The 140263-nt window shown below is 49.9% G+C and overlaps 5 protein-coding genes across 15 annotated transcripts; 2 read left to right on the top strand and 3 right to left on the bottom strand.

The window, feature by feature from the left end:
• The first annotated feature begins 3012 nt into the window (after window positions 1–3012).
• On the top strand, window positions 3013–33896 carry TTC4 (tetratricopeptide repeat domain 4). 8 transcript variants are annotated; one of them, XM_064589073.1, is made up of 13 exons: window positions 3014–3212; window positions 3814–3931; window positions 4710–4871; window positions 8409–8486; window positions 9960–10084; window positions 18649–18687; window positions 19302–19388; window positions 21180–21397; window positions 22022–22103; window positions 23392–23478; window positions 24001–24083; window positions 32682–32831; window positions 33775–33896. In XM_064589073.1, exons 1-12 carry the CDS (start codon window positions 3102–3104, stop codon window positions 32827–32829), a joined length of 1338 nt encoding a protein of 445 aa, XP_064445143.1. In that variant the 5' UTR covers window positions 3014–3101; the 3' UTR covers window positions 32830–32831; window positions 33775–33896. The 8 variants fall into 8 exon arrangements, with proteins under 8 accessions (XP_064445147.1, XP_064445143.1, XP_064445142.1 ...); XM_064589072.1 differs by lacking the exon at window positions 33775–33896 and adding an exon at window positions 33374–33508; XM_064589075.1 differs by lacking the exons at window positions 32682–32831; window positions 33775–33896 and adding an exon at window positions 26200–27392 and having other exon boundaries at window positions 3018–3212.
• On the bottom strand, window positions 33520–39314 carry PARS2 (prolyl-tRNA synthetase 2, mitochondrial). 3 transcript variants are annotated; one of them, XM_045897612.3, is made up of 2 exons: window positions 39202–39314; window positions 33520–35814 (listed from the first exon to the last, which is right to left on the bottom strand). In XM_045897612.3, the coding sequence occupies exon 2, from the start codon at window positions 35784–35786 to the stop codon at window positions 34359–34361; it is 1428 nt and encodes a 475-aa protein (XP_045753568.1). In that variant the 5' UTR covers window positions 35787–35814; window positions 39202–39314; the 3' UTR covers window positions 33520–34358. The 3 variants fall into 3 exon arrangements, with proteins under 3 accessions (XP_045753568.1, XP_064445141.1, XP_045753567.1); XM_064589071.1 differs by lacking the exon at window positions 39202–39314 and adding an exon at window positions 38660–39191; XM_045897611.3 differs by lacking the exon at window positions 39202–39314 and adding an exon at window positions 38727–39191.
• A 15645-nt stretch (window positions 39315–54959) lies between these two features.
• Window positions 54960–73594, bottom strand: TTC22 (tetratricopeptide repeat domain 22). The gene is made up of 7 exons (XM_045899087.1): window positions 73028–73594; window positions 59942–59997; window positions 59627–59742; window positions 59210–59328; window positions 57745–57906; window positions 56006–56158; window positions 54960–55496 (listed from the first exon to the last, which is right to left on the bottom strand). Exons 1-7 carry the CDS (start codon window positions 73592–73594, stop codon window positions 54960–54962), a joined length of 1710 nt encoding a protein of 569 aa, XP_045755043.1.
• Window positions 73595–78437: 4843 nt separating this feature from the next.
• On the top strand, window positions 78438–102402 carry CIMAP2 (ciliary microtubule associated protein 2). The gene is made up of 10 exons (XM_045899086.2): window positions 78438–78487; window positions 79221–79308; window positions 79777–79941; window positions 80065–80187; window positions 84576–84713; window positions 84883–85026; window positions 86505–86666; window positions 87668–87793; window positions 89839–89972; window positions 102303–102402. Exons 1-10 carry the CDS (start codon window positions 78438–78440, stop codon window positions 102373–102375), a joined length of 1203 nt encoding a protein of 400 aa, XP_045755042.1. The 3' UTR covers window positions 102376–102402.
• Window positions 102403–109434: 7032 nt separating this feature from the next.
• DHCR24 (24-dehydrocholesterol reductase) lies at window positions 109435–139675 on the bottom strand. 2 transcript variants are annotated; one of them, XM_045897610.3, is made up of 9 exons: window positions 139322–139674; window positions 135708–135863; window positions 127350–127455; window positions 126561–126679; window positions 124388–124651; window positions 119481–119624; window positions 113391–113588; window positions 112910–113088; window positions 109435–112167 (listed from the first exon to the last, which is right to left on the bottom strand). In XM_045897610.3, exons 1-9 carry the CDS (start codon window positions 139550–139552, stop codon window positions 112014–112016), a joined length of 1551 nt encoding a protein of 516 aa, XP_045753566.1. In that variant the 5' UTR covers window positions 139553–139674; the 3' UTR covers window positions 109435–112013. The 2 variants fall into 2 exon arrangements, with proteins under 2 accessions (XP_045753566.1, XP_064445140.1); XM_064589070.1 differs by lacking the exon at window positions 119481–119624 and having other exon boundaries at window positions 139322–139675.
• Window positions 139676–140263: the final 588 nt, after the last annotated feature.

Raw genomic sequence — 140263 nt, 5'->3', positions numbered from 1 at the left:
AAGCAGGTTCAGGGGGAGAGGAATTCAGGCTGGATGTGGTGAGCTTGAGGGGCTGGGCGTCACAGTGGTAGAGACATCTGCTGGGTGGCTGGCTGCACAGTGGGAAGCTCGGCAGAGGGACTTGGAATGGAAACAGGTTTGGGATTCCTCGCAGACAGGGCTGAGGTGAGATTCCTTGGGCGAGGGTGTAGAGTACATCTAAGCTCCTGCTTGGATGAGGAACCCATGAAGTTGACCACACAATCATCTGCCAATAAATGATAGGCAAAGACCATCAGGGCCTACGAGGGAGCAGGAAATGGGGGTGGTCCATGTGCATAACCTTTTCCATTGCCAAGAATGTTCACGAGCATGGCCTGCTTGGAGGCTCACAGCAGCCATATGGAGTTATGAAGAAGGCAGGCTGGCTTTACTGCCTGTGTTCTACAGGTGAGGACAGGGCTTGACGATGAGCGGGCCTTGTCCAAGATCACGCAAGAGAATCAATAGAAATGTGGGTCCCAAAGGTCTCCCAACTCCCATGTCGAAGCCCTTTCCACCCAAAGACACTGCTGCTTTCATTGGCCAGAACCTAGGTCTGGGCTGGTCTTGACAATCGACAGCTGCCACATTCTGGGTGCATGTGGCTTCGAAGCATAACAGAGGCTAACAGTGTCAGTAATTGGCCAAGGCCCCCAAGTAGTCTTGAGTGGGAAGGGCCCAAGAGCACTCAAGTCACTTCCCTCACTTCCTGAGCCTCCCCCATCATCACCTGTAAAATGAATTCTTGCCTCACAGGTTTTTGTTTTTTTTTTTTTTTTAAGATTTTATTTATTTGACAGAGACACAGCAAAAGAGGGAACACAAGCAGGGGGAGTGGGAGCAGGAGAAGCAGGCTTCTTGCGGAGCAGGGAGCCCGATGCGGGGCTCGATCCCAGGACCTGGAATCATGACCTGAGCCGAAGGCAGACGCTTAATGACTGAGCCACCCAGGCGCCCTACCTCACAGCGTTTTATAGGAATCAAAACATGGAAGCCAAAGGGTTTGTAGGCTCTGTACCCAAGAAGGGAAAAGACAATGAAGAGGAGAGTAAGAATGGGAACCATTAGGGAGCAGGCTGCAGGAGAAAGTGTGGAAAAGGAGGCTCAGATTTGGAGGAGAGGAGGCCCTTGGACCAGGTGTTCTGCTGGGCATGGGTGGGCTAGAAGGGGAAAGACACAGGTGTGGTCCTGGAAGGCTCATGGCCCTCTGTACGTCATCCTTAGCCCTGCTGTATCTCTCACCCTGGGATCAGATCATGACCAAGCCTGCCAGTTCCACTGCTGGGCCTCCCATCTCTTCTCTTCCCTGGTCTCTCTCATCAGCAGCCTTGTCAATCTCTTAATCCAGCCTCCCCCCATCAATCCTTCACCCGGCAACCCAGGCCTTCCTAAGACAAATTTGCCCTTAGGTCTATCACTGGCTCACTATCCTCTGCAAGATAAAGGGCTACAAGATAAAGGCCTGACTGCCCTCTGGCCTCCATTCATCTTGCTGGCCTTTCCTCCTGACTTTTATGGTACCCAGTATGCCAGGCTCTTGCACACCACCATGCCTCTCTGCACAGGGACTCTGACAGCTGCCTAAAATGCTCAACTCCCTTCCAGCCTCCAACCATCTGGGGAGACCTTCCTCATCTCTGCTCTCAGCTCTGCAGAGAACTTGGGTCTGTGAAATCTTGCTGACTCCCCGAGGTAACACCCACCCTTCTGTGCCTCCACTGTGCAGACTTGTGGAAGTGCTTTAGATTGGCCTGCTGCCTATCTGCCTATCTGCCTATCCTTCTAGACCAGGCTGTGGGCTCCCTGAGCCTATAGCACCCATGGCTGCTGGAGGGCGCACCCGGCCTGGAGATCTTGTTTCCATCTCAGCTGGGGTGGATAGGGAGGTGGTTAACCTCAGAAATAGGCATGGCTGATCACATAGCCCCTTTTCTTGAAACTCTTCAGAAGGTACCACTGCACTCTTAGGAAGACCCAAGTCTTCAGAATCACTACCCATCATCCCTCCTACCTCACCTACTCACCCTCCTTCTCATTTTGCTCCAACCACCCCCACCCCCAGCTCCCCTCCCTGGGGCTGGGCACTGCCAGTCCCCTCCCTAAAGAATGCTCCTCCCCAGACAGGCCCTGGCCCCTCTGGGATTCCTCCTTTGCTTGAATGCATGTATACCCAGTTTAAACTGCACCCCCACCCCCTCATTAGGGACACCTGGGTGGCTCAGTCCGTTGGGTCTCAAACTCCTGATTTCGGTTCAGGTCACGACCTCAGGATCGTGAGTTGAGCCCGCATCTGTCTCCCTGCTTAGCGCGGAGTCGGTTTGGGATTCTGCCTCTCCCTCTGCCCCTCCCCCTGCACACATGCGCACTCTCTCTCTCTCTCTCTCTCAAAAAAATCTTAAAAAAATAAAATAAAAACTTTTCCCCGATAGTTTTTTCGAGCACCTGACAACCTCTTACATCTTATTTGTTTACTGTCTGTCTTTCCCCACTATCTTATCAACTCCTGGAGAGCGGGGTTTACCCAGCGACCACAATAGGCCTGAACACACAAAGAGCTTAGGAAAGATGTATTGACTGGCTGAACAAATGAGCGAATGAGGGGCGCCTGGGTGGCTCAGTGGGTTAGACATCTGCCTTCGGCTCAGGTCATGATCCCAGAGTCCTGGGATGGAGCCCCACATCGGACTCCCCGCTCAGCGGGAAGCCTGCTTCTCCCTCTCCCACTCCTCCTGTTTGTGTTCCCTCTCTCACTGTGTCTCTCTCTGTCAAATAAAATCTTTAAAAACACACACACACAAATGAACTAAGTGATAGTGGGCACTGTGGGGCGCCGGGTTTATCCACCACCCTAAACATTCGGGGGCGGAGCGGGGCGGGGCGGTGGCCCGCTGAGGGGAGGGCGGGGCGGGGGCGGTGCTGGTCGGGGAGGGGCGGAGCCGGCGGCCGGGCCCCAGAAGGGCGGAACCCGAGGCTCGGGGGCGGGCGCGGCCCGGAGGACTGACGGAAAGGCACCCGCGCTGCCGGAAGTGGGCGCGCGGTTCTCGCCACCCTGACCGTGGCGGGAGGGCTGAGGAGTCGCCATGGAGCTACCTGACCCGGACGCCGCCGGCGAAGATGCCATGGACTCGTTCCTAGAAAAGTTCCAGAGCCAGCCTTACCGTGGCGGCTTCCACGAGGACCAGTGGGAGGAGGTGGGCGGCCCGGGGCCCCGCACGTGTGTGGGGGCGTCGTCCCGACGCCTGGGGCTGGCGGGCGGGCGCCTCCCGCACCCCCGGGCCCCCCGGCCCTGCCAGAGGAAAGGTGGTTTCCACCTGGGACTGTTGGAAAATGGGACTCGGGTTTTTGAGGGCAGTCTTCAGCTGCCAGTGCATTTAGGAGTCTAGGTTTTGGAGTCAGACAGACCTGAGACTCCACCATTTGCTGGCTCAGTTACTTAACTTCTCTGAGCCCGTGTCCTCATTTGTAAGATTTCCCTAACTAGAGCCACAGTCTCGTAGCATTGCGGCGAAAATGAAGGGATGTGGTGGGTGAAGTGCCGGGAACATAAGAGCGTCCCATTAATGGTGATTCCCACCGCCCTTGGAAGATTGTGAGCACCGAAAGAATCGTTAGAGATCCTTGCCCTGCGCTCTCATCTTACACTTGGGAAACTGAGGCCTGGATAGGGAGAGAGATAGCTAACCATGACTTGCAAATCATGGTGAGAGAGAAAACTTTGATACAGAGATGTGGAACTGGATCTACCCTGTGGAAAATCTTATTCCTATAGTTCATTCTTCTCTTCATCTCCAGGAATTTGAAAAGGTCCCCCTATTTATGAAGAAAGCGCCATCTGAAATTGATCCCAATGAGAATCCTGACTTGGCTTGCCTTCAGTCCATTATTTTTGATGAAGAGCGATCTCCAGAAGGTATCTTACATGAGTCTAATATTTGTTTTGTGTCTCCATTGAATTGAGGTAAAGAGCGAGTCAGAAAGTTTCTGATAACAAGAAGTAGTTAGCCTGGGCTAACTCATCACTATTTATTCCACATATACTCCCCCCCCCCCCCCATACCTACTAAATGCTAGGCTTTGGGGATAAAGGGATGAGTAAGATTGCCCTCAAAGGTCTCATGCTCCATTTAAAAAAAAAATCTCATGCTCCAGTGGATAGCCAGATTGTCCCTTGTGTATGTGATAAGTGCCAACATGTGGCTATGTACTAGGTGCGGCGGGAACACTGAAGTGGGGGAGGTAGGAATGGGCTCACAATGGATTGGAAATCTGAACTGATTCTTAACAGTTTTGTAGGCTCTTACTAAGGTGAGGAGAGGGGAATTTGCACTCCAGGGAATAAAATATAAGCAAAAACAGAAGTATAATTTCCCTCTATTTCCTCAGTAATTAAAAAAAAGTCCTTCAAGAGGTAGGATAAATATACTTTTTTTCTTTATGCATCTTTTTTTTTTTTTGGTAAGGATCCAATCTACCTTGTAAGATATTTGGAATTGATTGTGGCATTAAGTACACATGACTTTGCTTCTCCATGTTGATACCCAGTTTTACAGGATTAATTTTGGAGTTTCCATTATTGGTTTCTTTTTATTTGGTTTATCATATGTAAAATTATTGTATGACTTAGAATCTGTTTTTAATGAGACTTTAAAAAAATAGGAAATAGTGATTATTTATTCTCTTCTTTGCAGAACAGGCCAAGACCTATAAGGATGAGGGCAATGATTACTTTAAAGAAAAAGACTATAAAAAAGCTGTGATTTCGTACACTGAAGGATTAAAGAAGAAATGCACAGACCCTGATTTGAATGCTGTCCTTTATACCAACCGGGCAGCAGCACGGTACTATCTAGGTAATTTATTCTATTATTTAGTGCTTTCTAAAGAATTAACTTACGGTAAAAGCCATTATGATGGCTAGTGCAGAGTTTGAGAGTGTCAGAGGAAGAGCTGCTTATCCCAGAAAGCTAGGCTAGTTTACTCTAATTGAACACTGATCTTCCAGGTAGACTGGCTGAAAAGGGAAACCAGATAGATTGTATAATTCTTACTCTCTGAACCAAATGAGTGACACACCTTAATACATGAATTGGTATGATCTGAGATTTTTTTTAGCCCAAATGCTTTTCTCTTAAAAAAAAATGTGGTTTTGGTTTTTGGCCTTTTATCCTCTTCTGAAGGTTGCTAGAAGGATTCAAGCAAAGAGATGTTTGTGTGAGAGAAACTATCTTAAAGGGAGAATTTTTCAGAGTATTCTGTGGAACCTGAAGTGAAAAATATTCTTTGGAAAGTGCTCCTGCTTTGTTGGAGATTGCAGTGCACAGTATGTTAAAGATGCTGAGATGACCTGCAGCAAAGAACTTTACCCTTTGATTCTTAAGTTTTGTAAGCCCCCTTTTCAAGTAACACTAACTAACATGCAGGACTCTTCTGCACACGTGACTTTGGGAAACTCATTATTAAGGAGACCTGGGGCCTCTGAGGGGCTGGTAGAGAGTAAGCCTTGCAGTCTAGCTGGGATGAGTCTGCTGGGACTCATCACCATTTGATCAGAGTTTCTCCCCAACCATAGTCTGCTCCAACTGTTGTCTCCTTTTGCATGTTTCATTATAAAATTCTAAATAGTAAGAGTGGTATAGAACTTTAGAGATTATTTGGGCCAACCAACCCCTTCGTTTTACATAGGCCCAGAGAGGGTCCCTCTGATAAGTGCAAGAACTTGGACTAGAAACCCATTCTTCTAACTTCTGGAGGAATACATTTTCTTCAGCAGATGAACTCGAGTTTTTGTTCTGTGCTAGGCAGTGGTGTCGCAGAGATGAGTAAGATCTGGCCTTTTCCAGAAGGAGTTGCGTTCATTTCTTTATTCAATCAGTAAATATATATATTAAAAAATATTTTTTTAATATATATATATATATATATATATAAAGCGTTTACTGTGTGCTAGGCATTGCACTGTGAGCAACAGCTACATAGTTCCTTTCTTTGGGGAACTTAAAGACTGTAGGGCTAATCAGCCCAGAAGCGCCACCTTACGAGAAGAAAACCGTGTGTGTGATGCCAGAGGAGCGGAGGCATAATCATCACAGCCATTCCTTAAATGAGATGGCACCGGTACAGCTCACAGAGCACTTTCACATTTGTTATCCCTCTTGACCTCACAGCACCTATGTAAGGTAGGTGAGGTTAACAGCTTTATCCCTAGTCGGCAGAGTACACAACTACAGTAAAGTACAGTAAATTTAGTAAAATGAACTGTGTAAGGGTGCACAGTGCTAGGATTAGTATGCAGAATCAGGTTTGATTCCAAGTGCACTAAATGGAAAAAACCTTGACCCACACTTCCAGAAGGTACCTGGTGCTGTCAGTTCTGTAGTCCTGGGTACTTTTAGGTTATGCAGTACAACTTGACAGCTTTGGGGCTTTCCCTCTGCTGGCTTAGAATTCAGTTTTCTTAGGCCTGATTAGTCATTTAACCATTGTCCCTTTGTTTTCGAGCTTTAAAATGTGTTCTATGTTCTTACTCTTGTCTCTGTGGGTTTATGGCATTTTGGGGGGAAGGGGAAGAGTAGTGGAGGTTTAGTTAAATCCTTATGTTCAATCTACCACCCTTAACCAGAAGTCTTTGGATCTCTTTTATATACATTTTTTTCCATAGTTAATATCATGCTGTTCTTCCAGTTTTGTATTCAGTTCTTTTCACTTAATTTTATAACATAAACAATACCACCTGTCAAGATATTTTTGAATACTATTTTAATAGCTACATAAAGTTGCATCATTTGGACATACCAGTGTTTACACAGTTGGCTTTACTGTTCTGCTGTTATTGAGTATACAGCTGCTTTTAGGTTTTTTAAAATAATGCAGTAATGAACACAGTTAGTGATAAAGTTTTCCTACGAATTCTGATTATTCTTTTTTTTTTTTAAAGATTTTATTTTTATTATTTATTTGAGAGAGAGAATGAGAGAGAGAGAATGAGCAGGGTGAGGGGCAGAGGGAGAAGCAGACTCCCTGCTGAGCAGGGAGCCCGATGCAGGACTCGATCCCGGGACTCCAGGATCATGACCTGAGCCGAAGGCAGTTGCTTAACCAACTGAGCCACCCAGGCGCCCGAATTCTGATTATTCTTAAGGCTGAAGCCAGATTTGGCAAACTATGGCTCACAGGCCACATCTGGATTCCTGGCTTCCTGTGAGTTAAAAATGCCTTTTATATTTTTAAAGGATTGTAAAACAAAGAAGAATGTGTAACAGACCATATGTGGCCTGTAAAGCCTAAAATATTTACTATATGGCCCTTTACAGAAAAATTTAGCTGACCTCTGCACTAGATTTTTAGAAGTGAAAATAATAAGTAAATACCAAACTGTTAATATTTACAGTATAAACTAGAAAGTGAAAATCTACCTCATGCCCTTCTAGTTTGGATAACAGTGTGTTTGATTGCACACCTTTTTTTTTTTTTTAAAGGTTTTATTTATTTGAGAGAGTGAGTACAAGTTGGGGGGAGGGGCAGAGGGAGAGGGAGAAGCAGACTCCCCGCTCAGCAGGGAGCCGGATGTGGGCTCGATCCCAGGACCCTGAGCAGAAGGCAGACGCTTCACTGACTGAGCCACCCAGATGCCCCTATACACCTTTTTTTTTTTTTACAAATATATATGTGTGTGTACATATGTCTGTATATTTAGATTGGTTTTACAAAAAATATTGATATTTTACACATTGACATTATACACATAGAACCACCAGTTAAAACACAGGCATCCTGTCACACCTTTTACGTGCACATGTATCTTACCCTTTTTAATGGTTGCATAGTATTTAGTGGTGTGGATTTACCATAGTTCATTTAATCATTACTACATTGAGGATATTTAGGGTATCACCAGTGTTTCACAACTCACAGTTAAAACTAATGCTGCAGTTGACATGCTTTCACATTTATCCTTACATATTTGTCCAGGTATTTTTAAGGATAAGTTGTTAGAAGAATATTGTTGGGTCAGAGTATACGCACAAGTGCATGCTAATTTGCTCTCTGATTTACCCTTAAGAGTGCCCTTTTCCCATGTCTTCAACCATCCTGGATATTACCTGTTTTTAATTTTTACCAGTTCCATGTTAATTTTAATTTCTTCAGTCAGTGGTGATGTTGAGCGTCTTTTCATGGGCTTGCTAGCCATTTATAGTTGTTCTGTGGGCTTCTAGTGTTACAAATATTTCTAAGACTTGATGAGCACAACTATATTTTTTTCTAAAAACTGTTGCTCTGATTTATATTTCTCTAAGACTATACAAGAATGTCTATGTCTCTACACATGAAATTTTGCAAATATTCTGATCTCAGTCTTGTTTTCTCTTTTACTAAATGGTGCCTGTTAGGCAATTTTCGTTCTGCTCTCAATGATGTGACAGCTGCCAGAAAGCTAAAACCCTGCCACCTCAAAGCAATAGTAAGAGGTAAGTATTGTAGAACTACAGTATGGTTGTCCTTATGGAAAAGTTGGCACTCACTGCACCAAAAGTTGAGGCATTTTAAGCTTCGATATTAAGGTGCTAAGATACTAATGAAGTCACCTTATTTTTGCAATCTTGATATTAAGTTCCTGGTCCTTATCAATAGCAACATGCCATTTTTAAAAGAATTTCCCAGAGAATAATATAACTTTTTATATTTTAAGAATTTGTAGAGAAATTGAAACTCCTCATTTTAAATTAGCAATAAAATTAATTAAAATAAAGCAGTTCCAAAAGCCACATTCTAAATTTTTTTTCAAGTTAGCTAATTGAAAGGCGAGATCTTCAAATGCCATGTTAATTAAAAGATAAGTTATGGACCTTTGCTGATAACTCTGATGCTGAGATGTTCCCAGATTATATTTTCTTTTGTGGTCTGACCTTTCTATGTAATAATAGTGCTTATATTACTTTTATACTTTACCTTTTCTTTGAGAAGCTCAGAGGTGCTTTGTAAACTTTAATTTATTCATCACATATTAATCTTCCTTATAGTCCCATGATCGACTGCTTTATCATAAGCCAAATGCTTTACCAAAGTTATGCATCTTTAGGTATCATAGTTAGGGGTTTGTATAGGTAGATCCATGTCCCTCAGCTGTAGGGAACGAAGGTACTGTTCAAAGATTGGCAAGTAAAGTCAGTGTAGTCCTGTGGAATTGGGACAAGCTGGAGTCTATAAATCTTGAATTGTCAGTTTTACCTCAGCATGTGACCTTGGCAAGATACCCACTCTGAGTGTCAGTTTGCTCATCTCTGGAAGATGAGGGTGGATTCTGTTGACATCTAAGCCCTTACAGTTCTGATATTTGGAAATTCTGTGGAAAGTCTAAAGAGGCTAACTGGAGAAGAATAAACATGGTGAGAGGAGAGGCAGCTTAACCTGGAAGCCATTAGGAACAATTTTAGGAGAGACCTAATGTCTTTGGTCTTGCCACTGCTTTGATGAATGGCTGAGGTCAGTTCTGTTTTCTGTCTCTATTAAATATCTGAGATGGACTTTATTCTGATTTGCAGATGAGGAACCTGAAGCTTGGAGATGGTCAGTATTTTATCTAATGCCTAGTTGGTAAACAATAGCGCCAGATTTCCAGCCCAGATCTGTCTGACTCTAAACCCTGTGCTCTTTGCCATTAGGTTGTAGCCTTCCCTACTTTAAAAGCCCTTAATGTCAGGGAGGCTTACAGGAATTTTAAGCTGAATGGGCCCTAGAGATCTTTCTGATCTAAGATACAAAAAATATTCTTCCTTGTCTGGGGAATGCAGTAGAAGGGGCTTTAATCATCTGTTGTCCCTTTAGAATGCTGGCTGGTAGCTGGTGGAGGTTGGGGATGGGGGTGGGGGGGTGGTTCCTGCTCAAGGAGAGCTCTTCCCATGCATATTGTCCACGTATTCTAAGGGTTCTGGGTTCTACAGGTGCCTTATGCCATCTGGAACTGAAAAACTTTGCTGAGGCTGTGAACTGGTGTGATGAAGGGTTGCAGATCGATGCCAGAGAGAAGAAGCTTCTGGAAATGAGGGCTAAAGCAGACAAGCTGAAGGTTGGCAAAATCATTAGCCAGTTGGCATTTATTACTTAGCACTAATTAATTAGTATTTCCCAGATTGTGTCTTTTGGGTCATTGTCAACTTTTTCTTCTTTAAAAACAAAACCCAAAACTATTCCCTACCTTTGGAACTCTGGAGGACACAAACAAATAAAGACATAAATAAATAGTTATAATGTGACAGAGGCAAGCAAGAATATATAGTATATATAGTAGTAGTATCTGCTGATAACAGAGAAGGTTTGTCGAAAGAGGTGATGTCTGATCTCTTGAAGACTGAGCAAGAGTTTACTCCACTGGAGGGTGGGGGTGAGGAGTGCAGAACATTCCAGAAAGGAGAGAGCATAACCATCGGCAAGTCCTTGATATTTCTGAAACTCAGTCCCCTTTTTGAAAATAGTGTGCATAATATATACCTCAGAGGTTTTTATGAGGATTAAATGAGAAAGTGTGTGTGTATGTTAGCACATTTCTTGACTTACAGTAAGGAGTTGATAAATTTGTGGCTATTGTGATTTGAATAAATAAGAAATGGCACTTGACTGCCATAATGTAGTCTGCACACTATGTAAATCTCTTGAAAGAGAGCAGAGGAAATGACGGAAACATTTAAACAGGGGCGCCTGGGTGGCTCAGTCGGTTAAGTGTCCGACTCTTGATTTCAGCTTGGGTAGTAATCTCAGGGTCCTGGGATCGAGCCCTGTGTTGGGCTCCCCACTCAGCAGGGAGTCTGCTTGTCTCCTCCCTCTGCCCCTGTTCATGCGTGCACATGCCACGCTCTCTCTCAAATAAATCTTTAAAAAGAATATTTAAACAAATCTTTTTTTTTTTTTTTAAAGATTTTATTTATTCATTCATGAGAGACAGAGAGAGAGAGAGAGGCAGAGGGAGAAGCAGGCTCCCAAGGAGCAGGGAGCCCGATGTGGGACCCGATCCCAGGACCCCGGGATCATGACCCGAGCCGAAGGCAGACGCCCAACCATCTGAGCCACCCAGGCGCCCATAAAAAGAACATTTAAACAAATCTTTAAGTTTCTACAATATTGTGTAACTCCCAGCTTTAAGACATCTATAACTTGCTGATGAAATGCACGTAATAGCAACTGATAATAATAACAGAATACCATCACTACCAAAAATAATGTCCAGCATTTAGCATTTACTGTGTGTATCTTCCAGGTGCTATTTAAAAATTTTTATTTTTATTTATGAATTCATTTAAACCACACAACAACCCTATAAAGTAGGAACTATTCTAATTCACCTCTCAGTAGTGAGGTAGCTAAAGCACAGAGAGATCAGAAAGCTGCCTGAGTCACATAGCTGTGGTGAAGATGGATGTCAGAATCAGGCAGTCTGGCTCTAGAATCCTATGCAGTACTGCCTTACGTGTCTGTTCAGTACAAAGCCAGAACTAGACTTCAGTCTGATTCTTGGTCTAAGTCTGTCTTCATTACTTACACTACGGAAGGGGAATTTTCAGTGCTATGGGAGCCTGTAGCTCCCATGCAAAGGGGTAGGTTTTAGAGGTCATTCTGGTTATATAAAATGGTAGAAAAAGTAGATAATCTGGTGATTCACAAGGCTCGGTAACAGAATTCTGAGCCTAGGTGACTGGGTATGGGTCAGAATTTCTAAAAGGGGTGTATATAGGAGAGAATGTCTAAAGGGCTACTGCGGAAGGACATAGCCAAGTTAATCCACGGAAAAACCCTTAGTGGACCTAAATGAAAGCTTTCAGATCCTGTAGCACAGGCGCAGTTTTTTGTTGTTGTTGTTTTGTTTGTTTGTTTTTGCAGATATCTTTTTAAAAATTTAAATTCAGTTAATTAACATATAATGTATTATTGGTTTCAGAGGTAGACGTCAGTGATTCATCAGTATTATAGGATACCCAGTGCTCATTACATATATCACATACCCTCCTTAATGTCCATCATCCAGTTACCCCATCCTACTGCTCTTCTCCCCTCCAGCAACCCTCAGTTTGTCTACTATGATGAAGAGTCTCTTACGGTTTGTCTCCCTCTCTGATTTTGTCTTTATTTTTTCCTCTCTTCCCTTATGATCCTCTGTTTTGTTTCTTAAATTCCACATATGAGTGAAATCATATGATAATTGTCTTTCTCTGATTGACTTATTTCACTTAGCATAATACCCGCTAGTTCCATCCACGTTGTTGCAAATAGCAAGATTTCATTTTTTTTGATGGTTGAGTAGTATTCCATTGTGTATATGCCACATCTTTTTTTTTTTAAGATTTATTTATTTATTTGTCAGAGAGTGAGCAAATGAGCGAGTGTGCATGCCGTGCGCAAGAGCACAAGCTGGGGAGTGGCAGGCAGAGGGAGAAATATTCTCTCCGCCCGATGCAGGACCCAATCCCAGGACCCTGGGATCATGACCTGAGCTGAAAGCAGACGCTTAACTGACTGAGCCACCCAGGCGTCCCCATATACCACATCGTCTTTGTCCATTCATCTGTCGTTGGGTGTCTGGGCTCTTTCCACAGTTTGGCTATTGTGGACATTGCTGCTATAAACACTAGGGTGCATGTACCCCTTCGGATCATTACATTGGTATCTTTGTGGTAAACACCTAGGAGTGCAGTTGCTGGGTCGTAGAGTAGCTCTATTTTCAACTTTTTGAGAAACCTCCATACTGTTTTCCAGAGTGGCTGCACCAGCTTGCATTCCCACCAACAGTGTAGGAGGGTTCCCCTTTCTCTGCATCCTTGCCAACATCTGTCATTTCCTGACTTGTTAATTTTAGCCATTCTGACTGGTGTGAGGTGGTATCTCATTGTGGTTTTGATTTATATTTCCCTGATACAGATGCATAGTTAAAGATTTCAGGGCCCCGGGCGCCTGGGTGGCTCAGTTGGTTAAGCGACTGCCTTTGGCTCAGGTCATGATCCTGGAGTCCCAGGATCGAGTCCCGCATCGGGCTCCCTGCTCGGCAGGGAGTCTGCTTCTCCCTCTGCCCCTCCCCCCTCTCATGTGCTCTCTCTCATTCTCTCTCTCTGAAATAAATAAATAAAATCTTAAAAAAAAAAAAGAGTTCAGGGCCCCAAAGCCTGACACTGGGTATGGGTGACATTGCTTGCTGAGTGTCAGTTTATTCTATATCTGAGTATAAATTGACTCTGGATTCCTACGTGCTTGGCTTATGTAAACAATGTATCTTATATGCCTATATTAAAATCAGAACAGCCATCAAGGCAATGAATATTACCAGAAATAAAGCATGGCTTTGTTAAATGATAAAAGGGTCAGCTAATCAAGAAGATTTAACAATTCTAAATATGCACGTATCTAATAACAGAACCTCAAAATATAAGAAGCAAAAAAATTGAGGGAGACAAATCTACAAATAGGTGTAGATGTCAACATCCCTGTCTCTCAGTAAGAGAGATAGAACAAGTAGATAAATCAGTAAAGAGAAGTGATATCAGCAAAAATGGCCAAATAAAGACCTAAAATTCTTTACTTCATAAAGTCTATGAAAAACTGGCAAAAATGGTCAGAGTCACTAACTTTTTTCAGAGCTCTGAAATGAGCCAAAGGCTTGCAGCAATCTGGGGAGTGTTTATTCAAGAAAAATGGCTGCACCTGCATAAGCACAGCAAGCTTTGTGACATTTTAACTTTCCCTATTCCCATCTCCTCCCTCCCTGGTACCACAGTAGCCTTGAAAGAATCATGGTGAAAATGAGCAGCCCAGTGCCACCAAAGGAGGCAGATTGGATTAGAGCTCGTTCAAAGCCCCGTTCCCAGGGAATTGCCATTATTGGACCATCTGGGTGGTCTCCTAGAAGACCCCACTCATAAGGCGGATTTTATTTGACTCGTCTTGGAGCTATCCCAGTATGAAAAGCTTTTGGCGGGGGGCTGGGAAGGAGGGATGTGTAAAACAATTAGAAGCAGTTATTTAAGATTGCAGCTGCCTGAGATAGTGAACAACAGGGCAAACAGTAGGTTTAGAAGAATATTTAAAAGGAAAAGCTGGGGAATGAGATTCTTCAGGGGCTTTGAAAAGCTCCAACATATTCCAGGAGATCTGCAAGGTCACTTGTGTGTCCAGGGCTATGCATGTGCTCAGGAAGGATCTAAGAAGGCCTAAGCTCTGACCTCTGGCTGACTTGCAGTCTCTGTAAAAGTAGTAAGTGAAGGCTGAGGCTGAATTGTAAACTGTTTGGGTGAGTGTTGAAGGTGTGTCACAATATGCACGAGAGAGCCCCTCAGCTAAGAGTGGGACACTTTTTGGCTTCAGGCATTCAGGGAAATCTGTCCAATCATTAAGGACTTTAGTGGTCACATAAAACCAAATACAGGCTTTACAGAATTAGTTCAGGAAAGTACCTAAACAGTAACAACAGCAGTATCAAACACTGGAGAGGAAAGAGAGAGAATCCAATTTCCAGAGTTGCCACATTGTATTATTTTAAATGTCTGGTTTTCAATACAAAATTTCAATTACAAAATTACAAAATGCAAAGAAATAAGAAAATATGGCCCATATACAGGAAAAAAAATCAATAGAAAATGTCCCGGAGGAAGCCCAGACATGAGACTTAAAAAGCAAAGACTTTAAACCACACTTTGAAATATGTTCTAGGAAGAAAGCAATGTCTTAAGAACTAAAAAAAAATATGAGAACAGTGTCTTACCAAATAGAGACTATCAATAAATTGTGAAAAAGAATCAAATAGAAATTCTGTAGTTGAAAAGTGTAATAATTGAAAAGTTCATGTAAGGGCTCAAGAGCAGAACTGTGAAGATAGATCCATTGTGATTACCTAGTGTGAGGAATAGAAAGAAGAATAAAGAAACATTAAGAGAGGGGTGTCTGGGTGGCTCAGTCAGTTGGGCATCTGACTCTTGATTTCAGCTCAGGTTAAGATCTCAGGGTCATGGGATTGAGCCCCACATCAGGCTCTGCACTCAGAGGGGAGTCTGCTTGATATTCTCTTCCTCTCTCTCTACCCCTCCCCCCACACCCATGTTCTCTTCTTCTCTCTCTCTCTTTAAAATAAAATAAATAAATCTTTTTAAAAAAGAAAAGAAACACGAAGAGAGACTGAGGAACCTGTGGGATGCCATCAAGTATATCATCATAGACATGGGAGTCCCAGGAGAGGAGAAAGAAAAAGGGACAAAAGAATATATGAAGATTTAATAGCTGAAAACTTCCCAGATTTGATTTTAAAAAAAGTAATCTACCCTTCCAAGAAACTTAAACTCCACGTAGGATATACTTGAAGAAATCTACACCCAGACATATCATAATCAAACTGTTGAAAGTCAAACAGAATGTTAAAAGCATCAAGAGGGAAGAGACTCTTCACATACAAGAGATCCTCAATGAAAGTAACAACTGAGGGATGCCTGGGTGGTTCGGTTGGTTGAGCATCCAAATTTTGACTTTGGCTCAGGACATGAACTTACGGTTGTGAGATCAAGCCCTGTGTAGGGCTCTGTGTTGGGCGTGGAGCCTGCTTAAGATTCTCTCTGGCCCTCTCCCTCTGCCCCCTCCCCTAAAAGTAACAGCTGATTTCTCATCAGAAGCCATGGGAGCCAAAGGGCCATGGGTTGACATTCAGAGTGCTGAAAGAAAGATTATCAGCTAAGAATTCTATATACCGCAAACCTATCCTTCAAAAATGGAGAAGAAAAGGAAAACTCTTTAGGTGCAAATGATATGATCTTGTATATAGAAAATCCTAAGGAATTCACTAAAAAAACTATTAGAACTAATAGATTAGTAAGCTGGTATGATACATTAATATACAAAACCCAATTGTATTCTATAGACTTTTGGTAAATACTCCAAATATGAAAACAATTCCATTTACAATAGCATCAAAAAGAATAACAGGAATAAATTTAACAGAAGTAGCGTAAAACTTATAATCTGAAATACAAACACTGTTGAAAGAAATTAAATCTAAAAAAATGGAAGACCTCCATGGATCAGATCTTAATATTGTTAAGATGAGAATGCTCCCCAAATTGGTGTATAGATTCAGCTCAGTCTGCACCAAATTTCCAATTGGCTGCTCTGCAGAATATTGACCAACTGATTCTAATATTCATACATGAATTTAAGGGACTCAGAATAGCCAAGACAATCCTAAAAAAAAAAAAAAAAAAATTAGAGGACTCACACTTCCCAATTTCAAATCTTACTACAAAGCTATAGTAATCAAGACATTGTGGTACTGGCAGAAGGGGATAGACTTACAGATCAGTGTAATAGAATTAAGAGCTCAGAAATAAACCCTCATATTTATAGACAGTTGATTTTCAACAAGGGTACCATTCAGTGGGGAAGGAATAGTCTTTTCCATATCTGCATGAAAAGCATGAATTTGGACCCCTACCTCATACTATATACAAAATGGATCGAAGAACAAAGTATAAAACTCTTCAAAGAAAATGTTGGCATTAATTTTCATGACCTTGGATTAGGCATGGTTTCTTAGATATGACACAAAAAGCACAAGAAACAAAAAAGATAAACTGGACTTCATCAAAAGTAAAAACTTGTGCATCAAAGGCTGCCATTGAGAAAGTGAAAAGACAACCCACAGGGTGGGAGAGTATTTATAAATCATATATCTGTTAAGGGACCTTTATCTAGAATATATAAAGAACTCTTAACATCTCAATAATTAAAAGACAGCGCCATTTTTTAGATGGGCAAAGGATGTGAACAGACGTTTCTCCAAAGAGGATACATAAATGGCCAAAAAGCACATGAAAGATGCTTAACATTCTTAGTCATTAGGGAAATGTAAATCAAAACCGCAGTGAGATATTATTTCACGCTAGGATGGTTATAATTTTTTTTTAAAGGAAAATAACAAATGTTGAGAAGGATGTGGAGAAACGGAAACCTTCACATGTTGCTGGTGAGAATGTAAAATGACAGCCACTATAGAGAACAGTTTGACAGGGACGCCTGGGTGGCTCGGTCAGTTACGCGTCTGCCTTCTGCTCAGGACATGATCCCAGGGGCCTGGAATTGCGCCCCACATCAGGCTCCTTGCTCCACAGGGAGTCTGCTTGTCCCTCTGCCCCTCCCCCTGCTCGTGCTCCCTCTCGCTCTCTCTCAATAAATAAATAAAATCCTTAAAAAAAAACCATTTTGACAGTTCCTCAAAAAATTAACTACAAAATTAACATAAGAACCAGCACTTCCACTCCTAAGTATATACCCAAAGAAATTGAAACAGTATTAAAATAAATACTTGTACAGGAGTGTTCATAGCAACACGGTTCATAATGGCCAAAAAGTAGAAACAATCTCAATGTCCATCAACTGATGATAAATAAAATGTGGTATGTTCATACAATGGAATATTACTCAGCCATAAAGGAGAATGAAGTATGATATACACTGCAATGTAGGTGAACCTCAAAAACACTATGTTAAGTGAAAGAAGCCTGATTTATAAAAGATCACATATTGTATGACTATATATCAAACATCCAAAATAGGCAAATCTATAGAGACAGAAAGCAGATTAGTGGTTGCCAGGGGTTGGGGACAGCGGGAAGTGCAGAGGTGTTTACCTAAGAGAAATGAAAACATGCTCATAAAAAGACTTGTATAATAGTCACAGCCTGTTTTATTCATAGTAATCCAGAAACAGCTCTTGTGTCCAACAAGAGGTAAGAGATAAGTAAAGTGTGATACTCATACTTTGGGATATTACTTGGTATAAAAAGAAACCTATCAGTGATGGGATAGGAGGGAGACTGACTGCAAAGGGGCATGAGGGAACTTTCTAGGGGATAGAAATGCCCATCTTGATTGAAGTGTTGGGTACTTAAGGTATACCCTTGTCTAAACTCATTGAACTATACACTTAAAATCTGTACATTATACCTCAACAAAGTTGATTTTTTTTTTTTTAAAGGGCAGCAGACTCCACAGCTCAGGGCTCCTCTGACCTGGCGGTCATTCTACTTTATGTGGCTGCCAAGACCCCAAACTTCATATGAGACTTCATAATCCACATCACTCACATGTATAGTGTGAATCAGAGTAAAAACAATAGGGGACAGAGTCTGTGTCGTCCTTAATCATTCTCTAATGTGGACCAGACACTGTGGTTTGATGTAGCTCAACTGTAAAGGCAAAATTGGACATAGATTTTAGTGGTGTCCGTGGGGTGGAGTAGTACTCTGGATAGTGTAATCAAACAGCAGAAAGGAGTTTTGCAGCTCTTTTGGCAGACTGGATTGGAGAAAGAATGGACAAGAGTTATCAGCCATTGTCCTCCTGAACGGGTAGACTTTGTTCATGAGAAATAAAAGATCTGTGTTAGCCTTTGTGGGGAGGATAAGGGATGGTTGGTACTATATTTTAGATCAGAGGTCAGCAAACTGACCCCCAGGCCAAATCTAGCCTGTGGCCTGTTTTTATACATTCTGTGAATTAAAGATGTTTTTCACATTTTTAAAGAGTTACAAACAACAAAAGTAGATAATTTGTGACAGAGAGCATACATGGTCTGCAAAACCTAAAATATTAACCTCTGGCCCTTTACAGAAAAAGTTTGCTGACCTCTGTCAATCTACGATTCTGAGGGTAAGAGCAGAATCAACTGGTTTGGGGCAGATTTGCAAGAAAAGGAAATCTAAATTATATTTCTGCCAGATTAAGTAGACTGATGATGTTTTTCTATCATGGATTATAATTGGGCAAAGGGCAGAGCCTCTGATAAGTTCTTGCCCTGGGTTTTTCCAGTGTTTCCTATACTCCAGCCATCCCAGAGAAGTTGAAATACCTCATAGATCCTGATGTCAGTCCCTCTACCTAGAATGCCCTTTCTCCTTCATCTGGTGGAATGTTCCATGTCCACCTAAACCCACCTCAGTGGGGCACAATCCATCACTCCTGTATTTTATAGCACTGGCTTCACATTGGCAGGGTAACACATAACGGACATTTCATTGTTTGTCCCCCTTAGTAGACTGTGAGCTCCATGGGTATGGGAACTATACATTTTTAAATTTCTGCTGCCACCAGTCCTGGCACCAGACGTGCACTCTTAAAATATTAATTGAACTGAATCAGGCCACTGGTATTGCTCGACACAGGAACCTGGGTTGGACAGATACTGGAGATAGTAAGCAGCAGGCTGGGGTGACAGAAGAGGAAACAAGCCCCCTAGAGCTGATGGGTCTGAATTTCATTTTTAGAGAACTGAGCAGAGGGATATCAGGAAAGCAAAGTTGAAAGAAAAGAAGGAGCAGAATCAGAACGAGGCTTTACTCCAGGCCATCAAGGTGAGTTCTCAGACCTCAGGCCCATATGGTCTTGCTAATCCTTAAGCTTGTTGGGAAACTGTCTTGGGATGCTTTACCTGAATGAATTTGTTCATTTTCTCTTTGCTTTGGTGAAGCATTGTGCTAAAGGGGCTCTGGAGTCCAGACCCCCTGAGTTCAGTCAGCTTTCCTGCTTGTGTACATATGTTGATCTCAGGTAAGCTACACTGGATAGTTGCTGTGGGTTGAGCATTATTTAATCTTCACAGTGGCCTTCTGAGGTAGATCTTCTAGCTACTGATTTGCTAGATGGTGATGTGGTCTCAGGGAGGTGAAGACACCTCACACAGCTAATGTGTATCAGAGCCAGGTCCTTGCTCTTAGCCACTGCATCCTGAAAAAATCTGAATTTTTAGGATGTTGCTCCTTTAACAACAACAAAAATTCGACCCTGTCCTTTCTTCCCTGCATTTTAAATGGATGTAGCCTGAGCCAACTCTTATTTTTTTACCTGGATACTGAATACCCAGCAAGTCACCTGTGGAGCTTTGGCTTGCTTGGTCTCCACAAGGGAAATGACACCTGCCATGAGATTGTGGAGTAGGTTCTTGGTTTCATTCTTTGTTGAGTTAAATTATGCACCATTTAAGTTACTTGTTGACTTTGAGAACTTCACACTACTAAGATGCACTCCACTAGTCCCTCCCCATAACAAGCAATCTGTTAACAGGAGTGGGACGGAATACTCCAGATTCTCTTGCTAATCCTCATTCACAGTGAGAGATTTAGTCACATTCTAAAATGTAGAATATTGGAATGCCCATTCGCATACAGATCTGATTTTGGCGCTCTCCTTTAGTTTGACCCTGCATCTCAAGCTTCATTGTACATAAGAATTACTCTAATAGTCGTATACACAGAACCATATTTTACCGATGGTTTAAAGCAGGAGCCAGTGGATCTGTAGCCAGTGGATCACAGCCCTGCCTATTTGTTTGTTACTTAATGGCTATTTTCACACTATGGTGGCAGAGTCAAGTAGTTAATTTCAGCAGAGACCATTTGGCTCACAAAGCCTAAAATATTTCTATCTGACCCTTTAAGGAAAAGTTTGCCAACCCCTGATTTAGCATTGTCAAATCAAAAGTAATTTTGATTGCATGTAACTTTCCCCTCGTGTGCTAGCCTCCACACACATACATAAAGAGACAACTCTTCTGTTCAGACCTTTGATTTATCTTTATTTCCATGAGACAGTCAAGATTAGGTCAATGTGCATTATTTTTAGTATTCCATGTCCTAGCTAAACCAACACACTTGCCATTTTCGTATATGCTACACTCTTGATCTTATCTGTGCCTTTGCATATTCTGTTCCTTGGTGGTGAATGCCTTTCCATCCTCCCCCGACCCTTCCAACTTCTCTGCCTTTCATAGTCATTGCTCAGGGCCCAGTATTCCCCAGTCATCTCCAGTACCCAGGGTGAATTAATTATCGATGGTCTGCATTTCTGCAACTCCACTTCTTACCTTATGTTGTACTTATTTCCATAGTTGTTTGCCCACTAGACCATGAGCGGGGTCTTGAGGGCAGGAACCATGTCTAGCTTTTTTCTGTGATACAGGGTCCAGCATGTGTTAGAATCCTGGTGAAGGTGAGTTATCCCTGCGGTGCTAGGCCTCAGGGGTAATGAAGATGAATTGTGTAGAGCTGGCCTCAGGGAGCTCACAGTATGGTGGTTTCCCTGCTGTTGAAATGGGCTTGCATCCTTCCACACAATAAGGTTTGTGTGTATTTCTGTTTTTAATCCAGGCTAGGAACATCAGGCTAGTCTCTGAAGCTGCTGGTCGGGATGAAGATTCAGACTCAGAAGGTCTAGGTGAGCTTTTCCTGGATGGGCTCAGCTCGGAGAACCCCTATGGAGCCAGGCTGAAGGTAGACGAGCAGGGCAGGTTGAGCTGGCCCGTGCTCTTTCTGTACCCGGAGCATGCCCAGTCGGACTTCATTGCTACTTTTCACGAGGACTCCAGGTACTTACTTGCCCAAGAGCCCTCTGTTCTTGCTGGCATGCTCTTTCCTTACTGTCTCAGCAGAGGGACAAGTGGATTTTTGGTTGAGGAGGGAAGAGAATAGAGGATTAACAGTCTGGTTTGGCATAACCTTTCTATCCTGGAGCTGATTTCTCCTTTTACTAACTATAACTAGCTTTGCAATGACAGACACAAGTCTCACCATCATCCTGACTGGGCTAGTAAGTAGAGCACCACAGTATTGTTTGTCAAGCACTGACACATATCTCTGGTGAGATACGAAGTTGTTCTAGGTAGTATATGCATAGTAACTAAAGGGTGTATTAGAAAAAATATAACTAGCAATTTTAACATGTGATTTCCTAGGGTTAATGCTTAGAATGTGGCTAAATGTAAGGAATGTTAAGCCTGAGTCCGTTTAAAGAACATTACTATGTCATAACAGGACAAGTAATACACATTCATTTTGGCTTAAGTCAGATGGTTTTGGCTCAAAATGGCTTAGGCCTGCATTTCATGTTTTGTACATTTTTGATAGCTCTCTGAATGGGTGTCCAGGGACTGTGATGTAGGAAAATAGATCATGAGTTATTGATACCTAGAAAGTACATGTTATATCCTTAGGTTTATTGATCATCTAATGGTGATGTTTGGTGAAACACCCTCTTGGGACTTAGAGCGGAAATACTGCCCTGATAATTTAGAGGTAAGAGATGTTTTACCTTGTTCCTGGATGGGATATTTTTTGCAGGGGGGTGAGGGGAGCAAGTTTTTACTGCTTTAAAAAAAAAAAAAATTGTGGGCACTTGGGTGGCTCCGATAGTTAAGCGTCTGGTCTCCAGCTCAGGTCATGATCCCAGGGTCCTGGGATTGAGTCCTGCATCGGGCTCCCTGCTTCTTGGGAGCCTGCTTCTCCCTCTGCCTCTCTCTCTCATGAATAAATAAATAAAATCTTGAGGAAAAAAAAAATTGTGTCGGGACATCTGGGTGGCTTAGTGGGTTAAGTGTCTGCCTTTGGCTCAGGTCATGATCCCAGGGTCCTGGGATAAGGCCCCATGTTGGGCTCCCTGCTCAGCGGGAAGTCTGCTTCTCCATCTCCCTCTCCCCCTGCTTGTGCTTGCGCTCTTGTTCTCTCTGTCAAATAAATAAAATCTTTAAAAAATTCAAAAAAAATTTTGTCAAATGATACAGAACATAAAATTTACTATTTGAACCATTTTTTTTTTTTAAAAGATTTATTTATTTGATAGAAACACAGCGAGAGAGGGAACACAAGCAGGGGGAGTGGGAGAGGGAGAAGCAGGCTCCCCACGGAGCAGGGAGCCCGATGCGGGGCTCGATCCCAGGACCCCGGGATCATGACCTGAGCCGAAGGCAGACGCTTAATCGACTGAGCCACCCAGGTGCCCCTATTTGAACCATTTTTAAGTCCCTGCTTCCGTAGCATTAAGTACATTCACATGCTTGTACAACCATTCCCACCATTCGTCTCCACTTCATCGTCCCGAACTGAAACTCTGCACCCATGGAACAGTAACTTCATTCTCCCCTTCTTCCAGCCCCTGGCAACCACCATTCCACTTGCTCTATTAATGAGCCTACTCTAGGAACCTCATATAAGTGGAACCATAAAATGCTTATCCTTTTGTATCTGGCTTATTTTACTTAGCTTGATGTCTTCAAGTTTCATCCATATTGTAGCCTGTGTCAGAATTTCTTTCCTTTTTAAGGCTGAATAATATTCCATTGTTCCATTGTTGGGACCTTTTTTTTTCTTTTTTTAAATCACATCTTACAGTACAAAGACTTTCTCTTCTACTAACCATTTGAGAGTAAGATGCCAACTGATGCCCCATTGCCCCTGAATACTTCAGTGTCAGTTTCCTACAAACAAGGATATTTTCCTTCATAATCTCACCCATCAAAATTAGGAAATTAGCTTTGAGGAAAAAAAAGGAAATTAGCTTTGATATACTGTACTGTCTAATTCTCAGACACCCTGTATCAGCTGTCCCCACGCAGGGACACCCTTCTCACCTGCATGGGCTCTGACACCTCATCTTGCACAGCCATCCTACCAGGTAACCCTTCTCACCTGGCTTAGGCTGGCCAGCTCCCAGCAAGACTGCCCTCCACTGACCGGGCTCTGGCACCCCTCCCTACCAGCCTCACCCTGCACGGGCTTGGGACACCTGCACAGGGCCACCATCCTTCTCCTCCTCCTCGGGTCCTTACCCTGCTTTGAGCCACCATAGCTTGCTTCCCCCACATCGAAGGGGTCTAGGACTGAATTGCTAGGGAAGGGAAGATGCGTGGGTCTGGGCTTGAATCTTGGCTCCTCTGTTTGCTAGGTGGGTGTCATTGGTGAGTTATTTCCCTTCTCTGAGCCTTCGTTCTGTGTTTGGAAAATGGAGCCCATAGTACCTTTCTTAGTATCACGCGCGAGGACTGAGTGCTTTATATTCCACTACTCTATAAAGGAGTCATTCAACTAATTACAGTTGCCATCTCTTTAGCTTTTCCCTAGACTCGGCCTCAGCATGCCTAGTGCTGCTGAGACCTTGTATTTGTGTCTGATTCCTGCTCCTCTATTATTCTTGCAGGTCTACTTTGAGGATGAAGACGGGACAGAACTCTACCGGGTGCCTCTCAAGAGCACCCTACTGCAGGTGCTGCAGCACCCCCGGTGAGTCCACCTTCATGAGGCCGAGTAGACCAGGGAAGGTGCCCAGGCACCATCCCGGGGATACAGCCAGGGTTTCATTGCACTGCTGATGGATTGCCTTGTACTGCCCTCCCTTCTGCCCTGACACAAAACTGAGATGGCAGCCATGGAGCCTGGCCCAGGTCATTGGCCAAACAGGCTTCAGTATGACTCAGCCTGTTGGGCTGCAGCCAGGACACCCTCAGACTGGGAGAAGTGAATGGGGCTGGTCTGAGAAGGGACAAGCTGCCTGACTGTGGGACCTGAAAACAGCAGGGTTGGCACTCCTGTTCCTCTTTGCTTTGTGCCTGTGTCCCCTGATATTGTTACATGGAAAGAACATCGGTTTGTGAAGTCACATGCCATCATTTACCGGCTGTGTGATTGTAAGCACATACTGCCTCCCTGGGGAGGTTTCCTCATCTTTCGGGTAGGAGTACTAATTCTTGCCTACATTGTTCTCTGGTGTTAGAGAGCCAGTGAGAGAGCAGGAGTCAAAGTGCTTTTGTAAACTGTAAAGGGCAGTCTTTGTAAGAGTGCATCTTTGTTAGTAGCTATGGCAGCCAGCTGGATGTGGCTTTTGTCTCTTTGTTCAGCTTTGGGGTGTTCCTGGACCATAAAGGAATCCCCTCAGTGGATTTGTAAGTTGACTCTTGGACTGTTTTCCCCTAAGCTTTGAGCAAAGCAAATGCTCTCGCGTTTAGGCTAAAGGAGCCCGATGTATTGGGCATGAGGGTAGTTGGGCATGGTAGGAAAGAGGCTGGAGAGCTGGGCTAGGGCCATTCAGGAAAGCCTTGAATGCCCTGCTCAGGAGCATACTTTATCCTGATAGTGGTATATGGAGCCACAGAGAATGTGTAGGTAAAATTTACAGAGTAGTATATAGATTTTATGTGTACTAGTTGATGGTGATGCATGAGGTGAGGGGTGGATTGGCAAAGAGATTTCAGAGGCAGACTGGATGGGAATTGGTGATGTGGTGACTGACCTGGTAGGAAGTCCAGCTGGTCTCTTGATGCTTCTGCTTTGGCTTGTCAGGCAGGAGGTGAAGATTTCTTCAGATATGAATGATGACTTCTTTTAGCAGGGTTTTTTTCCTGGCACTAAATCTCCCTTCTAGTTTCTAGACAATTTTTTTCCATTATTTAGCAAATTATTACCATAATTCTTTAAAGGCCTGAGGTCCACTCTCCCCATCCAAAAAATGGGGGAGAAATCTAAACAAAGTAAATCTGTGGAGGAAAGCCAATTTCATGCTTCTCAGAAAATGTAAATGCTATTAGAAATGTTTACTTCTTAAATGACTGACATAGGTAAGAGGCTACTCAGGACAGGATTCTGGCAACTTCAGACCCTGAACTGAGTGGAGCTAAGAAACAGCCCCTGCCCCGCCTCGGTCCAGATCCAGGCACATTGGGTAATGCTAACACTCTTCAATCTGGGAGGCCAAAGCCTTGCCCACCTCTCCGACCTGCCCCACTCCACTTGCTTTATGCCCCAACAACAGCAAATGCTCTGGTGCCCTGCACTTCCTCGCTTTTGCTCCCCCGTGCCTCATCACTACTCCTCTTCTAAATTAAAGTCAAGATGGACAAGGCATCTTCCAGGAAGCTTTTCTTGATTCCCCTTTCCTAGAGAGGGAATCATGCCCTTTGGACTAACGCTGTACCTCACAAATGCTTCTACAGTTGTTTTTGCTGTCATTAATTGATTACTTATCTCCCTCCCCTCAGGACTTGAAAGCAGGGATGATGGGTTTTGTTTTTAGCACAGGGCCCAAGTTACCCTGGGCATGCACTGTTGAGTGAAGGAATGAATGCATGAAAGCAAGTAAGCATGTTCTCATAGTTTGATTTCATGTTTAGCCACAGGCATACATGATGCTAGAGGACTGGCCCAAATGTTCTGGCTAGGTTGTAGGGGGGAGAGGATCATGCTAATTTGCCAGATACGTAAACCACCAAAAAAATAAATGTGCTAAACTTGCATTTTAATGTTGACTCACATCCAAAGGTTCACCTTGAATGTGGTTGGGGAGGTGCATGGATGATTAAGATCACAATTCAGTTAACCCCTTCTTCTGTTGTGTTCACTGCAGGTACTTTGTAAAAGCCCTGACACCAGCATTTTTGGTCTGTGTAGGATCCTCTGCTTTTTGTAGGAATTACCTCCAGGGGAGAAAAGTGCACCAGGTGAAGTAACCAAGCCAGGCGGAGCCAGGGCCCCTGGATCTCCTCCCTCATTCGCCTCTGCCTGAAATCCAGCACATTTGAATCAGCTGAGCCCTACACTTTATTTCTGCCACCCTGGGGACAGTGGCGGGGGGAGAGCTGCTGACTTCCCTGAACTACATTCTCTCTGGTCAAAGTGCCAAGCTCCAGCTGGTCTCCAGTCTATTCTGTTGATACACAACTCTGTACCTTGGTCATGACATCCTTGGACTCACTGTGAGCTGTGTTACCACCAGCCTCTATCCCTGAAGGGACCATCTTATAGTCACCACAGCAGCTGACCTGAGGAAGTCCTGGCCTGTGGACACAGACTCAGGATCCAGTTGGCTGGACCTTTATGATGTTAGAGGCCTCAGAGAAGCTACCCCTCAAACCACGCGTATACACAAACCACACAAATAATTTTAAGGCATTCAGGCTGAGGGACTCCAACCTCCAGGTTCTCGTGAGCCGAGAGGCTTGCTCTTTGGGGATACTGTTCTTGGAGTGAGATGAGGTCACGAAAGCTGGCTCCTGTTTTTGCACCTGTAAAGACCTACAAACCGGGATCCTGCAAAACCCCTAGAAAGTTTACCAGTTTTCCTGATCTGTGTAGTAGGGCAAACTGACAGACTTGGATGGTGGACTCTTGAGTTCCTCTCCAGTTTTCACATTTTAGGATTTTGTGCCTTTTAAACATCTTTTGGCAGTTGAGTCATTGTCATAGGTTGTATTTGTGTGTGCAGCTGTTCGCTCCCTCTTTCCTAGAGGGTGTAGCCACGGGACTGCTTGCAGTATCCGCCCCATCCCACGGGGGAGGCAAAGGGACGGGGGTGGGCTCGTCCAGACGGGAGGCCGGAGAGCATTGCGTGGTGCGTTCATGCTTCCCAGCTAGCGGCTGTTCCATCAGCCTGGGTGCCAGAATGGTAAGACATGGAGCAGAGCTGAAGGAGCTGACTGCAGCCGTTGATTGTAACGTGAATGAGAAATAAATGAGATTTGGGGGTTGTTACTGTAGCAAAGCTAAGTAATACATCATTAAACTGAAACCAGCTGCTGTCCTTAAGATGGACTAATTTGAGGTTTTGTGCTGTGTGCTTTACTGTCTTTGAAGGGCAGTTTGCTGTGGAATATTGACAACCACGCAGCTCTCCTTCCAGGTGCGCGTCCCTGCATGTGGCTTGTGGCCTGGAAGCTGAAGTCCCGCCTCCACCCTCGCCTGGCTTAGGCCAGACCGAGGCTCTCCCAGCTAGAGACTGACTGACTGGCTGTCTTTGTAAGAACTTGGCACTCTATGTACGAGGCCGAACAGTTGGTCAGCAGCAACCCTGGCGGCCAGTGCAGCAGCCTCACTGTCCTGGGGCAGAGCGGGTCCCAGTGTGCCACCTCACTCATCTGTGAAGCAGACGGCTTACTCAGCTCTTTCCTGGACACCCCTGAGAAACCAAGTTCTGAGACCTTCATCCCGACCACCCAGTCCTTCCTTTGGGCTCCTGGCTCGGCCCTGCCCCTCTATCTGGCTAGGGGGAGCAGAAGTAGAAAGGGGAGGAGTGACTTAGCATGGCAGACTGCAGACCACAGCTGGGACCCTGGTAGCTGCTGACTTGCCGTGCCTGTGAGGACGGACTGCTCGGGGCCTCCCTCTCAGTGAGTCACCACACCTACCTGATAGGCTTGTCCATCGCACCTCTGTGCAGATCAGCAGCATCAGACCAACAAGTCTCAACAGGGGTGACTTGCACCCCAGGGCACACCTGTCAATGTCTAGAGACATTTTTGGTTGTCAAAACTTGGTGGGATGCTACTGGCATCTATGGGTAGAGGCCAGGGATGCTGTTAAATATCCTTGAGTGCACAGGACAGCCCCCACAACACAGCATCGTCTGACAAACTGTCAATAATGCTGAGTTTGAGAAACACTGCACAAAAACTTCCAGAAGGAAAGCTCTCAATGGGCAGAGGCCAGATGGGGATTTGTCTTAGTGCCCAGGCCTGACACACAGTGATTGTGACACCTAGGGAGCTGTGTGTGTGCGCTGATGAGTGGATGGATGAATGAACTAATGAATGAAAAAATAAACCAGAGTTCTGTTCCAAGGACCCATCTGCACACACACAAGCATGAGCAATGGCATTCCCGGGCTCAAGCCCGTGTGCCTGCCTTGCACCCTCTCCAAGAAGACTTCTGGCCTCCCTGGCCCATGGGCCCTGCCTTCTCTGACCTCCGCCATCCTCTGGTCTCTAGGGGAGTGGTAGAGCGCAAACTGAGGAGCCGGCCATGGAGGCTAGGACTAGAAATGAAGCCACAACAAGCAAGTCCTCACCCCTGCTGGGAGCCCTCAGCGGCTCCCCCTTCCCTCACCAACATGCTTGGTGTGGCACTCAAGGCCCTTTAGGGTCTAGCCCCTACCCACCCCTGCGGCTTCCTCTCTCCCACCTTAGCCCAGCCATCCCAGACATGGTTCAGCTCTGGGGCAGCAGGGTGCAGTGGCCTGAGTCTCACTCTGGAGCCAGGCTACCTGCCTTCCAATTCCAGCCCCGCAACTCATTAGCTGATGGCCTCAGGCCCTGTGCCTCAGTTTCCTCATGTGCCACACAAAGCATAATAGCACCTCCCTCACACAGGTGCTGTGAGGACTGTATGAATTAATCTATGTGACGCCCATGGAACAGCTTGCCTCAAACTAAGTGCTCACTCTAGGACAATTATTTTTTTATTCTCCAATCATGCCATGCTCTTAGCTTTGGACCTTTGCACATTCTGCTCCCTCTGCCTGGAGCATTCTTACTCTCACTTGCACCCTTGCCTCCACCCCCAACTATTCCTCCCTTTCCTGTTTAACATCTAGTCCTTAACCAGGCCTGGCTGCCTCCTCCAGGAAGTCTTCCCGGCCCCCTATCCCACATGTCCCATGGCACCTGTACCATTACCACACTTGCCACACTGCATTTTAATTGTCTGCTTACTGGATGGTTCCTCCCAGTTCTTTGTAAACTGAATCAGGGACCCTGACCTGTGCACATTTGTCCTGCCAGCACCTGGCCCAGCACCTGCTCAGCACATAGTAGGTACACAAATAATTACTAACCGAAGGCCCAGAGGAAGGGGTGGTGAATTCTCAACAGATGGGTGGAAGCCACCACCCATGATGGATATGGGCCATGAAGTTGGGAGAGGGACCTGGGAAGGGTGGTGAGTGTGGGTTGTTAGGACCCCGAAGCAAAGGCAAGGAGCATGTTCCAGGGGGCGTGCATAATGGCCTGGCTCGCTAGTAACAGCTGCCATCTACTGAGCCCTGAGGAGGCGCCAGACCGTGTTCTTGGTGCTTTATGCGGACTGGCTTGCTCACTCCGCCTGACACTTCGAGCAGGCTAGTAGTTTACAGTACCATTTTACTGACAAGGAAAGGGGTACAGAGAGGCTAAGTAACTTGCCCAAAGTTAGCTAGCTAGTGAAAAGCAGAGCCAGGATTTCAATTGATGACTCCCCTAAGCCCCTCAAGAGATACCTGCCAACAATAAGACTGGGCCTCTGCCTTTGAAGAGTTGGCATGAGACCCAGCTGCCCTTGCCTGTTCACTCCAGTGCTGTGGTCAAGTCTTGGCATTCAGTGTCATGCAATGTCCCCAAACTGCCTGGGCAGAAGAGTCTAGCCTGCAGAGCCAGACTGCCAGAGCCCGCAGCGGACTCCCCACAGCACTCGACAACCTGCCAGTAGGGCTCCTGTCAGCCCACGAGCTTTCTGGGTGAGCCTGGGTGACAAGTTCTTCCCTTGCAAATGGCGTGTCCTCAGTCACCATTAACCAGTTAAGTGCTTCTTCCTCACTCTCCTAGTCCTACAGTTTTATTTAGCCAAGAGCAATTAGGCTTTAACCATGGAAGCTCATTAGCAGCCTTCAGAGCGGCGGGCTTAACAGGAGTGGACATCATCCCTGCACCAAAGTGGTATCTGAACAGGGGGACCCTAAAGATGCCACCCCATTCTGCTGGCCCACATGCACCCCCGCCCACGACATGCAAAGGGCTAACTGGCCTAGTGTAAGGGCAGCTGCCACTTACCCTGCTGTGAGCCACTGTTGTCCCTGGTGTACGCAGGAAGCGCGAGGAAGCATCTCGCACAAGGTCAGATAGCTATCAAGTGGCCTAGGCAGTCTGACTCCACAGTGTCTAGTGTGGGTCACTATGAGGTATGTCATTACTTCAAATTAAGTGCAGCATCTTGAGTTTTTTCAAGTTTTAAGTTTGCAATAACATCATAAAAAGTTCACCATTTTCCACATTATAAAACTTTTCCTAACTCTAAAACAAAACCTTACATGCCCTTGGATGCATAGTAATCCATTCTAAAAAGCATTCTGGCATCTTGGTGTAGAAATGGATGGTGGGAACTCTGTGAAGTTCCCTGGCACTCAAATAGTTAAGCAAACGACAATTTCAACAGATTTCTGCAAGTCTTTACTGATAGCCCAGCAGGTGTTTCTTCCATTAAAACACAGAATACTAATGGAGCCCTTGATTTACATTCCAGGCTTGATTTACACAATGGTTTTGTTATGCACCAGCTTTTGTCCCCAAGTATTAATTCTGCTAAATATTTCCCAGCCAGTTCCTTCTAGATCTCCCCAAGGAATGAGCAATGATAATACATCCTATGTCTGTTATTTTTTTTTTTTAAAGATTTTATTTATTTATTTGAGAGAGAAAGAATGAGAAAGAGAGAACACATGAGAGGGGGGAGGGTCAGAGGGAGAAGCAGACTCCCCGCCGAGCAGGGAGCCCGATGCGGGACTCGATTCAGGGACTCCAGGATCATGACCTGAGCCGAAGGCAGTCGCTTAACCAACTGAGCCACCCAGGCGCCCCCTATGTCTGTTATTTTGCCAGCATCCCCATTTCATCAATTTATGGCAAGAGGTAACATTGGCAAATTCGGACAGGAGAGAGTAAGGTACACGGTCTGAGTATCTGTCTTTCCTCTAAGGCGATGGAGCCATTCCATGGGTGTCACTTAATTCTTGCCCCCGTGGCACTCCCCAGGAAGGTTATAAAGCATCACATCAAGAAAACTAGATCCAGCTCTTGAGATACGTTACCAGCAGATCCTAAGTCGTCTGGGGTGAAGGAAGTGTTTCCTGACAGCACAGGGTTAAGTATTTCACGTAAGCGAGCTTAGGCAACCCCCTGGGAGGTGCACTGCCGTGAGCACATCTTACAGATGAAGAAGCGGAGACGCATGAAGGGCAAGTAATTTGTCTAAGGTCACATCCCTGGTAAGTGGTGGATCTAGGAGTATGTCTCTTCCAGGTTCTGGTCTTTCCACCAGAGCGTACTGCCCCTGGCTTCTTAGAAGACATGCTGGCTTAGTAATCAGGGCACCTGGGTTTCCGTTCAGCTTGCCCTTGAGCCAGTCATGGTACTCCCTGTATTTGTCTCCCTTGGAAAATAAAGGACAGTACCTGTTTCACACCTACAAGGCTTTTGTAGTTCAGAGGCTGATCTAGCCAGACTTCTCAAGAGCGACTAGAGGTAGCCTGATTTAGGGGACACAGCTCGTGGCCTGCAGTCAGGTGTTCTGCCAGTCAGATGGTGTGTGGCAGGTTAATTCCCACCCCAGGCTTGCTTCCCATCTGTGAAAGGAGGGATGGACAGGCGGGCCCCAAGTCCTCCTGTTCTAAACTTCCATGATTCTGTATCGTCCTCAAACTCTTCTGTGACTCGAACATTTATGAAGAGTTTAAAGTTAATTGGTTCTCTATTCTTGAAATCTCGTTTTAAAAAGTGCTTACAGGGGCACCTGGGTGGCTCAGTCGTTAAGCGTCTGCCTTCGGCTCAGGTCATGATCCCAGGGTCCTGGGATCGAGCCCCGCATCGGGCTCCCGCCTCAGCGGGGAGCCTGCTTCTCCCTCTCCCGCTCCCCCTGCTTGTGTTCCTGCTCTCTCTGTGTCTCTATCAAATAAATCAAATCTTAAAAAAAAAAAAAAAAGTGCTTACATTAGGCTAGCCCTCCAACTTCCATAAATTAAATTAAAAAAAGGTGAGTGGGAGGTACAGGCTTCCAGTTATGGAACGAATAGGACACAGGGATAAAAGGTACAGCACAGGGAATATAGTCAGTGGCATGTACTAGTGTATGGTGACAGATGGCGGCTACATTTGCGGTGAGCACAGCGTCAAGTAGGTACTGAGTCACTATAGTGTACGCCTGACATGAATGGAACCCTGTGTGTCAACTATACTTCAGTTAAGAATTAAATTTTTTAAAATATTAAGACAAATTTGCACAAATTCTAAGTGCTCATCTCTTTGGGGCTAACTCGATTAGATAGACATAAATAATTCAGTTTTGTTTACTGAAATCACTTCCGTCTAGGCAGAGGCCATGCAGTTGTGATGGGAACGGCACAGGTGTTGGTCAATACTCGGATTCTAGTTCTGACACTGGGCATCCTCAAGCTGCTGAATGGAGCTTCAGGTTCCTCATCTGTAAAAGAAGAACAGCACCCACCTTGCACAGTTGAAGGTATGAAAAGGATATATAAAAGTGCCTCACAGCACAGTGGTATGTGGCAGGCCCTCAACAAATAAATGAGCAGACCATTAAAAGCAGAGCACGCACATCATCTGATAATGTACAGAGCAAATGACTCAAAGAAACACTCAGCTACAAAGCCACTCAGGGACGGCCACTGCCTGGAAGTACGCTGGGAACCATGAATCAACTCTGCACATTAGAATCATCTACGGAGCTTTAAAATGCACGATGCCCAGGCCACACCCCAGACCCTAACCAGAACTGGGTGGGACCAAAGTGTAGCCAAGGGGAAGGTCCCCTGACTTACAATCCAGCCTTTCTAGGTTTGATGTCAGAATGTGCATCTCCTGGCCCAAATGCTGGGCCCAGAGTGCCAGCGGTAGGTCTGGGGGCCATCAGGGCTTGCCACATACATTAGGAAACCTGATGGTGCGTGCTTGGGCAGTAACTGTGGGAGCAGTAACACCCTGCTGGGAAGCAAGAAGTGCAGTATGCTGAGGTAGCTCAAGTCTGATCCTGGTTTCCCACAGAATTCAGGCAGACACCTTGGTATGTGCCCCCTGGCGTGGCTCTAGGACCCAGCTCTGCTCCCAGGACAAGCTCACCGTGACACCGGAAGCCTGCTATCCCTCACATCTGGGGGAGGAAATGGTTTCAAACATACTCCCAGCCACCAAAGGTAGGGTTTTTTTATTCGAGTAGAGTGTAGAAATAGTAGAAAAAGAAAGGACAGAAGAGTCTCAGGTAGGAAGCCGCTCACGGTGAAAACGGCAGGCCTTACCACCGTTCATGAACAGGCAAGGCTCGTCCCGGTAGCCTGACTTTATTCAATGAGCAGAACAGGATCTCAGCACTCAGCCGCCTCAATAGGGCCACATCTCTGGAGGTGGTGTTTTGGGCGATTAGCTAATTCTATCAACTTTCTATGTAGCTTAGACTATGGAGGATCAGAGGAACCAGATCTGCCTGTCATGAACCTCTTGTGGAATCCGCCGGCGACAGCTGTAAGGACTTTAGAGATCTAGTTCCATTTTCTCATGTCACAGATGGGGAATCTGAGGCCCCAGCAGGAGAAGGGACTTGTCCAAGTGGAGCAGGGCTGGTGGGCCTGCTCTTCAGACCAAAGTGCAGCAAGAGGCCAGGGGTCAGACTGCTGGAGCTGGGAGGGCCTTGGCCACCGGCCACTCCCACCCTCTACATGAGAAGGGAAGTGACTCACCCAAGGGCCAAGAGGAGCAGCTCTTTCTTGCCCCCTGCCTCCTCACAGAAGCTCCACACTGGAATGGAAGAGGAATGGTATGTGGCAGCAAGGTCAGCCCAGAGAATGGAATCACCGACTTGAAATACAAATAGTCTAAACAAAGGACTGGATAGAAGTCAGTTTCCCTAACACGCTCCCGCCTTCCATGAGCTGCCTTGTTTCTGGAGAGACCGGCCCTGGAAGGGAGTGTAGGAAAAGGCAGCATTAGAATGAACACCAAGGCTGCAGGATGGGGTGGGAGTGGCTCAGGGCTTTCAGACAACCTGCACTTGGCTCAGAAATTCCGTGACTCCCTCTCTGGTGAGGAAGAGCACCTCACCGGTGTTCTGGCTCCAAACTTCAAAATGTGCCGGGTCCTCCAGGGCCCTCTTGCCCGCAATGATCACGAAGGGGTAGCCAAACTTGTTGGCGTCTTTTAGTCTGTTTCCAATGGTCCGATGGGTCCTGTCGTCGAGCAGGACCTCCCCGCGGAGCTGTGGCAAGGCCTCCGTGATGAGGTCGTACAGGTGGTCCATGAGCTCGGCGGCCGCCTCCTCCTTACTGCCCTTCTTCGGGGGGATGAGGCACAGCTGGTAAGGCGCCAGGAGGCCGGGCCAGCGAACACAGTCCTCCGTAGACAGCACTTCAATGGCAGCGGCCAATATCCGCGTCACGCCCAGGCCGTAGCAGCCCATCTCAGCCAGGCACGGCCTGCCCTGGGCATCAGTGAACTGGGCATTGAAAATGGAGGAGTACTTGGTGCCCAGGTAAAACGTGTGCCCCACCTCGATGCCTCTGGCCTCGGTCAGTGGGCCCCGGCAGGCCGGGCAGTCAGTCTGCGGCCAGCGCAGTGTCTCCATGTTGGCTGAGAAGCCGCAGCCGGGACAGACGGCAAACCGGTCCTCCCCGATGTCGGCCGGGAGCTGGAACTCGTGAGACGCGGTGCCCCCGATGCTGCCCACGTCCGCCTGGACCCTGACACACCGCAGCCCCAGCCTGCGGAACAGGCTGCCGTAGGCCTCGCACACCAGGCCGTAGGTGTGCAGGGCGGCCTCCGGGGAGGAGTCGAAGCTGTACATGTCCTTCATGTAAAACTCCCGGCCACGGAGAAGACCAAAGCGGGGCCTGGGCTCGTCCCGAAACTTCCTTGTCACCTGGTACAGCAGGAACGGGAGCTGCTTGTAGGACACTGTCTTCTGGGAGGCGACCAGGGCTGTGACGGCTTCCTCGTGAGTGGGTCCCAAGCAGTATTCCTTGCCATGTCTGTCTCTAAGTCTTAGCAGCTCCTTGCCCATGAGGTCCCACCGGTTGGTGGCTCGCCAGAGCTCCCCTGGGCTGAGGCTGGGCATGTTGACCTTCTGCCCCCCGATGGCCCGCATCTCCTGGTCTACCAGCCGCTCGAGCTTCTCCATGGCTCGCACGGTGTAAGGCAGGAGGTGGTAACAGCCGGGGCTTGCTGGGTGGATCAGGCCCATGTGCAGCATCAACCGCTGGCTCTTACAGGTCAGGTCGCCAGATGTGCCCTCGAGAGAGAGCACCTGGTCTTCCCGAAGGTTCTGGGGCTGGAACATGCGAGACAGCACCAAGCGCTTCCCTCTCTCGGGGTCACAGTGGTAAAACCTGTGAGGACCGGACCCAGAGAGCTGGTGGCTGCAGGTGGCCAGGACGGGCAGTGCTCTGCATCTTGACAGCAGGCCTTTCATGACACCCGGCCCAGAGAAGCACTTGTGCCTGGAGAGAGACAAGCCGGGCAGAGATAAGCGTTAACGGTGTCCACGCAGCCAGCTCAGTCTGGTCTCCAACACACACTTCTAAGACAGCCACCGACTTTGCAGATGCAAACTCTTTCATTTCTAATTTTCTAGCAGATTTAAGTCCTACCTTTCGTTTAAAAAAAGGAAATCAATATTTTCACATTAATAAAATTTTAACAGCATACTGTGGAGACACCACTGCATGGGACTGCACACAGGCTCTGGAATCAGGCAGCCTGGATTCCTGGAGTGCTTCTTGCTGACTGCACCCTGTGTAGCTCGGGACGCATGACTTAACCCCTCTGTGCTCAGTTTCTTCATCTGCTAAATGGTAATACAACAGGACCTACCTTGTAGGTTTATTGTGGGGATTTAGAAGAGTTATAAAAAGTTAACTGAACAGTACCTGACACATTCTATGAGTACAATCAATGTTTGCTATTGTTATTACAGAAAACTGGGAAAAACAAATAAATTGCTGCTGGCCTCATCAATAGCCCTTTCCCTGTTCCAACTGTGCCATGCTCACTCTAAAACACATTGTGCCCCTTGCATACCAGCACCTACTTATCCTCCCGGCCTCGGGATCACCATCCTGTCCTCTAGGATGCCTTCCTTGTCCCACGCCCCCGCCCAGAAGGCCAGCTTCTCCCACAGCAGCCCCTACTGATCACCGATCACTCTCAGAGTGACTGCTCGGGTAGCTGCCTGTCTTCCCCCCAGGCATGCAGCTCTGTGCGGCCAAGGACCATATCTAACTTGCTTGCCACTCAGCACGGAGCAGGGCTTTACTAGACAGTCTACTGAATGAGCACATGTGTTTCTCTATGATTTTACAAAACATTCACATTCCTGATGGCAGTACAACATTCCATTAAGCATATCAGAAATGATTCTCCTATTACGAGAGTTGTCATTTTCTCTGTTATATACAATCTACAATGAACAGAAGGCTTTTGTTTGTTTGTGGTACATTTGGGACAGATTCTCAGGAATGGAATTACTGAGTCAACACATACGAACTCTTTTAAGGTTCCTGATTTATATTGCCAAGTTCAGTGAGCGCCTCTACCCTTCAGCATCTCCCATGAAGCAGAGCTGCCCTGCAGTATGCTGAAAATGGGCTGTTGCCTCCTCTCAGTTCTGGAGCCTGGAACCCTTGGGCGGCCGGCCCCCTCCAGCTCCCAATGGCCTCAAGTCCTCCAGCTGGTCCCCTACCACCTCAGGAAGCCTCATCCATTTCCCCCGTGCACAGTACAAATATTACCATTTCCTATGTGGCCTGTGGCCTGAGACAGGTTGGAACGCACTACCACAGAGCCCTGATGGGACTGAGTGGAAAAGTGTGAGCCCCGGAGGTAGGTACACATGGTTCACATCTGGCTCACTCACTTACTTCAGGTCCCACCTCAGGCCAGGGGCTCATACCAGAAACTCCTTCCTCCTTGACTCCTCCTAAAGCAAACGAGTCTGTCTCTGACCTTCCTCTCAAGTCCACCCCCTCCTTCCTGGCTCTTACTGCCTCTATTCTGGGTTAGCGCCTCAAAAATGCTTGGTCCATTACAGTAGCCCAGTGGTTGTGAAACTTAAGTGAGCATCAGAATCACGTGGATGGCTTGTTAAAACACTGATTGTGGGGACTCAGCCCCAGAGTTTGATTCAGTAGGCCTGGGGAGTGGGCAGAGAAACTGTAGTTCTAACGAGTTTCCAGGTGATGCTGATACTGTTGGTCTAGGGACCACACTGGGAGAAGCACTCCACGTGGGCAGTAACCGGGTCTGTCTTATTCCAAGTTGCATCTGTAGCATCCGCATGGGGCCTGCCCACAGTGGACACTCAATAAATGTCCATCAATGACTGAACTGAATGACTCTTAAACCCTGTCTGTCCTGTCTCCAGATTACAGCTAAAAAGACAGTTGATCCAATCACTCCCCTGCTTATAACCCATGACTGGCTCCCCATCCTAATTTCCTTGGGATGGTACTGCCATAGGAAGCCTCTTCATATTTTGATCCTAACACACCTCTTCCAGCTTTTTATCCTACCACTCCCCTAACATGCCCCGAACTGCTCATCATTCCTGGAAGAGGCCGGCTGCACCCCATCAACTGCAACATTCAAGGCTCCTTATTGCAAGAAGCTTCTCCAACCCCTCCAAACAGAGATAATTACACTTCCTTCTCTGTGCCCCCACTGCACACACCTCTTTATAGTTTACGGCTCTGGAATAATTTTCAAAAATATTTCTGAGAAAACTGCTGTGCCAGGCACTGGGAGTGAGCAATGCTTCATGTCCTAGTCCTCCATTAAACGAGGAGTTCATGATGCTTTCTACATTGTCAGATTTCAGGGCCTAGCACAGTGCCTAATATTTAGGCTATTAATAATGTTTGCTGATCAGGTATATTAGTGAATGAAAAGCAAAGTGAAGGGGTGCAATGCGACAATTACCTGGATAGTTTAAATAAAAGACGTGAGCTCTCTGCCCTCACCCCCAATGTGTCCCTGTTCTCAGACCCTCAGCTTACACAGAAGGGAGAATAATTACTCTTATCCCAAATTCTCAAGGTTATCTACAGACAATGCCTCAGAAACAGTATAGGAAGTAACGTGTCCTGCACCTCAGACTCTGGCAAAGAGCTTGAGTCATTCAACAAATTTTTACAGAGCAGCTACTCAGGTCCTTGGGGGCACAGGCCTCTTTTAAGGTTAACTCACAATGGCCCTGCAATCCAATCAGGAAAGCCGTGCGTAAAGCGCTGCCAACAGCGCCTGATACATAGTAAGCGCTAGTGTTTGCTATCATTATGCCCAACTCACAGACGAGGTAAACTCAGGGATGTGCGGTCACCGGCCCAGCGACACTGCAGAAGAGCACAGGGCACACCTGGAATGCTAGGTCCTCGCCTCCAGGTTCCACGGTTTCCGTCTCGGACCGTGCTGCACCGAACAGCAACGAACTCCAGGCCTAGTTCTACAAATCGGCTCGGCCTTCACTGGCTGCGCGACCCTGGTCAAGTGACTTCGGTCTCCAGGCCTGTCTCCCCGCACGTAAAATGGGAAGGCTGGCCGGGCCACCAGACGCTCCCAGAGGGTCTCTCCAGGGCCGGCACTTCCGGGGACACCGTGACACTCACAAGACCCGAGGTCCACGGGGAGGAAGGTCTGCCCTCAGGCTACAACCGACGAAACACATTAACCCGGAGTTCAGGTGATTGCGACCCCGCCCCAAACCAAGGACGGCGCGCACGTGGAAACACAGCCACCAAGGGCCTACGTCTCCGCGCCTAGAACCGACACCGAGCCCGAGCCTCTCTTCCCCGCGCCGCCCCCGCCCAATCCTCGCTGTCACCCACGCTCACCAACTGAAGTGCCAGTCAACGCCGCCCGCGCGTCCGCCCCGCCGGCCCAACGCGCCTGCGCCAGGGCGTGCCCGCCCCAAGCCCCGCCTCCTGACTTTCTTGCCAATCACAAAGCCGCTCTCACGGAGACTGGCCCCCCCCCCCACCCCCCCACCCCACCACTCTAGACTCCTGTGAGAGGTTTTCCGGAAGTTTAGCTAAGGAGAAAGAGCCCGGCTCTACTCCACGACCATAGATTGGCTTGGACAGCGAAGAGTAAATTACCGTTCCGGAAGTGCCCTCTAGGATTTAGGGAGGTGTAACTCTATGATAAAAGCCTGGCGTTCCCTCCCTCTGCCAGGGGCCTCTGCACTCTCGAAATGGAAAGGCTGGCAGCGGTGTAACCAAGGCAACAGTGGGCCTTTCCGTTTGGAATCTACCCTAGGATTCTACAGGCTTTCAATTTAAATACATTAAAAATTTTTAAACAAAAAAATGCCTTCATTACAAAGTCCAAGACAGTGTTTAAGACACTAAATCAAACTTTAATTCACAAAATATTTTTTTGAGGAGCTATCATGTACCAACCACTTGGAGAAACTGGGAAGAGTGAACAAAACAAACAAAATTCCCTGCATTCAAGGTGGCTTACATTCTAGTGAAAAGAGTCAATAAATCAATACAGTGAAATTTGGAAGGGGAGCAGGAACTCATAACCAAAGGTAGTAGTATTTTTATGCAATTAATTAAAATTATTGTAAAAAAAATCCATGGTAAACAAAATACCAAACTTCTAAATAAAGACAGGATCCATCAGTATCCATCCATAGAGAAAAAAAATAACTATGAAAAAGGAATGGGTTGGAGGTAGAGTGGTTGCAATTCAGGATGATTGGGGAAAGCCTCATCTAGAAAGTGACATTTTGGCAAAGACTGGCAGGTGAGAAAGCCTTGCAGCTATCTGGCGGAAGAATGTTCTAGACACAGGGAACAAGCACACATGTCCTGAAGAGGGAGCTGTATATCATGTAACTCAAGCTAACTAAGAACAGACATAGTCTATTGAGTGCCTAAAATGTGCCAGACCCAGTGCAAGACACTGGCCCCAAGAAGCTCTCAGACCCCAAGATCTGCCAGGAGCAACACCATATGATCAGTGTAATAGGGGCCGAGGAAAGTCCTGTGGGAGTGTAGGGAAGGAGGAATTCACTGCGGAGGTGATCCTTGAGCTGAGCCTGAAGGATGAGTCGAGTTTCCCAGGACAAGAATGGTGGTGGGAGCGGAGTGGAATGGCCAGGCTGAGGGACCAGGACACTCGGGCAGGGAATCAGGAAATGAGCTGGTATGAGGGAATCGTGGGGTGTCAGAGGGTTTACTGCTCCTAACACACAGGCCAAAACAGTGCTTCTCAACCTGAGCTGCACTGAACTCACCCTGTGCCCCGGTCCCCCTGCCCAGAGATGCTAGGTATTAGTCTGGGGTGGGACTTAGCATCAGTAGTCCCCCAGATGATCTAATGTGCAATCTGGGCTAGTTCTGCTGGTCTACAGGAAAGGCACTGGACAGCCTGGTGGGGCATTGGGTTGCAGGGGGCAGTGTCGATGGGTGTCATCACCTTGGCCTTACAGTGGAAGAAAATACCGCTTGGGTGAACCCCACGACTGGCATCTGCCCTCCAGCTAGGAGGCCAGGCAGAGCTGGGCTGGACTTGAGCTCTTTTGCTCTAAGAATGTCACTGGGCCTCTGCAGCTCAGCACTGTGGTCCAGGCTTTCCCTAAGGAGTGCAGTCCTAAAGGTTTTACTGAGGCAATATTCCCCATGCCTCCTCTCTGGGGGCAGGAGGTGAATAATCTTCAGTATCAGGATCCACAGTAACCTTATATTTCTCCCTGCTCCCATGCATGTTATTACATCCCTTCCAATCCTGGAAACACCAGGCATCCGTCCTCTGCACCCTGAGGTGTTAATTATTTCTCAATTAGCAGTTCCCAGGCTGTAGAGCATAGTGGTGTGGAGAGGCCTAATGACTTGCCGTGTTTATACACCCCCCACATCTTCAGAGCACTTTACCAATGGTAACTAATTAATGCTTACTACTCCCTTGGGAGGCAGGCCGAGCACTGCTGCATTTTACTGTGAGTTTGCATGAGGTTTTGCAGCCTGGAGCCAGCCATGGTCAGAGTAGATTTGCTCCCCATTGAGAAAGTCCAGGGGTGGTGGAGACCCAGAATCTAGCCCTATTGCCACAGCAATTTCTGGTATAACATTTCAATCAATTACTTGATCAGTTATTTATTGGGTTTTTTATTTACAAAGTTCATTCATGATTAGAACCCTACAAGTTCCATAAAACAGAAAAAAAACCCCACAAAAAATTCATTCATTCAGTGTCATAAAAAAAAAAAACAAAACCCTAAAGCAAAAGGACTCTACACCTACCCTGGTGCTGCACAGCCTTGGGGACAGACTATGCACTTAGCGGTTTGCTTGCACTGGCCATTGGTCATCAGACTGGGAGCTCCTTGGGCGTAGGCACAGGTTTTGTTCTTTTCTGTATCCTTAACCTTGACCAGAGGGCCTGACCCAGTTGGCGATTAGCAAAGCGTTTTGCTTTTTGATTGTTGTTTTAATATATCAATGAGTGAATGAATAGATAGATAAATAGATAGTTTGTCTCTTCCTCAGGTTGGACCCCTTCCAAGGACACACTGAGTCATTCCCTCATCCAGAGCCCATGGCCTGGCACAGAGGGACTCTGAATATGTGTTGAATGAACAAGTGAAGTCAGAGTTCATGGTGAGCTTCCTGACCTCAAGCTGCTCATAATCTCCTGGAGAGTCTGCCTCTCAAAGTGATGGTCCCCGGATCACTGTGGTAAGAAGTTGTGAAGAGCCGAGAGCAAGAGCTGTACTGCACGGAGTGGGGAGTGGGATCACAGAGGGCTTCTTGGAGGAGGGGACCTGGAGATGGACCTTAAAGGATAACCAGGAGCTTCCCAGGATGACAGGGGAGATAGAAAGACAGTGTAGGGGGCGCCTGGGTGGCTCAGTTGGTTAAGCGACTGCCTTCGGCCCGGGTCATAATCCTGGAGTCCCAGGATCGAGTCCCGCATCAGGCTCCCTGCTCGGCAGGGAGTCTGCTTCTCCCTCTGACTCTCCCCCCTCTCATGCTCTCTATCTCATTCTCTCTCTCAAATAAATAAATAAAATCTTTAAAAAAAAAAAAAAAAAAAGAAAGACAGTGTAATCAGAGGGAAAGCAGGTGACCACTAGCTGTAAGGAAGAAGGCTGAAAGACAGTCTGGCTGGAGCACAGAGCACACTTAGGCATCATGGAAGCACGACTGGGAAGGCTGTGGATGCCAGTGTGCCAGGGCCTGCTGGACCAGCCTGTGAGTTTCTGTTCATCTCTGAGCTACAGTGAAGTGTTTTTCCTCAAGACTGATACTCCTCTTCCCACCAACACACATCTATTTTGAAGCTTAGCCCAAAACAACAACTCGGAGAAAATCCCTGGGCATTTTGCATTCCACTCTACAGCATGAGTTCGTTATAATTTGAAAACAAGCATGATTGTCACTCCAAGAAGATGGCTGCTTCCTCTGCTGAAGACGCCGACCAGTGCGAGAAGCCAGCCTGCAGGAAATGGAAGGGCTTTACCCCAGGGAAGGACACAGGCAGCTGTGTTTCCTCGCCCGAGTGAGGTGTGAACTCAGATGGGAGGAAGGGGATGGCGAGAGAGGCGGGATGGGTGACTCCTACAATGGGCCAGACCCGGGCAGAGGTGGGAGAGGAGGGGACAGACTCCAGGGCCCTGGGACAGGCCACCGGATGGACTCCTGAGCCTATCCCCGCCCCATTAGCCCAGCCCGGCCCACATAGACTGGACTGGAAGGGGGAGGGCAGCCTTGACTTGGAACCCTGCCGGCCACTTCCAGTGATGTGACTTGGGGTCTCCTGCTTCCTCGGTTCTTCATTAGTAACACAGGAATCATGAGGCACACATAGGGCCATTGTGAAGGTTCAATGAGAGATGTAAAGGAAAGCATCTGGCTCATCCTTCAATCCAGTCCAACTTGGGCAACACCATGGCTCCCCTCACCTACCATAAAGAGAGAACCATCATTCTGCTGCTGCCCATTTCCTTCAGACTCCCTACTCCTGCCACCGCCACATGACACGGATCTCTTTTGTCTTCAGCAGCCTCTTCTCCTTGGACCCAGAATGTATCACTTGTTTACTTGTTTTGTGCCTAAGTCTAGGGGTCATTAGAGACCAGAAGGAGGCTGGGAAGGTAGCCCCCCCACTTTTAAAAAATATTTTATTTATTTTAAAAGAGAGAGAGTGTGCAAACAAGCGGGGTTGGGGGCAGAGGGAGAGGGAGAGAGGAAATTTCAAGCAGATTCCTCACTGAGTATGGAGCCTGACTCTGGCGCTCGATCTCATGACCCTGAGATCGTGACCTGAGCCGAAATCAAGAGTCGGACGCTTAACCGACTGAACCATCCAGTTGCCCCAGAGGCCCCTTTTTTATCCAGAATCCTCAGAATTGAAGAGTGTGACTGCCAATCATCATCATCATCATCATCATTCACATTTATACAGTATTTGCTGTGAGCCAGGGGCAATATTAAACGCTTTATACCATATCTGATTAAATCCTTACACTAGTCCCATTAGGTGTAAGTATCACTGTTATGTCCATTTTACAGATGAGGCAACCAAGGCTTGGAAAGTTTGGTTAGCTTGTCCACAGTCAACACAACTAGTAAAAGGGGGAGAAAGGATCATCTCCAGGTCTGTTTGGTGCAAAGTGATCTCCACACTCATGGCCTCCAATGTCAACTTATTTGTATCAGACATGTCTTGACCCATAACCAAATTTGTAGGAGCCATCAGCCAAACAGGTCATTTCTGTTTGGCTGGGTCCCCTCTGGACGCCCGCTCTTCAGGGCCTGGCTCAAGGGCATCCTGTTAGGGACGCTTCCTTGAAGCCTGCACTGGCAGGGCCTCTCCCTCTCTTGAGACCCCTCAAAACTGTGTCTGTTCCCTCTCTGGGTTTACAGCTGAGTGTGCACACGCAGTGGGGCAAACAGACCTGAGTGCCAAACCTCACTTTGCCACCCACTTACCATGCGCCTGTGCGGGATATTCAACTTCCCCGAGGCTCACATGCTGCAGCCTTAAAATAGCAGTGACAACTTTCCCTTGGAGTTTGACGAAGATATAAAGGGCTCAGCACAGCACCTGGTGCAGAGTCAGGGTTCAGGAGTGTTTGCTATTATTATTCTTATTGTTGATGATGAAGGTACCTGGCTGGCACAGTGCTGGGCACACACTGGGTCAGGAGCTCATACATACAAAAAATTCATCTCTCTCCCCACATCTGACTAGCCTGCCAGCTCCCAGAGGGGAGGGCACATGTCATGTCCATTTCTAGCCCTGCCACAGTAAATCCGCTTACTCTGTTAAAAGGTTTTGCTCTTTTCTGCACATAGTAAATCTCAATACCTATTTGCCAAATTAATGTCTTTCTAAATAATTCCCTCAATTCATAGGAATGCCGTGTTAAAAATGCAACAAAACAAAATCCTAGCGATAATTAATCTGTCATCCGGGAAGTCCTTTTCGAGCCCCTGCTTGGGGTGAGCTCCGCAGAGCACCGGGGGCCTCAAGACTGGGGCACACCATAGGTGCCCCAGGACAGAGCAAATGATCACACGTCTGTGAGTATGGCTGTGATTCCAGCAGGCTGTCTGGTCACTCTCATCTGGGAGGATGAGGGAATGGAGTTCCTTCCAACAGGCCCAGAAAGGCCCTTGCCCTTTCTCTTTGGTGCACTGTTCGAGTTAGATGTGAGTGTGGTGAGGTGGAGTTTGTGCCCTCTGGAGCTGCTGGCTCAGAGAGAGGGAGGCAGCGTCTGGATCCAAACACACCTGGGTTTGCTTTCTAGTTTCGGAACTTACAGGCTGTGTGACCTGGGTCAAAGGACTTGACCTTTCTGGTCTTTGGCTATAATACAATGGGGTCAGTAAACTCTTTGAAATGTTGTGAAGAGCAGGCAAACAACATTACAAAACAACTTTGTAAACTGAAAGTTCCATATGAACACTAGTAACAGAAATATATTCAGGGATACCTGGGTGGCTCAGTCCATTGAGTGTCGGCCTTCGGCTCAAGTCGTGGTCCCAGGGTCCTGGGATCGAGCCCTGGGCCCCACATCGGGCTCCCTGCTCAGTGGACAGCCTGCTTCTCCCTCCACCTTCCCCCCCTACCCCCGCCCCCACTCCCTTCTCATGCTCTCCCTCTCTCTCAAATAAATAAAATCTTTTTTTTTTTAAGATTTTATTTATTTATTTGACAGAGAGAAACACAGCGAGAGAGGGAACACAAGCAGGGGGAGTGGGAGAGGGAGAAGCAGGCTTCCCGCTGAACAGGGATCCTGACGTGGGGCTCGATCCCAGGACCCTGGCTGGGATCATGACCTGAGCTGAAGGCAGACGCTTAATGACTGAGCCACCCAGGCGCCCCTCAAATAAATAAAATCTTAAAAAAAAGAGAAATTTATTCAGATCATTCTTTTGTAAGATTAAATGTGTAATGAGATCATGACTTTTAAGTAATTAAATGAGATTATGTATGTGAAGCAAGGGAAGGGCGTCTGGTACATAGCACTCAGTGTAGGATTAACTATTGTTAATACTTCAGTATGGCCCTCACATCTGCCTCTCCACCAGCCAGCTGCTCTTTCCCCCCACGTCCACATGGCTCCCTCCTTCCCCTCCTCCAGGTCTGTGCTCCATTGTCATCCTCACAGCCAGGACTTCCCGACACCCTAATTTTCACTGCAATCCCCACCCCTGCCCCCATTACTCCCAATCCTCTCTTTCTCCCTGCTTTTTCTCCTTCACAACATTGGTTACCATTTAACATAGTAAATGTCCTAGTTTTTTTGTTTATTTGCCTAGACCAATGGGCACCAAACTTTTTCTGTAAAGGCCCAGAGAGTAAATATTTTATGCTTTGCAGGCCATATGGTCTCTGTCACAACTACTCAACTCTGTTGTTATAACATGAAAGCAGCCATAGAGACTTGGGAACAAATGAGCATGGCCGTGTTCCAATAAAACTTTATTTAAAAAAAACAGGTGGCAGACTGAATCTGGCCTGTGGGCCATAGTTTGCCAACCTCTGGCCTAGATAATTGCCTGGTGTACTGCAAATGCTTAATAAATATTTGTTGAATGAATTAATTAGTGAATAAATGAGTAGAGGAGCACAAAACATCTGGTACAGTGACTGGTACACATCTGGTACTCAATAAATGCACATTCCTTCCTATTTCACACCTAATAAATACAAGATGGGCCATGATGTACTGCATTAGAGGTGTGAAGAAAGTGCCCTGGGAACATTGCAGTGGTAGAGTCTTCCTCTTGGGATGAGGGAGGGCTTTGAAGGTGTCTAAAGCTGGACTCCTCCAGAAGCCGACCTCGAGTCAAGGATGCTGGGCAAGTAGGTTATTTGGGAGGTGATCCCAGGAAGCACCGGAAGGGGGGTGGGGAAGTGAGAGCAGAAAACGCTGGAAGTGAATACAGGGTGTGGCAACAGACTAGCAGTTTCCTGCTGTGGGCAATGGGGCATTAAAGCCAACAGGACCACAGGGAGACTGTGGGACATGCTTCAGATTTATCCTGTTCCCCCACCCCACCCCTGCTTATGAGGCTGGGGGATTTATCTTCCAGTTTCCACTTCCCATTGGTTGAAGGTTGCTCCCAGAGGCATCAAGTACCCAGTGCTTCCGGTCAGGTGGAGAGTGGCAGGTGCATGCAGTAGGATGATCTTAGCTGGTGCCTGGTGGGTGAGGGGGGAAGGGAACATGGGCGGGCACCGAGGTGATATTTGAGCTGGCCTTGCAACATAAATACACGCCATCTTGTTTAGGATACTGTTTTCAGGTCTTTGGTGCCCATGGCTAAACCTAATCCTAATGGGAACACTTGCTAATAACTGTTCCAGCAGACAGTGTCTTCTGTCCCTCGCACCCAGATGGAAAACTCTGAGGGAAGGACTCTGATTGGCCCAGCTTGGGTCCTGTCAGCGTTAGAAGGGCGGGATATTATGACTGGCAGCCCTCTGCCACCACTCAGAGTGGGGAAGGACGCATAAGAAGCCCAGGAAGAAGAGGCATGGTGTCCCCAGAGGGCAGGGTGCTGGGCAGATGAAACAATAGATCTCCAGCACAGTAGGGCTGTTTTTGTTTTTTCTTTTACTTTGTGGATGACAAATAAAGCTCACAGAGGAGCTGCAGTTTAATGAAACAATTTACACACCAAAATAGAACAAGCTCCATCACAGAGCTATTGACTGTTTTTGGAAACATAAACATGAAAAATGCGTTCAGATTTTCTGAAGCGTTCAGTTTACAGAGCAACATATGTGATAGAGGAGAGAGTAATTTAGACTCTAAATAGTTAAAGAGCCATTTGTTAGTACTCTTTAGACTGCCTACATCCCAGGTTAAGTGTGGAGGGACCTCGGGAAAGTCATTTAACCTCCTGGAGCCTCAGTTTCCTCATCTGTAAAATGGAGACAGCTAATGGGCTTGTGGGATTAAATGGGGTAAGGTGTGTGAGATGTGTGCTAGAATGACTGACCCATGGCAAGTTCTCAGTAAGTAGTTTCGATGGTGAGGATGATGATGATGACTTTCTTTGGACTTCCCATCAGGAACTTCCCCTGCTTAAATTGTTCTTCTGTGGCCACCTAGAGGCCAGGTGGGGCATTTCCACATCTCCACAGGAGTTTCTGCTCACGTGTCTCACCAAGAACATCCTCTGCCTCTCCTCCTCATCTCAACACTGGAGAGGTAGGAAAGGTGCCCCGGGTAGGTGGGACAGGGTGCGCCTTGGCAGGCTCACCCGTGTGCAGCCCGGAGTGAGGAGGAGCCGGGGCAGGAAGGAGCTGGCTGTTAGGGTGCTCGCTAACTCCACCAGCAAGGCTTGCCAGTGATTTGGCCCCCGGAGCCCATAGCCGGAGCAGGAGCAGGGAGGGTTTCTCCCTGGAAGCACGCCCACAATGCTGGGGATCTGTTTCCGTCTGCTCATTTTACTGCTGAGTTGTAAAGTGCTAAATGTCATTATCCTCCCCTTCCTTAAACAAGAAAAAAAGTTAACAGCCTGAGAAAAGGAGATATTTCACTTCATTTGGCATCCAGCCACCATCATCCGCACAGGGTGTTCCCTTGGGGCCTGATTAGGGATGAGGAGGAGTCCTGTTCTGCTCAGCTTTCAGCTCCCAGCACCCACTCAGTGCTCTTGGCTGGGTGCTGGCAGCTGCGGGCTGGGTCAGAGCTCGGCCTGCCCATTGGCAGAGTAGCCAGAGCAAAGTGACTTGTTCAAGTTCACCTTGCTTTTTAGGGTCTGTTCTTTGTGGCCCCGAAGGTGAACTTGATAGTGATAGTAGTAATGAAGAAAAGATCTTTTTCTTTCTTTCTTTTTCTCTCTTTTCTTCTCTCTTTTTCTTCTTTCTCTCTCTCTTTCTTTCTTTTCTTCTTTCTTTCAAGATTTTATTTATTTGAGAGAGCGAGATAGGGAAAGAGAGCACAAGCCGGGGGGTGGGGTGGGGAAAGGGAGAAGCAGGCTCCCCGCTGAGCAGGGAGCCGGATGTGGGGCTCAATCCCAGGACCCCGGGATCATGACCCGAGCCGAAGGCAGACACTTAACTGACTGTGCCACCCAGACACCCCTCTTTCTTTTTTTAAGATTTTATTTATTTATTTGAGAGACAGAGAGAGATAGCGACAGAGATAGGGAGAGAGAGCACAAGCAGGGGAGAGGCAGAAAGAAACAGACTCCCCACTGAGCAGGGAGCCCAATGCAGGGCTTAGGGCTCCATCCCAGGACCCCGGGATCATGACCTGAGCCGAAGGCAGACAGACGCTTAACCGACTAAGCCACCCAGGCGCCCCAGAAAAGAAGATTTCAGCTCAAGAGTGGGCCACACCCGCAGACTTAAGATCTGCTGAAAAATGGAATGATTCCCTCAATAGGTAGTGAGTTGCCTGTTTTCCAGGGGCATGCACATGGTTTAGACACTCCTTTCAGAACACTCACTGATGAGAGGAGTTTTGATCTAGATGGAGGAGCTGGAAAAGGTGAAGGCTAATGTTCTTTCCAACACTGAGATTCTAGAAACCTGTAACTGAAAAATCTTACCTGTTTTCACGATCTTTTTTCCCCTTTTTAAATTTTATTATGTTATATTAGTCACCATACAATACATCATTAGTTTTTGATGTGGTGATCCACGATCAATTGTTTTCGTATAACACCCAGTGCTCCATGCAGTACGTGCCCTCCTTAATACCCATCACCGGGCTAACCAATCCCCCCTCCCCCCTCCCCCCTCCCCTCTAAAACCGTTTGTTTCTCAGGTCCATAGTCTCTCATGGTTCATCTCTCCCTCCAATTCCCCCCCCCCATTTTTCCCTTCCTTCTCCTAATGTCCTCCATGTTATTCCTTATGTTCCACAAATAAGTGAAACCATATGATAATTGACTTTCTCTGCTTGACTTATTTCACTTAGCATAATCTCCTCCAGTCCCATCCATGTTGATGTAAAAGTTGGGTATTCATCCTTTCTGATGGCTGAGTAATATTCCATTGTATATATGGACCACATCTTCTTTATCCATTCATCTGTTGAAGGGCATCTCAGCTCTTTCCACAGTTTGGCTATTGCGGACATTGCTGCTATGAACATTGGGGTGCATATGGCCCTTCTTTTCACTACATCTGTGTCTTTCGGGTAAATACCCAGGAGTGCAATTGCTGGGTCATAGGGTAGTTCTATTTTTAAATTTTTGAGGAACCTCCACACTGTTTTCCAAAGTGGCTGTACCAACTCGCATTCCCACCAACAGTGTAAGAGGGTTCCCCTTTCTCCACAACCTCTCCAACATTTGTTGTATCTTTCCCTGTCCATTTTTGCCATTCTAACTGGTGTAAGGTGGTATCTCAATGTGGTTTTGATTTGAATTTCCCTGATGGCTAATGATGATGAACATTTTTTCATGTGTCTGTTAGCCATTTGTATGTCTTCTTCAGAGAAGTGTCTTTTCATATCTTCTGCCCACTTTTTGGCTTGATTATTTGTTTTTTGGGTGTTGAGTTTGAGAAGTTCTTTATAGATCTTGGATACCAGCCCTTTATCTGTGGTGTCATTTGCAAATATCTTCTCTCATTCTGTGGGTTGCCTCTTTGTTTTGTTGACTGTTTCCTTTGCTGTGCAGCTTTTTATCTTGATGAAGTCCCAAAAGTTCATTTTTGCTTTTGTTCCACTAGCTTTTGGAGATGTATCTTGAAAGAAGTTGCTGTGGCCGATGTCAAAGAGGTTACTGCCTATGTTCTCCTCTAGGATTTTGATGGATTCCTGCCTCACATTGAGGTCTTTCATCCACTTTGAGTTTATCTTTGTGAATGGTGTTAGAGAATGGTCGAGTTTCATTCTTTTGCATGTGGCTGTCCAATTTTCCCAGCACCATTTATTGAAGAGACTGTCTTTTTTCCATTGCATGTTTTTTCCTGCTTTGTCAAAGATTATTTGACCATAGAGTTGAGGGTCCATATCTGGGTTCTCTATTCTGTTCCGTTTGTCTATATGTCTGTTTTTGTGCCAGTACCATGCTGTCTTGGTGATCACTGCTTTGTAATATAGCTTGGAATCAGGCAACGTGATTTCCCCAGCTTTTTCTTTTTCAACATTTCCTTGGCGATTCGGGGTCTTTTCTGATTCCATACAAATTTTAGGATTGTTTGTTCCAGCACTTTGAAAAATGTCATTGGAATTTTGATCGGGATGGCATTGAAGGTGTAGATTGCTCTGGGTAGCACAGACATTTTAACAATGTTTATTCTTCTGATCCATGAGCATGGAATATTTTTCCATCTTTTTGTATCTTCTTCAATTTCTTTCATGAGTGTTCTATAGTTCCTAGAGTATAGATCCTTCACCTCTTTGGTTAGGTTTATTCTGAGGTATCTTATGGTTTTTGGTGCTATTGTAAATGGAATCATTTCTCTAATTTCTCTTTCTACAGTTGCGTTGTTAGTGTATAAGAAAGCAACTGATTTCTGTGCATTGATTTTGTATCCTGCCACATTACTGAATTGCTGTATGAGTTCTAGTAATTTTCACAATCTTTAATGTGCTTTGCTCACGCTGGCTAAGTGGGAGTTTCTAGCTGCCTGATGTTGGCTGCTAGACCCAGAGGAAGGAGTGGGCAGGCAGCATGAGGTGGGATTCGTCTTCATTACTCTGATGATGGGGTCATTAAGGCTTTTACTCTGCAATGCTCCCCTAAGGAGCTCCTGCTGCTTCGGCGATATGACAGACAGTTGTCCTCCCAGCCACCTAGCAGAGATATTCTGCAGGGCTCAAAGCTGTAAATAAATCAAGATCACCCACCCGCTAGCCTCCTCCTGGGGGGCTTCCACACCTGGCCTTAGCAGTGACTTGCTGAACAGGGGGAGCCAAGGAACAGGGAAGTCAAGGGCCGGGGAGAGTGTGGGGAAAGGCCACTAACGCAGGATAGTGTGGCTGGTGTAGAGGGGGAGGAATAGCCAGCCCTGCTGGCTAAAATCTTTGATAGCTTTCCATTGGTCTTCCAAAGTCCCCAGTGTGGCCCACAAAGCCCTGCATCACCTGCTCTGCCTGATCTACACTGTGAACTCCCTGAAGGCAAGGGCCTATTTTGGTCTCCACTGTAGCCCCAGAGCTTGGCACTATGCTTGGCATTTGGCCAGTGCCTGATAAGTATTTGCTGAGTGAATGAATGGAAAGCCTGTAGTCTTCCTGGACTTACCGAAGTAACCTTGGCAGAGGAGGCAGCGCTGAAAGGGCAGAGAGCACTGGCCTACGAGTCTGGAGGTGGGGTACGAGTGTGTATCTGTCATCAGTTTGCTGCTCGACCGTGCCCAAGTCCTGCTCTCTTGCCTTGGTTTCCCAATCGCAGAATTGGGGAACTGGCAGAAGGTGGCAAGGAGGTGGAGAGAAAGCCGATGCTTTCTGGTTGAGCTCTAGGCCTCCAAGGTCTTTGGGCTACAGACCTGACCCTGACCTCAGCCCTGTGGCCCTGGTGGTGACGGAGTCACCTGTTTGGGACTGAGGCAGCACGTCACTGCTGTGAGTTTCCTCAGTTCAACAACAAACCTGAGCCTATCCTGTGTGCCAAGCTCAGTGCAGGGCCAGGGGCTGAATCAGATGTGATTCCTGCTGTAAAGATTCCAGAGTTGAGTGGGGGCAACACTCATGTTGGGATACTTATGACCCAGGGAGAGGGGAATAAATGTAATGCAGTGGGGCACAATGCCCTGAGAGCAATCCATGCATAAAAGAGTGCTTAATGACAGTTGGAAGGACTTGACAAGATTCCCTAGAGGAGGCACCTTTGAGCCTAGCACTTAGGGTAGAAATTACAGGAAAAAGAGCCAGCAGAGGAATAGGATATACAAAGGCACAGAGGTAAGGCCATTTGGGCAGGGAGACTAGTACCTGGTGGGGAGGGAGCAGGGGTAAAGTGATGGGATGAGTTGGTGATCACAGGCCTAACTCTAGACCACAGATGACACATCTTCGAGGCAGGGCTTTGTCCCAGGAGGCAGCACACAGCAGGGCAGGTCTGGTCCAAATCCTGGCCCTTCCCGTATTTATCTGTGACCTTGTTCAGTGGCTCCATGTCCTCACCTATAAAGTGAGGATTATAGTGCCTACCCCTCAGGGCTGGTGAGGAATTTAGTGAGCTTACATGTATGAATTGCCTTACACATAGGAGGCAGTCCTGGAAATGGGGTTTCCTTTCTCTTTTCGTCTTTTGGCCAGTGTGCAGATACTCCAAGCTCTAGTGTGTTTATGTTGCTTATTTATACAGTTAGTTTTGGATGAGATTATCAGAAAGAAAGTTTATTGGAAAGGTTCAACAGGAGTAGCAGGCAATGAAGGGAGAAATACACAACCTGGCAGACAGGAAAAGTAAGGAAAAGCCGCAAACTGGGAAGCCTGGGGACGCAGACAAACTTCACCAGCTTCTCAATTTTGCCAGCAAACTGCCTTGAATTCGGTTTGTTCGGGGAAGCGGGAGAAGAAGAAAGGGCTGGTTTTCTGGCCTAGGGAAGGGCACAGGTCACAGTTGTGGGGGGAGAAGGATGTGGGGGAGGAGTGGAAAGGGCTGGGTGTGCTGCTTGCTCTGGAGTCAGCTGCTGGACTCTCCTGCAGTGGGGATAAGAGGAAGGGAGGGAGAGGTCACCACCCACAGCAGTGAGCCATGGTGAACCATGAGGTGGAATTTGGGGCCTTTCGCGTGGTCTCACTGCCCAGACTTCACAGATTCCACTGTTGGTGTTAGAACATTATCCTAATGGATCTCAGAGTGCCCCATGTGACAGGTGACACTTAAACCCTTAACATGTAAACACTTAATGCTTTAGTGTTAATCACTTTATTAGTATTTTTCCAAACCTGCAAAATGCTGACAGTAAGTTTGAAGTACAGGGGTGGGAGGCTAGGAGGTGAGACTTTGGGCAAGCCGCCTCCCTTCTAGGAGTCTCAGGATTCTCATCTACACAGGGGATTGGAGTGCATGATCTCTAAGGACTGCACTTTTCAGTCTGTTCTCCATCTGTCACTGGAGACATGAGAAGCAATGCAGGGGTGCTGGCCCTTCCCTGGTAAAGTTTGAGGATCAGGGATAAGGGCAAAGCAGTGGGTATAACTCTCCAAAGAAAGGGGAAAAATGCAAAATAAATCACAAACCATTATGGGGGTCCTGCCATTGCCGTTATGAGCAACCAACATTCCCGGAGTCTGGCAAGACCTCTTCTGGAATTTTAGGTTAAAGTGGCTCTTGTAGGTAGGGCCACAAGAATCCAGCTTGGCCATTTTAAGATTTACTGGCAATCAGAGCCTAAGTCTTTGACAGTAAAGACTCCTTCCACATCCAAGACTCTATGACTATGAGTCCAAGCGTGTAAAATTCCAAGACCTTCTTCACGCTTTTGTGGAAGGTTCACGACTGGGTGCAGGGAGCACTCCCTGATGGGTGGGGGACCCTAGGTTCTCCTAAGATCAGAGAAATCAAGCAAAGATTCTACTGGATGGGCTTTATGTCAGGGCGTTTGGGGGCCTTTCAGACCAAGCTGGCCAAAGATGAGGCCTGCTGGAGACTGCTAGGCAGGTAGGCAAAAGGCCCGAGCAGCCAGGTGTAGACTATTGCCTTGCCCTTACCTGCTCACGGCGCAGCTTTGCCCTCTGCTCTGGCGTGGCTTTTCTGGCTGCGGGACCTGAGACCCACTCCAGTCAATTTACGGAGAGGCGGCTTTATTAGAAGGGTAGAGTGTGGCTCACGGCAATGCAAAGACAGGAACTCAGGCCTCGAGGACTGCGCACGGGGACTGAAGAGCCGCCAGAATGGAGACAACCATCTTCTGTATCTTGCACCCATCTTACTTTTTCTGCATATTTGCACAATTCAGTGCTTTAAATGGCAGTCTCCCGGTGGCCTCTCGCGTCCGCCCCAACCTCAGCGGCTCTCTCGAGCCGGGCCTTTGTGGCTCCGCGGGCAGGCCAAACTGCCCTCGTCTCTCAACCGCCCCGTCCCAGTTCCCGGAAGAGAATCTAATTGGCTCCGCCCAACCGCCAGCCTATGGCAGGGCAGGCCCGTTTTGAGCGCCCAATCAGCTGTAGGCAGGGCGGGGCCTCGACGGGGCGGGGCTTCGACGCCCCTCAGAGGGAGAAGGCGCGGCGGCCCCGCGGCACGCCTGCGACGTCGCCGTCCTGCTCCATGGTCTCGAAGAGCAGCCGCACTAGCGCCGGCCGGCCCTGAGCCACCAGGGCCCGGGCCAGGCCCAGCACCTCGCCCGTGTGGCCGCGCCACACGCGCTGCAGCTCCTGGCGCAGGCGCGCCGCGGGGTACTTGCCCTGGGCGCGGCGCAGCCACGCGTCCACCTCGCGGCCCAGCTCGGCGTCGCTCAGCTGCGCCTGGCTCCACTGCGCCAGCAGCGCCTCGAGCAGGCAGCCGAAGCCCTCGGTGTGGCTGGAGCCCGCGTCGTCCAGCTCCACGGCGCGCTTGAAGCAGGCCGCCGCGTTGGCCTCCTCGCCCTTGATGCGCAGGCACTTGCCGCGCAGCAGCTGCAGCTCGGGCAGGGTGGCGCCCAGCTCCGACTCGCCGGCCTTGGCCAGGAAGACCAGCGCCTGGTTCAGCGCCGCCTCGTCCACCGCCAGCAGCTCCTGCACGGCGTCCACACCCATGTAGTAGTAGACCTGGCCGGGGAGGGCGGGGTGAGCCTTTCTCCCTGGGCGTTCGGCGCCCATACTTGCTTTTAAAAAAATTCCACCCTCCCTCCGACGATGCTTCACAAATTCCCGCCCCCGGAAAAGGAGAAGAAATAGCGATTCCAGTTCCAGCCCCACCACTCTTGGCCGTATCGGCTTGAGCGAGGCACTCTCTGGGCCTCAGTGTTCACGTATGGAAAATTATGATATTGTCACCTCTTGGTAATCATTCCTTGTGCCTAGAAGGCACTTCTGGATAAAGAGTAATGGCCCTCACTTCCTGAGTGCTTTAGAAAGAGCACGGCCCTGTTCTAAATGCTGTATGTGCGTTTTCTCATATAATCCTCACCATGGCTGTAGGAGGTGGGTACGGTATCAGACAGGGATGGGGGCTAGCTGTATTTCTCCCTGTGTCCTCAGTGCCCAGGCCTGCCTTGGTAGAGAGTGAACAGGTTTTTAGTAAGCCATTGGCTACTCAAGCCAAGAGGCTGCCTTACCTGGCCAATGTCCAGGTAGGTCTTGAGGCTTGGGCACACCTTGACCACTTCCTCCAGATCGGCCTTGGCGCAGGACAGGTGGTTCCTGTCAGGCATGCCCCCGAGCCCCATCTTGGCTCGCTCCAGGTCGTGCAGGTAGGCTCTGAGGTGGATCTGCCGTAGAGAGTCAGCTCAGGGATGAGGCTCCAAGCAAGGACCTCTGCCCTCCTTTCTACCCTAAATGATGCCAGTCTTTTTCTCAGCAGCAACTCAGGGCAGTTCTGTGGTGCAGTAGAGGGCCACTGACACTGGGACCCAGAGTCCTAGGTCCTAGTTCTGTGCCAGCTATGCTCATGACACCCTTTCTGGGCCTTAGTTTCTTTCCCTGTCTGTACAATGAGGGGGAAAGAGCCCCTCATTCATTCAACAAACAGGTACTGGATACCCACCATATGCCAGGCCCAGTGCTAGGTACTGGGCATGCAGTGGTGACAAGTGGCTATGAAAAAATAAACAGGGTGATGGGCTAGAGGGGATTGGGGGACAGCGCTATTTTAGATAGGGTGGCAGCACAGATTTTGTGAGAGTCCACATAAGCAATTTGGAAAGAATGGAAGGTGGCCCCAACTTACAAGCATCAAATTACAAATGATTCTAGACTCTTGCCTTCATCCTCACCCCTCCTTTTCCCCCATACTTGGAGCATTAAAAAAATCTACAGGTTCCGAAGGGGAGGCATGAGAAGGAGGCAGTAGGTAAAAGGGGTCATTGTTGCTGAAGGTATTAATGCTTTATACCCAACCCGGTGGGCTCTAGTTCTAAGAGAGCATCATAAGGTGGGGGAGGCGGGAACTCTGGCTTCGGAGCCAGTTGGACTTGGCGGAATTCCAGCCCCTCCCCTCTCCCCTTGTTAGCATGTGAGCTGGGGATGTTTTTCAACCTCTGTGAGCCTTATTTTCCACATCTGAAAAATTAGTACACTGGTATCTTCCTTGGAGAGTTCCCATGACGATTGAGAGAACATATTCTAGCCAAGATCTAGCATATGGTATGTGCTCAGTTCATTCATTCATTCATTCATTCATTCATTCATTCATTCAACAGATATTCATCAAGAGCCTGTTATGTGCTAATACTGTTCTAGGCACCCCAGTAGAGAGCAAAACAAAATTCCCTGCCCCCATGGAGCATATATTTTAGTGTGGGAGAGAAAGACAATATGCATGATAAATAAATAGTATGTTGGGGAGTAATAAGCACTAACAAGAAAAAGTAAACCAAGAAAGAGGACAAAAAATGTTGGTGAGAGGTTGACATTTTCAGTAAGATGGTGCTAGAAGCTTCCTTTTCATCAAGACCTCCAGGAAGTGAGGAAGGAAGCCAATCAGGGAGAAAAGCATTCTAGGCAGAGGTCATTATCCATACCTTATAGTTTGGGGAATGGGGTTTTAGATAGAGTAATCAGTTGAGAGGCCAGATTTCAACCCAGGTCAGTCAGCCTGTATTGAGTGCTAACCAAGTAGAGGCTAGAGCTCATTGACAGGTCATTGTAGAGGGGTGTCTGCGGTGGGTGGGGGTCTCCTTCATTCTTTCACTCAACAACCTTATAGAACACAAACCTTGTGTCTTGATGGCTCCTAAGCTCCTTTCCACCAGGAAGGCCCTATGACCTTTGGGCTCTGGCAACACAGTCTTAGCCTCTGGCCCTTGTTCTCTGATTCCTGATGGCAGGATGAGGCAGAGCCTGCAGGCTGACTCACCTTGGCCCTTGTGCAGTATGCCTGCCAGTTGAGCTCCGGATCTCGTAGGATATCTAGAGCCATGTTGCAGGTTCCAATGGCCATATCCTGCTTTCCTAGGAAGTGGAAGATTTTGGCCAGGCGATTCAGGATGGGGGGCTGGTCCTTGGCTATCTCAATAGCCTAGGGAAGGGAGAAGGGTAAGAGCAAACTATTTGGTTATTTGCCTGACCAGCAGGTCTCCCATCTCTGGATAGAGCCATGTCACTGCCATGCTCTTACTCCCGAAATCCACCTGCCAGTAAGTTTGGCCATATCATGGAACCTAACACGTTAGCGTACAACTCACTGGCACTCAACTCCCAAGAGCCCGACTCCCATGCTCCCCACCATGTTCATGTGTCCTGTCCAGTGAATCCCTCCATACACAGGCAAATCTCTCTTCCTTAGACACATCCAGGGTATGCTCCCCCAGTTTCCCAGGGCCGTTGGAAGGAGGGTCAGAATTAGCTTTTACCTCCCCCATATGTACACAGTGCAGTGTTTCTGTTGGGATCACAGTACTTCCTCTCTATACTGTTACTGACCACTGCCTGTCCTGTGTGGGTTGCTGCCTCTGGAATAGCGAACTCCTGCAGGGACTCATCTCTGTGCCGGGCACAGGTTAGGTTCTCAAGGAAGGGTGAAGGCAGTGTGTTTGTTAAATTGGACACAACTCTCAGAATCCTTATGAGCCATCATTTCTATTCTGTTCTAAGATCTCTCATCAAGGACTTGCTCATTAATCTATCCACCAGCAAGCATTAGGGATGTGCTCCATGCAGGGCACCGTGCTGAGTGCACAGGTCAATGAATATCACAGGGTCCCTGGCCTCCGGGAAAGACTTCAAAACTGAGCTAAGTGTGGAAACTACCACATAAACGAGGTGCCCAAGAACAAGGCTTGAACAGCACTTTACAGTTTACAGTGAACAGTTTCAACCACTACCTTCTTTGAATCTCTCAATGACCTAGAAGGTAGACAGATGACATAATTAACACATAATGAGGCTCAGGGATGGAAGTGACTTGCTTAGGGTCACATGGCCCATGGGCAGAGCTGGCACAAGACCCCAGCTAAGCCCATCTTCTTTCTACTATGTCACTGGGGGTTGGGGAAGGACAGTGAGAACCATGCCTGAAAGGGAGAAGTCTGAGGGTATATCTGAGACAAGGCAAATAGCTTAGAAGACAAGGCTGGAGAGACGGGCTCCGGGACTGGGCGTGGGAAGGGTCCGATTCTTAAGCAAAAAGGAACAATGACAAACATCACCATTGTTTTGAATGAAGAGAGGAGGGAAAGCCAGGGCACTTCCTGGGGGGGGGGGGGCACACGATGGGGGATGGAGGTGGGATGCCACCCAGAGAAGCAGCGGGTTCCAGGAGAGAAGGCTGGGGTGTCACGCTCCATCCCAGTTTGGAGAGTGGGTGTGGCCAGGGGACGTACCTTGCCAAAGCAGTCCAGGGGGTCGGTTCCCGAGTACCCACAGTCGTGGACACCCATGGGGGTGGTGGAGAAGGTGTCCTTCCTCTCTAGCAGCATCCCGAGGTAGCACCAGGCCAGAGCTGGAGGTGAAGTGTGGGAGAGGGGTGTCTAGGAAGCAGCGGGGTGGAGAGAGGGAGGGGGCCAGCTCCACGCACGGTGTTAGCCCCCAGGAAGACGAAGGGAGGGTCCGTGGCATGAAATCACTGAGCAAGGTGCAAGGTGCATGAGTTCTGTGAGATAAACGAATGAGTATATGGGACAGAGGGTGAGAGAGAGAGCAACAGGATCTCCCAAAAAGGAAGACGATGCTAGAGGTGGGGACAATGACAGTGACAGGCAGGGCTAGTGACAGGTAAAGGGGGAGCCAGGTGGCCCTACCTTGGTGGTGGGGGTCTGAGGACTTGAGCACTTGCCGGAGCAGGGCCAGCGTGCGGTTGAAGGCGGGCAGCCTCTTCTGCTCCTCGCTGCCCATCTCCAGGAAGATGCCATCTAGTCTGTGGCCAAGAAGGGGATGTGGGTAGCTGGCACCCCCTCCCAGCTGTCCCTAGGGTGCTGCGAGTACTCCCTAGGCCAGTGGCATGGAGGAGAACTTGGGGAGCCCTCACCACGGAAATGGACTCAGCCACCTCTTCCCCGGGTCCCAGGCCACACCTCACCCTCCCCACTGTCCAGTCCCGGGCTCCCCAGGCTGACCTGATGAAGAGCGTTGCCATGGTGAAGTACCAGCCCCTTTTCTCCTCCACTGGGATCTAGGAAAGCAGAGAATGGCACTTGCCCTGAACCCTGAGAAGCAGCAAGTACACCTCTAATCATGGTCCTGGATCTGCCACTGGTGGCTGAGTAACCTTGGGTGAATCACCTCATTTCTCTGACTGCACAAGGTTTGATGAGACAACCTGTGTGAATGTCCTAAGTAAGGTGCCCATCACGGAGCAGGAGTGGAATACATTTCTTCCCTCCATCTTGCTTTCCAAACTAAGCTCCCCTCCCCCTGGCTCCCCGACCTGTGCTCTGGATCCCCCCCATTCCAGGGCCCACCAGCCACTGGTCACCTTCTCTCTCCCCCACTGTCCACTCGTTTCTCTCCTTTGGCGCCACCCTTCAGCTTCCTCCTTCCTGAGAAAGCCCTTTCGGGCTTGTTAATGGAGTTCAGCTGCAGCCCAGGACCCCCCTGAACGGTTTTCCCACTGTTATTCTTGCCAACCTCACCAGGCATTTAGACCAACTTGGGCACCAGATAAAATATTTATGCTGTTATTTATGGGAGTAGCTGCTGCTGCCTCAGGAAGGAATTTTAATGAAAACCAATAAAACCCCTAGTGCATATCAGCAGCTCTGCTTCGGGCTCTGCTCCCTCCCTCCACATTTGTCTCCTGGCGTGGATCTCCAGGCTGGATTCGGCACTCACCACCCCCCACCCACCATGGCCTCCTCAGCTCAGGACCCCCATCAACCCCCCCGACTCCCAGCAACCGAGTGAATGCATTCAGTCCAGCCAGCATTCCTGGGCATCTGTGGTGTGAGGCCCTGTGCTGAGTGCTTAGGGACGAGGCACCGAATTGGACCGGCACCCTGGCCCAAATGGGTTCACAACCTAGCTAGGAAAACAGGTCCAGGCATAAATAATAGAGCTTGACTGGGTGACCACCATGTGCCAGGATCCTGACACCCACCCTCTCAATCTCTCCACAACTTATTGGGTAGGTTTCATCTGCTTTTTACAGATGAACATATTGAGGCTCAGTGAGGTAAAATGACTTGCCCAAGGTCACACAGCATATAAGTTTCAGAGGTGGAACTCGAGCTCCCTTTGTTAGGCTCCAAAGCCCATGCTTCCCTTACCACACCAGCTTGCCTATAACATTCGTATGAGGCAAAGTCCAAACAAGGCCATGAGAGTGATGTGGACAGATGCACTAGGATGCGGAGGCCACTCCCAGCCAACAGACTCTGAGAAGGCCTTGCAGAGGATGGGCTGTCAGGTGAGTCTTGAATAGCAGTGGTATTTCAGAGGGTGGGCTGGGGGTCAAGAGCATTCCAGATGGAGGGCTCAGTGTGGAGACGTGTGGCGTGACTGGTGAGCTTGGGGCAGGGTGTGTGTGAGTGGGGTGTATGTGGGGGAAATGTCACTAAGTTATGATGTGGCTGTTCTGAGGAGGCTGTGGATGAGCTTGGAGGGAGAAGAGAGAAAGGGGGTCCTGTGAGTCCGATCCCACGGAGAGGTGTGACTGCCCATCGAGGCAGGGTCTTGACCCAGGGTGCAAGCCAGATCCCCCAGAGGAGGCCCTGCTAATCACATTTCTTAGCCACTATTCACCAAGTATCTTCTCTGTTTGGCTCAGGCTGGGCACAATGGGGATAGGAGAGGAAAGGCAGGTCCCACCTTTAGGAGCTCCCAGTCTGGTGCGAAAGCCAGATCATATCACAGTGCGAGTGGAAGGAATGCTACGGGTTATGGGAGGAAGCATCCTGCGTGTTACAGGAGTGCCCACAGAGCTTCTAGAGGAGGACTTGCTGGCACAAGCCTCTCCAGGACAAGTAGGAACCACCCAGGTGGACACCATGAGAGAAGGCATCAGATGGAGAGACATCGTGTGCCAAAGCTCAGTCGGAGATGAGGGAGCGTGGTGTGTTGTGGGGTGGGAGGATGAGCCAGCAAGGGCACATCAGGAGGCGCCCCCGAGGGCCTGGCTCAGGTCCTGGGGTTCATGTGCAGGGCAGTGGGGAGCCTTGGAAAAGGCGGTGCCCAGATCCAGTGTGTTTTTACATTCACACCACCTTGGAGAGTCCTCCTGTCACTTAGGTGGGAACACGTGTATGGGGCTTTAGCTGGGGACAGGGCTGTCCGGAGGGGAGGGCGGCAGTTGCCAAGGGTTGGAGGACATCCTCGAGGGCTCAGTGGAGAACATTTGTCAAAGCAAAAGACTAGGATGGGTTGGTGGATAACCTTACCTGTTCTACCAACATGGCACCTGGGACATAGGAAGGGGGACTCAGAGTCATGGGGCCACTCTTGGGGGCCATGCTGGCTAAAAACCGGGACGTGATGTCAGTGTGTGATCGTGTGACAGAGTGAAGCTTAAGTGCCTCAGGCTTTCTGACTGTCTAGAGGTATGATCTCATGACCTCTGGCCCCATGCCCACTTTGAGGTTGGCCAAACTGAGTCCTGGTAGGGAGAAACGGAACCTGCTGCCTCATTCAGGCTTCTGACAAGAAGCTATGACCACGAGCAAGAGCAGAGGCTCAGGTGGCCGACAGGCCTGGCCCTATGAGGCGGGCGACCCCAGATGCGTGAGTTACCTCTGGGAGGCTGTGTCCTTATCTGCAAAGGTGGATAATAATATAGAGCTCGCAGGCATTGTGGGGCAGTGCCCAGCCCAGAGTATGCGCTCCATAAATGTTGGACCCCTTTCTCCTGGCTTGGGTTAGAGCTGAGCGGGTTAGGCTGCTCTGTCCAGGGGACTTATTCCAGTTCCCTCTGGGGCAACAACCTCTCTGGAGTCCAGAGGGGTCCTGGCTCACCCTGCTCTCCACCGCACCCCCGCCCCCACCCGCCCACTGTGCTATTAGGGCCTCAGATCCCCTGTGGGGTCCCAAGCACCTTTCTCCCCTCCACAGACCCCCAGTGTTGGAGAGTTACATGGTATCCTCAGGGCTCTCCCTGTTCCTCTTGTTTGGCATTCAAGCCACAAGAAAGTAAGTTATGTGCCCAGATCGCAGCTAGTACCAGACAGAGGTGACACTTAAATTTTTGCCTTCATAATCCTAGCTCCAAGCATTGTCCTCAGCACTGTTTCCTTGATCACTCGCATTCTTTCTCTGAGGATACTGAGACCACAGAGGTGAAGCAATTTACCCAGTAACACGCTAGTTAGTATCGGGGCTTAAAACCCGTTGGTATCCTTGAGTAATTCAAGAGCCTGGCTGTGGTTTGCACTATGCAGGCAATACCACCACCTGGTGGCGGTATGCCTGAATTGCAGGGGTAACTCCTCTCTCCTGGTTCCCTTCAACTTGAAGGCTAAAACAGATTTTCAGAAAAGTAGCTAGCTGAGTGACATCGCAATGACAAATCCCAAATGTAGTCCCTCCTCAGATTCTGCTGAAGAGTGACGTTTTCAGGAGGGCTTATGGGGTTGCAGATTTGGAGTGGAGTTAATGGCCCAAACAGATCTAGTCTGAGGTCTCACCTGGCTTGAGCTTTAATCCTCTATCCCCGTGATGAAATCTGGTGGACGCCATGCACTCTGCTGGGCTATCCTGGCCCGAAAATGGGCTGTCTCTTTAAAAATCCTTCTGGTTGTAACTAAAGCAGCAGCTGAGGCTGTTACCAGGGGCAACCTGGCAAGCCACGGTGCGTTAAATTAAATTAAACAGGCCTCTGGTTCCCCCCTCCCCTCCCGGAGAAGGAGGGGCTGTTCAACCTCTCTCCTGGAGAATAAAATTGCCCTGAAACCTCTTAGGGCTGCAAGGCTCTCACTTCCAGAGTTGATAGCTCCCAGAGGCAAGATGTTGGAAGCAGCCCGGGAGGCCCGGAGAGGGCTTCTGCCAGAGGAGGAGTGTTCCCCAAGGGCCTGCCCAGCGTGGGCTCTGGACAGCACACCACCCTTTCTCTTGCTGGGTCTTCCTCACAACCCTGTGAACTGGGGGTTCCGGGGTCTGGAGAGGGGGCCAGCCAAGGCTGCAGGCTGGAGGGGGTCTCACATTAGGCCGCCACTCCATGGCAGATCGGTGGGAGGGAGCTGGGCAAGGCCCAGGCACCAGCGCTGACCCTCAAGTGAAATCCTCAGACCCTGGGACTCACTGAGTAAGGTGCAGCCCTCAGGCAAGGGGTCCTCAGGACACTTCCCTGCTCCCCGGAGGCCCACGCTCTTACCTCCCTCATTTACCTTCCCACCACATCTAGCCCGCAAGTGTTTGCACAGTGCTTACCATTTACAGAGTGGACACACACAGATTCCATTTGGTCCTCAGACCATCCCGTGTGGAATGTAAAGTGAGTTACCATTACTCTCTTAGCACTGATGGGAAAACTGAGGTGGGACCATGTCCTCAAAGTCACACAGCCAGTGTAAGCCCAGACTGAAACCTGGAAATGGTGCTTCTGTCGCTATACTGATAATAGCAAATTTTATTGAGCACTTGCTATGCGCCAGGCTCATAGTGTACATGTGTGAACCCATTCAACCCCCAGGGTTACCTATGAGGTCGTGACTATGATTACCCCGGTTTTACAGAAGAAGCGACGGTGGCCCAGAGCGGCACAGCTAGAAGGCAGCAGAGCGGGGACCCCAGCAGCCCAGCCCCAGAGCCCCTGCCCCTAAAGACTAGACTAGTGGTTCTCAATGTGTTGTCCCCGCCCAGCAGCGGCAGCACCTGCAGTTTGATAGACATGCAAGTTCTCAACTCACTGAATCAGGAACTCTGCAGCAGGGGGCGGGGGGCCGGGGAGGGGAGCCACCTGGGTTTTAATAGGCCCTCTGATGCACTAGATCCTCGCTGTAGTGCACGGTGGGGACCTGAGGGATGGTGGGCTGGTCGGTGGATCTCTTTTTTAAATGAGCCAAAGGATCAGAATTGTGATCCTCAGAAAAGCCTGAAGACCCAGGTTCCTACAGCTGCGTGGGTAAGCGACAAAGGTAGGTGATCTGGCAGACCCGGCAGAGAAGAGGATCAGGATAGGCCATTACAGGGCAGGCTTGTGTTAACTTGGTGGGTACAAGGGAGGATCCTGACTGGCCCACTTACTTCAAAAGGGGGCCCCCTGAAGAAGGAAATGTTGTGGGCCTTGGCTATTTTCAAGGATTTCAGTAGAAAATCTTTTAATATACCAATGAGCGAGGAATCTTTATGCATCTGGATAGGCTATAGAGAGACCTTGCTGGTTCTGCAGGAAAATAATTGCCTTGCAATTTGAACTTTGCCCCTGATGACGTTGTACTCTCCATTTCTGATTCCCTTCCCGAGAGCTGACTAGTTCTCCTCGAGGAGAGGGGGATGTGAAGGAGCAAAGGGCATGAACATTTCCGAGCATCGACTCTCCACTGGGCGCTTCAGTGCCTCCGTGGACTGGACCCTCGCAGCAGCCTGAGAAGGTGCAATGCATCTGCCTCCTTTTCTGGGTGAGGAAACAGAGCCTAATAAAAAAAAAAGCCACCGCCCAGCCCCACAGCCCGGGGTGGAAGTGCCAGGATTCAAGTTCACATCTGCTTCCTCCAACGCCCCTGTTCTTTCCACCTCATCACGCCGACCCTGTGAAGGCTGATGCTGCAGAAATAAAAGTCACAAGGTGGCAGGCCTCAGGAATACGTTCTTCCTGCACAACTGGAATGTCCTCTGTGATGACACAGAGCAGCCTGCCTGCTCTGCACACCGAGCGCCGCCCCCACCCCACCTGCGGGACACGCACCAGAAAGGCAAGGGCTGGGGTTCTACCCCTGCCCAGCTCCTGCCACAGGGGTTGCGGAGATAAATGGAGGGCTGGGATTGGAGTCCCATTCCTGCCTCTGCCTCCCCCAGGGATCCTGGAAAGGCCCCCAGCCCAGCCTGGGCCTCCACTTCTGCATCCACAAATGGGATGATCCCACTTGGCCCGCCTGTGTCACATGTGGTCAATGTGATTGGTGGAGAGGATCTGAAGGGGCGGTGCTATGCCATGGAAGTAAGTCACCTATGCCTCCCTGTCCTGGCTTCCCTGGATGGTCTTCACGGAATTTAAGATTTGAGCAGATTGACCGCAGCTTCCCGTTCTCACCCCCCTTCTGGTCCTAGGTCTGTCATGTCACCGCGGTGAGTCATCTTTGCATTGCACTCGTTCCCTAGACTCGCAGGACTGTGTTGAGCCACTTTTCTATCCCACTGTCCTTAGAGAAAAAGGACCCTGTCTAGTTCTGGGTCCAAACCCAGCCCTGGAGCCAGTAGAGACTGGGTGGGTCTGAAGAAGTGTCTCGCCTCCTGCAGTAATAACGGTGATGCCCGAATGTTCTCAGCTCCTCCCATGGGTCTGTGCTGTATGTGCCCTTAACATTCTTTTCTCCCGTAAAAGAGGTGGCTGGGCCAGATGATGTTAAAGGCAAGTTGGACGCTGGGATCCTCTATCAACGAGGAGGGGAAACCCACTTCCCAAACATGCTAGGTACGGAGGGAGAGAAGCCAGCAGCAAACTCAGAAATGTGAGTGACTCCAAGGCCCTCAGAAGCCTGGAGCCAGAGCCCAGGAAAGCTGCCCCAGCCTGTTTTAAGTCCAAGAGACCTGAGTTCAGTTCCCGGCAGCCACTCCTGGCTGTGTGCCCTTAGGCAAGTCACTACACCTCTGTAGTCTCAGTTTGCTCATCTGTAGAAGGGGCTAATACCACTTCTGGTTTCCCAGCATTTCTGTGAGGACCAGACGAGATCATCTATGAAAAGTACATGAGTACACAGTACCTAGCTCACTTTCCAGTGTTAACCATCTCTTTTCCTCACTGAACCCAATCAAACCACTCAGATTTGTGGAGTCGTGTGTGTGTGTGGGGGGGGGGTGTGTGTTTGCAAGCACCATGGGAGGTGAAACCCTGCCCGTGATCTCCAACTCTTCAGTCCTCAAGACACTGTCCCCCACGGTCCCCAAGCTGTGGTTTCCCACATGTGTGTATGCATTTTCTTCTGCCAGGAGGTTCATTTCTTCCCCCACTTCTCTGCTTCGCAAAGTCCTTCCTATTCCTGAATCACTCTGGCCGCCACCTTAGTCCACTGCTCTCACTTGACAGAGGAGGAAACAGAGACACAGGGAGGGGAGGGGACTTGCTCACTAACCCACAGTGAGTTGGGGCAGGGCTGGGGCAGGAACCCTATCCTGGCCCCTGACTTGGAGTGGGGTCCTCCCCAATGCCATCGTTCTCTTCCCAAGACTAGCTGGGGCTAGGCTGAGGGAGACCTCAGGAAGGGCAGGAGGAACCAGAGAGGAGGGTGGGGGCTCGCTGAGAAGGAGAGACCCGGGGCTCACTTGCATCCCAGGTCCTGGCAGCCCCATCGGGGGATGAGGATGGGAAGCCCATGACCATCAATGTTGCTAGGGCTGGGCCTTCTGTCTGTGAGCACAGTGACACTTCCCACAACCCTGTCAGGCAGGCACCATTGTCCCCATTTCACACACATGGACACCCAGAGAGGCTAAGCAGCTGGCCCAGGGCACCCGGACATGGCCAGCAGGGAAGCGATCCCCTGCAGGCTGTGGACTCCCACGTGGACCCTCTGACCACAGTCATACCAGTGCATCTGCCCAGGGCCCAGGGGTCTCAGGGCAGCTGCAGTGCTGGAGGAGTGGGAGAGGGAGGAAGGAAGGTGGAAGGAGAGGGGGACCACGTGGGAGGCCAAAGCTCTGTCAGGAGCTCTGGAGCTGGCCTTCTCGGTGGCTGTAGAGGTACAGAAGGGTGTGTGTGTGTGTGTGTGTGTGTGTGTCTGTGTGTGCATGCATGTGCATGCGTGTGCATGCAGGGGACCCTGGGGCTACCGACCAGCTCTGCCCTCTTGGCCCTTCCTACCGCGTCCCCACCCCGCTGGGTGTGGTGGCTGGTTGGAATGTCCACACCTTGGCTTGTGAGGCTGTCTGCCAGGCCTGTAAGCACTGCCTCCCTCCCTGCCCGCCCGGCTGGGGGTGCGATCTGCATGGCCACGGCGCGCTGGGTCACCTTGGGCAAGCCGCTGCCCTCGCGGAGTCTGTTACGTCCTTGGTGTGATGGGGAATCACACTACTCAACTGGCAGTGTGTCTGTGAAGTCTGAATAACAATCAAATGCACTAATGAATGTAAAATTCTGAACTCCGGGCCTGGCACCCATCATCGTACTATCACCCTGGGCCGTGAGCAGGGGTGAAGGCCTGCGTGAGTGCACCTGTGTGTCAAGCCACCAGTGTTTGGGTAAAGGGGAAGACAATCAAGAACCTGAGTTAGCTTGGGACGGGGGTACTTTTTAGAGAAACAGAGGTTCAAGTTACCTTATTTAAAAAAAATAGGGATTTGAAGACTTAAAGGCCAGTGACTCAGTGAAATGAAATTTAACAATAGTTACAAACCGCTCTCGGGTGTCCCACCCTATGCTGGACACCGAGTGGTGGGGGGTTAGAGAGAGGCCCAGGCGCAGGGAGAAGGCTGGGCTCTGACAGGACGTGCACCCTGCCCGCAGCCTTCTGACTTCTCTCAGTCCTCACGGCCACCCAGGGCGATGGGCCTTAGAATCCCATTTGGCAGATGAGGAAACAGAGGCTCAGGGAGGTAAAGTGACTTATCTGTACCACCTGTGATGGAGACAGAATTTTAACCCAGTCTGTCTACCTCCAAAGCTCCTAACACCCCCTCGCCCCCGCTTTGAGATTTGTCACCAAGAATCCACCCAAGACTGTGTGTGCGCCCGCGCCCGCGCCCGCACCACGGGGTTGCTGGCCGGAGGGTAGTAATGACAGGTGAGAGCAACCGGCCTCCTCACATTGTTGTGACTTAAAGAAAAACAGGAGGGAGTGAAGAGCTGAGAACAGAAGTCACAAACATGCCCCCCAACACACACATACACACGCACACGCACGCACACACGCTGGACTTATTTTTGGATTCTGGGCTGAATTATTAACTTTCTAAGGTTTTCTCTTGTCATTTTAGTTGGCAGATGAGCACTGGTTCTTCAGCTGCCCTTTATCCTTTGAGCACCAGAGGCTCCTCCGTGCCTGAGACAGTGCCAGCCCTGGGAGGCTGGAAAAATCTCTTGTAGCTACAGCATAGGGTGGGCGAGACCACCAGCCGCCCACCCCCCGCTGGGCCCCCGTGGGCCAGACCCTCTCAGCAGGGGTCCCACCTCCTCCTGCCCTGGCCCTGACTCTGACCTCATCTCTGCTCCCCTCTTCCCCCCCTCCCCCCTCCACACACGCATGGCAACCCACCTCCTCTCTCCTGACACTTCCTCTGCCCTAGTTTCCAGGACGTGGTCCGTGCAACCATCTGCACTTAGCGTGCCCCCACTTCTCTGACCTCCCCAGAACGAGCAAAGGCTTTGAGGTCAGACAGAATGGGGTGGATTCGACTGCCACTTACTAGCTCTGTGACCGTGGGCAAGTTACTGAGCCCAGCTATGCCTCAGTTCCTGCTAGGATTTGGGATCAGAAGGTTCTTGTGGGGACTAAGATCGTGTCTGGAAGACATTCGTAAGTATTATTGTGTGAAGTTGCGTGTTGTGTGAAGGAAGGCTTCAAGGCGGAGGTGACATCTGAGCGGGGTTTTGATGGATGGAGTCTACTTGCTAGGCAGGGGGGTATGAAACAGCACAGCATGCTGGGAGGAGCAGAGGTGGTTTCCAGTTGCTGGGAAGTCAGAAGCAGCTAAAGAGGAGGGCAGGAAGCAGATTTCAGAGATCGAGTCAGCAGTTCCCCAGCCAGCCTGGGCTCTTCCGTGGGCAGCTTTGGACTGCCCTCGTTCTAAGCCACTCAGCCGTCATTAACACCCGCAGGCTCTGCAGGCCCTCACCGCAGGACCTTCGCACACACCACGCCCCTGCTGGGAGTGCCCTCACCTCATTCCCGCCAGTACACTCCTGCTCCTTCCGGAAGCCTATGTCACTCGTGCTGAAAGGAAGTGTCTCCCTTCTCTCAAACTCCGTCACTGCCATTCTACCCCCGGGACCTGGATTGCAGACTCCAATATCTGGAGAGCTGACACACAGTAGGTGTTCAATAAACGTTAAGATGCTGAGCACCTGCCTCTCAGACATGCCCAGAATTTGCCAGTTTATGGGCACTTTCACCCCATGATTTGATCGGAGGCAGAGATCACTATTATTAACGTTCATGAAGCAGATGCCAAGACCAGAGACGAAAAGTGACTTGTCCAAAGCCACACAGCAAAATGATAAAAGAGCTAGGTGCTTGAACCCAGGCCTTCTGCTCTAACTACAGTGAAATCATCATTGTTACCCCCGATATGGCCATTTCTTGAGCATCTACTCTGGTCCGGTGCTTTAGGGGCATGATCTCTTCCAATTCTCAGATGACAAAATGGGGACTCCAAATCCCCAACCTTCTCCTGTGATGGGGGGATGACTATAGCCGCGCTGTCCAGACCCAAGGAGAGCATGGAGCCTGGTGCCGGGCCACCGCCCACCTGAAGCAGTCAGTTCTTTCCCTGAAGCCCTGGGCAGCACCCTGCTTGACACTGTCCTCTGGGAGGTCACTCACGGGGGGGGTGGGGGTGGGGGGTGGCCCCCACCATGGTTAGGCTGACCAGCGGCGACGGCAGGGAGAGAGATGCTGGACTCTGTTTGATCCCTATGCCTAAACCTCTGCCTCCACGCTCACCTCCTCCAGGTAGTCTTCCCCCCTGAGAGCAGGAAGGGACCTTGTGGACCATCCCCCTCTCTGCCCCCATTTCACAGGGGGGGGAAACCACAGCCCAGAAGGGAAGGCCCAGGAGGCCTCCTGGCTCCTAGCTCAGGACCCCTTAGGCCCTGCTCTGCTGCTGGGACCACACTCAATACACACTATGCTGTCCATGCCTCCTGCTGAGGGCGGCAGGCATTCAGGGCCTCGGGCTCAGGCTTTAAAACAGAACACCTGGGTCCCTGTGGGCCCTACGAGATGGCCACAGCTAGCCCTGCCCCCCCACCGAGGCACTGGGGGCTTGCCAGCCCGGGTGAGGTGGGCGTTGTGTCCGATTTGCTGGCTCTTTGCACACTCTTTTCCAAGTGCTTTCCAAATATCAGCTCTTCATTATGACATCAACCAACTGAGAATGCCCTCCTCTTAGAGTGGAGGGAGCCCAGGACATATGTACCATTATAATCCCCATTTTACAGGGAGGGAAATGGAAGCTCCGAGATGCTGAGGATGGACTGGAGGTGAGACAGCGTGGGGGGGGTGGGGCTGGGATTTGGACCTGGACCGTCTGACCCAGAGTCTCCCGTCTTAACCTCTACCCTGCGCTGCTCTCTTGAACTCAAGTCTGTGCCCTCCACCCTGCATTCCCTGAGGTCTGGACTCCACATTTCCTCTCTGAAGGTGGAAAAGGCTTTGGGTGGGAAAAGGCTCCAAGGGAGTGTACAGAGGTTTTATGAATGGAGCCCTGTGTGAAGGCTTGTTGTTATTTAAATATCACGAATCTAAGCCATTATAAAACATCATGGTTATCAGCTAAACCTGTCTTCATGGAAAAGTCACCGTACCTCTCTGAACTGTGGTTTCCTTTTCTGTAACAGGAGAATAATGCCCTCTGTCATCTAATGCAGGTAACCTTTGAGATGGCTCCCAGTGATCCCCATCTCCTGGTATTCATGTCCTTGTGTAGTTCCATCCCTTTAGTGTGAACTAGACCTAGTGTGACTCACGTCTAGTGAACAGAATATAGCCAAAGTGATGGGATGCCCACATGGCAAAGGACCTGAGGGGGGCTTCTGGCCAACAGCCAGTGAGGAACTGAATCCTGTCTAGAGCCACGCGAGTGAGCTTGGAAGCAGGTCCTTCCCCAGCTGAGCCAGCCTTCAGATGAGAACATAGCCCAGAGGCACCCAGCTAAGCCATGCCTGGATTCTTGATCCACAAAAACTACGAGATAATAAATGCTGCTAAGTTTTGGAGGGTGTCTGTTAATGCAGCTATAGGTGACTAATATACTTGGTGTTTTTCTACTCAGTGCCAGGCCCTATTCTGCCCATACAAGTATTCAAGATACATTTATTGAGCGCCACTGTGTGCCAGGCACTGTCCCCAGTATAAGGTTTGCAGTGATAAACCAGACAGATGTTATCCCCACTCTCAGAGACCTCAAGGCTGAATTAAGGAGACAGATTTGTGAACGGACAGTATGAGCAGTGCTGTGGGAGCCCAGGGCAGGCACCTGACCCAGCCTGCAGAAGTCAGGGGAGGCTTCCCGGAGGAGGGGATGCCTGAGACAAACCCAAGACTGGGGAGAACCTCCCAGTCAAAGGTGGAGCAGAAGGGCATCATAGAAAGAGGCCAAGAGAGTGGCAAGGTGAGCTATAAGGAGACTTGCCCACTGGGGGGACACAGGGAAGCAGGCTGTAGCAAAAGCATGTCTGGAAGGGGGTACTTGGCAGAGAGAGAGCAGAGAGGAAGAGCATGGAGGGTCTCAGGTGCCCACCAGAGAGCCTTGGACTTATCTGCCAGGCAGTGGGGAGTTACCAGGGGTGTAAGCAGCTCAGGGTCGTGGCTGATAAGACTGAGCAACATGATGCTGGCAGCAGGGTGGAGGACCAAGCAGAAGGGTCAGGCAGGAGGGCAGGGACCCAGGCGGGATGATGGCAACTAACTAGTCAGGCAGGAAATGACGGAGGCTGGGCTGGCAGAGGGAGGCTGGGGAGGAGTGGCTAGATCTCAGAGATATGGGCAGGCCGAATGGACAGGGATTTGGGGTCTAAGTGGATGGGGAAGGTGGTGTGAGGGGGAGGAGGGAGGAGGTAAGAATGCTGCCCACGTTGGGTTGTGCGGTTGGTTGTGCCATTTACTTAGGCGATGTGCACAGGCGCTTGGACAGGTACTTGCTGGGAGAAGCAAGACGAGAGGATGAGTTGGCCAACGCGGATTTTGCGGCGTTGCCAGAAAAGAAACCTAGGCAGACTGCCCCGCTAGGAAGCAGGTCCACGCCCTAGCAGAGAAAAGCTACAGGCCTGGTCTGGGAGAGGCGCCCTGGAAGGGTGTCCCGGAAGCCAAAGGGCCGGGGTTTGGGGAGAGTCTGCGGGGACGTCCCTGCAGACGTTGGGGGCCACGACCCCAGCCCTCCCGACCTGGGGACGGGTCACCCACCTGCTGCCCGTAGCCCAGCGCCTTGTCGTAGAGCGCGATGCCGGCGGCCAGCACCTGCGCCCGCTCCTCCGGGCTGGCGCAGCCCACGTCGAAGCCGTGCGCATAGCCTTGCTCGGCCAGGCAGCGCGCCGCCCGGCGCTGGGGGTCCCCCGGCGCCTCGCGCTCCGCCGCCAGGCCCATGAGGCCGGCCAGCCGCCCGGCGCTCGCCTCCTCCTCTTCCTCCTGGCCCAGCCGCCCGTACACGTGCGCAAGGTTGGCCCAGGCGTTGAGGTTGCCCGGGTCCTCGCGGGCCACCTCGAGGAAGAGCTCGCGGGCCTCGTCCAGTTCGTCCAGGTAGAAGGCGAAGGTGCCTAGGAGGTGGCGCACGGCGGGGCGCTGCGGGGCGGCCGCCAGCTCGAGCTCTTGCTGCAAGCCGTCCCGCTGCAGCTTCAGGTCCCGGGCGCGGAGCGAGGCCGGCGAGCGCGGCTCGAAGTTCAGCTGCATCTCCAGGTGGAAGTGGCCCGGCAGGTAGTCCAGGTCGTCGATGAGGGCGTCCAGGTCCTCGGCCGTGGCCTCCGGCTCCGCCATGGCAGCCCCGCTGCTCCCCGGGCCTCGCCCCTGCCCCGGGGGCTGCGGGGGTGGGGGATGGGGGGACGTGGCTGGGGCGCCCCGGATCGAGCCCGGCGCGGAGGGCGAGGGGCAGCGCGCGCGGAAGCCCAGGGTCCTGCCGCCTCCGGGTCCCGGGGCGCCTCCCTCTGTGGGAGGGCCTGAGCGTCGGCTCCGGGAGCGCCCTGTGGGTGTGTCGGCTGGTTTCGCTGCTCAGCGGCTCTTAGACGCCAGCATTGCACAACCAGGTGCGCCAGAAAAACAGGTGCATTGCCAAGTGCAGGGCGCGCAAACCACGGTGCATGGCAAAAGGCCTGTTTTTACTCTCTCTGCCCAGCAGACGCGGAAACAGGCTCAGGAGGAAAGGACTTGCCCAGGTCACAGAACGGGAGCTGTGCCCAAGCAGCCCCGAACCCAGTTGGCTGAACCCGAGCCAGGCCCTTTCTCCGTGGGCACTTCTCCACGCTCTCTGTGTGAGCTCGCTAGTGACTTCCAGCTGCCTGCGGAAGCCCCCTCACTCTTGCTGCTTCTCCCATCCTCTCCGCAGTTCCTGTGTTCTCCTTCCCCCGCAAGGGAGCCTGCCACTTCTCTCTGCGCCTCCTTAGGCCATGATTTATCAGGCTCCCCCACTTAGGATTCCCCTGACTTCTCTCAGTCCTGCAGTTGGCCACTGTGGAAAGACTCTGGGGCTCCATGTGCTGGTTCTAATCCTGGTTCTCCATCCCTAATAACCTCTGACCTTCATAATTATGAACCCACTTCATAATTTCGCACTTGCATACTTTCTTCATCTGTGACATGAGGGTCACATTCTCTCCCCCAAGGTAGATATCCAGGGTAAACCTGGTGAATGTCACCCTGGGTAACTATCAGCAGCTCCACTGCTCCCCCTTGGTTCCCACTCCATCCTGTACACCACCTGTGGTCCAGTTTTCTTTCTCTTACCAGTCTTCCCCCAGGACTAGCACTGGTTCCCTGCCCTCGGGAAGGCTAGGCTATGCTCCCTGCGGCAAGCTGCCCGTCCTCCAGTGCCTGGGCTGTGCAGCAAGTCTGAGCTTCTGAGACCTTCCCACCCCTCATTCCACCTGGGCAGGGCTCCTGAGACCCTGTTCCTTCATCTTCTCGACAAATAGGCCAGTGTTTTCAAAAGTGGAAATAGAGCCAATTAATAAACCTGGAAAAAAAATTGACTTGAGCAATAAAAAGGTAAGTTAAAAATATCATTCTGGTGTTAGGTTTCACCTGTAATTTTACAATATAAAATTTAATACTTTTTAATAAAAAATTATTGCTATAAATTCCTGGTGATGATGAGATGACACTTGGGCTCTGACCTTCTTGGGGGCATCAGGGATAGATTCCCAGAGTGCTTGGCTTTTTTCCCCTCTTTTTATTGCGGCAACTCATACTTAACATAAAACTGACCACTTGAACCATATTTAAGTGTATAGTCAGTAGCATTAAGAATATTCCCATTGTTGGGGCACCTGGGTGGCTCAGTCAGTTAAGCGTCTACCTTCGGTTCGGGTCATGATCCTGGGGTCCTTGGATCAAGTCCCACATGGGGCTCCCTGCTCAGCGGGGAGCCTGCTTCTCTCTCTCCGTCTGCTCCTCCTCCCTGCTTGTCCTCTCTCTCAAATATATAAATAAAATCTTAAAAAAAAAGAATATTCCCATTGTCATGCAGCTATTACCACCATCCATCTCCAGAACTTTCATCTCCCCCAAAGTGAAACTCTGTACCCATTAAACAGTAACCCCCCCCCATTCCTTCCTTCCTCAAGCCACTGGTAACCACCATTCCACTTTCTGAATTTGAATTTCTCTCTGAATTTGAATACTTTAATGACCTCATATAAGTGGCATGTTATAATATTTGTCCATTTGTGTCTGGCTTATTTCACTTAGCCTCAAGGTTCATCCATGTTGTAGCCTCTGTCAGAACTTCCTTCCTTTTTAAAGGGAATAATATTTCATCATATGTATGTATATACCACACTGTGTTTATCCATTCATCCATCAGTGGACATTCGGGTTGTTTGCACCTTGGCTATAGGAAACAATGCTGCCATGACCAAGGGTATACAAATATCTGTTTGAGTCCCTGCTTTCAGTTCTTTTTGGCGATACACCAAGAAGTGGAATTGCTTGCTCAGATCAATTCTATGTTTAATTTTTTTGACGAACTGTTATACTGTTTTCCATAAAAGCTATATCATTTTACACACCCACCAACAATGCACAAAGGTTCCAAGGTCTCTACATCTTTGTCAATACTTATTATTTTCTGTTTCGTTTTGTGTTTTATAATGGCCATCCTAATGGGTGGGTTTGGCTTTTGATCTGCCTCTGAGAAGGTGAGTAGGAATTGGATGGAAAGGGTAGGCTGTGGGTACATTTCAGTGGCAGGAAGGGCACAGAGAAAGGCCAGAGGTCTGCAGCACAGGGGGTGCCTAGGGGCAGGGCAGCGCCATATGGCTGAAATGTACAGAGCATGGGCCAGAGATGGAGGGGTGAGCATGGAAGCCAGCGGGGGCAGCACCATCGTGGAGGCCTGAATCCCGAGAATCTTGACTTGACTCCGCTGACCTAACAGCTGGCTCCACAGTCCGGATGGTTAGAACCTCTTGCAGCCAGGGAGCTCCCACACCTAATGATGAGTCCCATGTCCGCCGTGTCACCCTACATCTCACTAGATGTGACCAGGGCAACTTACTCTCCCTCTCTGAGCCTTGGTTTTTTCTTCTGTGTAATGGGATGGGAGGGGGTTTCAAGAGAGAATGAGCTGGTTGCTAGGATTAGTGCGTTGCTATGATGGGGAGGCTTTGGGCTGCCGTGGGTGGGCGGGCTGCCTGGCTGCCGAGCTGACTCACCCCGGCCTGTACCTGCTCTGGCCTGCCTGGCAGCCCGGATTCCCAGCCCAATAGACCTTGGCCTAGAGTCTGTGGTCAGTCCTCCATGAGTCCTGGAGCCAAGGGGCTCAGTCGGGAGCAAAGCTGCAATGCATGCTCAGGCAGGTTCTAGCCACGCTGACAGACAGGGGCTGGTCACAGGGCCTCTCCCGTGCGCAGGACTTGCTAGTGGACACAGCCCCACTTCACGGACACCTCCAAATAGCTCCTCCACGAGGCAGCAGTCAATGTCCATGTCACAGATGAGGAAATTGAACGCTGACCAGTGTCATGTGCCCAAGGCCGCCAGCTAGAAAGCAGCAGAACCAGGATTCAGACATGACTCTCTTTGAGAATTTCTGCGTCACTGGGAAGTTACTCTAGATTAATTCCTTTATTTGTTCACTCGTCCTTCAACAAATATTTACTAAGCATTGACTCTGTGCCAGGTACAGTACCAGGAGCAGGTGAGACACAGTTTCTGCCTCCGGACCTTTGCTAGGGCCCTTTCCAACAGCTGGGAATGGCCTCTTATTGAGATTCTGCTATGTGCCAGGAGCATACTTAAATTAGCTCATTTAATCCTGCTAGCAGTCTGGAGAGACAGATTATTAGTTTCCTTTTACAGGTAAGAAAGTGGAGAATCAGAAAAGGAAACGAATTGCCCGCATCTGCACAGCTGGGAAGGGGCAGGGCCTGTGCTTAGATGACCAAGGGTGTGTGTCCCCAGGCCTGACACGTTTGCTCCTCAGCTCAGTGGTGTGGGGTGGGCACTGTGCCAGACATGGCCATGTGCCTACCTGGCCTGGGGCCTGAGAGGCCAGCCCACAGCTACGCTAGGCATCTGGACTTCCTATTTTAGTGCTAAATTGGGATGTCAGAGGGTACTGGGTGGACCCTGAAAGGAGACACACTGTTCCGGGAGCCTGGCTCCACCACGGACGGCATGTAGGACCCCAGGCAAGTCCTGTTTCTCTCTGGCTTCTGTCCTGTCATCATCAAATGGAGTGTGACTCTCTGCTGTGCCTCAGCCTAAGAACTGGGAGGATCAAAGGTAATCATGAGAGATGATATTAGAAATAGCATGACCAAGGGGCACTGATCAAGGGATAAAGGAAGAGGAGGGCAGAGAGCTGACAATACCCTGTTGGGGACTCAAGTCCGTTCTTTACCTAGCACTTCATACACACACTTAAAGATGAGTTTGGAATTCTCCTCCTCCAGGAAGCCTTCTATGACCTACCCACCTACAGGCTGGATCAGAGGCCTCCTTCTCTCACAGGCCTGGCCACACTGTGCGGTCACTCTTTCCCTCACTAGACTCTCAGGGCCAAGATCAGGCATCCTATACAGCGTCTGACCAGAGTGGGTGTCTGGGGTGTGTGGGGGACAGATGAGCCCAGCCTTCACCCCTGCAAGCCTTCCCTCCCTCTCTGTAGCCCTCCACACCCTGGCTCTCCTTGCTGGTTCCCACGTTCTCCTCCTTGCCTCCCCGAAGTGGAGAAGGAACGGGGATGCCCTCTTTGCCCGAGCTGAGCCCTCTCTGTGGGCCCCGGGGTCCCCACGAGCGTCCGTTAACTGTACTAGGCATTTCGGAGCCGCGCTCTACCAGGCTCCGCGCCGCGCGCTGGGATACAGCAAGCAATCAGAAAGGGCTCCTCCACAAATGACTCTGAATCCTGACCACATGGCATCCATACTAACCACCGCGAGGGGCCCTTAAACCTGCAGGGCTCAGCAGAGGATCTCCCGCAACGTGGCGGGAGAAATGCGCAGAGCAGAAGCAGAAAGGCAGGGGGCGCCCAGTGGGCCCGGCCGCGCACAGATCTCGGGCGAATCACAGGTCACAAAGGGGGGTTGCCGCGGCAGCGGTGGCCCCCACCTCAGCCGGAGGAGTCCCGCGGCGCGAGTCCCGACCAAGGGGCGGCGGGGCCATGGGCACCAAGTGGTTCAGCGGGGCGCCCTTCGGGGTGCAGAGCCACAGGTGGGCCCCTCCTCCCCGAGGCGCGGCTGGAGCCTGGGGGAGGAGGGAGCGACGGGAGGGGGCCTGGCAGGGAGGCGTGGGGGCCCGCCTTTCTCTTCGGGCCACACCTGCTGCACTTCTCGCCCCGGGTTCGTTCGTTCACCATCCTTAAGTGATTGGAAAGCATTTCGAGAGCACCTCCTATGGGCCAGGCGCAGAGAGGCGCGGGGCGGTGGGAGGTCAGTCCGCCGAAGAGTGGTGGGCAGGATTTCAGCCCCGGGTCCTTCATCCGGACGTTTACACATCTGCGCGTACCACCTACTCTGTGCCGGGCACAGTTCTAGCATCTGTGGACACAACAGTGAACAAAAACAGCAAAAGCCTGTACTCCGGAGTTTGCAGTTCTCGGGGGGAGAGGTGGTTGGAGTAGATAATAAACAAAAAAGAAAAACAGGTAAAATGTTGGGTAGTGATAGGGCTATGGAGAGCAAGGAAGCTGGGACGAGGAGCTTGGGGGGGGGGGTGAGGAGAAGGTGACTTTTGAGTAAAGGCCCCAGCAGAGGGGAGGGGACCAGGCAAGGGTGGCGTCCAGCGAGAGAGAAGCAGGAAGGACAGAGACCCTGGGGTCCAGCAGCCCTGCTCCTGTTCCAGCGGTCAGCTCCTCTGGGAAGCCAACACCGCCCCCCGCAGAACTGCCCACACCAGGACCGGCTGCGGGGCTTCGGGCTCTCACCGGGCCTCTGTCCCTCCCTAGGTTTGATGTCTCCGCTGTTTACCCCAACCAGAAGAAATTCAGCACCTTCACGGAGGCCCCATACTCCAGGCTTCATTCTGTGGACCTGGTGAGTTTGTGCAACTTCCCTGCCGCCCCCCCTCCCCCCAGTGCCTGGCTGCGGGGAGGAGCTGAGTTGTGCCACAGTTGTGCCTTAACATGTCCCCAAGCCCCCCCGTTGGGAGCACAGAGCTTGGCTCAGAGCCGGGGCCTTAGATGTGTTGATAAATGCAGGACTGTGGTGAGGACAGCATGGCTTGGGGCCGCAGAGCCCTGGGGGCCATTTCCTCTTGGAAAGAACTGGCTGTGGGCTACCAACGAGGCGCTACCCCTCCCTGTTGCAGGGGAGTGTAAGGGGATCAATGACAGAGGATGTTGTGATGGTACCTTGAGTGCCATGCCCCTCGGTGCCGGGTTCGGGACTAGGGGGAGGGGCTGCAATAGGGTCCAGCCTGTCCGCCCCAAGCTCACGGTGGTGGCCTGAGGAGGAAGTCGCTCTGTGGGCAGACTGGGTGGATGTGACTGTGCTCTGACTCAGTCCCACATAGGACCTGGGACCTACAGCTCCAAGGAGACCTGCTTTAGCAAGAAAAAGCTCAAAAAGGAGGTGGGCACAGGCTGGGCCAGGGCCGAGGAAGCCGTCCGGCTGACCCAGCTGCCCCACTTCCAGTACCAGGCCATCATGAAAGAGAAGCAGCTGCAGGTGAGTCCTCCCAGGCCCAGCAGAGCTCCTCCCTTAGGGAATGCCACCACTCTCCAGACTCCCTCCTGGGTGGACATTCCCAAGTTGCAGGTTGTCACCCTCTGCTTTCTTCTCTTGGGGCAGAAGGAGAAGCTGGGGCCCGGCTCCTACAACCTCAAAGACTTCTTAGAACTGCTGAAGGAGAAGCCCTGCAGCACCCGGGGGCTGCTCAGCTCGGGGGAGATTCGTTTCCGAGGACCCATTGGGGTAGGTGTCCTCATGTACTGGGGAGGGGCCCTCCCACCCTCCCCTCCATCTGCAGAGCATGCAGCCTGGCTGGTGCTGGACGCGCCCCTCCTCGTGCCATCTCCTCCCCAGGCTAGCCAAGCTCTCCTCTGGGTCCCCCAAACCCATCTGCCTTCTGCCTTCCAGTACTACAGCCTCGAGCCCAGGGGCCATCATATATCCCTGTGCCTGTCTCCCCCACCAGCCCAGGACCTCCCTGCTGGCAGGGATGGGTCTCGTTCATCTCCGAGTCCCCAGAAAAGAGTCCAGCATACATTAGGTGCTCAACAAACGCATCCATCTATATGTCCATCTATCTAGCCAGCAAATAATGGCTGAGCACCCACTAAGTGCCATGCACTGTTCTCGGGCTTAGGGAACTGGAACTGGGGCCCTTGTGGAAGAAACAACGGTACAGAGAAGCAAATCCGATATGATCAGGACTGTGAGGAAAAATGAGATGGGAAAGGGATACAGAGTGATGGAGGTGCAATTTATAGGGTGGTGAGGGAAGACCTCTGGGAGGAGGTGACATTTGAGCAAAACCTGCAGGAGGTGAGCCCTGGAGATTCACGGTAGCTGTGGGAGAGCGTTCTAGGCAGCGGGAACAGCAGGTGCAGGCCCGGAGTTGAACCAGCGGGCAGGAGGCCAGTGTGGCTGGAGGGAGGGGCGCGGGCAGAAGGAGGAGAGATGACAGAGGAGTGAGGGCCAGAGGGCAGGACGCTGCGGCAAGGTGGGGGCTTCGGGATTGATTGCAAGCGCTGTGGGAGGACAGTGGAGGGTTTGGGCAGGGGCAAGGCCGGCTCCTGGTGGGGGAGGCTTGGAGGCATCCAGATGGGAGGTGATGGTGTGAGGGGTGGGGTGGCATCCGTGTGGGTGGGGGTGGTCATCCCATGTGGGGAGAACAGAGGGGGGTTCAAGCTCACTAAGGGCATGAGGGAGAAGGCAGAAGTCACAGCCTCCTGGAGCAGTGCGCACGCTGTGGTTTACTGAGTGTCCCTCGTCCCCGGCCCTGCTGCTCTCTGTGCTGGATGCTCTTGGTCTCCTTCCAGCTCCTTAAATGGGCCAAGCGCTTTTAACTGGGGCTTTCTTCCTGCCACTCCCTCTGCCAGAAATGCCCTTCCTCTCCCTCCCCCCGAGCTGCCCCTTGGTCAACCTTCAGCTGTCAGCTCCAAGGTCACTTCCTCCACGAAGCCTGCCTGACCCCCACTAGGTGACAGACATCTCCCTTTGCTAGGAGTCCCGATCATGGCTGTGTGCCTAGCGTCTCTGCCCCAGCGGACATCAGCCCCTGAGGGTGGACGACATCTGCCTGGTCGGCTTACTGCAGGACTGCCAGGTCTTGGCCGTGCCTGGCACACAGCGGGCACACAGTAGTTGTGGACTGAATAAGTGCACACATGCCTACTAAGTACTGGGCGTGCCCACACATTCTAAGTGTTGGCAAGCCCTCCAGGCGAGGCCCTGGAGGCTCAGGGAGGAGAAGCCTTTTGCCTCAGGCAAGCAGGGAATGTCCATCCCCAAAGCCAGGCCCTTGCTCTCCGCCTTACCACTGTGAAGCCTGGGAACTACTCTTTGCATCTTCAGGCACAGAAGCCGTCCCTGCAGCGTAGGGAGAGGGGTTGCCCTGAGGCATTCCAAACCGTGTCATTACCTTCAAATCTAAATAATAACAATTGACGCTTAAGGCAGCGCCTGCCACCTGCCAGGTGCTGTCCTAAGCACTTGCGTGCACCACTCAACCTAATCCTCACAACAACCCTGTGAAGTAGGCACTGTCACTGTCCCTGCTTTACAGATGAGAAAGCGAGCACAGAGAGCTAAGCCACCGCCCAGGGTCACAGGGCTATGAGTGGCACAAGAGGGAGGATTCGGATCCAAGGGCGCCCACACATAAGCACTGTATTTTACACATAGGTGGGCTCACTGGGATTTTGTTCCTTGATGGCCCCTGGAGGACAGTCTGGGTCGAAACCCAGCCCAGGTGGTGGCAGAGGAACAAGCCTTGATGCTTCCTTCCCGTGTCCCCAGCCCCCAGCCCCCAGCCCCGGGGCATCTGTGAGTGTTCGCTGAGTAGGGAGAAAGGTCCCGCGACCTGCCCTCCCTTCCAGAGGGCTCTTCTCCCACTTTGTCCCTCTATCTGCTCCTGCAGTAACCTCCCCCGGGCCCTGCGGGATTTTTCCAAGCTGCTCTCCTGGGCTCAGGCTTGGACAGCCAGCTCAAGGAGGTGGCCCTGCCCTGGTGGGTGGAGAAGGCAATCCCTGGGGAGCTCATGTCCAAGGCCTATTTTCTGTCTTCTTGCTGTGAGACCTGGGCTGGGAGCCTGATGGCCTCCTCTGGGCTACAGAGGCCACCTGTGCAGAGTGCGGACCCCTCCACTGGTCCAGCTAAAAAAAAATCTGTGCCAATTCCTACATTCCCACACACCTCCCCCAGAATTAATCACTCCTGCCTGGGTCCCCGAAGCGCTGACAGCCGAACATTCCAGTTAAAATCACGGACTTTCAGGGCGCCTGGGTGGCTCAGTCGTTAAGTGTCTGCCTTCGGCTCAGATCATGATCCCAGGGTCCTGGGATCGAGCCCCACATCGCATCATCGTGTTCCCTGCTCGGCGGGAAGCCTGCTTCTCCCTCTCCCACTGCCTCTTCCCCTCCCCTGCTTGTGCTCTCTCTCTCTACCCCTCTGTCAAATAAATAAAATCTTAAAAAAAAAAAAAAAAAGAAAGAAAAGAATGGACTTTCACATGAGCCCAGGTGTGGGCTACACCTTTAAACCTGAAGGGTTGAAGGAAGAGCTGAGCCCAGAGCTATGGGCTCGGCACAGTCCATGGACTCCAGACACAGCAGTCACTCTCTGTTGTAACCGCACTTCTTCTTCTTCTTTTTTTTTAAAGATCTTATTTATTTATTTGAGAGAGAGAGACAGCGCAGGGACCCAGCCTCCTCCCTGGGGCTCTTCTCCTGAGCACACCTGGAAACTCCGGGCCCTGGAAGGAGGCAACGTGGCGTCCTGTCCTCTGAGGGCAAACAGATCTGATGCCATAGTGGCCCGACTCCCCCAGCAGGGCTCCCTGCCCCCTCCATCCTGCCCTGTGGGGCTGCCTCCCCAGGGCTGGTTCCTGCCGGTGAGGGGCAGGGCTGAGCCATCTGTGGGGCGGCAGCGGCCTCGTGTGGCTGAGAGAGGCAGCGGCTACCTTGCTCCAGGTCTCTATCCGAGGACTACCTCCCCCACCAACCCGCCCACCCCCCTCACTCCACCTACAGAGACCATACTTCCAACCCTGGCAGTGGAACCCCCAAATACTCACTCCATCTCTCCTACCCCCTCAATCTCTCCTCCTGACCCCTAAGACAGGCATCCCACCCTGACTTAAGTGTTGGTGCCCAGTATGGGCTGAGCACTATGAAGGAGGTTTTATGGACATTATTTACTTTTCTCCTCATTACCTTGGAAGAAAAGTATTACTATCTCCACGTTACACTTGTGGACCCTGAGGCTTAGAAGGACTAAGTGGTATGCCCAAGGCCACTCAGCTATGCAGCAGCAGAGCCAGGATTCAAACCCAGGAATCCAGATCCTTCCAGGTCACAGCACGCTCATAGCACAGTGAGAACCCTATTCGTGCAAATGCAGGGCTATAAAATGGGCGTAACAGATGGCATTTCTAAGACCACCAAAGCCAGTGACTGTCTGGGGTGATAGGGAAGGAAGGCTCCATACCCAGGAGAGATGACATTTGCGCTGGCTTTGCAGAATTAGACTTTTCTTTTCTTTTCTTTTTTTAAAGATTTATTTATTGGGGGGGGGGGGACTGTGCACACACCTGTGGGCGGGGAGGGGCAGAGGGAGTGGGAGAGGGGAAGCAGACTCCCTGCTGAGCGAGGAGCCCTGCCGGGGGCTCCATCTCCCAACCAGGAGATCAAGACCTGAGCCAAAATCAAGAGTTGGACGCTCAACCGACTGAGTCACCCAGGTGCCCCAGAATTAGCATTTTCCAAGGCAAAGAAGGCAGGTAGGGCATTTTGGGTGGTGTTAACAGCACAAGCAAACACAGGCAAGGAGGTTGGCAGAATAGTATGCATTTGGCAACCGGCAAGGAACCCAGTTCAGCTGGAGGGTGGGATGTAGGAAGGGAGCAGTATGAAATAAGTTGGACAGGCCAGTGGGGCCCCAGGGAAGAGTCTGAACTGGGACTGAAGGTTTGAGCAATGGTGGAGCTGTGTTGAGACCAACCATGTTGTGTGTTGAGGGTCAGTTAACGGGGGCCCTGAACATCCCATTCCCCTCCCAGGGGCTTCTCTTCCTCAGACACCCTCCGCATAAGGAGAGGGACTGATGACCTTTATGTCCCTCCCCCCCTCCCCCCACAGAACTACTATCCAGGCCCTGGAAATTATGGGGTGAAGGGCAACCCATACACAAAGCTGGAGGAGAAAGCCTGCAGCCGCTTTCATTCTGAGGGCCTCATGTGTCGGGTGACCAACAAGGCGCCCCCCACGGCTCATCAGGTACTCCTTCACCTGGCCGACCCTTGCCTGCCTTCCTGCACAGTCCTGGGGCAGCCGGGGTGGGGGACTCCTGGGGCAGATGGGGAAACTGAGCCCCCCCCCAGGGAGGGGGGCGATGGGCCTGCTTCAGCGGTTCTCCTGGGGGACTGTCATCTGTGTTCTGTTCTAGGGGAGTGGTCTGGCACCAGGCACCTACTCTTTCAAAAGTGGCATTGAGGCGTACCTGGCAAAATCCGTGGGCACCCGCGGCTTTTACGACACGTTCTCTGGTGACCGCAGCAAGCCCCAGCCTTACGGACATTACTCGGTGCAGGTGTGTACCCAGGTGAGGCGTGGAGCCTGCGTTCCCCGTGTGTACCCAGGTGAGGCCCCGTGGAGCATGCCGGCCGGCCTCACTCCCCGACACCGGGCCACCACCAGCCCGTGTGCTCACCGCGCTCACGGCCATGCCGCTGGGAAGGAGCAGAGCTGGGATCTGAACACCAGCACGTCTGTCTGACTTCACCTGCCTGAACCGCAGAAGAGGCACAGAGCGTCACGATGCCAGGGCTGCATGCGACACCGGCCACGGGGCCACGGGGCCCTTGATGGCGCAGGTGTGGGTGCCCGGCTATTTTGGAAGCACGGGCCAGGGGTCAGAGGCCCAGCTCACTGACCACGTTAGCGACAGTGCTGTTAACGAGCCAGAGACCTGGAGGGCTGGGAGGAGGGGGAAACCGAGGTAGAATTTTAACTTGCTGCCCCCCTTCCCTGCCCCCGTCATGCTCCTGTCGTGTGGTCCGCGGCACGCTGGAGTTAGGTCTCTGCCCCACGGCCTGCTCGTTTTGTCTCCACTGTGCATTCCCTCGCTGTGTAGCTTGGGGCCAGGTCCGAGTGGCAGGTATGACCGCCCTTGTGGCACTTCTGCTCCCCTGGCAAAGGACACACAGTCATGAGCGAACACCCCACAGAGTGTCGGCAGGTGGTGAGGACAGGCTGCTGGTGGTGAAATGTTGACATACATCCCCCCGTTCGGCGACTCACCGCGGAATAAGCCCTCGCACCTGACTCCTCACCAGGGCCTCCCAGACGCCCCCACGACCAGCTACTGACGTGATCCCGTCCAGCATAGCAGGGGCGGTGGGAGAGAATATTTGTTATTATCTAAAGAATAATAGACTTTACTTTTTGGAGCATTTTTAGGTGCACAGCACACTTGAGCAGAAAGCCCAGCGTTCCTAAGCCTCCTCAGTGCCCCCTCCACGCCCGGCCTCCCCCACTGGCCACATCCCACCCCGGAGTGACAGACAAGGTACAATATACTGACATCATTGTCACCCAAAGTCCACCGTCCGCCTGAGGATTCACTCTTGGGATTGTGTCTTCTACAGGTTTGGACAAATGTGTCCGTCATTATAGTACCCTAGAGAGTAGATCACAGCCCTAAAAATCCTCTGTGTTACCCCGTCACGCCGGTTTTTAGACATTTGGACCACTGCTCCTGCTGAGAACAGGGCGCGTGCCGTAAATGCCGTTGAAATGAGCACAAAAATGAAGGACATGCAAACAGACTCCAGTGACGTTGTCCGGGGTGCACGGATGTGGAGGCTTCGAGAGACGCTGTGAGACTCACTTTGCCCCTGGCCGGGGCTGCGTCTCTGGCCACCCAGCCAGGGGCCCTGGGGAGGCAGGCTGGAGAGTGATGCCTCCTTGTATGGCCACCTGCTTTTCTCTGCTGCTGAGGATCCAGAGAGAGGGCTCGGATTTTCCTGGCCTAACAGACACCTTTTTCTTTTTCTTTCTGTTTCTCAGAAAAAAAAGCCCAGGGAACTGATGAACTTTACGAGCTTCGTGGAAGAACTTAACTCACGTCACAATAAGAAGCATGGGGTTTTTTCGAAAATTTCTCGCAACCCGGAAACCCCTACAGAAAGGATTTACTGGGCCACCCTTAGCCAGTGCCCCCGAAAACTAGTCAGTGCCCGCCCATGACCTTCCTTCCTTCTTCTCTTGGGAGGGGGCTCTCCTTTGGGGCCGGCATGGGATGGGGCTGGCTATTTCAGGGGAAAGCTCAGCCTTGGGTATCAGACCCATGGTTTCCAGTCCTGGTCTTGCCCGTCTTGTCACTCTGAGTAGTCCCTCCCACTCTCTGAGGCTCAGTTACTCGTTTGTCCTCTGAGCATAACCAGGTGGCTTGAGAGAGGTGAAGGACTGGAGCTGGAGCGTGGGGCCTGGAACCCACCAAATGCCCATCTCTCTCCTGGAGGGAGGCTGAGGGAACATGGGGCAGGGCAGAATGTGAATATGGGGTCTACCCCGACAGGGGACTGCCCACCTGCTCCCTCCAAGGGAACGGAGCACTCCTCTCTGGGTGTGGGGCAGCCGGTGACCTGGATAGACCCCCTGGGCAGGACCTGCCCCCGAGGGAGAACTCCTCAGGGCTTGGGAAAGAGTAGGGTCCAGAGGAATGAAAAAGGGTGCCACCATTTCCTGAATGCCTGCTCTGGGCCAGGCACCTTCCAGCACCCCAAAGTAGGAGTTATCATTTGCATTTCATAAAAGGAAACTGAGGCCCAGAGATGGGAAGGGATTTGCCCAGGCTCCCCCGGCAAGTATGAGAAGGAAGCCAGGTCATCTAGCTCCAAAGTCTGTGTGGCTTTCATTTTCCATTGTAAACGCCTCTATGGCCCTGCCAGGCCATGTGGGCTCTTGGGAAGCCTGAAAGAGGTGTCAGGCTGATGGGTGGGGCTAGAGTGGGTGGCATGGGTTATGAGGGCAACACAGGGCCCCTTTACCGCCGGAGGATGGGCTCCTGTGAGTTGGAAGGTGGCTGGGTAACCCCCACCCCGTTTTTGGCTGAAGGCCTAAGGCTGCCAGGTGGATGAGGTCAGCCGCCAGGAGCCCTCACCTGCCCCAGTCCCAGGCTGACCACTGCCAGACCTCTCTCGCTTTCAGCCTTCATTTCTTACCCATAGGCCACGTCTGGTCCCGGTTCGTGGCTTCCTCCAAAGAAGGAATGCAGACACGTCAACCAGCCACCGTTCCTGCTGTCTTCCAAGCGGATGGGCATAAAGGCTTACCAGATGATTCTGGGAAGCTGGGTGAGTGGGTCTGGGGTGGGAGTTACGTGGTGATGGGCAGGGAACCCTCTCCTGCCTCCTCAGGCAGCCCTAAGCCCTCCTTGGCCCTGGGAATTGAGGCTCTGTGACAGCCTGAACCCACTTCTTTCTCCCCAAGGGACAAACACCCATTCCCACTATATTATTTCTCTAAGGCAATGGTTTCCAAACTTGAGTGGGCATTAGCATCCCCTTGGAGGGCTTGTTAGAACAGAGCGCTGGGCGCCGTGCCAGAGCGTCTGATTTGGTAGCCTGTAGTGGAGCCTGGGCATCTGCATTTCTAACACGTCCCCAGGTGATGCTGCTGCCGCCGCCGCTGCTCTGGGGAGCACACTTTGAGAACCACTGCCCTAAGGGCCGTCACCCCAGAACCATCCCATTCTCTTACTTTCCCAGGGGAATGCTCCCTCCATTCTCTTTGTATTTGTCTTGGGGCCTCTGGGGCAGCTAGTGGAGTTGGCCCCCTTCTCATGCTTGGCTGAGCGAGGATCCCTTCTGTCGCCCTCCCCCGCCCCTCCCCAGAGGCAGCCATCCCCACGTGTGCGATATAACCTTTCGTTAGTGTTCTCGTAAAACAGCTAAGCTCCTGGGTTACGTGTGCGTGCCTTCTTAATTTACACCAATGGCACTGGGCATCGACCTCATTCTCTTTCCTGCTCCTGCCCTTTAGTCTTTAAGTGCAACTTTTATTGGGTTCTAATAGTCACACAGAGAGGTGCACGAATCCTAAGGGAACAGCTCCATGAACGGCCACAGATCGGACTCATCAGTGCGACCAGCCCCCAGAGCGCTGAAGAGCCCATTTCCGGCACCCCAGCAGCCCCCACAACACATACCGCCCTCCGCGTCAGGTAGCCTCATCTTGACTTCCAGTAGTGCGGCTTAGTTTTGCCTGGCTTTGAACAACTGTTTATTTTTTAGGTCCCTCTTGGTTTCCCGGGGGACCATCCTGCTTGTAACTCACCTGCCTTCCCACGATGCTCCCGCTGCCTCCTCTCGCACCCCTCCTCCACCCCACCTGCTCACCTTCCGGAGTGATGGCTCAGCCCCCACTGTGCCCACACCCTGTTGCCCTGCCTGATTCTCAGGAGGACCAGCTGGTCAGCTCTCTGCAAGCTTCTTTTTCTCACCCCACACTGGCACCTCCTGCAGGGTAGAGGCTCTTCACGTGGGGACCCCAAATAAGAGCCAGATGCTGCTACCGCAGGGCTGGCCACTCCAGAGCGGGAGGGGCTGAGGTGAGGTCCAGGTTCCAGGGCAGGAGGCGCACCACCGGGAGCTTGCTCCCCAGTGAGACAGGCCTTTCCCTCGTGGGCAGCACTTTGGACCCTGTGAGGCTCCTGACATCTCCCAGGCTGCCATTGGCACGGCGGCTCCGCAGGGGCTGGGGTTCCTGGCCTGCCATTCTCCCGCCCTCACTGGTCATTCTGGGCAGGTGGCTTCTCCTCTCTGAACGTCTCTGTTGGCTCCTCTTGTATCTACGACCCAGGTCTCTGGGTGGGCTGGTGTATAACTTCCTACGACCGCCCTGCCACAGTTCCTCAAACTAGGTGGCTTCAGTCTATCCCGTCCCACTGTTCTGGAGGCTGGGCTGCTCCCTCTGAAACCGGCAAGGGGAATCCTTCCTGGCCTCTTTCCAGCTTGGGGTGGTGGCTGGCAAGGTTTGAATTCCTTGGCGTGTAGATGCGTCACTCCAATCTGCCTCTGTCCTTGTCATCCTTGTCTCAGGGCTGTCTTTCCCCCTGTGTGTCTCTTCTATGAGGACACGGGTCTCATTGGATTAAGGGCCCAGCCTACTTAAGTAGGACCTCATCTTAACCAATTATCTCAGCAACTGTTCCCAAATGAGGTCACACGCTGAGGTACTAGGGGTTAGGACTTCTGCACATGTCTTTGGAAGACAAAGTTCAACCCATAACAGGTGGAATAGGGAGCAGTGGCGCGGGGGGAGGGCATGGGGCTGAGTTCATATCTCCAAGCCAGGCCTCTGGCTTGCTAATGTCCTGCCCGTCCTCTTCCTGGTGCAGAACCCTGTAGGGGTGGGCCGCTACCTCAACACCTGGCTGGCAGAGACCAAGGACCATCGACAGCGATATCGGTCCCTGTTCCTGGGTGGATCCAAGCGCTACCCCTCAGACCCGGCCAGGGACAGGCTCATGCAGTGAGTGCTCCCGGAGCCCTGGCAGAGGCCAAGGGCTTACTCTGGGGCGGGCTGGGGTTCCCTCCCCCACCACCACCTTGTGCTCGCTTCCCATGAGAACGCAGCTATACGGTCCCTAGGGCCAGCCCAACAGCAAGGCAGCGGAGAGAGTTCAGATCCTGGCCGTGCTGCTTGCTGGCTGTGTGAGGTGGGCTGCGTCCCTTAACCTCTCTGAGCCTCCTTTCCCTCAACTGTCAGATAGATGAGCAGAGGACTGTGGAGCCCCAAATGAGAGGCTCTGTCTAAAGCTCCTGGTAAGGAAAAGGGACTCAACATCTAGGTGCTATCTTGGGTGGCTTCCCCATGCAGAATCTCAGTTTCTTGGTGTTCATGATAGGGTTGGTAAAACAGGTTTCAGGAAGCCGTTGTGAAGCCTAAGGAGAAAAGGCGCATGAAATGCCATGACTAACTACAGAGCAGCTTGCAGATGCTAGCTGCTGCCATATTTTATTGACCTAAGAGGCCATCAGTTGCAATGTAATCTCAATTTCAGAACTGTTAAAATGCGAATATACATGCATTCCAGATCATTTTGTTGTTGGAAACTCTGGTGAGGGCATGAGGACTGGATTGCTCAGGGAAAGCCAACTTTTAAATGCTTATTTTTAGCAACATAATCCTGTTTTGTTTTCTTCCTTGACTTTTGCCCTTGTTTTGGGGGGCTTTTTAAGAAAAGGTAATGGGAAGTAACATTTTTGATAGACTGCACGCCTGAAAAAAAATTTGTTTTCCCTACCTGCACAACTGATCAACAGTTAGATTGGAAATAAGATTTTAGGTTGGAACTATTTTTCCCTCAGAATTTTGAAGACTGCTCCATTGCCTTTGAGCTTCAAGCAGGGCTGAGAATTCCTGCGCCATTCTGGTTTTCTGTCCTTTGTACGCAATCTGCATCTTCCTCTCTAGAAGCTTTCAGGATCTTCTCTTTGTTCTTTGTGTGCTGAAATTTCGTGATGAAATTTAGTCTTAAATAGTCCTAGTGTGAGTCTGTTTTCACCCATAGTTTTGGGTACTTAGTGGGTTCCTTCCATCTGGGACAATTTTCTGGGAAAATCACTTGCATTGTGTCTTTGGTGATTTCCTCCCCTCTGCTTTCTCTCCCCTCTCTTAGATGAAGGTTAGATATCCTGGTCTGATGCTCTAGCTTTCTTATCTTGTTTTTTCTTATTTCCCATCTCTGCCTTTTCCAGCCTACTCTTTGGTAAATTTTCCTTGTCCTTATCTTTGAACCTTACTATTGCCTTTTGAAACTTTGGCTCCATCTTTTATAGTTTGCAAGAGCTCTTGAGTGTTGTGGATTGCTTTCTTTTCTTTTCTTGTCTTTTCCTAGCCCCCAGTTCAGTGTCTTGTATGCCATATATTCTTTTATCTGAAGATAACAATGACAATTTCCCTCAGTTTCCTTTTGCTCCCTGCATGGCCTGCGCTTCTTCCAAGTTCCTTATTTCTTTGACTTGTATTGTTCATGTTTAAGAGGAAAGCATTAAACAATGCTGTGAGTCTGGGTGGGGCTTGTCAACCAGTGGCTTCACCAGGAGTGATTAGATGATGGGGGTCTGGTCCTTCTTTTGGAGGACCCTCAATGTCAGTGTTTGTAGGTGCTTTCTCTGGGACCATTCAGCTTCTCTAGAAAAGGATCCTACGTCCTGGGGTGGGTAAATGTGGTTGCTGGTATTTAGGGGATCTCAAGCAGTGTATGGATTTCCACCTACTTCCTCTATTCTGATGAGGGTGCCTGTCTGCCTGCCTTCCACTGTGCCCAGCCTCCCTGCTCTGGAGCCACTCTGCATACTAAACCTCCAGTCTTCTGCCAGGTGCACAAGGAATGGTGTGTGTGTGTGTGTGTGTGTGCGCGCATCTAACTTTCCCTCTGTTTTCAGCCATTGGTCTTGCACCTGCTTTTTGGTGCCCCCAATTCCTGAGTCTCTCTGGGGTTGTGGTAAGAACTGGCAGGTTTCTCACTGGCTCCCCCTATTGCAAGCAGCTTGCTCCATTTCCCCAAATAACATGTTACACCCCTTGTCCCCTGATATTGGCCTCTCCCTTTCTCGTTTGTCTATCTTCAAAATATTCCTTTCTAGTCCTTTTAGGAGATTGCAGGAGTAGAGAGAGTAGAGATAAATGCATGTATTCATCTGCCTTGTTTAACTGAAAATCAGATGGAACACTCTGAGTGTGCCAAAGCATTTTCTTCCTCTTTCTAGCCAAGGTGGTTGGGTTTATTTTATGGGTGTTCAACCAGGACTAGAGAGGGAAACAACTCAACCAAGGTCACACCGCTACTGAATTATAGAGCTGGGACTTGTATCTGGTCTTTCTTTCCAGGGCAGGGCCCTTCCCATCACACATGCCCACGTGAGGATTTGGGCATTCCTGCAGGGCCATTCCTCCCCAGCCACCCTGTCAGCAAAGCTCCATTCTATATACTGTTTGCTCAGCAAAGGCCTGCAGGGAAGGGAAGGATGCCCCATCTCCAATAGACCCTCAGCTTTCTCCCCTGAACATCTGCCTTCCCCTTGGGTCCCCACTTCCCCTTCACCACTGTAATCACATTCAAGACTCAGGCTTATGAAGTTACAGGACTTCCTTTGTAGCCCGGTTTACAATTCTGTCTGCTACTTAGCTGTGTGACCTAGGACACATTACTTGGAGACAGACTTTGCTCTGAAAAATGAGAGTGAACAAAACAACCCACCTTTTGTAGAGTCTGCTTTGAGGACTGAAGGAGATGATGCTTGTAAATGTGCTCTGCCTATGGGTATGTTGCAAGTGCTAGCATCCTTGTCCCTTAGCAGCTGTTATGCCCTGGAGGAATTCTATGTTTTAGTTATATAAGTTATATAACTATGTATAGTTATATATAATTCTATGTTTTAGTTAGTTTAAGTTCTTCACAGAGGCTTCGAGTGCACATCATCCAGGAAAAGGAATGACAGCAGTTTAACTCACCCTCTGCTGTCAAAAACCTAAGGAAAAATATCTATTAAGAAGGAAATTTGACAGGGATGGGGGAGAGATAGGAGGGCATTTGAGTCCTGAGGGAGGGTAGGGGCTTTTAAAGAGGAGGCCAAACTATTCAGTACGATAGTAAAATGCTAAGGGCTTCTCATGAAGTCAAGAACAAGATAGGGATGCTTGTGTCATTGGCATTATCCAACACTGTTGTGGAGGTTCCGGCAAATGCAGCAAGACAAGAAAAACATAGGAAATAAAACTCTTGAGAAGAGCAAATCATCACAATTTATAATGTGTTTACCTAAAATAGTCCAAGAGAGAAGAGTTTCCTCTGATACTGCAGCCATAACTAATAGAAAACATAATTGAGGAAAAGGAAAGGATCTCATTCTTAGTAGCAACACCAATGATAAAATGCATTGGGATAAGGGGCACCTGGGTGGCTCAGTTGGTTAAACGACTGCCTTCGGCTCAGGTCATGATCCTGGAGTCCCAGGATTGAGTCCCACATCAGGCTCCCTGCTCAGCAGGGAGTCTGCTTCTCCCTCTGACCCTCTTCCCTCTCATGCTCTCTGTCTCTCATTCTCTTTCTCTCAAATAAATAAATAAAATCTTTTAAAAAAATGCATTGGGATAAACTTAATAAGGTATAGTTAAGGCATACATGAAGAAAAATATAAATCTTTAACAAAAGATGTCAGAAAAGGCTTGACTAACCGGAGGGAATACCATGTTCATGGATGGACGGATTTGATATTGGAAAAACAGTAATTCTCCCCATTGATGTACATATTTAATGCCATTTTAGCAAATTTCAAGGAGCTGGTTACGTTTATTATAAACTTCATCTGAAAGAGTAAATACATATGAATATTAAAAATAGAAGAATAATGATCATATTAAAATATATTTCCATATGCATAGACAACACACTCTGGAGAACTAAGCCCCAAACTGTTGCTCATGGTTACCTCTGGAGGCTTACCAGGGTCTTTTGCATTCTACTTTGTTTTGTTTCTGAGATGTTTAAATTTTTCAAAATAAACATGTAACATTTTTATCATCAGAAAAAATTAAGGCAAATAGAGGACAAGCGCTCTTGAGACAGACTATACAAATTGTATGTTCTCCATTTAGACCCATCTCTAGCCGAGAGTCACCCTTTGTTCTTCAGACCTTAGTTTTCCCACCTATAAAATGGGAATGATTTATACCCTACAGGGACATGGTCAGGCTTAATTAAGCCCTATGAATGCTACTGAATGGAAGTCAACCAGCAGATCCCTGTGGGTGTCTAATTGTCGGGCTGGTGCATGATTCTCCCTGGGGCTCTGTTTTGGCATTGTCCATGTAACCCTGACCCACTTGGGCTCTTTCTTGGGTCAGGAGGACTGTGTCACGAGGCACAGCAGGTAAAAAAGTTTCCCTGATAAGCTCTGCCTTTCTTTTTTATTTCTTTATTATTTTTTAAAATTTTATTATGTTATGTTAGTCACCATACAATACATCATTAGTTTTTGATGTGGTGATCCATGATCCATTGTTTTCGTATAACACCCAGTATTTCACTGATTCATTTGAAAAGCCTGCTCTGTGCTTGGTTCCATCCTGGGTACGTCTGAGCTGCTGATTGTTATCAGGTGACCAGAAATGTTCTCTCTTTCACTCATTGAGTTTTTCATTTTCTGACTTCATATTTGACTTTCTAATTTCTCTTTTTTGTTTTCTAAATGTTTTAGTAACACCATTCTCTTATTTCATGGATGCAATGTTTGCTCATACTTTGAAGATATTATTAAGACAAGTTTGCCTGACATTGTCTCCTTTTACCAAATCCTTTTTTCCTCCCTGTATATTTGTTTTGGCCTCAATATTCTGTATCAGAAGTTTTTCTCAAATGTCTGGTATTTCTTGGGCTGTGCATTCATGTTTAACTAAAAATCCTACTGAAAGCTCTGGGGCACTGGTTGACTATGGACTTCACCATAGGATGTCCAAGCTGGGTGTTTTCACTGTTTTCAATGTCAGTGTTGTGAGATGTTTCGTCTTTTACGCTGATGTGAGAAAACTCTTCTGCAGGTTCTAAGCTTGGCTGCCAGAGCTCTAAGTGGAGGAGAAGAGCCTAAAGGTCTCGATATTTAGGGATGAACTTCCATTTGATTCCATTTTAAATATGGTACTCATGAGATCACTTGTGCCTGGTGTCATACTGTACAGAGAACTCTCTATCCCCAGAGAATAAATTCTCCAGTCTTCACTCAAGAAAGGCACTCATCTAGCTGCAGAGAGTGGGGAGGGAAAGTGATACTACATAGACTCTCAATTAGTAGGCTTGTTTTTGGTTCCACTTTCTCTCTCACTTCCGGAGGTACCTGGTGCTGCTGATTCTTCAGCATCTGGAGTGAGGGAATTCCTAAATTTATCTTCTCCTGGCTTAGGGTTTAGTGTTCTTGGGTCTGCTAAGTTAGTTACTGTTCTTCCATCTGCTTTTTAACTTCCAAAATATTTTTTTTTACTGCTACTTCTTCTATTCTCTTTGTCTCTGTGAGTATATGCTTTAAAAATTTTTATTCCTTTACTCTTGTTTTAGTGGGATTTTGTGAAGGAGATAAGTTAATGTATGCATTCAGTTCACTTAAAGTGTGGTGGAATTTCTGAGTTTCAAAGGTAAATTAAAAATCTTGTAAGTATCACATCTAAAAATAACCTACAACTTAAATAAAAGACAATCAGACATGTTTTGGGCCTCTCTTCTGACACACAGATAGAAAACACTGTGTATAGAATTCTCTGTCTAACCAAACTGTCATTCATGTGCAAGGCAAATAGAGATGCACAAGGATTTAGGACATATACCAAATTTGTTTTTTCTGAAAATAGTACTGGGGATATACTCCAATCAAACAGAAAATGAATTAGCATGGAGAGCTCAAGAAAGGGGAAGACAAAGTATGTAAGAATACATCTGGCTATGAGATACCAGATAAATGTAACCTACAACAAAAAGAAAAAGTGGTAATACAAATACCAAGCTAAGTAGAACTCAAGGCAAAAATATTAAATGGGACAAAGCTGAGTATTTCATCATGATAAACAATAAAATCCATAAAGAATTTATAATAACTTTGAACCTTTACACACCCAAAATAACAGTGATGAACTCCCACAATCATAGAATTCTGAATAGACTTGTTTGAGGATTTGACAGATAAGGCTACATAAATAATTATTTGGAGGATTTTAATAGGTGTACTTTACTCCATATTATTTTCAGATACTCATGGAACATTTATAAAAGTCGACCCTCTGAGAAAATCTTGTTAAAAAATGTCTAAGTTTAAAACATCCTACATAGAAAATTTGAGGTCACTTTTTCTAAACATGGTTACAAAAAAACAAGACATTAACAATAAAAGGATAGTCCCCCAAACCAAGTACTTGGAAATTAGGAAGCACACTTCTCAATAGCTCTTGGGTCTAAGAGAAAGTCAAGTTTGAAATTACACACTCTTTAGAAATCAATTATGATTAAAAAAAACTCTATATCAAAATCTATGTAATACCGTCAAAACACCAGTTGGGGCAAAATTTATTACTTTAATTGCTTGTGATATTAAACGAGAAGGATTGCAAGCAAAAGAAGCAATCTAGAAGTTAAAAAAAATCAAAACACGTAAAAATAGAGCAGGAGTCAAGAATGAGTGAAAAGGGAGGGCACCTGGGAGGATGGAGGTGTTCTCACCGGATCCTGATGACTGAGTGCTGACTTTCTCTTGTTAATCCCTGCCCGTGGCCCCTGCGTGGTGGAAAGGCATACAAAGTCCACAAGCTGTGTGCCATAGAAGGCAAAGGGTGAATGTCAGTGCCCTCTTCCCTGCCTTATGCATGAGTAAGTGAGGCTTGGAGAGGAAGTGACCGCCAAGTAGAGGCAGGGGACAAACGGCACCCCTGACTCTGACCCTGGGCTTCAGCCTCTCCTCCTGGGCCAGGTTTCTGGAGGAGGCCACCGGTGGCAGAACACAACATATCCTCAAACACTTGGCTGTCTCCAGTCCAGGCCTGGAAGGGCATGTGTGGGAGAGTTGTGAAGTCTCTTTCTGGGATGTGTAGTGACAGGTAATCTGTGTCACCTCCCACCCTCCGAGGCCCACCTGCTTCTTCCTGCCTGACCACAGGGCTCTGGGCTTCCAGCTCAGCAGCCTGGGATTTAATTCCTGTGTGGGAAAGGTAACCTTTTGGCTTTCAGTCTTTAGAGCTGTGTATGCAGTAGGTGTTTCATAAATGTGCTTGACTGACCGATGGACCACGATTTCCATCTGGCCACTTTCTGGCTCTTACAGCTAGGTCTTTTTTTTTTTTTTTTAAACAGATTTCTGATTTTAATGTTGCTTTCTTTTTTGAAAGATTTTATTTATTAGAGAGAGAGCATGCGAGTTGGGGGAGGGGCAGAGGGAGAGAGAATCTCCAGCAAACTCCCCACTGACCACAGAGCCCAATGCGGGGCTTGATCTCACGACCCTGAGATCATGACCTGATCCAAAACCAAGAGTCACACGCTCAACTGACTGAGCTACCCAGGGGCCCCTCCTTTTTTTTTTTTTTTTTTAAAGTAGGCTCTGAACCCAACGTGGGGCTTGAACTAACAACCCTGAGATCAAGAGTCGAGTGCTCTATCGGCTAAGCCAGCCAGGAGCCCCACAGCCAGGTCTTCTTACCCCATCTGGCCCATCCTCTTGCTGGATGGACAGGAGCACTCTGCTCTGGCCAGGCCACACTTTGCACCACTCTCCACGCTTTGGCCACACAGTGACCTGTTCTTGGAACGTCCTTTTGCTAGTTCCTGTCTGGAAAACTTCTATTCATCCTCCACAACTCTGCTTAAGTTGGAAGCCTTTCCCGATTTGTCCAGATAGAGTCTATTCTCAATCTCTTGTGATCCCCAGGTTGAGGCACTTTTCCCCCTTATGTTGTCATTACTTATTCCCATGTTGTCTGTGGTCCCTACTAGATACAGCTTCTCGATTCCAAAGCTCTAGTGTCTCACTGGTTTGCAGAGAAGGTGCTCAAGGAATATTTGTTAAAGGGTGAGTCAGGGCATTAACTGACAAGATGGTCCAGAGTCTGGATGACTCCATGAAAGTTTCGAACACATGGGAAATTTCCAGTTTGATTTGGCAGAAGGTTATTCTTCCTTTTAAGCTTTTTCACCTGACATTTTTATCATGAAAAATTTCAAGCATACAGAAAAATGGAAAGGATTTTTACCATGTACACCTATATACCTACCACTTAGATTATATCATTAATGTTTTACTCTTCTTGCTTTATGACATCTCTTTCTACCTATCTGTCCTTCTGTCCATCTATTAATCATCTTATAATTTGATAGGTGTTAAGTAGATGGCAGACAGCAATACATTTCCTCCTGAATACTTCAGCACGTATACTACCTTTTCGGCATTTTATTTTATTTATTTATTTATTTATTTATTTATTTATTTATTTATTTATTCATGAGAGAGGGAGAGGCAGAGGGAGAAGCAGGCTCCCAAGGAGCAGGGAGCCCGATGCAGGACTCAATCCCAGGACCCTGAGATCATGACCTGAGCCGAAGGCAGACGCTTAACCATCTGAGCCACCCAGGCGCCCCGTTTTTGGCATTTTAAACTAAAGCCATATCCCTTGTCCAGAAGTCTAAAGTTGAAATCCTAAATATCCATTCTTTGTAATAATAATGATCATTATTCTTGAGCACATTTACAACATACAAAGTGATTTTGTAGGCATTTACTATACATGATAACTTTAAAAGGGAGACCTTACTCTCGATGTTTTCCAGCTGAGACAACTGAAATTTGGAGAGAGTGATGTCCTAAAAAGTCGCTGCCCGTCCATGGCATTCATGCACGCGGGCTTCAGAGGTTCACTGAGCAGTTGCTGCATGCCAGGCCCATCCTGGCTGCTGGGACATGGCAGAAGAGAGCCAGACAGCAGCTCTGCCCCCCCGTGGTGCCCAGCTTCGTGCAGAAGACACTCACCCCTTCTTACAGTGATAGGGCAGCTGAGGAGGAGGATCAGGGCAAGTGGACCCAGGACTTCTGTCTCCACACCCAGACACTTCCCTCACTCTTTCCCCGTGGTCTTCTGGAGGATGAGACAAGGAAGGAAGGCTCTTCCAACCCTGGAAGGCTAAGGCAGAGAAAGCCTTCACCGTGACTTGTCTCCCTGTCCTCACTCCACCTGCCCCTGACGGGTCAGTTTCCTTTGACTTCCTGGGCCCTTGTATATGCTGCTTTGGTGGGAGATTTAGGAGTTTGGACTGGAAGAGGGAACCCTTAGGAAGCTCAGCACGGAGTCTGCTCCCTCCACAATTCCACTACACACTTACTGTGGAAGTCTGGTGACTACCATAGAGGCAACATGGCACCAAGAAAATATGGGGCCTTAAGCTCCGAGGGAAGGCAGAGAGGAGAGGAGGTCATATTTTTACTTTTGCTTCCTTTCTTCCTTCCTATCTTCTATCCTCCTTTATTTTTGGTAGGAGTGGGTGGGGATAGAGGCTTGAGCATATTTCCAGCCTGATGGGCAAGGAAGAAGTAGGTGATTCGACTGCAAGGTGGTGGAACCCATTCCTTATTCAGGCTGGAGGGGCAGTTTCCCGAGTGCAGAAAAAGGTTGACCTAGGATGAGAGCAGGAGGCAGGGAAGACATAGAGGTTGATGAGCCAGTTAAATGTAAGCCAACAATTGCTAGGGGCCAGGGGGTTTTGCTCAGAAAGTCCTAGGCAAATGGGATGAAGGGGAGGGATTGGTTTAGAATTAGGTCCACGACAGAGGGCTCCGCAAGATGCTGTGGGAGCGTGGTGTGCAGAGAGAGGTAGCCACAGTCTGCCTGGGAAGGTGGTGCAGAAATGGAGGGTGTCCCAGGCTGCTGGCTTGGGCACGGAGGGATGAACAAGCCTGGCCTGTTGGAGGGGCTGAGTGGAGGGAGGGTGGGGCATAGGGGAGGATGTGGCAAGGGATGGAGCCAGATAGATAGGCACAGCAGGATTGCAGTGTCCTAATGTAGGAGTTTGCAGACAGATACCTGTGATTCAAGTAGCCCAGAAGCTGGTCACTGCGAAGATGTAATATTAGGGTGGGACTTGGCTTTGCCTCTTCGTGTCTGAAATACTAGTTGCTCAGACAGGGACCTTAAGGGGTAATGAGACTTTATAGTAGACCCTAAAAAATGGGCTCTGGGTCAGGAGAGGAGATGGGTCTGTTGGTTGGCTGGGGCTGGCTGGTCTGGGATGGTCTTGGATGGGACAACTAGACACTCTTCCTCAGGGACTCATCCATCAGCAGTCCAGCCCAGGCTTGTTCTCATGGAGGAGGCAGGGGTTTGAGAGAGGACATGTTCAAGGCCTTTTGCAGCCTAAGCTCAGAGTGGCACAACATGACTTCTTCCACATTCTGTTGGCCAAGGCAAAATGCAAGTCCAGCCCAGATTCAAAGGGGGGGGAAGCAGACTCTACCTTTTGATGGGGGAAGCTGCTGAGTCACGGTGCACTGGAGAAGTGGAGACTGGGACCATTTCTGCCCTCTGTCTGCCATAGTGGCGGAGCAGGATTGCATCTCTAGCCCAGCTGGTCCAAGCTGTGCTCTTTCCAGGAGGGTTCACTTCTTCCAGGGAGGAGAAAACATTTAGGACAGAGAGAAGAGCAAAGGACAGGGAGCGAAAAAGCTCAGGACATGTCTGGAAAAGATGAGATGGTTCATTCTGGATGATGTGTGGAGTGTGTACAGGGAGAATAGCAGAGAAGAGGGCAGATGGGACTGGCTAGGTCAGTCCTCAGGAACTTTGCATGCAAAGCTAAGCTGCTTGGACTTTATCCTGCCTGCAAAAAGACACAGGAGGTTTTCTTTAAAAGTCAGATTTACAATAGTACAACTGCATACAGTAAAATTCACCCTTTAGAGGAATATAGTTCCATGAGTTTTGACAAATCCCTATGGCCATGTAATCACCAAGGCAGGCAAGATGTAGAATATTACCATTGTCCCAAAGGGCTTCCTTGTGCCCTTTGTCGTCAATCCCCTCCCCCAGCCTCTGGCAACTATTGCCAGGATTTCATCCCTATAGTTTTGCCTTTTTCAGAATGTTGTGTAAGTAGAATTGTGCCATATGTAGACTTCTGTATCTTTTCTTTTGTTTTACGTGTTGCTCCTGAGATTCACCCACATAGTTGCGTGTAGCAGTAATTCCTTTTGAATGCTGACTTGTATTCCACTGTATGGATGTACCACAGGGTTTTTTTTTTAATCCATTTCCAAGGTGAGGGATATCTGGGTTGTTTCCAGTTTGGGCCATTTTGAATAAAGCTGCTCTAAACAGTCACATACAGGTCTTTGTGTAGACACAAGCTTTTGTTTCTCTTTGGCAAATATCTTCCGTAGGGTTTCAAGGTCATGTGGTATGTGTAACTTTATAAAAAACTGCCAAGCTATTTCCCAAAATGGCTATACTATTTTGTGTTCCCACCAGCCATGTATGTGGGCTCGCCTTGCTCCATATCCTTGTCACTATTTGGTATTGTCAGTTTACATGGAAGACACAATAAACAAACACATAAATGTGTGTCGGGTAACGACTGCTAGATGCAGTTTGATACACAAAGCAAAGGGTTCTTCTTGAAATGCCGTCTTCCAAATGGCTCTGAGGATGGAGCCAGAGTCTTCAGGGGTCCCCTTCAGAGGAAAGAATCAGAACAATGCAAGGGACACTAGACTGAGGTCAGGGGCTCTGGGCTAGAATTCTGGCCCTGACTCTGACCACCAGGGTAACCTCAGGCCACTTCTCTCCTCACCCTGGTCCTCAGTCTCCCTCTCAAGGTGGGCTAGATGATATATTTTTTTTTCTTTAAAGATTTTATTTATTTATTTGACGGAGAGAGGGAGCACAAGCAAGGGAACAGCACAGGGAGAGGGAGAAGCAGGCTCCCCGCTGAGCAGGGTGCCTGATGCGGGGCTCGATCCCAGGACCGTGGCATCACGACCTGAGCCACCCAGGCACCCCTAGATGATCTTCCAAGTGCTAGGATTTTTGTACTTGAAGTTCTTACAAACCAACTTGGGGGCTCTGATGAACCAAACTAGATGCAAAGGAAAGGAATCTCCTCTCTAGAACCAGGCTGTTTTATTGCTGGAGGTCATCCTCTTACCCAATATAGGATCCCTTGGGGAGCACAGCCAATGGGTACCTGTTCATCACCCCCCACCCTCAGTGCCCCTCCAAGGATGGTGGCTCAGTCCTTCCCAGGGACCAGTTTCATGTTCTCTTTCTGTCTTTTTAAAGGGAAAGGATCACACCTTTTACCAAGGGGAAGTGCCCTCCAATGGTGGATTACAATTCAGATCCTACTCCTTAAAGCTGCATATGAAGGACAGCCTGTGATGACCAGAGGGCCCAAAGGCCTGAAGACAAATTTGGGGATGGGAGGGTAGGAATGGGAATTGGGAGGGTGGGGAGGGTCTTAGAGAAAGGACACATGGGAATGCCTGGGAGAGGGGAGGGATACGGTGAGATCACTTTTGCTGGAGACATCCACCTGGAGGTCACGATGTCTGCTAGGACAGACGGGGCCAGATATCTTTTGATATGGAAGATCAGCTATCTTGAGAATTCAAATTAGCCCGTGGCACCAACGTGGGAGCTGATGGACTAATGGAACCTCCTCTATTCTAAAGCCAAATCGCTTGACTCCCTGATTATTAAAATCCAGAAAGAGGCCGAAAAGTGTAGCATATGTCAGAAGACAGCTGTAGGCCCCCTTTGGGAACTCTTCATCTCCATCCAGGATGCTTCTGGAAGCTCAGCAGGGCCTAACACTACTATGAGGAGGCTGCTGGCCCCCAGGCCGTGTGCAGTCATTGGGAAACAATCAGTTTCAACCGTGGTGTTCGGCCTTGTGGGCACACCAGTCTAGCCCAAAGATGGGTCTGTGGGGTTGGTCACAATGTCCTGAGCTACTTCCTTCACTGTTTTTTGTTGGTAAGAGATTGTGTAGGGTGGCAGGATTGTGTTGTCCCTAGAAAAAAAAGGAGGCTGGGACACCACAGCCTCAGCCACAAAACTCCAGTAACGATAAGTACTCTTACTCTTCAGAGTGTGAGTGCCTTACAAAAAGCAGTTACTTCCTCACTCATGTCAAAATGACTTTTTTAGAAGAAGTAAAACTGTCTTTATTCACAGACATGTTGCCTATGTGAAAAAAAATCCTGTGAATCCTCAAAAAAGTTGATGAGTCATAATGGGTGCAAACTAGATCTAATAAATCAGCTTAGCAAATTTTCAGGAAATAAGATCAATATATCAAAATCAAGTATTTCTATATATTAGTGATAATAAAAAATTGAAAATCTAAAATGCCACTTATGATAGCCTCAAAACTATGAAATATTTAGGTATAAATTTGACAAAAGGAGTGTAAGATGTTTACACTGAAAACTACAAAATACTGCTGAGAGAAATTAAAGAAGACTTAAATAAAGGAGAGATATGCCATGTTCGGGATCAAAAGACTCAATGTTCCTAAGATATCTGTTCCCCCCAAATTGATCTGTAGACTCAGTGCAGTATCAGTCAAAATCCCAGTAATTGTTTTTAAGTCGACAAGCTGATCCTAAAAACAAGGAAATATAAAAGACATAAAATAACCAAAACAACCTTGAAAAAGAGGAACAAAGCTGGAGGAGTAGCATTACTTTATTCCATAGCATGAAATTGGTGTCAAGATTGACAGATTAAAGGAACAGAATAGAAAATGTAGAAACAGACCCACACCAGTGGACAACTGATTTTCAACAAAGATGAAAAGACAGTTCAGTGGAAAAAGAATAATCCTCTCAACAGATGGTGCTGGAATTATTGAATATCAATATGTAAAAAAATGAACTGTGAGCAATGACTCAAGTCATATACAAAAATTAACTCAAAATGAATCATAACCCGAAATGTAAAACCTAAATTAAGAAAGCATAGGAGGAAAACCTTTGGACTGTAGATCAGGCTGAAATTTCTTAGATACAAATATAACTATTTGCTATTCTGTAGATCATACTTTGGTATGATATGAACAAATTGTTAAATTCTTAAATTGAACTTAATTAAAATTTAAAAATTCTGTTTTTTCCGAAGACACTATTAAGAGAATGGAAAGACAAGCCATAGGCTGGGAGAAAATATTTGCAAATCATAGATCTGATAAAGGATTTATCTCCAGAATATATACATTAGTCATTAAGGAAATGCAGATTAAAACTACAATGAGATATCACTACCCACCTATTAAAAAAGCTAAAATTAAAAAGACTGACCCTGCCCAGTGTTGGTGAGGATGTGGAGAAACTGGAACTCTCATACATTGCTAGTGGAAAATGTAAAGTGATTCAACTACTTTGGAAAACAGTTTGGCAAAAAACTAACTGCACACCTACCATCTAATCCAGTCTTTCCTCTCCTGGGTATTTACCCAAGAGAATGAGAGCATATGTCCACACAAAGACTGTAATGTTCCCAGCCACTTTATTTGTGTTGGCTGCAAACTAGAAAGAGTCCAAATGTCCATCAACAGGTGAATGAATAAACAACTGTGGTGTGTCCATACAAATATTGAGCCTGGCCAAATTGTACAGTTGAACTATGTGCAGTTTATTAGATATAAATGATTACAGTTTGGAAGAAAATAATTAACAACTAAGAGCAATGTAGAATCCTAGATGGGATTCTGGAAAGGAAAGGAACATTCCTATAAAAACCGGTGAGATAAAAATGAGGTCTGTGGTTTAGTTAGTAACAGGATGCTGATGTTAATTTCTTGGTTTTGATAATTCTACTGTGGTTATGTAGAAGATGCTAACGTTGGAGAGAGCTGGGTGAGGGGGGCATGGGAATTGCAACTTTTCCACAAGTCTAAAATTAATTCAAAATAAAAAGTTAAAAATATACACAATAAAACTTTTTTAAAAGATTGCTTTACCTTTGGGGCGTCTGGGTGGCTCAGTGGGTTAAGCATCTGACTCTTGATTTTGGCTCAGGTCTTGATCACAGGGTCATGGAATTGAGCCCCATGTCAGGCATGGAGCCTGCTTAAGATTCTCTCTCTTTCCCTCTCCCTCTGCCCCTCTCCATCCCCCGCCTGCAGGCATGTATGCCTGTGCTCTCTCTCGCTCTCTCTCAAAAAAAAAAAAAAAAAAAAGAAAAAGAAAAGAAAAAAAAAGATTGCTTTATCTTATAGAATAAGTACATTTTTTTCAAATACACTTGTTAGCGGTCACATTGCTGACGATCACTGTCAGCATAGAGCAGGTTAACAATTTTGGAACGCTTGCCTTTTTGTAAGAGAAACCTGTGTGACAACTTTAAAAGAGGCAATTCCTTTAAGTACTTTGTGTCGAAATACCAGTGCACTTCTATACGTTACAAAAGTCGTGTAAATGCTAAGAAGGGACATCCAGCCATAACGGAGTGAAAGATTCTCTGGCTGCCATGGAAGGCTTCCTTTCCACGGAAGGTCGAAGTGCCACAGGAATTAACATCCCTCAGGAGCTGTCCTCAAATTTGACTGACGGCGTTGGCATATAAACACCCGGCAAACTCACTCCTTGTGGGATAGAACTCTGAGGTGTATGTTTTACTCTGGCTTTCAGAGTTTTCCCCACACAACTCAAGCCCCCTTGCCCACAGTGGTAACCTGTTGACAATGCACACTTTCTTGGCTCTCACCTCTTCCTCCATCTCCTGCTGTTTTCTTCACCGCCCAAATGAATGGCTTGTGCCCAAATCCTTGTCTCCGGGTCTGCTTCTGACCCAGACCAACACAAGCACTGATATTTTTTTCTAGCTTCCCACTGTGTCACCTTGCCAGACCGCTGGCTTGGGCATCTCACTTCGGAGACCACTGCTTTCCTCCACAACAGTAACTGTCTGTCCAGCTCCTGACGCACCGACCAGACAGCCCCATCCGGCAGAGGGCAGCCATGCCTGCAAAAGCGTCCTATGGATGCTGAGCTGAAATCCGGCTTCCTTGTGACCTTTGCCCTTTTGCCTGGGCAGGGCTGTAAGGAGAGCTGAGGTTTGCTAACTGGGCTCTACTGAGGCGTCCCTTGACCTCTGGGGAAGGAAGGCAGGAGGGCTGGGCTCTTAGCTTTGCCCTGCTTGAACCTAAGTACAAACCCTGTTTGTGATATGTTGGACTAAAAGCTTTGGAGAAAAAGAGTTCCACAGCAGGGTAAAGGTTTGCCCACTGTCAATTCTAGTTCAATCTCTTTCAGTAGTCCACAGAAGACTGGGGTGAGCACTCTGGCACATGACATCCTCCACATCAGGATCTAGCAACTCCCTGGTTGCTTAGGAGGGTAGCAGTTTCTTCCAGTTGAATATAAAGTCCTGCCAAGTTGTGGGAAGCCCTGAGCAGGGCAAAAACTGCCTTTCATAAGCCATGTCACCAGACCTGTGACTCAGCACCATCCTGCAATCTGGATCACAGGTAACATAACAATGAGTGGGCATCTCATATAGGCAGTCCTGTTGCAGCTAAATAGCTGGTCATCTAATACCTCAGCACGATGAAGCACAGCTGGCTTTTGCAAGAGGAAACAGGCTCAGAGAAGGAGCAAGTTTCCCTAGGTTGCAAAGCACTTATGCTTTAGCTAACCTAGTTAATAGGATGAGACTTTTATTGGCTGTGTTAGGTTCTCAGTAAACGAGGGTGATGGTTTTGACCGTCAGGAACCCTCTCCAGTGCCTTGTACCTCAAGTCCACAGTGACCCAGACACAACAGCCAGGCCAGGTGACAGGGAAAGCCCCTCCTGTTCCGAGCTCATGTCCTGAATCCTTGTAATATGGGCTCCTCGATGCCTGCCCTGGGCCTCAGCAAGCCTGGCCCCTGCTGCGGGCCCTGCCATGGTCCTTTGGCCCTAAAGGGAGTTTCACCTTCTCTAACTTGACCCTTGGAGCTCCATGCCTGAGCCCACCAGGAGCCCACCCAGAGTTGCTTCATTAGGACAAAAGATACTCCTATCACCCAGGAAATTTCAAGGGATTTAGGATTTAGATTCAGAGTCAGGAATCAGGGTCAAAGGCCAAATATTAGAATAAAAGATGTTTCTAGTGCTTTCATCACTTAGGAAATTACAAAGGTTTTTTTAGAAGCCCTGTACCAAGAACTGGGGACAGAGACCACTATATATTTTTTCTATTACCTTGCAGTGCCCCATTAAAAAACTCATTCCCTTGGGACTGCTCCCTAGGGAACCCCATGGGGAGAAGAGGTGATGGACAGAGCAGGATTCAACTATTTCTGGGTCTACTGGGTCAACAATCTTCACAGCATCTGTCGTCAGCTGTTCAAGCTGCTACAACAACTTACCAGAGACTGGGTGAATTAAACAACATTTATGTCTCACGGTTCTGGAGGCTGACAAGTTCAAGATCAAGGTGCCAGCAGATCCCGTGTCTGGTAAGAGCCCTCCTCCTGGTTTGCAGATGGACATCTTGTATCCTCACATGGCAGCGATCAGAGAGAGGGCTAGATCTCTGGAGTTTCTTCTTCTAAGGACACTAACCCCATCACGGGGATTCCACCCTCCTGACACGCTTACTTCCAGAAGGCCCCACCTCCCAGTACCAGGACACTAGGGCTTCAACATACACATCCCTAGCACCATTGAAATACCCCTTCCTAGACCTCAACAAAGCCTCACTCTCTTTCTCAACACAGCCTGCCTGGGCAGTCACCTGAATAATTTGAGTAGTCATGCAAGATGAAACCTGTTAGACCATTTAATCACCAAGACAGGACTAGGAAGCCTAGTTTAAAAATACATCCACATTTAACTTGCGTAGTGTGATTTTTCACACTACTAAGCCAAGTTTGGAAAACCAACTGTTGCTACTCTGGCATGAATGCCAATGTGTGGACACTGTGTGTGTGGACTGAGGGTCTGTTTAGACAGGAGCGGCTCCGGTGGAAGGAAAAGCCCCGAGTCAGAGCCGAACCCTCCCTGCCTCCCTTCTCCGCAGATCATGCCATGAACTCTGACCTCCCACTACAGGTGAGGCCCAGCCACGGGGGCTCATTTCACTGCTTCCAGAGCTGGAGCGACTGTCTCAGCTGGTGCTGAGGCTCATTCCCTACTTCTGTGCTGTAAGATGAGATACAGCTCTGCGTCCTTGTTTAATTTGTTAATGGCGTCCATGTGGCCTTCAGGCAAATCACTTGACCTTCCCTGAGCCTCACTTTCTCACCTGTAAAATGGGGGTGTAAACTGACCTGCTTCTGGTACAGGATGAAGATCCAATATGAGGGGCACATGGATGGCTCAGTCAGTTGAGCGTCTGCCTTCGACTCGGGTCGTGATCTCGGGCTCCTGGGATCGAGCCCCGCATCGGGCTCCCTGCTCAGCGGGGAGTCTGCTTCTCCCTCTGACCCTACTCCCAGCTCATTCTCTGTCTCTCGCTCTCTCTCTCTCAAATAAATAAAATCTTAAAAAAAAATCTGAGATTGTGTGTCATGTGGCATTTAAGGCTTAAGATACAAATTCTATTTTAAGGAACATTAAAGATTTCTCCTCATTTAAGGAGAGTTCACAAAAATCCAGACTTGTGAGACTGAACGACCGGAAACATCCTAAAGCGTTCTTCCCAAATAACCTTAGGATGGGACCCTCATATCACACATATTTTAGGAAAATGTCCATCACGTATATCCATGTGTACCAAACTCAGCTCTTTTATCTCTGCTCATTTAGGCCTGACAACCAACTTGGGTGACTTCAGGAACTCTAGCGAACACTCCCAAGTAGTAGTGACTCAGCTACAAAGCTCTGTTTCTTGCTCCTGGAATAGGCCAGGCCAGGGCTCAGGTGATGAGCAGTACTGCAGTTACTCAGGGATTCGGGCTCCTTCCAACTACTGACCCTGCCAAAGCGTATGGCCTGGTTGTCACTGGCATCCAGCTAAGAAGGGGAAAGTGCCAGAACCTCATGTGGGAGGTCTTCCCCACGTCTCTTCACATCTCCTGAAGACCAGAGACACCTGAGTGCAAGGGAGGCTGGGGAAGGCAGTTCTAGCAGCTCGAAGAAAGGATTTTAGTGACCAAGCGGACAATCAGGACTGCAGCTCCTGATGACCACGTCTGACACCCTAAGAAGTCGTCCCCTCCCTGATCCGAGCTACCGTCACCCCTCCCCGGGCCCTTCTCACTGGTTGCCCGGCTTCTAGCCTCTCCCCCTGCGGTCAGCGGCATCCCATTCACACCTACGCCAGGTCACACTGCGACCAGCGGCAGACGTCCAAAAACGGGGAAAAGCGCCCACGATCCCCGGCCCTCCCCCCTGTCGTCCTTCAGTCCTTGTCCATGGTCCAGAGGGGGAACCCACCGGCGCCGGAGCCCGAGCCTCCAACAAGAAACGACGAAGGCTAGTCTCCAGGTCACACTTTTATTTGTATAGAAGCAGCGGCCACGCAGCCACGGGGACATGAAGTGTGTCCGACAGCAAGCACAGCTCTTGCGGCTGGAAGAGCCTGCTCGGGGACACTCGGGCCTTTCTCCTTGGTCCCCGCGGTCATGGGAAAAATAAAAACCACACACCATGCACTGCCGCACGCATCCCCCACCCCTTCCCCTTCTGTAACAGCTAATGAAATGATGCAACCTTCCAGCCAAAGAAACTGGCTGCAACTCGGATTCTACAGAAAACCTTCGTGCAGCCAAGAAACTCGGGGCTCTAGAAGGGAAAGGCCTATCCCTTTACTTTGCACACACACTCACCCCAGTGCCAAGTTTCACTCCCCCTGAAACCACCACATGGATGGACAGGGATGGGGCTGGCTAAGGGGAAAAAGCCGGTCGCGCGGCCTGCCATGCTTGCAAGTCACCATTATGATGGGAGCAGAACGTAAACCTGAGGCTGCTATGATCCCGAGACCCTCCCTTCCGAGCCCCCGTTTCCGGGTGAGGTCTGTGAAGGGCAGGATTTTGGTTTTTCTAGGACTAAGGGCGGTAGAGGCCACTAGCATCTCTGGCTACCCTCCCGGCGGCTTAAGGCTGGAGGCCCCTCTGGTGGGACGCCAGGGCCTTCTTGGCCGGGCCCCTCTGCTCGGGCTAACCATTCCTCCACAAGAAGTAGGATCATCAGTTTAGCATCGAGCGGGAAACGCAGGCGCCCACCAGGAGGGCAAAGGCCAGAATTCATGTGCTCTGCAGACAAGCTGGAGAATGAGGTTTCTTATTTTTCTCATGCCCCCTCCAGAGGCCAAATGGGTAAGGGGAGGGGGGGGTGCCTTTGTCTCCTGAGGGTCACAAACGCGCCCAGCACTCATGGGACCATGCGAGGACACCTGGCAGTGGGCCGAGGCTGCAGGGGGATAGCTGAGCATCCCCCGGGGAAAGCCTGGCTCCATCGGGCTTCTGGCAACCTGCAGTGACAAGACGCAGACCCTTCCCTGCGTGCCATAGGTGCGCTTCTCTGAGTGACAGGAGAGCTGGCCTTGGTCTGAAGGAAGGACCTTACAGCGCCCACGTGGAGGGTTTAGGTTTGGTTTGGCCTTGAGCGGCACTGCAAGCACACGGTCCAGGACAGTCATGTGCTCCCACAGCGGAAAGGCCTGGGGAGGTGAGGGGCCGCAGCTCCAGGGCCAGATGACTCGCCCACGGTCACACGGCTTGCTGATAAGCCAGCAGGGCCTGAGAGCCAGCTTCTGTCTCCTAGTGCAGTGCTCACTCTTGCTTTCAGCAGGTCACTGCCTGGCACGGTTCACTCCATCCCAGCTCCCTACACGACACGCTTCGTTCTCAGAGGCTGGGTCCTCAGCTGGGGACGTTCTTCAGATGGAGCTGCATAACCAACTAGGCTTTTAACAAGTCAGGAAGGACCTAGGGAGGCTCCTTTCCTTCTGGAAGGGAAATGGGGCTAATTTTCTCTGAGCTTAGGATTTGTAAGGCACTGAAATTAACTACAGCTATGGGCGGGGGCGAACGAAGGGAGGAGTGGTTGGAGAAATCAAGCTGATGGTCTTTCCTTGGGGCCCCACAGTGAGACTCCGCACTGAACCTCCATCTTCCTGCTTGGTGGGGTCCACCCCCCCACCCCCCACCCCAGGCTGCAGAGCAGTATAGATGCAGCCCCCGCCCCCGTGACTAGGCAGGCTCTGGGGCCCAAAAGAGGCACGGAGGGTCGGGGAGCCAAGGATGGGCGCAGGTGCTCCAGCCCTAGGTCAGAGCGGGAGCCACACCGCCTGGGCTGGGACAGGAGGCAGCCATGAAGTGTCTTCGAGGACCCGGTCCTCTCTGAGACATGGGTGATGGCTGCGGTGGGCCGGAAGGAGGAAGGGGCAGGGCGTCACCAAGGACGGCACAGGGAACTTTGGACTGGGACCTGGCTTTGGCACAGCACGTCTTGGGCCTGCCTGCCCCATCTGTTGCCCTCCGGAGACCCTGGGGAGGGAGAGGAACCTTCCTTCTGTCTGTCTGTGAGGGGTGTGTCTGGCCAACTGAAGCAATGGTGGGTGCGACGCTGGAGCATCCCCTCACCCTTCCAGCCAGAACTGCGCCCAGGTGACCTCACGTGGGGCCTTCCTGGACTCGGTGCTGAGCGGGAAGCCAGAGTCAGCATAGCTACGGCCCTCAGCACCTGCCGCCAGACCGCCGCCGGACCCCGATGCCCACGGCCTGAGGGCAGGCACTGTGACCCCCTTCACCAGGTGGACAGCTGGGTCCAGAAGGGCTGAGTGACTCGCCCAGAGTCACACAGCTCACGAGGGGCTGAACTGGGAATGGGACTCAGGTACGTCTGACTCCAGAGCCCACATCCTTTGCCCTCCACTCGGCTGCCTCTGGGAGCCAGAGCTAGCCATCGGGGCAGTCCGTGTGGGATTTCTGGAGGGGGTTCTTTCTGGAAGCGTGGATCTGGGAGAGCAGTCAAGCTTGAGTGAAGAGAAGATGCCTCCTGGACCTGGGGACAGGGCCCACCCACATGTCTGTCTCTTTCCGGGCGGGCCCACGCTCAGTGCCTGGCAGCCTTGCAGATCTTGTCGTACACCTCAGGGAAGGCGTCCTGGCAACCGAGCCGCTCCCGCAGCCTGTGGTACAGGGAGCCATCGAACATCTCCCAGAACTCCTCCCGGCTCATGTAGCAGTCGGCATACAGCATCTGGAACCTAGGAAGCACAGGACGGGGAGGCTGAGGGGAGGGGAAGGGACCCGAGAGGCCCCGGCTGTGTCCCCAATGAGCCGCAGGAAGCGCTCGTGGAGGATTTCTCGTTTACACTTGCCCCCACATCCATCACCCCCCAAACTTTGATCATGGCCCCATGTCGTCCGTTGCCCTCCACCACCCAGGCGGCTCAGCTTTCTGTCACTGTGGATTCGGGACTTTCGTATACCTGGAATCATACAGTACTCCTTTTTCCTGGTTTTTTCAATCAGCGTAACTATTCTGAGATGTGTCCATGTATTAAATACATCAAGGGTTTGTTCCAGGCTGGTTTCTGAGCTACGCTGTCCTGGGCCTCTGTGCGGCTTTCAGTCAATCTGTGCGGATTCAGAATCCCTCCCTCCTTCGCTGAGCTCCTCCAACCCCGAGTAGCGGCCCGGAACCTATCTAAAACCACACCACCATCTGCTCTGGGGAGCGGAGCAGGGTGATCCCGGGGCTCTGGCCTGAGCACCTGGGGGATGCTGGTGTGCTCATGGGAGGGCTGTGAGGAAGAGGGGTGAGAAATCCCACCTCCAGACTTTCTCAAGGTACTTTCCAAACCAGAGGCCACTACGGCTCCACACTCCCTCGGCAACCAGTGGGGCTGGCTCGGGGCTGGCCACCTTGACCTTACTCTACACCCCCAGCAGCAGCACCCTGGGGCTGGCGGCCGGAGAAAGCGTGCCACACTCTGGGCCACTCACCCATGCACGCTTCGGACGAACTTCTCCAACTGCCGCATGCACGACCTGGCTTCAAAGTGCTTCACGCGTGGCTCCCCATATGCTCCAATGTCAACATAGAGCTCGGCCTCATCTCCCTTGGGGTGCACCAGGCCCGGCTGGCTGGGCAGGATGAACGGGCACAGCCAGATGGGGTAGACCTGGGTGGACCAGGGAGAGGGGCGTTGGTGTTTTTTCTCCAACAGGTGCCAGGCTCATGGCGGGCCCACTCCACCCCCACCCAGAGACCCCTCTCTCTGGCTGCCCACAGCTCTGCTCCCGATCCCCGAGGCTATGGCCGACAGCGCCTCCACTTTGCCACGTTAGAGGGCACAAACGTGAACAGTTCACAGAAGTGCTCAGCAGCAGCCACCATGCCTTCTCTCCTCTCAGGGCCATCACGGAGCAGGCCCATTTTACAGCTGGGAACACTGAGGCCCAGAGGGTGCCGTCCCCGGCTCACATGGATGTCGTTGTGGAAGGTGTGCACTGCCTGCGACAGGCACTTCATGGGCACCAGCATGTCCTGCACCACGTGGTGCTGCTCGTACAGCTTGCGCAGGGTCTCGCCCTGGGTCAGCTTCAGGAGGGAGATCTTGGGAGGCACCATCCAACCAAAGAGGTAGCGGAAGATGGGGTTGTTGCCAAAGGGGATGATGTCCTGAAAGACAAAGGTTGGCGATGGAGAGAAGGGGCCAACAGGGCCGAGTATCTCCATGGGCCAGGGGCCAGGTCCTCGTTCAGCGTTCCGGATGACAGGGCCCACTCCTCCTGTCTGGAGGGGAACGGTGGTACCCACGGTTCGCCCAGCTGGGTCTGGGTTTGAGTCTCAGCTCTGGCATTTACCTGCTGCAATGACCTTGGGCTAGTTACTTAACCTCTTTGAGCTTAGTTTCCTTATCTATAAAACAGGATTTGAGGGAATAATGAGATACCAACTAGAAGGCACACAGCCCAGTGCCAGGAGCAAAATAAGATAACTATAATTGCTGTCATTGAGGTCTGAGTGGCTGGCACACAGACGGCATTTTGTAAATGGTCAAGAAAATGTCACTGAATGAGAAGATCATCAGAGAGCTTAAGCAATTTCCCCAATGTCACATAGCCACGGGCCGCTCTCACCAGGGTGGGCAAGGTCTGGCTCAGGGTCATCCATGAGCTCACTGGTTCACAGCGTCTCCTGAGAGGCCTTCTCAGACTCCTATTTAAAATGTTACTGCTCCCCACCCCTCCACGCACAAGAGCAAATTCTGTCATCTTTCAAGGCCAAGCCTGACGGCTAACCTCCAACCCTAGGCAGAATTAGCCACTTCTTTTCTCGTGCCTGTGGCCCTTCACAGCGCTACCTTGCCTGCCTCCCCCAACTCAGCCTCCCTGGAGACCCTCCTGAGCAGAGGCTGCTCTTCTTCTTCCATGCTCAACCCACCACCGGGGAGGAGCCCCCCTCCCTCAGCACTGCTTCCGACAATACACCATGCCGCCCACCAGCTCACCATCCACCCGCTGGCCATCCTGCCTGGTCCCAACAGCCGAGACTCTGGCCTCCCTCCACTCACTATCTTCCTCCCTTGCTCCAAGCCTGTCTTCCCGAATGTAAAGCAATGTCCTTGGCTTCAAGAATGGGGTAACATTCTTGGAGCGAGTCCCTGCGCATGAACTGGGGGAGGAGCAGAGGGAGAGAGACAAGCAGATTCTGCGCTGAGCACGGAGCCGGATGTGAGGCTCCATCTGACAACACCGAGACCAGGGCACGAGCCGAAATCAAGGGTCAGACGAAATCAAGGGTCAACCGACTGAGCCACCCAGGTGCCCCCAAGGACATTCCTTTATTCATTAAACAATTATGAGGTGCCTATGAGGTCAGGTATGAGGTTCCATGCTGGGTGCTGGGGATAGCAAGATAAACGAGACATGGTCCCTATCCCTGTCCTCCAGTCGAAGAGACAGGCCAGAGGACTACGGTGTGGGAAGAGCTGGGACAAAATGACGCAGGGCCCACATCAGACTCGAGGTCAGGGGTGGCTTCCCAAAGGAACCTGGGAGCTAAGCTTTGGAAGCCGAGTGACCCTCCCTCTCTGCCCTGGAGCCAGCTCTCCGACTGGCAGCCCACTCCTACGAGGGAGGGACCCATCTGCACCCAGCTCTACTCGGCTTAGATCCTGGCACCTACAGTGACGCTAGCACATGACCGGAGAACAATGTGTGGCTTGGCTTTTATTGTTTCCTCGCTTGTTTTTGGAAAAGTCACACATGCCCACAGCAGAAATCCCAGCCATCCAAAGGTTAGGCCTCCTTTCATGTCCTCACCCCATTTCCCCCCTAGTCCTGACCCCACTTCATTCTTCCTCAACCCGACTTCTGTCCCCTCCCCAAAGGCAGCCACTGTTAGGAAGGATCTGTGTCCCTTTCTAGAGACACCTGATGCGCAGACACACGGACGGGCGTACAAGCCAACAGCTCACAGACGGCGTCTGACAGCCTCATGCTTCTCCCTCCCCCTGTGCCTCATGCGCAGCCGGCCAGCACGCGCTTGCTCGGGGGTGCGACCACTGCCCCGCGGGGACCCACAAACTATGGCTCCGCGGACAAATCTGGCCCACATATAAAGCTCCACTGGGACACAACCATGCCCATGTGTTTACGCACTGTCTGTGGGGGCTTTCAGACTGTGAGGGCAGATCGGCCTCTAGAGAGACCTCATGGTCCACAAAACCCAAACTAGCATCTGGCCCTTTACACTGCCCTCCTGTGTGGATGGACCTTAACTGATTGAATCAGTTCTGTACGGATAAGCACTTGGACGATTCCCAGACTATTCCAGTGAGTATCCTTTCTACATGTGCCTTTGCCCATTTACACCTTCGTTTGTCTGTAGAATAAATTCCAAGAAGTGGAAACTTCTGGTTCGGTGTGTGCCATTTTAGTGGATATTATTTCAAGAGTGTGTGCCATGTCACACTCTCCCAAATGACACCAGGCAGTGCTGCTTCCCCAGGCCAAGCAGCGTCGTCAAAATTCTGCCTCGCCATCATCCTGCGGGTGAAAGATGTGACTCCTGAAATTTTGTTTTGCCCGGCTTTAATGGAGTGAGACCCATCATCTCTCTCATGTTTAACAGCCATTTGTATTCTTCCCTTAAAAACAGTCAATTGTTAGCCGAAAGTATCAGCTAGAACCATTCCTTTTCCAAAATCTCAACCTCAGAAAAGTTCAAGTTTTTTTTTTTTTACTTTTTTAAATTTTATTTATTTGATAGAGAGAGACACAGCGAGAGAGGGAACACAAGCAGGGGGAATGGGAGAGAGAGAAGCAGACTTCCCGCTGAGCGGGGAGCCTGATGCGGGGCTCGATCCCAGGACCCTGAGATCATGACCTGAGCCGAAGGCAGACGCTTAACCGACTGAGCCACCCAGGCGCCCCAGAAAAGTTCAAGTTTTAAACAGTAAGCCCCGACCTCCTCTTCTCATCCCTCTGCCTCTGAGTGACCCCAGGCCCCGTGTCCTGACTTTACTCCTGGTCCCCCAGACTCTGCCTGCCCTTGCCATTTACCTGGGTCCAGTCTGCTACCAGCCTGCTCTGCTCTGCAGGGCCCCACAACAGATCCAGGGGGCCTGGCCTGAGCCAGGACCCCAAGCCCCAAATGCAGGCCCTGTGGCAATGGCATTAAAAAGAAACACGAATCACCAAGAACCCTATCCGGTGCTACCTCCCTGTATCAGCCAACCACTAACACTGGCAGAAAAGGAGGACAGAAAAGGGAAGGGAAAGAGGGGGCTGCCCAGAGTCCTCTTTCCCTTCAGTCCTTCCTTACTCATCACTAAGCCACGCTGGAGTATTGAGAGAATGTGAATTTACCAGGAAGGGAGATAAACACAACTGAGCTAGTTTTGTGCAACTGGTCCGCTCAGAACGAAACACATACACATGAAGAGTTCAATACTCCTAATAAGAGATGAACAGTAAATTCATTCCAATAATTTAAATTATTAATTCTTCTTTACTTAGAACGTTAAATAGCAAAATTCAGAGAGACCACGGTACTATCTTTGACGGTACTCTTTCCCTCCTTTTTGCACCGTGCCCTGCAGATCATGTGGCTGGCCTTGACCCCAAATATTACTGATTAACTGAGCTGGGTGAAGCTGGGTGAAGGAAGGCCTGGCCCCAGGGTGACAGGATCGGACCGAGAGGTTCAGCATCAGCCTAGGTCACCTGTGATTGATTCAAGGGTGGATGCAGCAAGGAGGAACCAGGGTGGAGGGCTGCCTGAGGGAGGAGGAGTTCACCCCAGGGGAGGGGGAAAAGGCATGCACTTGACATTGTTTATTACCCCTTCTTTCTAGAAGTCTGGGCTTCTGCAACTCTACTGTGGTGGATGCCGTGATGCTCCGCCCAGATGCCCTGTGTGCAAATCTCAGTCGTAAGACACCTGTCCTACCAGACTCTTCCTTTCACCTCGGGAAGGACAGCCAGTGCCTCATGGCACAGAAATATAAGACAAACCTCATCATGAATCCTAGCTCTGTGGTTAAAAAAAAAAAACAACACACAAATTCTTACTCCTGAAACCAATACTACATTGTATGTTAACTAACTTGAATTAAAAACAAAAAGCAAAACACCCACAGATGCTTTGCTACTCCTTTCTTCAAAAGAGATGGAGCGTGATTTGCCTCCCTGAGTGGGGGCTGGACTTGCTCTGACAGCGTCCAGCGGGGCTGGCGGAGTGTGAGGAGACGGGCCCTGTAAGGCCTCGAGGCTCCTCCTTGGTCTCTCTCCTGGACAGCTCCCACTGCCCTGTCATGAGGACACTCAAGCAGCCCACGTGGCAAGGAATGGAGGCCTCTTGTTAACAACCGTGTGAGGGAACCTTCTGGAAAACATATCCTCCATCCCCCCGCAAGCCTCCAGATGACACTGGACTGCAACCCTGAGCCAGAGTCACCCAGATTAGTCCCTCCCCAATCCCTGCCCTCAGAAAACTGAGAGAACAGAAAATAATAAGAAATTGTCAGTTGTTTTAATCCTCTAAGTTTGGGGTAGTTCATTATGCTGCAAGAGATAACTATACTTGATCTCTTCCTGAGTTGTGTTACTCTGGATAACCTAAGCCTCAGTTCCCCCCCATCTGGAGAATGGAACAGACATGAGGCCCCACCACCCTGGGGCTGTTAGGAAGGTTGAGGTACCGCGTGTGTGGTGTTCGGCGTCTCAGCTAACACATATGGAGCAGTTACTGTGTACTCTCTGATGTTCTTCTCGGGCTCCCTTGCCGGTCCTCTTTCTTTTCCTGTCCCTTAAACGTTCTTGCTCCTGACAAAAACACACCTCCCACAACCTAACACTGTTCTTGGCAGGGACAAAGAGGGACTTACAGTGTCTTCTGCATTTGGCAGACCACCAACCGCTCTGGGCCTTGACAAGGGAGCTCTCTTGGAGGTGGGGGTGCCCCGCGCTCGCAGGCGCTGATGGGCCCTCCGCTCCCCACTCCTCCAACCCCTCACCACGTCCCCATCACATTCAGCCTGAGAGACAGGCCCACAGTTAGGATGTCCCACCTTCTCCTAGGAGACTGTCAGGTCTAACCTCATGCCTGTCAGCCTGGTTTAACCTAGTCACCACAGCCTCCAGGTGCCCTGTGACCTGCTACCACGATGCAACATGTCCTAATCTGACTCCACCCGGCCCTGTCTCCTCATCTCCCAAGCCCTCCTCCATGTTCTCGTGGTCTGACATCAGCAAAGCCCCTCCATCCTCAGTCTCTTCTCTGGACACTGCCTTCCTCTGCCGGCTCTTAGCTGGGGGCTGGCTGGTCCCTGCGGGCCTCCTCAGGGGCATCATGTCCTCTCCCACGACCGTCTGGGGTTGACGGAGGTGAGTGGGGCTCCTCCTGCGGCTTCATTACCGCTTCCAGATTACTGTTCGTCTCCTCAGCAGCTTTGGTGCAAGTTGTACAACATGACGAATGTACTAAATACCACGGAATGGTACACATTAAAGTGGTTATTTCTAGGTTCTATGACTTAGAAGAAAAAAGAACCCATGTAGCCCAGTTGAGGACCCATGCTCTGGCTCGTCCCCCCGCCGAGCCCCGCCGTGGTCAGGTCCCTGTGCACAAGTCCCTCTCCACCCCCCGCCAGAGGCCTTCTCTGTCGCCCCTCTTTAAAATGTCACCGCATCTCACCCCTCCACACAGAACAGCAAATCCCTGCTCACCTTCAAGGCCAAGCTCGACGGCCGCCTCTGACCTTGGGCAGAACGAGCCGCCTCCCCTCCCCATTGCCATGGCCCTGCCCCGTGCCAGGGTCTATCGGCCTGGTGAGGCTACGGCTCCTCAAGGGCAGAGCAGGTGTGTGTGCTCCCAGGTGCCCGGCCTGGAGCAGATGCTCTGCGACAGGCTGCTGAGCCCAAGTGAGAGCCGCCTGCTCCCCCCGGAGGACAGCGCTGTGGTGTCTCTGGTGTCTCTGTCTGTGGTGTCACGGGTGCTCTGGGTCCCTGGGACGAGGCCCCTCTGGCCCCACAGTGCTGGCCGGCTGGGGACTCCGAGCCTCACCTGGAGCTCCCAGAAGATGCTGCGCGTGTGGCGGTGGTAGTAATGTCTCAGGGGAATGTACTCCAGGCCCTCCCGCTTTGTCTTCAGGTAGTTCTCCACGTGCTTGAAGAACCAGGGCTTGTAGTAGTTGCCAATGCTATTCAGCTGAAATGACAGAGGGCACTGTGTCAGCCCACAGACGAGGGCCTGATGCCATCGGGCCGTAACGGTGATACCCGCCTCTGCTCAGCACCTGCGGCCTCTTCAAAGGTTCCGAGTCTGTCACCGCCCGTGAGACTCTTGAGAGCCCGGTGAGGCTGAGCACAGCGGGCATTCTCTAGCACAGCGAGGGTAAGTGGTGCCCGACGGTCTGGAGAGCTCAGCCACCCCTCCCCCTCACGGACAGAACCGAGGGGCAAATGCCGAAGGACGCAGCGCCACGCGGGGGACGCCTTCCCTCCCTCCCTCCCACTCCGCCTACCCTGTCACCGGGTCCCGCGGCCAGCAGCACTGACTGACCGTGGCACTTCACTTGCGGCCGACACCAAGGCCCACGACCCTCTGGGTGCCGTGCTCCCCTCAGGCAGCCCCCCTCAGTGGAGGAAGCTCACAGAGCGAACCGAACACTTCCCTGGCACCAGGCCCCCGGCCTCCAATGCCTAGATCTTATATTGAGACAGTCTTCGGTCCTAAACGGTTCAGGACTCCACCTGCGGGGGGCCCTGGCATGACTTAGCCTCTCTGGGCCTCAGCGTCCTTGCACATGGAATGAATTCCGGGCAGGTGCTTTTGGAGAGAGGGAGGGCAACGGCCTGGAAGGAACACGGGCTCCAGCGCTGGGGCCGGACCCTGGCTCCCGTCACCCACCAGCTGTGTGACCTGGGGCCGGTCGCTCTCTCAGCCTCTCTCTTCGCATATAAAACGGCAATAAAACTATCCACGTTGTGGGAGATTTTCTGTGCCAATTAGAAATCACACCCACACGCCGCAGACACTCGGGCCCCACGTCAGACCCCGTTCCCTGGGGGGTGGGGGAGGCCCCCGAGTTTTATGGGGCAGGTGAGATCGCACCCAGCTGGGGTGCAGCACAGGCTGAGGAGGGGGCCGAGAACAGCAGCCTCGGAGCAGAGGCACGATGCTGCCGGGGAACCGTCAGGGTATAAAGGCGGGAGCAGAGGTAAGATGAGCATTCCCAGGGTGGCTCATGGCCGAGACCCATCACAACAACATGCTCCGGGCACTTCACGTGCTTGCTCTGTATCCCCTCGGTGACCTTGCAAGGCAGAGCTGTGCTTGTCTCGCTGATGAGGAGACTGAGACCCATCAAGGTGGAACAGCGCGCCCGAGGCCACACGGCTGGCCAGGGGCAGGGCAAGGACTCAATCCTATCCCACGTTGCACGAGGCCAGGGCTGGGCAGCGGGGAACTTGAACAGTGCGCTCTGGAATGTGAACGTTATAAAAAAACAACAACAAACCTATCACTATTTTCTCCCGATTCCAAAAGCAAAGTAAATGCCTTGTGGGAACCTCACATGCTGCAGAAATATGCAACTTGGCAAGAGAGACACCTTGCAGCCTCACCCTCCCGAGGTAACTACTAACACGGATGTGTACTCATTAGGTTTTCTTTTCTGTGCATACACATGGATTTATAAAAATGGGATCGTCCTGTGCACTGTTTGTGGATTTGCTTGTCCTACTTTGAACACACGGTGCTGGTCCTGGGCAGGTCACTCTGAGCCTTGCTTTCAGCACCGGTGAAATGGAGCTATTACCCGCCCTGGAGCGGCTGTGGAAACCAGAAAAGCCAACAAGGAAAGTGCCCGGCATGGCGCCTGCCCACGGGCACAGCGGTCAGTTCCCAGCCCTCTCCCATCCTCTGCCCCCGACCCCCTCACAAGCCCCTCCCCTAGGAGCCTCTGGCCCCCATCTCTGGCAGCAACGCTCCAGCCCATGCGGGTGTCCCCTTGTGCAGCAGGCCACTATGCTGGCAGGAAACCGGGGCCACGAGGTGCCAGGACGCTGGGCTGAAGAGCCTGTTTGTGCAAGTCCACGTTAGCGTGGTTAGCGCGGCTAGCGCGGCAGGGCAAAGGACGCAGTGCACTGGCCTCTGCCTGCTGGTACAAGGGACAGTGAAACCCAACAGGAGCAGAGCAACCTGATCTAACCGCAGGTGTGGCCTGGCCACACACCAGCTGCATGATGGAATCGAGACCAGGGCATACCTGGGTTCGGGCGCTCCCTGTGCTCCTCGACTCAGTAGGAACCTCCGGGCCAGACAAGCCCAGGAGATGCTAAAGAACCCGGACACTGTGTCTCTCCCAGGGATAGGTCCGCTGGGGCAGCCAGAGGGCCACAGGAGCTCCGCTTCCAGCTGGAGCACTCAGAGAGCACGCCCCTCCCTAGCCCCGGGCCTCCCCTGTAAGTCAGGGTGGGCTGCCTCCTCCCACTGGCTCTTCTGGACCTGCAGAGGGCCCATCCCAGGGCCACACAGCCCAGGACAAATTCCTGAGCAGCTTGCCCAACAGGAGTGTTCGGAAGAATGAGATGTCCATATGTCTAATAGTATCTGCCACTCTCCTTCCTGAACCCTGTTACCGATGGGCATCAGGACACTTTGTAAAAGTCTGCAGCCTGGGGGCCTGGCCCCTCTCCCACTGATACCAGGTGAACCTCGCGGTAAGACCGTGGTCTTCTAGGGCAATAAGGGAATGGGTTACGGTGTCCCAACACTTTAAAAGCTGTACAAACCCCGCTGTCTGATTATAACATTAGGTGGCATCTAATACAGCAAACAGGTACCAGGGATGAGCACAGGGAGTGGCCCCTCCGCCAGCCTCTAAGGGAATGCCTGGGAGAAGGCAGAAGACATCTGCACTAGATGTCCTTGCCAGGTGACCAGGTGCTAGGTGACCCGCACTGATGGGGCCTGGGGAGCGACACGGCACATTGGCTTTGTGTCTATGTCCAGTGTTCCCACTCCTGCTCCAGGATCCCCATCCCCCAGCACCCACCATGGTGCCCCACCAGGACGGGTCCTCGGTCAGTGTCTGTGAATGCTGCTGGATTACAGAAGCTGGTAGGCTGGGGAAGTAACACTGGACTAGGAGTCAGAGACCTGCCCCATGCTAGCCGTGAGCGCTCACAGAAGTCTCGTCCCCTCTGGGCCTTGTTTCCCTATTTAGAGAGGGAATTGCACGAGACGATTTCCAAGTGCTTTACAATTTTAGAAGGTTTTAAGTATACTGGTATAGATCAAAAGCCTTAAGAGTACTTATCCTTTGATGTACTTTAAGATATTATTCCAATTATAGACAAAAGATGTTCATGGCTACCTTAATTAAAATCAGGAAAGACAGGGGCGCCTGGGTGGTTCAGTCGATTAAGCGTCCGACTCTTGGTTTTGGTGCAGGTCATGATCCTGGCGTCGTGAGATGGAGCTCTGCATCGGGCTCTGTGCTGGGCATGGAGCCTGCTTAAGATTCTCTCTCTCCCTCTCCCTCTGACCCCCCTTGCCACTCTCTCTCTCTAAAAATAAATAAATAAATAAAAAGAAAAAGGAAAGACTGGAAGCAACTTATATTTCCAACCACGGGGCCATGGTTCAGTAAATGATAGGCCATTCGCTCAACACAGTGCTCTGCAGTCATTAAATGACAATTTTGAATTGTCTATGCAACTATGTGGGGAAACACGTATCACACTCAACCGGAAAACGCAAGTTTGAACAGCTGGTCACAACCGATCACAGCCGAAGACGAACAAACGGAAAAAAGCATACAAAGAGATGTCCGAACCACAAAGGCGACCCGAGAACCACAAAAGGAAACAAGATGCTATTTTTAACCCTATCAGATTGGCAAAAATGAAAGCGTGATCGTATCCAGTGTCGGCAAGAACGTAGGAGAAAGGCATATTGTCACACACGGTCGCCGGACGCGGGCAGAAGTACCACTGCTCTGAAGGACTGTTTGGCAGCGGCTGTCGGTGTGTAATGTGCTCCAGTCCTTAAGTCAGGAATTCCAATATTTGGACTCAATCCTACGGAAGTGCTTGCCCAAGAGGCCAAGGATGGATGTCAGAGAAACTTCAACGCAATCTTATTTGTAAGAGCAAAACATCTGAAGCAGGATAGATGTTCATCAGGAAGCAGCGCGTTAGGTCAGTTATTCCACGCCATCCTGAGACACCGGGAGGAAAGGAGGGTGCGCCCACGCGCGTGCGTGCACACCTCAGGCATGCACCATGTTACAAGCGGTTACTCTGGGGTGAGCCTGGGGGAAGAGACCCATTTTAACTTTCCTTTATATAGTTCAACGTTGTGATGCTACTTTTATAATTTAAAAACTTTAAGGTATGCCCTGAAAAGAGAGGAAATAAATATACCCAACGGTTAGCAAGAACTGGTTTTGGGTCATGTTTATCGGTAGGGTCTTCTTTCCTTTTACTCATTTATAGTTTCCAAGTCTCTCATACACACAAACCCTTTCACATGAGAGAAAAAAAGCTGCTATTGAAAATGACGTCCATTAAAGGAGTGTCCATCTAGATTCTGAGGCATCAAATCCATTCTGCAAATCTTGGTTCTGTCATCTCGTGGAAGTTCACAGGACCTCTTAGAGCCTCAGTTCCCTCATCTCTAAAATGGGGTTGCTGTAAGGATCAGCAAAAGGGTGTGCCTTTCAAGAGGCACACATGTATCTGGGAGGTGTTCGGGGCAGAGTCAACGGATGCTTCCATCCCTGTCTGAGACAGCTCTGACTGTAGATCCTAGGGCCCCAACCCTGGGTGGGCTGACCGAGGTCATGGCCTCAAAGAACGTGGCTGCCAGGCAGGGTCAGGGTGGGGGCACAGGCTCAGCCCCAGCCCACCCGGGCCTTCCTCCTCCCCAGGCCTTGGCCCTCAGCCGCTGACGCCCTGGCCTACCTTGCTGGGCTCTGCCTGGTCTGTCATGACCCCCGTCATGATGACAGCCTCATCCAGGGAGTACAGCAGCCCTTCCACGAAGTGGTTCTCTAGCCGCTGGGACTCCCGGGTGAACTTGTCGCAGATAGCCTCCAGGCCCCACACCGGCTCAAACCGAAGCCTGACGTACTTCTTGGCGGGGATGATGCGGATCTCGGCGGCCACCAGGAAGCCCAGGGTCCCACAGGACCACGGCACAGCGTAGAACAGGTCTGAGTTTTCCGACTATAAGGCAAAGTCAACACATGCTGAGAGCCTGCACCCCCAGGCCCCGCAGTGTGGCTCACAGTGAACAGCGGTGCAAAGAACCCAGGGCCTCAGCTTACTTCCTGCTCTGTTGCTGTCTTGTTGTATAAACCCTAACCAGGAACTTCAGAAACAGGACTTTCTGGGCCTGTGTTCCCTCTACGGCTTCAACTGCCCTCTGTACCAGGGATGCTCATGGAAAGCACAGCCTCTCTCTTCCACCCAGGTACAGCCCCGGGACCACAGGCTGCCCAGGAACAGGCCAGGACCAGCACTGCCCAAAGAGCCAAAATGGGGGATGAAGGGTTAAGGGTCCCAGGCCAGGCTAAAAAAAGAGCTTCCTGAGGGTCATGGTCAGCAGGGAACATTAAAATGGGCCATTACTAAAACAAGCCTTTTTTAGTCCATGAGCTGTGGAATCCCCCCGGAACCCAGGGAAAGCACTAACACTTCCACAGAAACAGGTAAGGAAAGTGAGGCTCTAAGAGGTGACATGGCTCCCCCCAGGCATCCCACAAGTCAGCACAGAGAGGCCAGGATTCAGGCAAGGTCGCCTAACTCCCTACCCAACATTCTTCCTGGGAGACCTCATCTGGTTCCATAATCTGCTTCTAACCTTATCATTTCTTGTTCTGGTATTTGTCTTAGAGACAGACAACTGACTTTTCATCTGGCCATTCTCATTCAGGTTCTTTGATTCTAACAAAGCTCCTTTTAAAAAAGTCCAGCTTTGTCGGGCCCTTTACCAAGAGGACAGTCCTCTGTCGTCTCTGCTCATGCTGCATGCCCTTGGTGTGGCTGTGGTGGAGGGCAGGGGGTGAGGGCGGGGGACTGGGGCAGGGAAGCTCTGCAGCAGGCTGGCAGAAGTCTCTGGAACAGCACAAGTCGGCCATCTGGGCCCCCACCTAACCACATTGTCGGATAGCAGCAGTAATAACCAGGTGTCTGCCAGGTACCCAGCTCTATGTTAGGTGTTTCACATATGGCATCTCCTTTCTCCTCCTGACAATGCATTTGTCAGATGAGGAAAATGGGCCTCAGGGAAGAAGGGAAGTCACTCATGAATGTTTGTCTCCTTTCTCTGCTGGGAATAAACAGGTCAGAAGGCAGGGCCCAAGCAAGTGTTTAGGAAAACGTGCTGAATTGCTGTGAATCCTGAAAGGGGTCTCTCTTGTCTAAGACCAGGGCTCTCCAGCCTGCCCTGGACTCTCTTCTGTGAGGCCAGGAACCCTGGTGGCTCTCTAAAACATCTTCTTGTAAAAAGTGACTCTATCCCTGCCATCTAGGGGCCCCTTAGATATGCTCAGAAATCTGAGTTTGTTTAAAGTTTCAATCCTGTCCCACTCATTAGGGTAAAATGCCTTAAATGTTTGCATCCCACTTTGGGCAGCAGAATTATCTTTTGTTTCTCCAAAACAGCCCCTCTTGCCACTTTTAGTTACATCTCACAACACCTGGCATAGAGCTCTGTGGCTCGGGCCCGACTCGCCCGAGAGAGACAGAATGCTATAATAAATGGCTAAAGGCATGGATCTGGGAGCCTGATAATTTGGGTTTGAAGCCCAGCTGTGTGGGATTTCCTAGCTGTGTGATCTTGGGCAAGTTTATTAACCTCTCTGTGTTTTAATTTCCCATCTCTAAAATATGGCTAATAATAGTACCTCGTAAAGTTATTGAAGGATTAAATGGCTTAATATATAGGAAGCATTTACAACAGTATCTGAGCACATATAAGGGGCTATATCAATCTTTGTTATTATTATGGATACAGACCCAGACTGAACAGGTGTGTTTGAAAGGAAGCACCTTCAGGGTTCCTACCTCCCCAGCCCCAGGATCCTTGATGCCCAGGGCAGGCTGGTGGGAAGTCCCCCATCTCGGAACTCACCGGTGTGCATCGCACAAAGCTGCCATCGGCTAGGACCAGCTCATAGGCAGTGCAGATGTGCTGGAACAGGCCATACTTGTGGGATGATGACTCGATGCCCGTGCCCATGATCAAGCCCCCTGCAGAGACACGCGAGTTAGCCAGGCAGAGCTGTGGGGTGCAGGGTCAGGAGGGGATCGAGTAAAGGGCACTTCACAGGAGCTGGGGTTGCTCACAGCACAAGGGAGGTGGGACAGGACTGGCCACTTGGGGTAGACTTCCCATCTCTGTGGATCTGGAGAGCAGGAGAGGGAAGGAGGGGCTCGTACGGGAGCCTGGGGGCTTCCCTGAGGTAGGGGAACCTGCAGAAAAGCCTGTCAAGGATGCTCACACCCTCACCTCTATCCAGACCCTGCCTCAATGCCTGTGCGCACTCATCTTAAGAGGGACCTTAACAAAACAGGGTGGGGGGGGGTGCCTGGGTGGCAGGAAGCCGTGTCCTGTGGTGTTTCCCCCAGAGAAGGAAAGGCATTGGGGACCATGAATCCTACAGAAAGAGAGACAGACTAGACTTATTCTGTGTGCTCCTCAAGGCAGAACTGGAGTTACGGACACATGTCACGGGGACACAGTTTCGCGCCAGAGAGAAGGTACTGCCTGAGAACTAAAGGCAGGCAGCCAACGCCCTGCCTTTGGAGCTGGGTGAGCAGACACAGGGACTTCTGTCACAGATGGAACAGCAGCGGCCCCACACCAAGAGGTGGGCCACAGGGCCTCAGCTCTGACCCTCGGCCGGTCTTGAGTCCTCACCCACTGTGAGGTCATCGAGCTCGGGCAACACAGGCAGCGTCCAGCCAATGGAGGTCAGCAGGGCAGTCACCTGACCCATGGTCACCAAGGGCTCCACACGGACAATCTGTTGACACAAGAAGAGAGACTCTGGGTCACCGGGAGGCTGCCAGGGCTGCTGGGGGCCTCTTCACACAGAAGGAGTCACCCGAGATCTTCCCACACGATCACATAGAATTCCTGCGTGCCTCTTGCTAGAACACAACACTGCCTTTCATTATAGCGAATGTGGTTTCTGGTGCTGGGTCTGCTAGCGTTTGACCATGTCCTTTCAAATATCTTTACACTTAATACTTAGTTTATTCCTCTTCCAGACTATCAAAGAAATACTCTTTTATTTGAAAGAAACTGCATATACGAAGAAGACAAAAGACATCCATCCTATTTCTTCATGTCATCCTAGCTGTCAGTGTTAATGCTGGAATGTCCCTACGTTCAGGCTTTTTCCATCCATGCCTAAACTGCTATTTTGTACGTTGTAATACAACACACACATACACACACAAATTCAAGCACACATACGCATACTTTTCTAATTTGCTTTTTAAAATTTAACACTATGACCATCATCCCTTGCCATAGAATATTCTTGGAAACCACAACTTTTAATGGACACATCCATATGCCAACAAGTGGACTTTGGTTTCCAGCCAAGATGGAGCAACGGGGTCCCATTTACCCTGCTGCCCCAAAGCAAGAAACTGACAAAATGAAACAAGAGTTTTCAACAGAGTGGACATCAGATGAAGTTAATGACCGCTGAAAGACAGGAAACAAAATGAGGGGAGCTCTGTTAACACCCAGGCTAATTCTCTGGAGTCAGGCAGTGCAGGGAGGGGAAAGGCAGGGGGGCCCAGGGGACTCTGTGCTGAGCGCTGCAAAGACCAAGGTGAATAGGGTTTGTAGGACAGAGCACTGGAGAGGAGAGAAGTGCACTGAGAGAAGACTCTGAAGAACTGCAAAGGATGCCCACTGAGCATTCAGCAGAGTACCGGTCAGTGCAGACACTTAAGGAAATTACCTGAGGCTGAGGCCAGGGAAAGTGGCCCCAGAAAGGGGAACAGGGAACAGGGCCAGGGGCTCACCCAGGGAAGGAAAGAACATCTGTTCTCACAAGCCAGACTGGAAAACCTCTTGGTCCACAAGGCAATGGGTAGAATAGGATCTTGCCTCAGCAGTGGTGGGATAACTACCCTTAGATTACACGCTGCTCTGACCTCACCTGAAAAATCAAGACCCTACAGGATCAAACTATTTCCCAGTAACATAGCTGTGCCCCAGAACAAAGCTCAAGAAGATTTATAAGAATACAAAAATATCTAGCACCCGGGGCGCCTGGGTGGCTCAGGCATTAAGTGTCTGCCTTCGGCTCAGGTCATGATCCCAGGGTCCTGGGATTGAGCCCCACATCGGGCTCCCTGCTCAGCAGGAAGCCTGCTTCTCCCTCTCCCACTCCCCCTGCTTGTGTTCCCTCTCTTGCTGTGTCTCTGTAAAATAAATTAATAAAATCTTAAAAAAAAAAAAAATCTAGCACTCAATAAGGTAAAAATCACAATGTCTAGAATCCAATCAAAGTTTATCAGGTATGCAAGGAGGCAGGAAGATCTGACTCATAACAAGGAGGAAAATCAATCTGTTGTGGTAAAATAGGCCCAGATTGGACAGAGATGTTAAAATTAGCAAACAAGAACATTAAAATAATTATTATAAACCAGTAGTTATATGACTATATTCCCCATATTCAAAAAGTTAGGTAGAGACATTAAAAAGATAGTAAAAAGATCCTAATCAAACTTCCAGAAATGAAAACAGCATCTGAGATGAAAGACACACTGGCTGGGATCGACCTTATAGGAGGAAAGAGCAGTGCACTCAAGCACACAGCAATCAAAACTCTCCTAAATGAGACACACAGAGAAAGAAAATTGTTTACAATTTTTACAGGATATCAATGAGCTGAGCTGTGGAACAACTTCAAGAGGTCTCGTATCCGTGTGATAGTCCTCAAAGGAGAGAGAGCAGGGGGCAGAAAAAGTACTTGAAGAAATAATGACCCCACATTTTCCAAATTCGATGAAAATTATAATGAATCCCAAGCACAAGAACTAGGAAAAAAATGATACCAAGGCATATCATAATGAACTTGCTCAAAACTAATGATAAAATCTTAGAAGCAGCCAGAGAGAAAAGAAAGACATGTTATATACAGAGGAACAAAGACAAGGATGAGAGGTTTCTTGTTGGAAACAATGCAGGAAGGAAGACAGTGAAGTATCTTTAAAGTACTCGGGGAAAAAAACCTGTCAACCTAAAATTTCATACCCAGTAAAAACAGCTTTCAAAAACGAAGGCAACCTCAAATGCATTAGGATGGATTATCAAAAAGCTGAACAAACAAAAACCCAGAAAATAGCAAGTGGAGGTGAAGATGTGGAGAAATGAAAACCCTCGTGTCCTGTTGGTGGGAGTGTAAAATGGTCCACCTGTTGTGGAAAACAGTGTGGCAGATCCTCAAAAAAGATTAAACAGAATTACCATATGGTCTAGCAATTCCACTTTGGTGTATACACCTCAAAGAATTGAAAGCAGGGCTCGAAAAGGTATTTGTACATCTATGTTCCAAGGGGCATTATCCACAATAGCTAAAATGTGGGAACAACCCAATGTCTGCCAACAGATGAATGGATAAGCAAAATGTGGTACATATATACAATGAAATATTGTTCTGCCTTAAAAAGAAAGGAAATTCTGCAATGTGCTATCATATGGATGAACTTTAAGGATATTATGTTAAGCAAAATAAGATAGGCACAAAAAAACAAAGACTGCATGATTCTACTTAGGAGATACTTAAGAGTAGTCAGAATTGTAAAGACAGAATTTCTAATGGTGGTTGCCCAGGATGGGGGTGAGAGGAGAATGGGGAATTATTGTTTAATAGGTAGAGTTTCAGTTTTATGAAATGAAAAGACCTATGGGAATAGATAGTGGGGATGGCTGCACAACAATGTGAATGTATTTAATACCACTGAAGAAATGTACACTTAAAAATGGTTAAGATGATTAGGGTGCCTGGCTGACTCGGTTGGTGGAGCATGTGATTCTTGATCTCAGGGTCGTGAGTTCAAATCCCATGTTGGGCATAGAGCCTACTTAAAAAAAAAGGTTAAGATGATAAATTTTATGTTACATATAGTTTCTCAAAATAAAAGTTGGAAAAGAAATGAAGGCAAAAAAAAAAAAAAAAGAAATGTTTTCAGACATACAATAGCTAAAAGATTCATCACTAGCAAAATCACCATACAAGAAATGTCAAAGGAGTTCCTTCAGACAGAAGGAAAACGAAACCAGATGGAAATACAAATCCACATAACAGAATGAAGAAATGTTAACTACATGGGTAAGTACATAAGATTTTTTCTTACTATTTATATTTCTTTAAAAGATACCAGACTATTAAATAATAATGCACTGTGGGGTTTACAACATATAAAAGTATGACAAAAATAGCACAAAGGTGGGGAGGAAAGAACCGGAAGTAGGTTACTGTAACATTCTTAAAATATACATGCATAGGATGCTATCACGTGAAGGTAGACTGTGATAAGTGAAATGCAAACTATAAATCCTAAAGCAACTGCTAAAAGAACAAGACAAAGTTACAGCTAATAAGCCAACCAAAGAGCTAAAATAGGATTTCAAAAATTATTCAGTAATCCAAAAGAAGATAGAAAAAAAAAAGAAAAGGAACAAAGAACAAAGAGGCACATAGAAAACAAAGAACAGGAATGCCTGGGTGGCTCAGTTGGTTAGGCATCTGACTTTTTTTTTTTTTTTAAGATTTTATTTATTTATTTGAGAGAGAGAGAGAGAAGTAGACTCTCTGCTGAGCAGGGAGCCCTAACCTGGGGCTCGATCCCAGGACCCTGAGATCATGACCTGAACCAAAGGCAGATGCTTGATCGATTGAGCTGCCCAGGCATCCCAAGCATTCGACTCTTGATCTCTGCTCAGGTCTTGATTTCAGGGTCTGGCGTGTTGGGCATCCCTCTGGGTATGGAGCCTACTTAAAAGAAAATAGAACAAGGTGACAGATTTAAACCAAACCCTATTGATAATAACACTAAATGTAAATGTGTATGTTTTTTTTTTTTTTTTTCCCAGAGAGTGTGTGAGCAGGAGGGGGGTACAGAAGGAGAGGGAGAGAATCTCAAGCGGACTCTGTGCTGAGCATGGAGCCTGACACCGGGCTGGGTCTCACGACCTGAGATCACAACCTGAGCTGAAATCAAGAGTTGGATGCTCAACCAAATGAGCTACCCAGGTGCCCCTGTAAATGGTTTTAACATCTTGATTAAAAGGCAGAGATTGTCAGATCGTATTAGAAAGCAATACCCAGGGCGCCTGGGTGGCTCAGTTGGTTAAGCGACTGCCTTCGGCTCAGGTCATGGTCCTGGAGTATCGGGATCGAGTCCCGCATCGGGCCCCCTGCTCAGCGGGGAGTCTGCTTCTCCCTCTGACCCTCCCCCCTCTCATGTACTCGCTCTCTCTCATTCTCTCTCTCTCAAATAAATAAATAAAATCTTTAAAAAAAAAAAAAAAAAAGAAAGCAATACCCAACTATACGCTGTCTACAAGGAACACACTTTAAATATAAAGGTACACCATGCCACCATTAGTCAAAAGAGAGCTGGAGTGGCTTTATTAATAATATCAGATAAAGTAGATTTCAGAGCAAAGAAGATAACTAGGAATAAAACTAGTCACTTCATAATGGTAAAGGGATTCATCAAGAGGACATAAAAATCCTAAACATTTATATCTCTTAACAGAGCCTCAAAATACATGAAGCAAAACCTGATGGAGCAACAAGAGAAATAAATCCACAGTCACAGGCAGAGATGTCAATATCTCTTTCAATCATTGATAGAACAGAGAGAAAATTCGTAAGAATGTAGACAACTTGAACAACACTGTCAATCACTTTGACCTAATTGACATTTACAGTACACACCACCCCAAAACATTTTTTTAAAAATTGCACATGGAACATTTACCAAGACAGCCCATATTCTGGGCCATAAAGTAAGTCTCAATAAGTTGAAAAGCATTCTAATCATATAAAGTAAGTTTTCTAACAATAACTGAATTAAATTAGAAATCGGCAATAGGAAGATCTCTGGAAAATTCCCAAATATTTGGAAACTGAATAACATGCTTCTAAATAACCCATGGGTGAAAACAATATCAAAAGGGAAACCAGAAAGTATTTTGAACTGAATAAAGATGAAAAGATTCCAAATTTGTGGGATGGTTTTAAAACAGTGTTTAGGGGAAAATTTATAGCACTAAACACCTATATTAGAAAAAAAGAAAGGCCTAAGTCAATGACCCCAGCTTTCACTTAAAGAACTAGACCAAGAAGAGTAAAATTAAATGCAAATCAGAAAGGAATTAACAAAGATCAAAGCAGAAGTCAATGAAATAGAAAACAAAGTAAAAATAGAGAAAAAACATTGAAACTGAAAGCTACTCCTTTGAGAAGATCAGTATAGTTGATTAACCTCTAGCCAGACTGGTCATGAAGAAAAGACAGTAGTCACAAATGAGCAACATCAGGTATGAAACATGTGACATCACTACAGACTTTACAGGTGTTCAAAAGATAGTGGGAATATTATGAATAACCTAATGTCAATTCATTATACAACTTTAAATAGACAAATACCTGTAGAGACACAAACTGCCAAAGCTCACCGAGGGAGAAACAACTGAAGAGCCACAGGGCTATTAAAAAAATTGATTTGTAGATAAAAACTTGCTCACAAAGAAAACTCCAGGCCCAGATGGTTTCATTGGTTAATCCTACTAATTATTGCATGAAGAAATAATACCAATTTTATACAAACTCCTCCAGAAAAAATGAAAAGAAAGGAATACTTCCCAACTCATTCTTAGGGACTTAATGAATCTACAGTAATCAAGACAATATGGTATTGGCATACAGATGGGCAAACAGATCAACAGAAGAGTCCAGAAAGAGACCTATGTATATGGACAACTGATTTTTAACAAATGAGCAGAGGCAATTCAGTGGAGAAAACATTATCTCTTCAACAAAAGGGGCCAGAACATAGAAAATCCACACGCAAAAAAATATTTTTTTCACTCATATTTCATACCATATGCAAAAATTAACTCAAAATGGATCATGGTCCTAAACGTAAAACAGAAAACCATAATACTTCTAGAAGAAAACAGGATTAGGGCAAGACATCTTAAAGAAAACATCACAAACACGATCTATGAAAGAAAAAATTACTATACTGAATTCCACCAAAATTAAAAACTTCTGGTTTTCAAAAGAGAAATCAAAAACTGGGAGAAAATATTTGCAAACTGCGTATCTGATGAAGGACTTGTTTCTAGGATATCTAATAAGAAAACAAACAACCCAATACAAAATTTTAGCAAACTGACCAAAAAAGATCTACAAATGGCAAATATGCCCAACATCATTAGTCATTAGGAAAATGGAAGTTAAAACCACAATGAGCTACCCCAACACACCCAATTGTACCAAGTCTGTGATGATGTGGAGGGCGGGAATGCAAAATGCTACAGCCACTTTGGAAAACAATTTAACAGCTTCTTAACAAGTTAACCATACACCTATCATATGATCCAGCTACTCCACTTCTAGTTTTTACCCAAAGGAAAGGAAAAGCCTATGTCCCTACAAAGAACGTACATAAATGCTCCTAGCCACTTGGTTTGTCATAGCCCAAATGTCCATCAATAAGTGAATGGATAAACAAACCATGATCTCTGCATACAATGGAATACTTCTCATGACTAACGCAGAATGCACTTCTGATACATGCTTCAACATGGATGAATCTCAAAATAATTATGCTGAGTGAAAGTTGCCAGACCAAATAAAAAAGAGTACATAATGCCTGATTCCATTTATATGAAACTGTAAATACAAACTAGTGATGCAAAGCAGGTCATTATTTGCCTAAGAATGTGGTGGGGGGCGGGGGAGGCAGGGAGGGGGCTAAACAGGGATTAGCAAGGGGCACAAGGAAACTTCGGGGGCAATGGGTATGTTCATTTGTCCTGATGGTGGGAATGGCTTCACAGTTGCATACACATGCCAAAATTTACTATTGTTGGACACCTGTGTAGTATTGCATACCAAGTGTATGTCAATAATGCTGCTTAGGAAAAAGGAAAGACACAGGGACATTAAGCAACATGGCCAAGGCCTCACAACAAAATGCCATCATACGGATATATTATATCTAATAATCCTTACCATTAGGGTACTGTGCTGTCTTCCATTAGAAATAGAGCTATGGGGGCGCCTGGGTGGCTCAGTTGGTTGAGTGACTGCCTTCGGCTCAGGTCATGATTCCGGAGTCCCGGGATCGAGTCCTGCATCGGGCTCCCTGCTCGGCAGGGAGTCTGCTTCTCCCTCTGACCTTCCCCCCTCTCATGCTCTCTCTCTATCTCATTCTCTTTCTCAAATAAATAAATAAAATCTTAAAAAAAAAAAAAGAAATAGAGCTATGATAGGGATATAGGGAGGGAGGGAGGGAGGGAGGAAGGAAGGAAGGAAGGAAGGAAGGAAGGAAGGAAGGAAGGGAGGGAGGGAGGAAGGGAGGGAGGGAGGGAAGGAGGGAGGGAGGGAGGAAGGAAGGAAGGAAGAAGGAAGGGAGGGAAGAAGGAAGGGAGGGAGGGAAGGAAGGGAGGGAGGGAAGGAAGGAAGAAGGAAGGGATGGGGAAGGAAGGGAGGGAGGGAGGGAGGAAGGAAAGAAGGAAGGACTGACATAATCCCTCTGTGTTGTCTTTGATTTAAACTTATTTCCTTTTTCCTTGTGCCAGGTTTCAAGAAAAATTACTGGGTAGACCAAAGAGTATGCACATGTGTAAGGCTATTAACAAGTGGGTCCCCAGGAAGCCTGGAAGAAGGCCCATCTTTCCTCCCACCTCCATAGCCCTCTTTTTACCAGCACACTTCCTTACTGGGAAGGGATAAATAGGTTCCATTTTTGTCTCTCATCTTTGCCCATGATTTCCCCATACTTTTTTCCTGGGGAACTGTTGACAATCAACAAGTCTCCCTGAGTTCAGTGTGCCCACCTGGGGGATGGGGCTCTGATTGATCTCTTCCAAAGCTATGAGGTTTTGAAGGAGGGCAGAGCCTTCTGTGAGGACTGGGATCCTCTGGCTACAATTGTCTCCCTGTGAGTCACTCACACCGGGGATAGTATCCCACCTGCTCCCAGAGCCTGGGAACTCAGCCCCTCTCACCTGTTTCTTGGTGTCCACCTCCAGAATGTCCATCAGGTTGATCATGATGTTTTTGTGTGTCTTCTTGTACTTCCCAACCCGCAGCGAGACAGTGAGCCAGCCAGGGCGTCCCGTGCACATGAAAGTCTTGCTGCCCTGCTCCTTCCATTCCCGCACCTGCAACCGTGGGACAGAGGCTCAGCTAGCCCCGCCGAAGGGTCCCCAGGGCAGCTCGCGGCCCTGCTTTCAGGAGAGGGAGCTTGGAGGGATGCCTTCACATGTCAAACATTTACTGAGCCCCTGCATCCTGCCGGGCCTGGAAGGCCCACAGCCCTTTCCCTCTGAAACCTCCTTGGCTAGCGAGGCGAACAGAAAGGCTGAGGTGTTGCCACACCACCAAGCAGGGGGGAGAAAGAGCGAAAACCCAGGATCAAAGTGCATCTGTAAACAACCCTAACTGGGAAGCTCAGCAAAGGCTTTGGGGCGGTAATGATACAGCTCTACGAGTGATAACCATCTACTGGGTGCCCCCACTGTGCCAGGCACCCAGGCACCTACTGTACACAGGCTCATTTACTTCTCACCACAACCCCAGGAGGGGGGGTGGCCAGCCCCCTCTCATAGGGCAGAAAGCCAAGAAGCAAAATAACTTGGTCACTCAACAGTGAAGGGCAGAGCCCGGATTCACAACCAGAACTGTCCAACTTCAGGCCTGGAAAGATAGACGGGCTTGTGTTAATAGTCAAGAATAGAGTAACAGTTAACACTTACTGGGCCTGTGTGCCGAGCCCCGTTCTAAGCATGCGTATGTTAACTCATATGTCGTCACTTGGAGGGGGAGAGAAGGGGCAGAGGAGGACCACCAAGCCGATGGAAGGAAGAGCTTTTGCAAAACCTCCACTGTAAGTGACCAGGGCACACAACAGAGACAGCAAATGGCCCAGGAGATGCCAAACCCATCAGGAACACAAAGTGTTCCCTTCCATGGACATCTGTTGCTGTGACCTCTGACCATCTGTCTCCTCTTCATATGCTTCTAACAGTCCCATCTTCCTTTGGTCCAGGTGATGCTGAGTCTTCTCCTGCCCCCGAAGGTGGAAACACGACTAAGGTCTGATTCCATGCTTCTGGCCGCAGTGACCAGTTCAGGGATGGGCCTAGGGTCCAAGTCAAGGCAATACGGCCAGTTCTGAGAGAGACTCTCCTTTTACTGGGATTGCTGAACTGGTTGGAATGAAACTGCTGGAGTTTCCACAGGGAGGTGGGCCTCCCTGAGAATGAATCAACCCAGAGGAAAGCCGAGCCAACAGAGGGTGGATGGATGGAAAGACAACATCAGGACAGGGGCTCCTGGATCCAGTCATACCTGAGCCAGTTTTATTCCTGGGCTTTTCAGGACCTGCGTCAATACACTCACTCTCTGCTCAGGCCAGTCTGAACTGAGTTCCTATCACATGCAACCAAGAGTCGTGGAGGAGGCTGCATTGAAAGTGATGGGGCAAACAACTCAACAAGGGGGAGAACTTTCCTAATCATCAAGAGGCCAGGGTGCCCTGTGAATAGAGGTGTACGAGCAGAGGAGGGTTACTGAGGAAGAGATTCCTGTGAAAGGACCAGAGGAGGGATTCAATGATCATTGGGCCTCCGCCTGACTCTATGATCCCAGGGTGTCATACGCACTCAGTGGTGTGGGAAATGGATTGTGGGTGCTGCATTCCAGTGGTTGGGTGGGCCGCACGAAGTGAGTGTGGAAGCCTTAAAGCCTGAACCACCGGTTGGACTGGATCCTGATGGGAACTGAGCAAGAATTTGGGCCGGGAGGCAAGGTTGTACGAAGTCTGTCCTGTGATGTGAGTATGTGCAAGCCAGAGAGAGGTGGGGAGGGCCGAGAAGGTCAACCAGTCAGGGGGCTATTATCACAAGCCAGGTGTGAGGCAACAGAACCAAACCTACTGGGTGGAATGGGAAGGGATGGGAAAGGAGAAAGGGTCAGAACTGAGGCTCTAAAACCAGGCTGACCTGGGTTCCAGCCCCATTTACTAGCTAGATCACCTTGAACACATGACTACCACTTCAGCCTCAATTTTCCCATCTGTAAAACAGGTACAAGACGTATCAAGGTTGCTGTGAGATCAGAAATGATGGACATCAAGGGGCATGGACTATGGCACATGGCAGGTCCAGCGCAGTGGGCTGGTTTGGCCAAGCCCCTTGTCTTCCTGTCCAGTGAGAACCTTTGGCTTCGTTTAGGTAAACAAGGGCTTCATACGCACTCAGTGGTGTGGGAAATGGATTGTGGGTGCTGCATTCAGCTGTTGGGTGGGCTGTATGAAGTGAGTGTGGAAGCCTTAAAGCCTGAACCATCCATTGGACTAGATCCTGATGGGAACCGAGCAAGAACTGGTCTGGGAGGCAAGGTTGTACAAAGTCCCTGGGCTGCTCTGGGCCAGGCCCCAGTTGGACGATGGTCCCTGCCTTCCAGGAGCTCATGCTCAGCTTGGAGGGGGATGGGGGAACCACAAACAAGCAAATGGGAGAATCAGAACCGTGGATAGAGTTAGGAAAAGAGGGCGCAGTTGGGGAGGGAGGGTAGGCAGGGCTCTGGAGCTGTGACTGTGACCAGTTGAACCCAGGACAGCCCATGCAAAGCAGTTCCAGACGTTGCATTCTGCCACCAGCCGGAGGTCTTACCCCTCCTAGGGGTGGCCCTCAGCATCCATCTTCCCACTCTTGCTTGCTGCGCCCATCACCGCACCCACAGAACATGGACGCTGCTACACCTGCGCTGAGCTTGGTGGCAGGAAACAGAAGCTCTTTGCAACCAGACACTCCTAAGAGGAACGTAAGGAGGTGCAGAGGGAGCCAAGAATGCCCAGGCCCCAAGCCCAGGCCAACCCTGGGCGCGGAGAAGGGGGCTCCACTGTGAGCAGCAGCAGGGGCCCGGGCTCTGTGGGCGCAGACACTGGGGAGGATGTGGAGCTACTGGGGATGCCCCCTCAACGAGTGCGCGCCACTGCGCGCCAGGCCCAGGGCCGCGAGGCTCTTGACCCTGGCTCGGGGCTACCTTCTCACTTTGGTCCTTCTAAATAAGCCAAAAGCTCCTTGCTGCTACAGAGTAAACTCTAAACTCAAGACCCCGCCCCAACCTAGTTCCGAAGGGACTTTCCACCCCTCTCCCCCTCTGGGCCTTGGCTCACACCCAACGCTCCACCAGACACACCTTCCTCCTACCATTTCCCCTACTTCCCAGGGTCTAGTGCCAGCCCCACCTCCCAGAAGCCCTTCCGTCTCCGAGATCGCTCGCGCCTGGAGGCAGCCACCTGTGCATCGCTCGCCCTCCCCTATCTCGTGATCCTTTCTATCCCTCTGGGGAAGCCGCACGTGCTCCGCACAGAGTAGACACTCCATAAACACCGAGCAACGTTTTGTCCCCTGAATGCCTCTGCTCACTCCGTTCCCTCCCCGGGAAGCCCCCACCATCGCATTTTGAGTTCCAACCCCCCCATCCACCGCCGCCTCCCCGGCGAAGTCCGGGCTCTCGGTGTACCGCACGCCACCTCGCGCCCAGCGCGGAGCTCCCCGCGCACACGGCCGAGTCCCGCCGACCCGCTCCCGCCCCGGCCGGCGCCGCTCACCTGCTTCTGGATGTCCCGCACGCGCTGCCCGTGCAGCCGAGGCGCGCTGCTGAGCTTGAACACCACCCAGGCACGCACGTAGTAGTAGATGTCGAAGATCAGCGAGAGCGGCAGGAGGAAGAGGCACACGAACACCCAGCGCTGGTGGATGAGCACGAACTCCAGCCCTTTCACGCGGACCCAGAGCAAGAAGAGCAGCGCGCACACGGCCAGCGACACGGCGGGCTCCATGGTGGGGCCGGCGGCGCGCCGCGCGGGGGAGGGGGGTGCCGGCTCGCGCCGCCTGTCACCGCCACCCGCTCCGCGCCCGCCTGCGCCCGCGCCGCCCGCCGGCCGCTCCCGGGGAGTCGGGGGGTCGCCTCGCCGCCTCGCGATTGGCTCGGGTCGCAAAGGTTCGGTGGGCCGAGACCCGGCTGGCGACCAATGGCGAGCCGCGCCGGGGATCGGACCAGGAAGCCGAGGCTTTTATTGGCTGCAGGAGTCAGGCCGCCCCACCCTCTCCTCGCAGACGCGCTGGGAGGGGTGGTTGGGGAACACGCGCGCTGGTGGGGTCAACTGCGCCCTGCGGCGAGGGAGGCTGCGGCGGCGCGAGCGGCCGCAGTGCAGGGGCCCGGTGCTCCTCCTCAGGTGGCGCCTCCTCGAGGGTCGCGTTATGCGGTCACGCGTTGGATTGCCTCCGAAGGGGTGCGCTGGCAGCGCCCCAGGGCCCTGGGTCTGTCACCTTGCAGTTTGGCCGAGGACTCCTGACCTGGCCAGGGAGAGTGCAAACTTGGCCTTGACCGCGGCAGTCAGGTCGCTTCGTACCCGCAAGGCCACGAGATGCACCTTTTCATTTCTCAAGGCGCTCTCTGTAGATTCATTTGAGTTCTACAGCAGTTCTGGACGGTGGGCACCCTTACCCCTTTTCCACTCGGCTGAGGCAGATAGGGAGGACTGGAGGGG

This window comes from Mirounga angustirostris, unplaced genomic scaffold (assembly GCF_029215605.1).
Source record: "Mirounga angustirostris isolate CCGP_5_RB_7025 unplaced genomic scaffold, mMirAng1.0.hap1 SCAF_4, whole genome shotgun sequence".
Lineage (NCBI taxonomy): Eukaryota > Metazoa > Chordata > Mammalia > Carnivora > Phocidae > Mirounga > Mirounga angustirostris.
Note: the sequence above shows the minus strand (reverse complement) of the source record. Positions and strands in the feature narration are given on the sequence as shown.

Bases quoted from the DNA above. Each gene is read 5' to 3' on its own strand.
- CIMAP2 (XM_045899086.2), top strand. From the start codon at position 78,438: ATGGGCACCAAGTGGTTCAGCGGGGCGCCCTTCGGGGTGCAGAGCCAC. The intron at 87,794-89,838 runs GTGAGTGGGTCT...TTCCTGGTGCAG, and splicing joins AGATGATTCTGGGAAGCTGG to AACCCTGTAGGGGTGGGCCG. The intron at 89,973-102,302 runs GTGAGTGCTCCC...GTCTTTTTAAAG, and splicing joins GCCAGGGACAGGCTCATGCA to GGAAAGGATCACACCTTTTA.
- TTC22 (XM_045899087.1), bottom strand. From the start codon at position 73,594: ATGGCGGAGCCGGAGGCCACGGCCGAGGACCTGGACGCCCTCATCGAC. The intron at 59,329-59,626 runs GTAGGGCCACCT...CTTCACCTCCAG, and splicing joins CTCAGACCCCCACCACCAAG to CTCTGGCCTGGTGCTACCTC. The intron at 57,907-59,209 runs GTACGTCCCCTG...TCCCTTCCCTAG, and splicing joins CCCTGGACTGCTTTGGCAAG to GCTATTGAGATAGCCAAGGA.
- DHCR24 (XM_045897610.3), bottom strand. From the start codon at position 139,552: ATGGAGCCCGCCGTGTCGCTGGCCGTGTGCGCGCTGCTCTTCTTGCTC. The intron at 135,864-139,321 runs GTGAGCGGCGCC...CCACGGTTGCAG, and splicing joins TGCGGGACATCCAGAAGCAG to GTGCGGGAATGGAAGGAGCA. The intron at 112,168-112,909 runs GTGAGTGGCCCA...TGTGCTTCCTAG, and splicing joins TTCGTCCGAAGCGTGCATGG to GTTCCAGATGCTGTATGCCG.
- PARS2 (XM_045897612.3), bottom strand. From the start codon at position 35,786: ATGAAAGGCCTGCTGTCAAGATGCAGAGCACTGCCCGTCCTGGCCACC.
- TTC4 (XM_064589073.1), top strand. From the start codon at position 3,102: ATGGAGCTACCTGACCCGGACGCCGCCGGCGAAGATGCCATGGACTCG. The intron at 4,872-8,408 runs GTAATTTATTCT...GGTGCCTGTTAG, and splicing joins AGCAGCACGGTACTATCTAG to GCAATTTTCGTTCTGCTCTC. The intron at 8,487-9,959 runs GTAAGTATTGTA...TGGGTTCTACAG, and splicing joins CCTCAAAGCAATAGTAAGAG to GTGCCTTATGCCATCTGGAA.